This window comes from Ranitomeya variabilis, chromosome 1 (genome assembly GCF_051348905.1).
Source record: "Ranitomeya variabilis isolate aRanVar5 chromosome 1, aRanVar5.hap1, whole genome shotgun sequence".
In the NCBI taxonomy this organism is placed as follows: domain Eukaryota; kingdom Metazoa; phylum Chordata; class Amphibia; order Anura; family Dendrobatidae; genus Ranitomeya; species Ranitomeya variabilis.
Genome location: NC_135232.1, coordinates 747547144 through 747684719, shown reverse-complemented (window position 1 = coordinate 747684719; position 137576 = coordinate 747547144). Strand labels below are relative to the sequence as shown.

At 45.8% G+C, this 137576-nt stretch overlaps 2 protein-coding genes across 2 annotated transcripts; one reads left to right on the top strand and one right to left on the bottom strand.

The window, feature by feature from the left end:
- Positions 1-16039: 16039 nt before the first annotated feature.
- Positions 16040-62511, top strand: RTRAF (RNA transcription, translation and transport factor). The gene is made up of 8 exons (XM_077270084.1): positions 16040-16197; positions 39550-39674; positions 39870-39969; positions 55932-56006; positions 56129-56217; positions 57361-57429; positions 61541-61589; positions 62277-62511. The coding sequence occupies exons 1-8, from the start codon at positions 16137-16139 to the stop codon at positions 62429-62431; spliced, it is 723 nt and encodes a 240-aa protein (XP_077126199.1). The 5' UTR covers positions 16040-16136; the 3' UTR covers positions 62432-62511.
- Positions 62512-70762: 8251 nt separating this feature from the next.
- On the bottom strand, positions 70763-127168 carry NID2 (nidogen 2). Its single transcript, XM_077270073.1, has 21 exons — positions 126762-127168; positions 105221-105523; positions 99624-99856; positions 98833-99449; positions 98570-98719; positions 97004-97249; positions 96187-96387; positions 95127-95354; positions 93503-93649; positions 92666-92797; positions 91783-91923; positions 84538-84663; positions 79935-80168; positions 79269-79490; positions 79009-79178; positions 76649-76778; positions 75880-76051; positions 75600-75757; positions 73154-73277; positions 72315-72427; positions 70763-71309 (listed from the first exon to the last, which is right to left on the bottom strand). The coding sequence occupies exons 1-21, from the start codon at positions 126960-126962 to the stop codon at positions 71299-71301; spliced, it is 4059 nt and encodes a 1352-aa protein (XP_077126188.1). The 5' UTR covers positions 126963-127168; the 3' UTR covers positions 70763-71298.
- Between the last annotated feature and the right edge of the window lie 10408 nt (positions 127169-137576).

Genomic DNA, 137576 nt, shown 5'->3' with positions numbered 1-137576 from the left:
GTGGAGCTCCCCAGTCAGGGGGCCCAGGGTGGTCTGAACCTCATGTGTCGTCATCTCAGATCCCAAGTAAATCTCCCTTGTAGATGTTTTCAATAAACTTTTGGATCAATTTATGACCTGATTCCTTGTTTTCTTCTGTCGCCGATTTGTCAGAAAGGGGGAAGTTTATGTAACATTTCTGTAGCACGCCTGACCTGGAGCCATCATCAGGACTCATCATCAGGACTCACTAGGACTGGTGCTACTGATAAATCTGGAGAGACGGGGCGAGGTTGTACATGTGTAGGTGAGAACAGTTTGAAGGGCTGAGGCCTCTGTCACACGTCCGTGTCTCCAGTACATGTGACCGTTTTCACACGTACCAGAGATACGTACACACATAGGTCCATTCAATTGAATGGGTCTGTGCACATGTCAGTGTGTTTCCATGGACCGTGTGTCCATGGGTATAACACGCTGACATGTCCGTTTTTTGCCATCAGCACGGAAGGCAAAACGTCTCGCACACGTGCACATGGAGAACACACTTTGATGTCCTCTGTGTGACACGGACAGCTGCCGGGGAACAAGCGCTACAGTAAGGCTAGTTTCACATTTGCGTTTAAAAACGCAGCGTTTAAAACGCAAACGCAGGTGGTGAAAAAACGCATGTAAACGCGTGCAAACGCTGCGTTTTTTAGACGCATGCATTTTCTCATGCGGTAAAAAAAATTGCGGTGTTTTGACGCGTTTACATGCGTTTTTTCCTGCGTTTGCGTTTTTGAAATGCATGCTGAGAAGTGTGTGACAGCTGCCAATCATCAATTGGGGTTGAGCGAAACAGATCGGCCAATTTCAAAAGTCCTGACTTTTGGCAAAGTCGGGTTTCCTATATATAATATATATATATATATATATATATATATATATATATATATATATATATATATATATATATATATATATATATATATATAATTGAGACACACACATATATATATATATATATATATATATATATATATATATATATATATATATACTTCAGCGCGATATAGCAGAAAAGCCGATTGCCGGCTTTTCATTTCTTCTGCCTAAACCCGACATGATATGAGACATGGTTTACATACAGTAAACCATGTCATATCCCCCTTTTTTTTGCATACTAATGTTACTAATGTTAGTAGTGTGTATGTGCAAAATTTCGGCGCTGTAGCTATTAAATTTAAGGGTTAAATCGCGGAAAAAATTGGCGTGGGCTCCCGCGCAATTTTCTCCGCCAGAGTGGTAAAGCCAGTGACTGAGGGCAGATATTAATAGCCTGGAGAGGGTCCACGGTTATTGCCCCCCCCCTGGCTAAAAACATCTGCCCCCAGCCACCCCAGAAAAGGCACATCTGGAAGATGCGCCTATTCTGGCACTTGGCCACTCTCTTCCCACTCCCGTGTAGCGGTGGGATATGGGGTAATGAAGGGTTAATGTCACCTTGCTATTGTAAGGTGACATTAAGCCAGATTAATAATGGAGAGGCGTCAATTATGAAACCTATCCATTATTAATCCAATTGTATGAAATGGTTAAAAAAAACACACACACAATATTGCAAAGTATTTTAATGAAATAAACACACAGGTTGTTGTAATATTTTATTGCTCTGTCAATCCACCTGAAGACCCTCGTTCTGTAACAAATTAAAAATAATAAACCAACAATATACATACCTTCCATAGATCTGTAACGTCCCACGATGTAAATCCATCTGAAGGGGTTAAAATATTTTACAGGCAGGAGCTCTGCTATAATGCAGCTGTGCTCCTGCCTGTAAACCCCGGGGAATGAAGGTAATGTAGGTCAATGACCTATAGTTACCTTCAGTCGCGGTGATGCGCCCTCTGCTGGATGTCCTCATATGACGTCGAGCGTGGGAACTTCTGCTGTCAGCTTCTGCAAGGTTGATTATCAAGAATAGAGGGGTCCCCATGCTGTTTTTTTTAAATTATTTAAATAATTTTAAAAAATGGCATGGGGTCCCCACCATTTTTGACAACCAACCTTACTAAAGCTACATTTTTCATATTTCTAGTGCAGTAATGCAATTCAATTTTCACATTTCATGTTTGCTAGTTTTGTCGCTACAGTGTGCTGCCTTTTTGTTTGAGAGTATATGAGTTGGTGACTCTAGGCTAGCACCTGTTCACATTTAGTCTATGTTTGGATGTGACGGTCATTTTTTTTTTTAACATTTGTATTCATTAGCCTTCTGACTGAGCACTCCGCCTTTTAGCTACAGGCGTTTTTAAGGCAGGACCACTACCCCTCCACAGAGATGTAGATTTTAGTCTAAGAGAGGACTCACAGGTTCCCATACAGATGAAGACTTTATTCTAAGCGAGGATTGGCATCATTAGGTCCTGGTAAACAAGAAATGCCATATCTTGGCTTCCAGGTACACATGAATTGGCCAATTTATGCGCTAAACTTTCTTAATTGTTCATACTTCATTTTTCATATTTTTCATATTTCTAATGCAATAATGAAATTCAATTTTCATATTTCATATTTATATGCTATGGTGCTACAGTGTGCTGCCTTTTTGTTTGAGAGTATATGAGTTGGTGACTCTAGGTTCAGCACCGTTTCACACTTAGTCTATGTTTGGATGTGACAGTTTAGTTTGTTTGGATGTGACAGTTTTTTGAAGTTTGTATTCATTAGCCTTCTGACTGAGCATTCTGCCTTTTAGCTACAGGCGTTTTTAATCAAGGCAGGACCCTACCCCTCCACAGAGATGTAGATTTTAGTCTAAGAGAGGACTCACAGGTTCCCATACAGATGAAGACTTTATTCCAATCGAGAATGGCATTGATAGGTCCTGGTAAATGAGAAATGCCTTAGGCCGGTTTCATATTTGCGGTTGTGTCCGCAGCGTTTCTTCCGCAATAATCCGCATGCGTTGTGTATTCCTATATTTAACATTAGGGACGCATGTGTCTGCGTCAATTTGCCGCCTAGAAACGTATGCGGTTGATAGCGGAAGAAATGTGGCAAAAAAACGCATTGCTGTCTATATGAACGCATGCGGCCGCAAGCACATGGGTTTGCTTGCGTTCGTGAACGCATGCGTTGCACCAGAGAAAAACATGTCTAGACACTGATTAGCCACCCCCACATACAAGGTGATAAAGGGAGGGAATGGACAGTTGCAGGTCACTACTCAGCAGACAGAGAAGCAGAGGAGACAGACAAAAGCACCTAGGAGGAAACAAGACTCTGAACAATGTGAGTATATCCTAGCCAATGCCTTTATTTTCTATTTTCTGTCTCTACATGTCCTAATTTCTGCCATTTCTTTCTTTCTGCATGCATCAGAATGTCTTCTTCTTCTGATGAGGAGCAACGTCGTGGGCCTTCTCAAGCCGAACATGTCAGTGAAGTGAGTACTCACCTCCTCAGATTGGTAAGTATTCACTGTCACATCTACACATATGACAATTTTTTTTTCCTTTTTTTAGAGCACTTCTTCCACTGCAGCAGAGGGTGAGCAGGAGTAGCGGGGTCACGGTCGGGTGTCAAGGCGGCAGCGTGTAAGTATACCTGGCTGACTGTTTACTGTATCCTCACTTTAGTATTCTTGAATTTTCCTTTCTTTACTTTCCTATTTCTTTACATTTTTCTTCTGGACTCCTTTTTTATCTTGACTTTCCTTATTCATGCCATTTCTCAGCCTCTGTTTTCTTTCTTTTCCTTATGTTAATGTATACAACATTTAATGTCTTCATTTATGTTTTAGATTCCAGAACGGGATGAGGACCTCATTGGCAATGATACCCTCATCTCCCTGGTCCAGGAGCGAGTCCCGTTGTGGGACACCCGGGTTCCACAGCACTCGGACAACGTGACGATCCGGCGACTATGGAATGAGGTGGCCAAAGCGATGTGGGATGGCTGGGACCGCGCCCCGACTCGGGTCTGAACTGCATTTTGTAATGCGTGCTCACACAACTGTGTGTGATGACACAAACTCTCAGGAGTTTCTCTCATCACACACAGTTGTGTGAGCACAGCCAAAAGTACATTGTCTGATGTTTTGTTTTTTCAACAGTGCTCAAAGTCAAAACACGTTGGCGTTCAATGAAGTACCGCTTCAACAAAGACCTGCGTCAAGAGAGCCGTGTTCCCAGTGGTTCTGGAGCAAGGATCCGAAAATATAAACACCATCTCATTCTGGCATTTTTAAGACCGGTCCTTGCCCTGAGAACATACTGTAAGTATTTCTCCTGTGCATTAGGTTGTGTTGTATTGCCATAATCTAATGTATATGTTAGCGTTTATTCAGTTTTTGGTATTATTTTTTTTTCCTTTGTTCACAGCACATGGAGCAGCACTGTTGACCCAGGTTCTGGAGCGGTCATTCATCAGACAGCCATGGACCAGTCCCAGCCATCCAGCAGCGCTGCAGCAAGTGGGCCTGCCACACTAACTGGAGACCAGGAAGCTGGTCCATCAGGTGTTCACCTTTCCCAGTCCTCTGCCCCTTTTTTTGGGGGCTCCTCCCGGCAGCGGCAGAGGGCATAGGACAGGTCACTCATGCCAGAATTTTTGCACTTGAGCTCGGATTTTCACGATGGACTCAAGGCTTTGGGTGACCGACTGGATACTGCCATTAGCCATATGAATACACGTATCCAGGAGGTCACCAAAAGCCTTGACCAAGTAAAAGCCGACCTCCAGAGGCCAGCACATAATTTTTTTAACCAAATTGAACAGGGCATGTCGGAACACCTTATTCCTCATCTCCAGCTTAGTGTCATGCAGGCCTGCAATGCTGCTTACGTGCAGGCTATGCAGCAGAGTCGGTATTTTCAGCAGACAGTGGCGGCATATCCACCTGTGCCAACACTGTCATGATTGACTTCAATGCTGACCTCTGCTGCATACCACTGCACGGCCACCTCTATTCCTAGCACTGCCGGACACCATTACAGCACCACCACCATGCCGAGTGCTGTGGGACAGCCCATCGCCACCACCATGACAACCGCTGCTCCTGCTTGGACCTCCTCCACTGACACCACGATGCAGCAGCAGGACCCTGGCATGGCCTTCCGCACCGCCACCACGATGCAGCAGCAGGACCCTGGCATGGCCTTCCGCTCCACCACCACGATGCAGCAGGACCCAGGCATGGCCTTCCGCTCCACCACCACCACAATGCAGCAAGACCCAGGCATGGCCTTCCGCTCTACCACCACCACGAGGCAGCAGGACCCAGGCTTGGCCTTCCGCTCTACGAGCACAATGGACCCTGGCATGGCCTTCCGCTGTACGAGCACTATGGACCCTGGCATGGCCTTCCGCTCTACAAGCACTATGGACTCTGGCATGGCTGCACGCTCTATGAGCACTATGGACTCTGGCATGGCTGCACGCTCTACAAGCACTATGGACTCTGGCATGGCTCCACGCTCTACGAGCACTATGGACTCTGGCATGGCTGCACCCTCTACGAGCACTATGGACTCTGGCATGGCTGCGCGCTCTACAAGCACAGTGCAGCCGGACCCTGATAGGTCACCCACCACGACCATGCCACGACAAATGAGCCCACCGAGGCTTCCCAGAACACGTCGATCCCAGAAAGGAAAAAAAAATAAAAAAATGTGTACTATCAGTATTCCTCCCCCCTCACCTCCCAGTGTGTCTGTAATGTCAGGTTTGTCTCACCCTTCCAGTGCGTCTCAGGCCTCTCATGTGTGAAGCCCCATCCCCGAACTACCAGACTCCACTAGTTTAATTGCCCCTTCTCCTGCCACCCCTGCGTCGTACACACATAGCCAGGCCTCACAGCTTCACACCCCCCATTTCCATCACTCTACCCCAAGCATGCGCAGTTAAATAAAAATTTGTTTGTAAGAAAATAAATACTATTGTTTTTTGCCCCCAATTATGTGTGGTTAATTGTGTATTTCGCCGCCAGCAACACACACCGTGCGCCAAATAAAACACTGCGCCGCACACTTTATTTTTTGGCTACATCATAGCTCCAGTAGTTATCAAGTACAACACTTTGTGTGTCTTTAGTATAGAGATATGAGGTGGACCAAAAAATGTATACTTGTATTTTCTCCATAATCTCTTCATTCTGCTTAGTCTGTGACTAGTGTTGCAGACTGAAGGGAAAATGGTGGCAATACAATGCACAACTACAGTATACTCAACAGGTCAGGTGTCCAAAAACTCATTAGTTAGGACACCTGACCTGGTGAGTAGAGAAGTGCATTGTATAACCTCCTTTTTCTCTTCTGTGTACATAATCTATTTCACACAAAGTGAAGAGACGATGGCGGTCATACAAGGCATATCTATGCTCACCTGGACATGTATCAGAAATAGTGAATTCATGAGGCTGTTATATGTGCATCATGAATTCATTATTTCTGACACCTGACTTGATGAGTATAGATCGTCTCTTCAGTCTGCGTCCAATGGATACTGCAGAACAGAATCAGGATGCAATGACGTCAACAACCTTACCACTAACAACCTAAGGCTGCCGTCACACTAGCAGTATTTGGTCAGTATTTTACATCAGTATTTGTAAGCCAAAACCAGGAGTGGAACAATTAGAGGAAAAGTATAATATTAACATATTTAGCACTTCAGCATTTATCACCCACTCCTGGTTTTGGCTTACAAATACTGATATAAAATACTGACCAAATACTGCTAGTGTGAGGGCAGCCTTGGTTTGTAGAGGAAATACATAGGAGACACGGTCAAGATACCAAAAAATAAAATTTATTAACAACATATATTAGTAACATTTAAGAAAATAACTGGTACAGACAAAATCCCAACAGGACATTTACACAACACTGTCCTGCCATGACACACGTCCAAAATCTGATTAAAAAAAGGCAGCAAATTGGTTCCGCACGTGGCCAACTTCAGCAGTTGACCGCAGCGGGTGATGCTGGTAATCTGGCAATGGGTTTGCAACTGGTTCATCCAGTTCAATGTTGGGTCGCTCCTTAGCCATTATGTAATTGTGCAGAACCACACAGGCTTTGACCACCTCGTCGACTGTCTCCATTTTTAGATTAATGGCTATTGCAAAAATGCGCCATTTTAAGACTAGAATCCCAAAGGTACACTCTACTGTTCTTCGGGCCCTGGTCAGTCTGTAGTTAAAAATCCTTTTAGTGTGGTTCAAGTCCCGACTGGAATATGGCTTCAGTAGGTTTTCACACATCTGGAAAGCCTCATCCCCAACCATAACAAATGGCATCGGTGGACCTTGAGTGTTGGGGAGAGGTCGTGGCCGTGGAAAATTAAAATTTTTGCCATACACACTGCGGCCCATATCCGAGTTCTTAAAAGTCTGGGAATCGTTGCCACGGCCAAAAGCTCCAATGTCCACGGCGATGAAGCGACAGTCCGCATCGGCTATTGCCATGAGCACAACAGAAAAATATTTTTTAGAATTGAAGTACTCCGATCCTGTTCTGGCTGGTTTGATAATGCGGATGTGCTTTCCATCCACCGCTCCCAAACAGTTGGGGAAATCGCACACACTCCAGAATTTTTCAGCAATTGCCATCCACATGTCTGCGGTGGGTAGGGGTATAAACTCATCCCAGAGAACATTCCACAAAGCCCGGCAGGTGTCCGCAACTATTCCAGACGGTGGAAAATCCAAGCCGGTATTGGAAGTGGAGGGATGATAAACTCTCTCCGATTGCCAGAAATCTGGAAGAAAATAATAAAAATTTACAATCAATTCTATTTATGGTGTTGTTCTGCTAAAGACATAAAGGAAAATACAAAGAATACATGTCAGAACACCCAAAATTAACACTGTCATTTGTTTAGATTTGTTACGTACCTTAATGTAATCAGCAGACGTTCCTCTGGTGGAATCGCTCTATGGAGCTGGATGTCCTGTCTCCGTATGGCTCCTTGGAAACGAGCAAGCAAATCCCGGAAAGAGTCTTGCGACATCCTTGTATATTCCGGGAATTTGTCTGGGTTGGCATTAAGCTCGCCATATAGCGTGTGATAGGCTCTATGGCTCTCACGTAATTCGATAATGGGGTGTCTCCAAAAACGCCTACGCCGTCTCCTCCATCTTTCGCGATTTCTGTCTTGCTCTCAAGCAAACGCACAGGCAAGAAACAGCTTGATGCTTAAATCCAGGTTGAAATAAAAGCTCTCCATGCGAAGATCCATCATGACACAGGATACAGTAGCTGTCACGGTCAGCTGCAGCCGCAGATGCAGCTCAGCCCATAGACGCCCCCAAGCCGATCAACCTCAGAAGGAATGGGGCGTGCGTCCCCTGGGGATGCAATACGGACCCTTTGTACCGCAGAGGGGGACCCGAGCCTACCCGAACTAGGGGAGGGCAGAGACCGGGTTTCTGTGGCAGCTGAGCATGTGGACAAGGAAAGACACACGTAGGACTTGATTACACCGCACAACTTCAGGTATAGAGAAAGTAAAGTTTACTAAAGTAAAGTCACACAGTACATAAACAAAACATGATGATGTCAGGCTCCCGATTCCACACCTCCAGAAGGGTACCACCCAGTGGACCCCAAGGCACCAACGGATCACTGAGGCACACATAGGCGGGACATCAGGACCCAGGCAGGACATCAGGGTACACGAGGACATCAGGGCGCAGGCAAGACATCAGGATACAGACAGGACATCAGGATACATCTGGACTCAGAATTGACATCAGGACATCAGGACACAGGCAGGGCATCAGGACTACCGGATAGACATCTGGGACACTGGCGTAGCAGCCCAGGTCATCAGTTACATCAGAACATAGGACACAGGATACACGAGGTCATCAGGACATTGTGTAGACATCTGGGACACTGATGTGGCAGCCCAGGTCATCAGCTGGGACACTGGCGTAGCAGCCCAGGTCATCAGTTACACCAGGACATAGGACACAGGACATCAGGGAACACGAGGTCATCAGGATGCAGGTAAGACATCAGGACACACGAGAACATCAGGACATCAGGGTCCATGAGGTCATCTGGACACAGGCAGGACATCAGGGTACAGACAGGACATCTGGACCCAGGGTCACCTGCAGATATCAGACAGGAGTCGTTCGGTTCCGGACATCCGACACGACCTACAGGCACCACCAGACAACAGGCTCCAAGCTCCAGGCAGTGGTCATCAGGTTCCAGACTGCGGTCGTCAGGCTCCGGGCATCGGACCTAGGAAGGAACTCAAGCGTGATGGCCGCCATACTGGACGTCAGCCAGACGGGGTTAACACCGCATGGTAGTCAGAGCACAGAGTAGTAGATGCTCAGCAGAAACACCGGTTTCAAGAGACTCAAAGTCACTGGGAATGAAGCTCCAGATGCAGAGGGATTCCAGGACATAATCACAGCAGATACAGTTCAGACAGGTTCAGGTACAGGACAGGTACAGGATCAAGGATTCGGGCTTGGATATACTGCCTTCAGGACAGGCGCCAGAACAGGACAAAACAGGAATCAAGGCAAGGACTTTGGTACCAAAACATAGACAGGAGAGGTGCAGGAACACAAACACACATATCAAAGTTCAAGAGCTTTGTCAGTAGCTCAGCCCAGCCCATAGGGCAGGGGAACTTTATATAGGAGCTGCCCCTCAGCAATTGGCTGGGGACAGCATTTCAAGTGCACTCCCTAACCCTGATAAAAGCAGGGGAGATGTGGCCGCGCACGCCCTAAGCACAAACAGAAACCATTACAGCACAAACAGTGCAGGATCTGAGGCTCAGTGCACCTGACTGAAACTGCATGCACTGACCCACGTGGAAAGTCATGCACCAGCTGCAAATGACCTCACAATCTGCGGACAGCTTCACAGCAGCAACCAGGGACCGCACATGTGGATGGTCCTACAGCAGAAAAGACCTAACCACCATGTATGGCTGTGCAGCAGAGCAGGGAACTGAGAAGGCTCCATCCAGGTAACAGCCAACAGTATCCCAGCTCAAATTAGGGGGAAAAGAGTAAAGGGTTAAAGCAAACATATGCATTGTCATGCCGAAAACCAGAAACAGACAGAACGGCATGACAGTAGCACACTGTTAACCCCTTTCTGACATCGGACGTACTATCTCGTCGAGGTGGGGTTGGCCCGTATGACCACCGACGGGATAGTACATCCAGCGCGATCGGCCGCGCTCACGGGGGGAGCGCGGCCGATCGCGGTCGGGTGTCAGCTGATTATCACAGCTGACATCCGGCACTATGTGCCAGGAGCGGTCATGGACCGCCCCCGGCACATTAACCTCCGGCACACTGCGATCAAACATGATCGCAGTGTTCCGGCGGTATAGGGAAGCATCGCGCAGGGAGGGGGCTCCCTGCGTGCTTCCCTAATACCCTCGGAGCAACGCGATGTGATCGCGTTGCTCCGACCGTCTCTTACCTCCTATCCCTGCAGGTCCCGGATCCAAAATGGCCGCTGGGGGCTGCATCCGGGTCCTGCAGGGACTACTTCCGGGTCCATAGCAGGCGCTGGTAAGCCTGCAGCGCTGTAAGTCAGATCGCTGATCTGCCAGAGTGCTGTGCAAACTGTCAGATCAGCGATCTGTGATGTCCCCCCCGGGACAAAGTAAAAAAGTTAAAAAAAAAATTCCACATGTGTAAAAAAAATAATTCCTAAATAAAGAAAAAAAAAAATATATTATTCCCATAAATACATTTCTTTATCTAAATAAAAGTACACATATTTAGTATCGCCGCGTCCGTAATGACCCAACCTATAAAACTGTCCCATTAGTTAACCCCTTCAGTGAACACCGTAAGAAAAAAAAAAACGATGCAAAAAACGCTTTATTATCATACCGCCGAACAAAAAGTGGAATAACACGCGATCAAAAAGAGGGATATAAATAACCATGGTACCGCTGAAAACGTCATCTTGTGCCGCAAAAAAGAGCTGCCATATAGCATCATAAGCAAAAAAATAAAAAAGTTATAGTCCTCAGAATAAAGCGATGCCAAAATAATTATTTTTTCTATAAAATAGCTTTTATCGTATAAAAGCGCCAATACATAAAAAATGATATAAATGAGATATCGCTGTAATTGTACTGACCCGAAGAATAAAACTGCTTTATCAATTTTACCAAACGTGGAACGGTATAAACGCCTCCCCCAAAAGAAATTCATGAATAGCTGTTTTTTTGGTCATTCTGCCTCACAAAAATCGGAATAAAAAGCGATCAAAAACTGTCACGTGTCCAAAAATGTTACCAATAAAAACGTCAACTCGTCCCTCAAAAAACAAGACCTCACATGACTCTGTGGAACAAAATATGGAAAAATTATAGATCTCAAAATGCGGAGACGCAAAAACTTTTTTGCTATAAAAAGCGTCTTTTAGTGTGTGACAGCTGCCAATCATAAAAATCCGCTATAAAAAACGCTATAAAAGTAAATCAAACCCCCCTTCATCACCCCCTTAGTTAGGGAAAAATAATAAAATTAAAAAAATGTATTTATTTCCATTTTCTCATTAGGGTTAGGGTTAGGGCTAGGGTTAGGGTTAGGGCTAGGGTTAGGGTTGGGGCTAGGGTGGGAGCTAAAGTTAGGGTTAGGGTTGGGGCTAAAGTTAGGGTTAGCGTTGGGGCTAAAGTTGGGGTTAGGGTTGGGGCTAAAGTTAGGATTAGGGTTGGGGCTAAAGTTAGGGTTAGGGTTTGGATTACATTTACGGTTGGGATTAGGGTTGGGATTAGAGTTAGGGGTGTGTCAGGGTTAGGGGTGTGGTTAGGGTTGCCATTGGGATTAGGGTTAGGGGTGTGTTTGGATTAGGGTTTCAGGTAGAATTGGGGAGTTTCCACTGTTCAGGCACATCAGGGGCTCTCCAAACGCGACATGGCATCCGATCTCAATTCCAGCCAATTCTGCGTTGAAAAAGTAAAACAGTGCTCCTTCCCTTCCAAGCTCTCCCGTGCGCCCAAACAGGGGTTTACCCCAACATGTGGGGTATCAGCGTACTCGGGACAAATTGGACAACAACTTTTGGGGTCCAAGTTTTCTTGTTATCCTTGGGAAAATAAAAATTTGGGGGGTTAAAAATCATTTTTGTGGGAAAAAAAAGGATTTTTTATTTTCACGGCTCTGCGTTGTAAACTGTAGTGAAACACTTGGGGGTTCAAAGTTCTCACAATACATCTAGATAGGTTCCTTGGGAGGTCTAGTTTCCAATATGGGGTCACTTGTGGGGGGTTTCTACTGTTTGGGTACATCAGGGGCTCTGTAAATGCAACGTGACGCCTGCAGACCAATCCATCTAAGTCTGCATTCCAAATGGCGCTCCTTCCCTTCCGAGCTCTGCCATGCGCCCAAAAAGTGGTTCCCCCCCACATACAGGGTATCAGCGCACTCAGGACAAATTGTACAACAACTTTTGGGGTCCAATTTCTCCTGTTACCCATGGGAAAATACAAAACTGGGGGCTAAAAATCATTTTTGTGAAAAAAAAAAAGAATTTTTATTTTCATGGCTCTGTGTTATAAACTGTAGTGAAACACTTGGGGGTTCAAAGTTCTCACAACACATCTAGATAAGTTCCTTGGGAGGTCTAGTTTCGGATATGGGGTCACTTGTGGGGGGTTTCTACTGTTTGGGTACATCAGGGGCTCTGCAAATGCAACGTGACGCCTGCAGACCAATCCATCTAAGTCTGCATTCCAAATGGCGCTCCTTCCCTTCCGAGCTCTGCCATGCGCCCAAAAAGTGGTTCCCCCCCACATATGGGGTATCAGCGTACTCAGGACAAATTGCACAACAACTTTTGGGGTCTAATTTCAACTGTTACCCTTGGAAAAATACAAAACTGGGGGCTAAAAAATCATTTTTGTGAAAAAAAAAAAATTATTTTCACGGCTCTGCGTTATAAACTGTAGTGAAACACTTGGGGGTTCAAAGCTCTCAAAACACATCTAGATAAGTTCCTTAGGGGGTCTACTTTCCAAAATGGTGTCACTTGTGAGGGGTTTTAATGTTTAGGCACATCAGGGGCTCTCCAAACACGACATGGTGTCCCATCTCAATTCCAGTCAATTTTGCATTGAAAAGTCAAACGGCGCTCCTTCCCTTCCGAGCTCTGCCATGCGCCCAAACAGTGGTTTACCCCCACATATGGGGTATCGACGTACTCAGGACAAATTGCACAACAACTTTTGTGGTCTAATTTCTTCTTTCACCCTTGGGAAAATAAAAAATTGGGGGCAAAAATATCATTTTTGTGAAAAAATATGTTTTATTTTTACGGCTCTGCATTATAAACTTCTGTAAAGCACTTGTTGGGTCAAAGTGCTCACCACACATCTAGATAAGTTCCTTAAGGGGTCTACTTTCCAAAATGGTTTCACTTGTGGTGGGTGTCAATGTTTACAAACATCAGGGGCTCTCCAAACGCAACATGGCGTCCCATGTCAATTCCAGTCAATTTTGCATTGAAAAGTCAAATGGCGCTCCTTCCCTTCCGAGCTCTGCCATGCGCCCAAACAGTGCTTTACACCCACATATGGGGTATCAGCGTACTCAGGACAAATTGGACAACAATTTTTTGGGTCCAATTTCTCCTGTTACCCTTGGGAAAATAAAAAATTGGGGGTGAAAAGACCATTTTTGTGAAAAAATATGATTTTTTATTTTTACGGCTCTGCATTATAAACTTCTGTGAAGCACTTGGTGGGTCAAAGTGCTCACCACACATCTAGATAAGTTCCTTAGGGGGTCTACTTTCCAAAATGGTGTCACTTGTGGGAGTTTTCAATGTTTAGGCACATCAGGGTCTCTCCAAACGCATCATGGCGTCCCATCTCAATTCCAGTCAATTTTGCATTGAAAAGTAAAATGGCGCTCCTTTCCTTCTGAGCTCTGCCATGCGCCCAAACAGTGGGTTACCCCAACATATGGGGTATCAGCGTACTCAGGACAAATTGTTCAACTTTTGGGGTCCATTTTCTCCTGTTACCCTTGGTAAAATAAAACAAATTGGAGCTGAAATAAATTTTGTGTGAAAAAAAGTTAAATGTTCATTTTTATTTAAACATTCCAAAAATTCCTGTGAAACACCTGAAGGGTTAATAAACTTCTTGAATGTGGTTTTGAGCACCTTGAGGGGTGCAGTTTTTAGAATGGTGTCAGACTTGGGAATTTTCTATCATATAGACCCCTCAAAATGACTTCAAATGAGATGTGGTCCCTAAAAAAAAATGGTGTTGTAAAAATTAGAAATTTCTGGTCAACTTTTAACCCTTATAACTCCCTAATAAAACAAAATTTTGGTTCCAAAATTGTGCTGATGTAAAGTAGACATGTGGGAAATGTTACTTATTAAGTATTTTGCGTGACATATCTCTGTGATTTAAGGGCATAAAAATTCAAAGTTGGAAAATTGTGAAATTTTCAAAATTTTCGCCAAATTTCCATTTTTTTCACAAATAAACGCAGGTAATATCAAAGAAATTTTACCACAATCATGAATTACAATATGTCATGAGAAAACAAGGCCAGAATCACCGGGATCCGTTGAAGCGTTCCAGTTATAACCTCATAAAGGGACAGTGGTCAGAATTGTAAAAATTGGCCCTGTCATTAACGTGCAAACCACCGTTGGGGGTAAAGGGGTTAAGATTTCAGCAGCCCTAGGGTCTATATATAGAGATCCCATAATTCACGCCCTCTGTAGTCCCATTGGCGGTGTCTGGTTATCTAGATTTTTCTCCTGTAAAATTTTTCACCATGCGCACCAAAAACGCAAACGCATGACAAAACGCATGGAAAAGCGTGCAAACGCGGCGTTTTTTTAACTGCATGCGTCTAAAAAACGCCGCGTTTGCATGTGTTTCTATGCGTTTTTTTCCTGCACTTGCGGATGCGGATTAAACGCTGCAGATTCGAACGCAAATGTGGAACTAGCCTAATCGTGGCTACCAGGTACACATGAATTGGCCAATTGATGCGCTAAACTTTCTCAATTTTTAGTATAGCGTCCTCTACTGGCAGAGATGCAGAAATGCATGTGGAAATTCCAAAATATTGTAGAAAAATATTTAGAATTGAGAGTCATCAGTGGTTGATACCTTTTAATGGCTAACTAGACTGGCACAGCAATGGGAAGTAAAATGGCTCCACAGTATGCAAATCTTTTCATACCTATAAAATATTGTAGGAATTTACTATTAAAGGGATTGTCCACAACTTGGATAACCTCTTGTTAAAGACACATGTCCCCCGAAGATAACAAAACAAGGCTTATTCTCGCCCCCCGCATCATCGCCATTCTAGTAATGCCTGCACCGTGTCTCCAGTATCTGTGTCATGTTGTTACGCCTCGTCAGCGCTGCAGACAATCAGCGGCCAATGGTGGCCACTGCGCTCACACCTCTCACGACCATTCACACTTTCCGCATGTCACCGTCCGATTGGTGAGGAAATCCCTTTGTTTATTATCAATTTCAGAGCTTATAAAATTATTTCCTTCTGCTGGACCATCCCTTTGACCGTTGTGTATTTTAATATTAATAAAAGTGCCTAAATAAAGGAAGAAAATGAGACTGTTGCCATAGCAATCAATCACAGGGCAGCTTTTATTTTGAAATCTCTTTTTGAAAATTGAAATCTGCACTGTGATTGGTTGTTATAGATATCATTTTATAGATATATAAAAAAAACACCTCAATCTGTCATCATGTTTTCTAGATACCGCATTTGCTTCTAATGCAATGACTGGAGATAAGGATCCATTTACCGCTATGGTTTCCAACAGCCTGGCACGAATCCATCAAGCAAAATGGATGTTTTGGTCTCCCTAAACCACGCCTCATACATACAGCGTTACGACGTTACCATAAAGCATTGCCAACACGCTGTACAGGTTTATCCGTTTTGTGATTGGTCAAACGTTTCCCCCCTTCACGGTCTTTTTTTTCTATGCTGTGATTGGCTAATATGTTTATCAGATGATTCGCTCTGATTGGCCGGTGAACGCTCGTAATTCGCAGTGATAGGACAGAGTCACAAAGGGAATATAATTGGGCGAGCTATGCGCCTGCGTGGTGACGGTTTGCGGTGAGCTGTCTTCGTGTTGCTGTGCTGCAGGGAACCAGACAGTATGTTCCGAAGGAAACTGCAAGCGCTGGATTACCACAATCCCGACGGCTTCAACTGCAAAGGTGAGGGGGGCTGCGCTTCCCCTGCTGGGTGGGTTTCTCGCAGAGTGATGTTGTAAGGGTTAACCAGCGCCTCGCTCTCTGGGAGCCGCGCGCCGCCCGACGGTCTCGTGTCCGCTTCAGATTACAGGGGTCTGTTCCTCCTCAGCCTCCTGTCACAATAGACTGTCAGTGCCATGCACAGTACTATGTATGGGGACTGTGCTGTGCATGGGGGTGCCACATTATACTCTGTGTGTGGGAAGGTACTGTACTATGTATGGGGACTGTGCTGTGCATGGGGGTGCCGCATTATACTCTGTGTGTGGGAAGGTACTGTACTATGTATGGGGACTGTGCTGTGCATGGGGGTGCCACATTATACTCTGTGTGTGGGAAGGTACTGTACTATGTATGGGGACTGTGCTGTGCATGGGGGTGCCACATTATACTCTGTGTGTGGGAAGGTACTGTACTATGTATGGGGACTGTGCTGTGCATGGGGGTGCCGCATTATACTCTGTGTGTGGGAAGGTACTGTACTATGTATGGGGACTGTGCTGTGCATGGGGGTGCCACATTGTACACTGTGTGTGGAAAGGTGCTGTACTATGTATGGGGGCTGTGTTGTGCATGGGGGTGCCGCATTGTACACTGTGTGTGGGAAGATGCTGCACTGTACTGTGTATGGGGACTGTGCTGTGCATGGGGGTGCCACATTGTACACTGTGTGTGGAAAGGTGCTGTACTATGTATGGGGGCTGTGTTGTGCATGGGGGTGCCGCATTGTACACTGTGTGTGGGAAGATGCTGCACTGTACTGTGTATGGGGACTGTGCTGTGCATGTAGGTGCCGCATTATACTCTGTGTGTGGGAAGGTGCTGCACTTCATTGTGTATGGGGGCTGTGATTGAATGGGGGTGCTGTACTTTACTGTGTATGGAGGCTGTGATGTGCATAAGGGTGTCCCATTGTGTGTGGGAAGGTACTGTGTCTGGGGCTGTGATGTGCATGGAGGTGCCGCAGTGTACACTGTGTGGGAAGACGCTGCACTGTACTGTGTATGGGGGCTGTGCTGTGCATGTAGGTGCCCCACTGTACTCTGTGTGTGGGAGAAGGTGCTGCACTGTACCATACCTCCCAACCATCCCGGATCCAGCGGGACTGTCCTGATTTTGACAGTCAGCCCTGCGATCCCGGGCTTGACATTAGTGTATATATCACCCGGTCAGCTCCCTGAGCCCCTGCACCCGCACACCACATATTGGCTCCTCTGTGCGCACAGGACCTGTGATGAAGTCACAGGATGGGAGGCGTCAGGGGGTCATATGATTGGGAGGACCTCCGTGTACAGGACTCTGCTGGTTGTCATGGCGCTGGAGGAAGGTATTGGTAAGCGTATGTGTGAGGTCAGGAGGTGTTTACAGTGTGGATGTAGCATAGCCGTGTGTGTACGAGGTGTATGGATCGGAGCAGTGTGTGAAAGGTGTATGGAGCTGAGTCGTGTACAAGACGTGTACGGAGCAAAGCCACGTGTGTACGAGGTGTATGGAGTGGAGCAGCCTGTGAAACGTTTATGGAGCGGAGTCATGTGTAAGAGGTGTACGGAGCGGAGCCACGTGTGTACGAGGTGTGCGGAGCAGAGCCATGTGTGTACAAGGTATACAGAGTGGAGCAGCGTGTGCAATGTGTATGGAGCGGAGCCGTGTGTGTACGAGGTGTATGGAGCGGAGCCGTGTGTGTACGAGGTGGAGCCGTGTGTGTGTATGAGGTGTACGGAGCGGAGCCGTGTGTGCAAGGTATACGGAGCGGCGCAGCGTCTGCAATGTGTATGGAGCGGAGCCGTGTGTGTACGAGGTGTACGGAGTGGAGCCGTGTGTTTGAGGTGTATGGAGCGGAGCCGTGTGTGTATGAGGTGTATGGAGTGGTGCCGTGTGTGTACGAGATGTATGGAGAGGAGCCGTATGTGTATGAGGTGTACGGAGCGGAGCAGTGTGTGCGCAAGGTATACTGAGCGGAGCAGCGTGTGCAATGTGTATGGAGCGGAGCCGTGAGTGTACGGAGTGGTGCCGTGTGTGTTCGAGATGTATGGAGCGGAGCCATGTGTGTATGAAGTGTACGGAGCGGAGCCGTGTGTGCAAGGTATACGGAGCGGAGCAGCGTGTGCAATGTGTACGGAGTGGAGCTGTGTGTACGAGGTGTACGGAGTGGAGCCGTGTGTGTGTGCGCGCGTGCGGTGTACGGAGCGGACGCTGGCTGTGTCGGATCCGAGCAGATATTGCTCCTCGCTCTGACACTGACTGGCACAGGAGACACAGGAGGTCTTTATCAGTGGCGTATCACAGCTGCAGCGACGTGAGCAGTCAGCGGCGCAGCTGGATGACACCATTCAGCGCCGTGGGAGTGGAAGCTGCCGGCTGCTGCGAGGGAGCATGATGAAAGGTGTGTGTGTAGTGTTGGAGAAGGCAATGATGGGGGTGGGGTAACCATGTGTGGCCATTATACTGCACCCAGCATTGTGTGGGGCCATTATACAGTATGGAGCATAATGTGGCCAATGGCCATTATACAGTATTGAGCATAATGTGGCCATTATACAGTTGTACATTGTACACCGTGTGTATGGGGGCTGTGATTGCATGGGGGTGCTGCATTGTACACTGTGTGTGACAAAGTGCTGCACTGTACTGTGTATGGGGGCTGTGATGTGCATGGGGGTGCCGCATTGTACACTATAGGTGAAGGTGCTGTACTGTACTGTGTATGGGGGCTGTGTTGTGCATGGGGGTGCCTCATTGTACTGTGTGGGAAGGTGCTGCACTTCATTGTGTATGGGGGCTGTGATTGAATGGGGGTGCCGCATTGTGCACTGTGTGTGAGAAGGTGCTGCACTTTACTGTGTATGGAGGCTGTGATGTGCAGGGGGTGTTCCATTATACACTGTGTGTGGGAAGGTACTGTGTCTGGGGCTGTGATGTGCATGGAGGTGCCGCATTGTACACTGTGTGGGGGGGGGGGGAAGGTGCTGTACTGTGTATGGGGGCTGTGATGTACATGGGGGTGCCGCATTGTACACTGGCTGTTGAAGGCGGTGGGACTGTACTGGATGTGGAGTGCTGTCCTGTGCCGTGGAGAGAACTCTACTGAATGTGGAGCGCTGTGAAGGGAAGGGGACTGTACTGGATGTGGAGCGCTGTGCCGTGGAGGGGACTGTACTGGATGTGGAGCGCTGTGCCGTGGAGGGGACTGTACTGGATGTGGAGCACTGTGCCATGGAAGGGGACTGTACTGGATGTGGAGCACTGTGCCGTGGAAGGGGACTGTACTGGATGTGGAGCACTGTGCCGTGGAAGGGGACTGTACCAGATGTGGAGCACTGTGCCGTGGAAGGGGACTGTACCGGATGTGGAGCACTGTGCCGTGGAAGGGGACTGTACCGGATGTGGAGCACTGTGCCGTGGAAGGAGACTGTACCGGATGTGGAGCACTGTGCCGTTTAGGGGGCAGGACTGTACTAGATGTCAAGCGCCGCACTCTTCTTTGGAGGGGGTGGGACTGTACTGGATGTTGAGCGGCGTGGAGGGGGACTGTATTGAATGTGGAGCGGCATATTGTTCCGGGACTACTGGATGTGGAACACTGCTCTATTCTGTGGAGGCAGCAGGACTGTGCTGGATGAGGAGCGCTGCACTGTGCCGTGGAAAGGGGGATACTGTATGTAGCGTGCTGCACTGCTGTGGAGCACTGTACTGGATGTGGAGCTGCACAATGTGCCATGGAGGGGGCGGGACTATCCTGGATGTGGAGCACTGTACTGGATGTGGACCCCCGCACTGTGCCTTGGAAGGGGTGGGACTGTACTGGATGTGGAGCACTGTGCCATGGAGAGGGTGGGATGGGTCATTCCATGTCAAGGGAACCAATGATTTTTACCTCTATATTTTTAATTCTTTTGAGATTTTATTTGGTAATAATGTGTCAGAGAATGCAAAATGTGAAGAAAAAAAAATTCTAGAATTTTTTTTATTTTTTTTATTGATTTTCAAAGTTTGGAAAAAGTGCCAATCTTTGCTATTATTTTACCCATGCAAACGCAGCATTTTAAATTATTTTCCAAAAAAAAGTTCAATTAAAAAATTTCAAAAACTGCATATGTGCCTGCTATGCTCCTAGCCACATCTGTACCAAAATACAATCTGGGATCGTGATGGAATCATATTTTAAAAAATAAAACTATTGCAGTGTCCACTCGAAAATCTTGAATTCAGATCTGTTCAGCCTGTGGTGTAAAAGTGTGGGGTCTGTATTTACCAAATAATCCATGATTGCTAGATATTACTGTATTATTATGTTACAGCTTAGGCTACTTTCACACTAGCGTCGTGCACTGCACGTCACTATGCGACATTGCGGCGCACCGACGCTAGCAGTGAAAGCGCCGCACAACGGGGGCAGCGGATGCTGTTTTTCAACGCGGTTGAAGACGGTTGCGAAGTGTGGCAATGCGTCGCTAATGCAAGTCAATGGAGAAAAAAACGCATCCTGCAAGCACTTTTGCAGGATGCGTTTTTTCTGCATAGCGACGTGCAGTGCACGACGCTAGTGTGAAAGTAGCCTTAGAAGCAGGAGAGGACAGAGGAGAAAGCTTTGTCAGGGGTAGACAGTGAATGCAGAGCAGATGACAGGCCGGCAGCTCCAGCCTCCAGAGGCCATGTTCACACCAAATCTTAACACCCAGGCAACTGTTCACATGGAGTGAGAAAAATACTCTTAGGCCATGTTCACACAATGCGTTTTTTACTGCGGAACCGCAGCGATTTTGCCGCTGCGGGTCCGCAGCTGTTTTCCATGCAGGGTACAGTACAATGTAACCCTATGGAAAACAGGAAACGCTGTGCACATGATGCTGAAATTCAATAAAAAAGCCGTGCTGAATAGCTGCGGTAAAAAAGAAGGACCATGTCACTTCTTTGTGCGGAACTGCAGCGGTTCTGCACCCATAGACCTCCATTGTGAGGTCAAACCCGCAGTAAAACCCGCAGATCAAAAATATATCTGCGGGTTTTATTGCGGTTATGGGTGGAGAAACCGCTGCAGCAGGAAGTGCGGGGAAGCGGGCGGAAGTGCGTGGGCGGAAGTGCGTGGGCGGAGTGTGGTCCTGTATCCCGAAGAGACATGGAGGCATACCGTCGCATGGGGATCGATGTCAGCCGTTTGATAGATTTGGTGTGTGTGTGTGTGTGTGTGTGTGTGTGTCTGTGTCTGTGTGTGTGTGTGTGTGTCCCCATGCGACGCTAGTGCCACCATTGTGCTAAGTCGCCGTATGGGACTACTACTCCCATCCGGTATTAGGATGGGAGAGTTGTCCCTGTGTCCGGCGACTTAGCACAGTTGTAAAGTTACACAAAACACACACAATACACATACATGACACACAGTACATACAACATATAACACAGAGTATATACTCACCAACAGCACACTGGTAGGCGAAGCCCTCGATCCCCTAGAAAAAATCCCAAAATAAAAAAATCAAATTCATACTCCCTGTCCGCAGAATCCATAAAACGAGCGTCCCACGCCGATCGGCTGCTCTCCGGCGATACACTGCCAGGAGCGAAGCTCCTAGCAGTGTATCGCGTACTGTTCCAGAGTTCAATGGCTCCGGCGTCTCGGTTAACGGCAGTACAGCTGCGTTGAACTTTCCCACGCAGCACTGCCGTTAAGCGAGAGTGCCGGGGTCAATGACCGCCGGTAAACTCGCTCGCGCATGCGCAGTGACACACTGACAGGAACTATGGCTCCTGGCAGTGTGTTGCTGCAGCCGTGGAGAGCAGACATATCTCTGGATGTGTCTGTTCTCCATGGAAGATCTTTGTGGGACCCTCGATGGATTTCTGCGGACAGGGCCAGGGAGTATGAATTTGTTTTTTTATTTTGCGTCTTTTTCAGGTCGAGGGTCTTCAGGACGGATTGAGCGTACAATAAAATATGGTCAAAAAGTGGGTGTCTTTATTTCATTAAAATATTTTTTTTCTAGTGTTTGTGGTTTTTTTTTTTTTAACCCTTTCATTTGATTAATAATGGATAGGCGTCTTATTGACGCCTCTCCATTATTAACCGGGCTTAATGCCACCTTACAATAGCAAGGTGGCATTAACCCCTCATTACCCCATATCCCACCGCTACACGGGAGTGGGAAGAGAGGGGCTAAGTGCCGGAATTGGCGCATCTTTTTGATGTGCCTTTTCCGGGGCGGCTGCGGGCTTATATTTGTAGCCAGGGGGGGGGGGGCAAATATCCATGGCCCCTTTCCTAGTCTATGAATATAAGCCCACGGCTGTCTGCGTAGCCTTTCTGGCCTAAAAATATAGGGGGACCCCAACACTTTTTTTTTTTTTTCCGGGCCCCCTATTTTTTAGTGCCAGAAAGGCTACGCAGACAGCTGTGGGCTTATATTCATGGCCTGGGAAAAGCCAGGGGTATTTTAACCCCTTCCTGGGCCTCAAATATTGGCCCACGGCTGTCTGCCTAGCCTTTCTGGCCTAAAAATATAGGGGGACCCCAACACTTTTTTTTTCCGGGGCCCTCTATATTTTAGTGCCAGAAAGGCTATGCAGACAGCTGTGGGTTAATATTCATAGCCTGGGAACAGCCATGTGTATGTTAACCCCTTCCCAGGCCACAAATAATGGCCCACGGCTGTCTGCCTAGCCTTTCTGGCCTAAAAATATAGGGGGACCCTACGTATTTTTTTTTTTTTTCCGGGGTCCCCATATATTATAGTAACCCTTTCATAGGATTAATAATGGATAGGCGTCTTATTGACGCTTCTCCATTATTAACCGGGCTTAGTGCCACCTTACAATAGCAACCCTATCATCCGCGGGCTGTGATCTGGCCTACACTCAGCACTCTGCAGAGCGCTGTCATTACAAACACGTCCACTCATTTTGGTGTGTTAAGTTCCAAAATGGAGGATGGAAGAAGAAAAGGGTTGGACAAGGAAATGACATCATTTTTTCCCCCCCCCCCCCCCCCCCACTGCAGTAAGCTTTATTTGTGTCAAACACAATCTGCAGAGAAAACTGCATAAAAAAACGCACTAAAAACCGCATCAAAAAACGCACCTAAAAACGCACCTGCGTTTTCTGCCAAGAGCTGCGGTTTTAGTGCAGAAAAAACAGCAGGGAAATCAGGAACGCGTGAACATGGCCTTAACATCCAGTTCATGTATTGTACAAACCAGGACTACAAAGAGGAGGAGGAGAGTTTGGAAAACATCAGTAACAGGAAGCAGAACCCATCACAGGGACTCGGCAGTACCGGACTATCATTCCATGTAGTGAAGCAGAAATAAAAACAAGGATTTTTTCATTCAGCAAAGACGGTGAAGTCCATGAAGAGGTAGAAGGCGGCACAAGATTGGCAATGGATGGCATAACTGGTTATGTGACCTGTGAATATGATCGGCGCTGGTGGCGGCTACTGTAATCTTCAAAGATTGTGAAAATGAAGAAGTAGAAGTGACTTTTTTTGCACCTTCTGGTTCAGCGTCATCCTTTGTGTATCCAAGAAAACCAGACATTGTAAAAGTTACAAAAACCAGATATTATCTCAGGTGGAGCCGAACACCATGACAAGGCCGTCCATGCTATGAGACAAAAGGAAATGGCTATTGCTAGTAAGTAGGGTTGAGCGAAACGGATCGGACATTTTAAAAAATCGCCGACTTTCAGCAAAGTGTGGGATCGGCCATGCGGTCGGCGATCTTTGCGCCAAAGTCGCTTTTCATATGACGCTTTCCCCTCCATTTTTTTCAGCCAATGAAGGAGTGTGGGCAGCGTGATGACATAGGTTCCGGCTTGCTTTCTGCGGCGTCACAGGGGGGGAGAGAGTTTCTGCGGCGTCACGGGGGAGAGAGGAGGAGGTTCCCCATTGACTTGCATTGGGTTTCGTGTTTTGGTCGATCCCCGACTTTGCGCGATAATCGGCCGATTTCACCCGACTCCACTTTCGCGAAACCCGACTCGATCCTAAAAAAGTAATGCTGAGCAAGTTGTGTTAAAATGATTAACCCCTTCAAGACGCAGCCTTTCTTTTTTGCGTTTTCGTTTTTCTCTCCCCTCCTTCCCAGAGACATAACTTTTTTATTTTTCCGTCAATATGGCCATGTGAGGGTTTGTTTTTTGCGGGACGAGTTGTACTTTTTAACGTCACCACTGGTTTTACCATGTCTTGTATTAGAAAATGGGGAAAAACATTCCAAGTGCGGTGAAATTGCAAAAAAAGTGTAATCTCACACTTGTTTTTTGTTTGGCTTTTTTGCTAGGTTCACTAAATGCTAAAACTAACCTGTAATTATGATTCTCCAGGTCATTACGAGTTCATAGACATCAAACATGTGTAGGTTATTTTTTATCTAAGTGGTGAAAAAAATTCCAACCTTTGCTTTAAAAAAATAAAAAAGCGCCATCTTCCGATACCCATAGCGTCTCCATTTTTCGTGATCTCGGGTTGGGTGAGGGCTTATTTTTTGCGTGCCGAGCTGACATTTTTAATGATACCACTTTTGTGCAGATATGTTCTTTTGATTGCCCGTTATTGCATTTTAATGCAATGTCGCGTTGACTTGCTATGCCATTTAGCGATCAGGTTAATCTTTTTTTTTTTTTTATTTTTTTTTTACTTTTGCCATGCTTCAATAGCCTCTATGGGAGACTAGAAGCTGGCATAGCCTGATCGGCTCTGCTACATAGGAGCGATAGTCAGATCGCCCCTATGTAGTAGATTTATTGCATTGCTATGAGCGCTGACCACAGGGTGGCGCTCATAGCAATCCGGCATCAACAACCATGGAGGTCTCAAGTCGACCTCTGGTTGTTATGCCAACACATCGCTGACCCCCGATCATGTGGGGGGGTCGGCGATGCGAGCATTTCCGACCCGAAGCCATCAGTTTGGCAGCGGCATTTAACTAGTTAATAGCGGCGGGTGGATCGCAATTCAAAACGGCTGACATGTTGCGACTTTGATGTGGGCTCAGCGCCGGAGCCCACATCAAAGGGGCAGACACTACCTGCGCCATACTAGTACGGTGCATGTCGTGAAGGGGTTAAGAATGTATTTATTCTGGCAGTTCGGTATTTTTTTGTTTCTTTATTGTTGCATATGTTGAATTCAATAATTTGAAAAGAAAAAAGGAAGAAACTCGCGCAAACATAAAATCAAATTATTCAAGGCTTAAGCAAAAAAAAAAATATTTGATAGGTCCCAAGTTGAATCTCTGTACAAATATAAACAAGAACACAAGTAACACACTTGCATTTTTTTCACAATTGCATCAAAATTTTGAATTTGATTTCTCCGAAACAAAATAAATATAAAGACAGTCTTGTGACATATCAAGTGAAAGCTGGTACCTTTCTGAGAAAAATGATGCCTCTCCCACCTCTTTATCTTAATTCTAGCCTGAGATATGATAAAAAAATGTTAAGCCATACCAGGCCAAAATCCGCACTCTTTCAAAACTTTAGAAATCTGTAAAAAATTAACTGATGAAGAAAAAAAAACCTTTAAATTTGTAATTAACTAAAGTTGTACTTCATAAAAACAAAAAATGAAAAAAAAATCTAAAGACGGCAGGTAAAGTCATATTTGGATGTGACCTATAAAAAGGAGGATCTGCCAGTGTTCAGAGAATAGCAACACCGGAAAAAGATGACACAAGGTCATGGTTACAACTTTAGAAAAAACTTTATTAAGGATAACAAGCTTGTTATCCTTAATAAAGTTTTTTCTAAAGTTGTAACCATGACCTTGTGTCATCTTTTTCCGGTGTTGCTATTTAATATATGATGATAGGTCCTATAGTCCCTGGTACTAATGGTATTAATACCTGATTAATTATATGTAACCATGAGATGTCTCTATATGAGTTAAGTGTTCAGAGAAACAGCCAGAGATTCTGCCAAGACATCCAGGGGACCTTACAGGACTGCTGCCAATACATCATGGCTCCTTCGTGAGGGACACTGCTCTATCATTCCACAGGAAACAAACTAGGGGACCTCTGCCCCGGTTGGAAGAATACAGATCTTCTCCATTGACCATCGCTGAACCATGGATACGTTTTGAGAAAGTCAGGATTGGGATCCTTCTGGCTCCATGGAGATGTTCGGAGTAGCCAGGTGGTGACCCTCAGGTCACCTGGCCTTGTACCTAAATGGACTGTCATCTTCCTATACTTGTCGTTACCTCCTCTCTGTGTGCCACAGGTGGGGTAGCTGCCATTATCCCGCCGAGTTAGCAGAAGGGTGAGACTCTGTAATGTTTACCATCTTGGGGTATTTTGCTATGACTGTTCTACGCGTTATCTGCCTGTTGTGTGGTTCAATAAAGCGTTGCCACACTGTTTTACCATCACCCTGTGCTGTCTAGGTAGCATTATGTTCACGTTAAAGGGAGAGCGGATGTTTGGTGGCATGAACCCTAGTCAATGCGATTCCGGCTAGCAGACCTGGGCACCCGCCAACACCCCCTTGTGTCTCTCCACAGGGGGTCCTGTGTGGGACACGCTGTGCTGGGGTGGGGGAGTCTTGTGTGGGACAGGCTGTGCTGGGCAGGGGAGCCTCACTACTCCATTACTGCACTGATGGCCTCGCTACTGCCCTGTAGGGACAGTTCTAGGATTCCTGTGCCATCACTGGTCACACTCTACATTTCTCATTGTCCTGTTCTTCATATGAACTTTTGAGGTAGGCGAGGGTTACGACTTAGCCCTGGCGGTCCTTAAGCGCATCTGGCTAGCTATGCCTAGATCCAGGCCCGGTGTTCTTTGTCAGTTAGCGGGGGAAGCTGAGAAGTCTGTTGGAGCTGGTGAGTGACCAGCAAATGTGATCTGTTTGGGAGGTGGTAATGGAGCTGGAGAGAAGCCAGTGTTGATTTCCATGCAGTGCTGGGAGTTCTTCATTGCATGTCATCGATTTCCACCTACACCACAAGACGTGGAGTGCTGATTTACAGACTGCCTGCGACAACTAATGGCCATGCTGTGGTGAGTCAGTATTGGGCTGAAGAAAAGCTGTTATAGTTTCATTCTGTTATGTTGGGAAAAGCGTTTTCATTGAGTGTGGAGAAAAGCAATAAACCTACCTTGTTATCGACAAAGACCTGCGCTCAGTGATTCCCTTCTGCGGAGCGAGAATCTCTACACTTGATGATGTCACAGCAAGGCATTCTGCTAGTGTCGCTGCCCACCAATGACTGTTTACATTTTATACAAATCAACTATTTTATTTTTGTTTTCTCTAACCCCCCCACGACAGCACATAGGAAGATGTGACCGCACCCTAATAGGGACAGGAAACACAAAAGAGGTCAGATAGTCCCTCCCACATTGTCTCCAGTGTTTTTCCTGTCCCTATAGGGATGAAGAGGTCATCCTAAAGTGCTCTGGCAGCAGACACTGGGGAAATATACTAGCCGGGCAGCTGGAGACTGATTTGGGTCTACCTCTTCTCCTTATGTTGTTTCTGTCTCCTATGTACTCGGGACTCTCCCCTCCAGTCTGTGTCTTCTGGTAAGGTCTGGGGGGGGTCTTCAGGCTGGAAGCCTCTGAGGCCCATCTCCTCCCCTCCTCGCGCGCCGTGCTGGTGAAGTGTGGGACGCGACATGCTGGTTGCTTCCGGCTTCTCCCCGGTCGTCGGAAGTGATGTCAGACGTGGGTCTCTTAATTTAAGTCACTACTGTTTTCTGCGCCAGACACACTGTAGAGTAGTTGGAGGCACGTGATGGAGCATTGTCCTGCATGAAAATCATGTTTTTCTTGAACGATACCGACTTCTTCCTGTACCACTGCTTGAAGAAGTTGTCTTCCAGAAACTGGCAGTAGGTCTTGGAGTTGAGCTTCACTCCATCCTCAACCCAAAAAGGTCCCACAAGTTCATCTTTGATTATACCAGCCCATACCAGTACCCCACCTCCACCATGCGTCTGAGTTGGAATGGAGCTCTCTGCCCTTTACTGATCCAGCCTCTGGCCCATCAAGAGTCACTCTCATTTCATCAGTCCATAAACCTTTGAAAAGTCAGTCTTAAGAAATTTCTTGGCCCAGTCTTGTTGTTTTATCTTATGTTTCTTGTTCAAAGGTGGTTGTTTTTCCCACTTCCTACCAGTCCACCCTCTCAATGTCCCTTCAAGAGACTCACTTCAAAGTAGTTTCAAGATGGTACTACACCCCCAGCAGATTGGCACACATGGATTCTATAAATTCTGCTCAATGCTGGAGAGGCTGTGGCCAGAGGGGTGACATAATACACATATTTTGGAGCTGCCCAGCGGTAAACCCCCTATGGAAGAAAATTTCTAAAGAGATAATTGACAAACTTACCATTGAACCCTTTGATCTGAAGCCCCAGAGCGCTTTGTTGTCTCTTGAACTCGGTCAGCTCGACCATAATCTGAAGCTATTAGTGATACACATATGCTTAGTGGTAAAAAACTTCATTGCCTCCCTTTGGAAAACTCAACAAACCCCATCAACAAAAGACATTATTTCAAGAATCTCTCTACATAGATCCCACGAGTTCCACTTCGCAATTACAAACAACCAATGCTCAAAATTCGCAAAAAAATGGTCCAGATGGGATCAGCAATTCCCTACACCTATCACTTGAAACAACAGACCTGTTCATGCTCCATTCGTTAACCATAGAAAATACTCCTGTCCTTAGCACTTTCGTTGACTCATATAAAAAGTCAAACAATGTGACGTTTAATGTTTCTACTGTTCTTACACACGACTTTGACTATTTTAGAAATGTACATACCGTATTTTCCGGCATATAAGACGACTGGGCGTATAAGACGACCCCCCAACTTTTCCAGTTAAAATATAAAATCTTCTTAAAAGTCGGGGGTCTTCTTATACGCCGTATGTCGTCTTATAGGGCCGGTGACTAATGTGCCTTTTGGGGGGGGGGGGGAGTGGTCCTGATGACGAAGAGGGGGCATCTCACAGGAAAGTGTGAGTGGAGTATCCCCCATTACCTCATTGTAGCTGCAGTGTGGGGTGCTGGGGAGCGGCGGCGGCCACCGCCCCACAGCACAGCGCCCATGCGGCACAAAGAGGAGCAGCAGCTGCCGCCTCTCCCCAGCACAGAGACCCCATGCTGCAGCTACAATGAGGTAATGGGGGATACTCCACTCACACTTTCCTGTGAGAAGACCCCTCTTCGTCACCGGGACCACTCCCCCCCCACCCACCATATACACATTGGTGTCTGCACTCGGCGTACAAGACGGCACCCGGCGTATAAGACGACCCCCGACTTTTAAGAAGATTTTCAGGGGTTAAAAAGTAGTCTTATACGCCAGAAAATACAGTAGTTCCTGCATTATTATATTCCATGCATTTCAAATGTGAAAGCAGAATTGTTATCCCCCTCCCAATTGTTAGGGGGTGTGTCTCTTTTCCATTTTCCATACCCTTTCCCTCCCCCCCCTCCCCTCCCATCTCTCCCCTCCCCCGTCAAAATTGGAAATCTAATAAAATATTTTGAAACCAAAGGTGGTCGTTTTTCAGCCTTCCTTACCTTGACCATGTCTCTGAGTATCGCACACCTTGTGCTTTTTGTTACTCCAGTAACGTTGCAGCTCTGAAATATGGCAAAACTGGTGGCAAATGGCATCTTGGCAGCTTCACACTTGATTTTCCTCAATTCATGGGCAGTTATTTTGTGCCTTTTTTGCCCAACAGGCTTCTTGCGACCCTGTTGGCTATTTGCCATGAAACGCTTGATTGTTTGGTGATCATGTCTCAAAAGTTTGGCAATTTCAAGACTGCTGTATCCCTCTGCGAGACATCTCACAATTTTGGACTTTAAAGAGCCCGTCAAATCTCTATTCTGACCCATTTTGCCAAAGGAAAGGAAGTTGCCTAATAATTAAGCACACCTTATATAGGGTTTTGATGTCATTGGACAACACCCCTCCTCGTTACAGAGATGCACATCACCTGATTTACTTAATTGGTAGTTGGCTCTCAAACCTGAACAGCTTGGAGTAGGACAACATGTATCATGTGATCAAAATACAACTTGCCTATTAATTCTGCACACAGTGTAATATAGAGAGGGCGCTGGGTCCGGTCGCCAGTATAATAGCCAAGGACTGAAGACAGACTAAAGGTAGGACTAATCATATGATGGTAGCACATAGAATTTAGGTCCTTATGCATTTGCAGAGCCCAGCGCTGTTCCTGTCCCTGTAAGTAGTCTGGCATTGGGTGTCCACTCCATGGTGCAGGTACAGGGCATGATGGGTTATTCCTTCTTCCCTTTCAGGGGGACAAGGAACCAATTTAAGACCAGGAGTCACAAGTGTGCAATCTGTGCAAAGAAAGTTATATCTTCACATAGAAAGCCCCTATGCCAAGAGTGTATGGAGAAAATTGTCAAGAGTAGAGCGAGTTTCCTTAAGGGAGGAAATTAAAGGGATAGTCCACCAGGAGATCCAGTCTTCCCTGGCCTCTTTCTCCCATTTGGCACCTGCTACAATTATCCTTCCAATGGCTAAAAAGAGGAAGATTTGCCAGGAAGAGGATTCAGATTCTCAGGAGGAGATGTCCATGCCGGAGGAACTTCTGGTGGAGGGTGAGTTATAAGCACTGGCCCTGAAGCTCTCCAGGATAGGAAATACTATTTTTCCTCTGAAACTTTGGAAGAGCTCATTTTATAACGTTAAGGAGAACCATGGAGGTAGAAGAGGAAAATACTACCCGTACAGTAGAAGAGATGTTCGATGGTCTCCAGTCAAGGAGAAAGCTAGTGTTCACCATACAGAAAAATATCCGGAAGATAGTTTTGAAGGAATGGGTCTCTCTGGAGAATAGGTTAAGCACTCCCGTAGAAAGACAGGTTTCCAGAGGGTGATTAAACTCTGGAATGCTGGTCTGGTGTACCGAAGATAGATATTTAGGCTTACAAGACAACCTTGCTATTTGAGGATTCCTCCCAGCTGAAGGATCCCCCTAGAGCGCAAAATGGAGGGCCTTAAGAGAAAATCTTGGGAGATGTCTGCAAGGCTGCTGAACACTGATCTAGCTACACATGTGGAAACTGTATTAATGTCTCGTTTACTTGTTCAGCTAGAGGAACGTCTTTCTGTGGGTACTCCCAGAGAAGACATTCTAACGTCATTACCTCTCCTCCAGAAGGCTAAGGGATTTTTAGCAGACGCTTCAGCGGAATCACTATGGGTGCTAGTGAGATTGTCAGCCTTATCAAATTCAGTGAGGTGCACTCTGGCTAAAGTCATGGGTTGGTGATGTAACTTCAAAAATGAAGCTGTGTTCTATTCCTTTTTTAAGGGAAGGTACATGTTTGGACCAGCCCTAAGCGACTTACTAGAGAAGGCTTCGGACAAGAAGAAATCCCTGCCTGAGCCAAGAGGCTCTAGAAAACGATCCTGTCGGCCCCCTCAGGAGCAGCCTCCTCAGTACAGAGGTAAAGAGAAGATGTGGAGGTGGCGCTATCCAAAAGGTAGCCAGGGCAGTAATTTCTCTCCCAGGACCAGCGTCCGAACAAACCATGACACCAAAAGGAAAGTCTCGGATTTCAGGATTCCTTCCACAGTGGCACAGGGTGTGTATAAACCTATGGGTCCAACTATCCCTCACAGAGTGAGAATAACCAGACTCTCCACAAACTTCAAGACACCTTAAATTCCAGTGTAAAAAAAAAAAAAAAAAACAACAAAAAAAACCACCCTGCTTATCCTCGGGGGGGGTGGTCTCGCTAGTTCCAGAGATGGAGAAAAACAGGGGACCCTACCGAATTATAATCAGCCTGAAACCCCTGAACCAAAACTTTATATAGGTTCAAGATAGAATCCATCAGATCAACAGTTCCCCCTGATAGGACAGATTTTTGCCATGGCTTCAATCAATTTTCAAGATGCATACTATCACGTCCCGATTCACCCAACTGAGCGGAAGTTTCTGAGATTTGTAGTTATCCACTGGAAACAGTGTATTATCGTTCAATGTTCTGCCATTCGGGATAGCTTTGGCGCCACAAGTCTTCATGAAGATTATGGCGGAAGTCATGGCTCACACCAGAGGTCAGAATATCTGTATAATACCATACCTCGACGACTTCTTGCTTGTGGCCCCCTCTATACAGTTACTCCAGGAGCATCGACAGACGACCCATATTCTGACATCTGTCAAATATGGTTCCATCCAGAAAGACGACATTCCTAGGGTTTCTACTGGATTCTCACAGGCATTCTTTTTACCCAAGCAGAGACAGATCCAGTTAAGATCATGGGTAGGCATCCTACTTAGCGAACCTCACCGATATAGCAAAATATAATATCAGTTCTTGGCTCCATGACATCCTGCCTCCCGATAGTGGCCTGGGCCCAAGCACACACCAGAACCCTCCAGAGCTATATTCTTACAAATTGGAATGGATCTCCAAAATCCCTGAGCAAGAAAATTCCAATACCTGCCTGGGTAAAACCTCTCTATCTTGGTGGATCATTCTAAGAAACCTTAACAGAGGAGTCCCTTAGATCCAGGACCCTTTGGTGACCATAAAGGTGGATGCAAGCAAAAGAGGGTGGAAAGCCATTGTATTGTCTCCCATGCTTCAGGAAAATGTCCGCCGCGATCTCCATCTGCGCACGCGTGGCATCCCGCTGCCATTTTCCTGAAGCCCCGGGAAGCAGAGCACTCCATCTGCGCACGCGCGGCCTCAGGAAGATGGCCACCGATAAACCGGTAAATAGCGCAGATCGTGCTCTTTTTCTGCCGCTGCGCAGTGCATTCGGCTGTTGCGCATGCGCGAACCACTACGCCAACACCGGGAAGAAAAGCAAGAGGTGGGGGAGAAACAGCGATTTCACCACGCCCATTTGACCAGACCAGCGTGATTGACAGGCGAAAATGGCGACTTTTGTAAGGTATTGCGGCAGCATAGGTGGGGAATCGGGACAAAAAATACACTGTTGTAAAACACAGCTCAGGCCCTATTTAACGGTATTTTTATCTCATACTGAAAAAACGGGGTGACAGGTTCCCTTTAACTGTTCCTGTTATATGGAGGGTTGATAATGTTCAGGCTGACTTCCTGTGCAGGAGAGATATTCACCCAGAAGAGTGGCGTCTAAATTCCGAAGTCTTCCAGGTATTGACCAGGAAGTGGGGTTACCCAGAAGTGGATCTGTTTGCAGGATGCTAGAATGCAAAGGTAACCCAGTATTTCTCATTGCAGACGATGCCTGTCTAGGTGTGGACCCCTTTGCCCACCAGTGGAAGTTCAAGCTGGTGTGTACATCTTCCCTTTGGTCCCAATTCTGTCCAAAACTCTGCATAAAATAAGAACCGAGCGGACCAAAGTAATACTGATAGCACCACTCTGGACGAAAAGAAGTTGGTTTGGCACCTTAAGCAACCTGACTGGATGGTCCCCTGATCCTTCCTCCAGACAGTGACCTACTTCACCAGGGGCCAATTTACCATCCAGATATTGAGAATTTACACCTAGCAGCCTGACTTCTGATTTCTCCATTTTTAAAAGCCAGGGGCCTCTCGGACAGAGTCCTTAAGACCATTCAGAAAAGTAGGAAGCCGATAACTAATGCCATATATCACAAAACCTGGAAGACATTCATATCATGGTGTGCACCTGAACATCCAAATCCTTGGCAACCAAACATCGCCCAGATTATTTACTTCCTGCAAGAAGGCTTTGAGAAAGGTCTCAAACGCAGTACCCTAAGGCTGTGTGCACACAATACGGATTTGCTGCGGATCCGCAGCGGATTTTTCCACGCAGAAACGCTGCAGATTCGCACTGTGATGTACAGTATAATGTTATTCTATGGAAAAAAAAATGGCTGTGCAAATGGTGCAGAAAAATCAGTGCAGAATTGCTGCGGATTTCAAAGAAGTGCATGTCACTTCTTTTGTGCGGATCTGCAGCGTTTCTGCACCCCTCCATGTTAAAAGATCCGCAGTGGCAAAATCCGCACAAAATCCGCAGCAATTCCACGTACAAACCGCACAAAATTCGCATCAAATCCGCAGCTGCGGATTCTGCCAGGAGCTGCGGATTTTGTGCAGAAAATTCTGCACCTCTTTTCTTACGTGTGCACATAGCCTATGGCTATGTGCACACGTTGCAGATTTCCTGCAGAACTGCAGCGGATTTTTCTGCGCAGAAAAGGTGCAATTCCGCACTGTGATTTACAGTACAATGTAAATCAATGGTAAAAAAAAGCTGTGCAAATGGTGCGGAAAAATCTGTGCGGAATTGCTGCAGATTTAAAAGTACATGTCACTTCTTTTGTGCAGTTCTGCAGCGTTTTTGCACCCCTCCATGATAAAAAATCCACAATGGTAAAATCTGCACAAAAACTGCAGAAAATCCGCAACAAAAACGCACAAAAACTGCAGAAAATCTGCACCTGCGGATTCTGCCAGGAGATGCAGATTTAGTGCAGAAAATTCTGCACCACATTTCCTACGTGTGCACATAGCCTAAAGGTTGACATGGCAGAGTTAAATTCCTATTTCGACCAGTGCCTGGCTAAGCATCGCTGCGTGAAAAGATTTGACAGCAGCCCACCTGCCTGTGTCCCAGGATGTTTAATCTAGTTCCCTCCTGGGACCTTAATATTGTACTTGAGGGCTCAAATGGTGGAAGTGTCAGCCCTTTAACATCAATTAAAACTAGACCCTGTACTGGAAAACTGCTTTCCTAGTGGCAATCACTACAGCCAGACAAGTGAGCAAACTACAGGATCTCTCAATAAACGAGCCATACTTGAGAATACTGGAAGACCCGACTAGTACTCCGTCTCGATCCATCGTTTCTATCGAAAGTAGTCTCGGACAGATCTCAGGAGATAATGCTACCCTCCTTCTGCAGAACCCAAAGAACAAGAAGGAAGAGGAAATCCACACTCTGGACTTAAGAAGAGTGGTACTTCAGTATCTCCAAGAGTGGGAGGAAAGACCAAAATCTGTTTATTCAGCTTTATGGCTAGAATAAGGTGAAGAAAACTTCCAAGACCATGCTGGGCAACTGTCATGTCGGACACTGTTCAGACCAGGTCGTCTGACAGACAGCGGTAATTCCGCGTTTGACCACTGTTTGCTCATTGGCGTCGGCTAGTTTTCGTCTGGCTGCTCCGGGGTTAATTTATCGGATCCTCGGATTGGAAGCTGGGCCATGCCCATTTCCTTTAAATGGTTCTCCTGATCTTTGGGCGTCGCCGATTTATAGCTTCTGTCTTATCCGTAGTTATCTCGGTCCGGAGTGGAGAGCTGGTTGTTGGAGAATCGTTGCTGGTGGTGTATTTTCCTTTGTCTTATTTACTCCTTCCTATATTTGTATTTATTTTGCCCTGCACATTTATAGTGTATTCCTGATTGACTGCGACGTGGTGTATATTTTCCTTTATCCTTGTTTGTTATTGTGGGTATTGGTCTATTGCATTCACTGGGTGGTGGGCGGTGGTGCTCAGTCTAGGGCTGTATCAGGAATCAGGGTGAGGGTGGAGGCCTGGACATGCACACCTTCAGTGTAAACTTCAGGTAGAGGGTCAGACAGGGTTACCCTAGTCTGAGGGAAATTGCAGGGGCCCGGGTTATTAGCTCTCGCCCTCCTTGTATCCCCGTAACAGCAACTGGATAAAGAGAGCGATTACTGAGGCCTACCAGCTCCAGAATTTCTCGCCTCCACTACCACTATGGTGGTATGTCTCCTGGGCTGGGAAAGCCAGCAGTTCCATGTAGCAGATCTGCAGAGGTCCACATTTTTTTTTTCAAAGCATTTCAGACTTCATATGGCATCCATTGGAGATTTGTCTCCCTAGACATTACTCTTTGATATTTCTCTTGTGTGCTGTCGTGCTTGGCTAGTAACGAAAAAAAGAATTAGACTTACTGGTAATTCAGTTTCTAATAACTCGCCACGACATCCTGGGTAATTCCACCCTTTGCTCAATTATTTTTTGATGTTTGGATCAAGTAATAAATATAATTTGAAGCATTCGTACTATTGTGGTCCTTTGGTAATAGCCCCTCCGACATCCTCTCCCCAGTGTGTTATCTGACCTCTTTTGTGTTTCCTGTCGCTATTGGGGTGCGGTGACATCCTCCTGTGTGCTGCTGTGGTGGGTTATTAGAAACCAAGTTACTGGAAAGTCTAATTCTATTTTTGTACTTCATTAAAAAACATTTTTGTCACTAAAGTGGTTTTTACTTTTTTTTTTTTTTTTTTTTTATCTAGGTTGTTTACCAAAACATATTGAAGATCCAATTTTATATAATCCATATGGGTTTAAAGTGCAGAATCTCGGCTTTAATTTGAGGGTATTCACATCCTAATTTCAATAAGGGTTTGTAGATTACAACTTTATTATGTAGCTGCTTTTTAACTGTCCAATTACTTTTGGTTTCTTTATCTCTTTTATGGGCTTTTCCCTTGTTAATCCATCAATTAAGCAGGTAAAAGATCTGGAGCTGATTCCAAGCTTGGCATTTGCGTTTAGATCCTGTTGCTGTGAACTCACAACAGGAGATTAAAGGAGCTCTAAATGGAAGAGAAACAGACCATCCTTAAGCTGAATCCATCAGCGATAGTAGAAATGGTACGAGTAGCCAAATCAACAAAGGGTGCACTGGTAAGCTCAGGAAGACAGAAAGGCGTAGACATTCCCTGAAGACAACAGTGGTGGATGATCAGAGAATCTTTTCCTTGGTTAAAAAAAAACAAAAAACCCTTCACAACATCCACCCCACCCAAGTAAATAACACCCTCCAGGAACTTGGAACTTAGATACTTAAATACCAAGTCTACCATTAAGAGAAGACTTCGTGAGGACAAATATTGAGCTTGCACCAGAAGGTGCAATCCATTAAGGAGCTTGAAAAATAAAGGCCAGATTAGATGATGTGGTGTTTTTTTTTTTTTTTTTTTGTTTTGTTTTGTTTTTTTTTTGCAAAATCTAAAGAAGCCTCCCAGTTCTGGAAAAGCAAAACCAAGATCAACCTCTATCAGAATGAGGGGAAGAAGAAAGCTGGAGAAGCCTTGGAATGGCTCCTGATCCTCGTCACAGCACATCCTCTGTAACACATGGTGAAGGCAGTGTGATGGCGCGGGCATGCATGGCTTCCAATGGCACAGAGTCACTAGTGCTGATTGATTTGATGTGACTGAAGACAGAAGCCGCCAGATGAATTCTGAAGTGTACAGGGCGAAACTTTCTGCTCAGATTCAACCAAAGGTTGGTTGGAGGAAGCTTCACTGTACAAATGGACAATGACCCAAAACTTCCTGCAACTGGATTATTCTGCAATGGCCGAGTCAATCACCAAATCTCGGCCCCATCGATCCACATTTCACAGGCTGAAGACAAAACATAAGCCAGAAAGATTCAAAGACGAGAAACACCTGTAGTCAGCTGCAGTAAAGGCGGCAAAGCATCACAAAGGAGGAAACCCAGTGTTTGGGGACGTCCATGGCTTCCAGACTTCAGGCTATCATTGCTGCACAACATTCTCTACAAAGTATTAAAACTTGACCATAACTAAAATGTTCATTTTTATTTGTCCAATTACTTTTGAGCCTCTGAAATGAGGAGGCTTTGAGAAAAAAAAAAGACTGCAATTTTTAAGTGTTTCACAGGATATTTGTAGTCAACAACCTGAATGTCCCCACTTCAATTGTTTCCACTCTGTGGTTTCATTTTTTAAATAAATAGCGGCCTGAAGAGCAGAAATCACAAATATTTACTCACCGTCATATTTTTGGATCGAACTGTATATTATGGGACACCGCATTTTAGGCCTCTTTCCGTTTTTACAGTCTGCACAGGATCTGTCAAAATGTTGAAAAGACGGATCCTGTGCTGATTGTAAAAAAAAAAACAAAAAACGGATGCACTGGAGCCTTTTTTTTTTTTGACGGTTCCAGTGAATCCTAGAAGGCTATGTGCACACATAGTGTATGCGTCTTTGCCGCAGTTTTTCGCTGCGAAAACGCATACACAACACAACCCATGATAAAAACAATTAAAAATAAAAAAATTGTGATATTCTTACCTTCTGGCGTCCCGCGCAGCCCATGCAGCCTTCCCGATGCTCGTGATGCTGCCAGCAGCTCCGGTTCCCAGTGATGCATAGCGAGACAGTGACCTGTAATGACGTAGCGGTTTCGGGTCATTTCGCAAAGCATCACTGGGAACCGGAGCTGCCGGCAGCATCGCGAACATCGGGGGGTGGGGGGATGAGAAGGCTGCGGGGGACGCCGGAAGGTGAGAATATAAAAAAAATTTAAAAAAAGATGGCATCTGTCGCCGGATTCCGACGGGCAGCGCAGGATCCGTTGCTGAGCGTGCAGAAAAAATGTTCCTCTGTATGCTTTCTCTGCCCGACGGCAGTAAATTTACAACGGAACCAGCGCATGACGGATGAAACGGAAGGCCATCTGTCACAATCCGTCGCTAATACAAGTCTATGAGAAAAAACGGATCCAGCAGCAACATTTGCCGTTTTTTTCACAAAACGACGGATTGTGACGGAAAAAGAAAGACGGAAGTGTGAAAGAGGCCTTACTGTAGAGCAGCCTGTTCAAACATGATGTGCTATTCTGAAGGGGGCTTGTATGATGTGCAGTGCCATGGTGTCTGTTCCATTGGGTCTTCCCGCTTTCTCCTGTACAGGACGGGTATTGCTTTGCCGTACTGTAGATTGTTTTTGTGACACTAGTCCTGATATGGAGATCAGTGCTGCATCGCACTGTATGTAGATGGGTTGTTGTGTGCTGCAGAGCTGCTGCTTGAAACTTGTGGCTCTGTGTATGATGCTGCCACATACAGTAGATGGTTTGATGGGGACATGGAGCGCTGTACTCTAGATGGGGCTTATTAAATGGCTAATCGGTGCATGTAGTTGTGAATATTCTTAAATTACCTGCGTCTCTAAAGAAATAATAAACCTGACTGTTCTGCGACTCATTTACTCCTTGTTATTGAGAAATCCTATGATAAAATCACTCTAACCACTTCCACCCACATGATAGCACCACTCACCTGAGCTGACAGATGCCAGTGCCTTATAGAGCGGCACAACATGACGATCTGAGCCTCCGTTCACTGCTGCGCTTTCCATGGTACCTCTGGGGAAGAGCCACATACCGGGACCACCCTGATGGCCCTGCTGCCGGCCAGGCTCTTCCCTCCATAGACGATGGTGTCTGCCAATACTCCGGTCCGGTTTTGCATTCTGGCTGTGTATTTCTGTGATATACAGGAGCCGCACTTTTACATACATTTACTGATTACATCTTATTTCTCCACAGATGAGACTGAATTCCGAAACTTCATTGTTTGGTTAGAAGATCAGAAAATCAGACACTACAAGATCGAAGACCGGGGAAATCTCAGAAATATTCACAGCGGGGAATGGGCGAATCAGTACGAGCAGGTAAGATCATGGCCTCCACCATGCTGGAGTTATGGCTTTACGTGTGCCAAAGGCCACCACAGTCTGTAGTGTTGTGGGCATGCTCTGTGACCTCCGCACGGGAGGAAGACGTGAGCTGTGAAGAGGAATGGTTACTCCTGACTATTGCCTCCTTGTGGACCTTCGGGTATAACGCTTTCTGTTTCGTCCTCACAGTATTTAAAAGATGTCACATGTCCCTTCAAAGTACAAGAGCGCCAAGAAGCCATAGACTGGCTGCTGGGTCTGGCCGTCCGCCTGGAGTACGGAGACAACGGTAAGTGACCGGGAGAAAAAATAGTTTCTGTGGATCGTTGACTTCACATTCCATGAATTAACAAAACAATCTAATTCGGATCATTGTTGTGATGGAAGAGAATGGTGTCCCCCAACAGCCTCATGCATCAGCTCTTCTAGGCACTTACACACAGCTTTTGAAGGACTGACGTAGGAAATTTGTTCCAATCATCTTTGAGAACATGTAAATCCTTCAGTCTCAATGAACTTTCCAAACAGACTTGTATAGATCACAGCTTTATGGTGGCTACATCATCAAATCTGTGTGGGCTATGGGATGAGAGAAGGATTTGTGCAAGGCGTGCAAGGCTACATACACAGAAGCTCTGTGGCTACTTCTCCAAGATGTCAGGAGCACACTTCCTGCTGATGTTCTTCAAAAACTGTGCAAGTACCTTGAAGAATGGTTGCTTTAAACCTATTGTGAAGGTAAAGGGTGGTTACACCAATTATTTTGTTTATTGCATTCAAGTGGTTATCCAGGACTAAATAGCAGATAGTTGCTAAGGGTTAGAGTTAGCAACACCCTGCCTGTGCTCTCTAATTCCATCGTTATGATTCTATGAGCGCTCCTGCCAGCGATTGAGCTGCTTCATGTCAACAGCAACTCATGCTGGGAGACTACGAGCTTCCTGCTGCTTGACCTCTGCAGTCACCGGTCACAGTCAAGCAGAAGAGAAGCCACTGCTCTGTTGACCAGACGCCAGCGGAAGCCACAGGAGCCGTCAGTTACTGCTTTGTTGGGAGAAATCTGCGCTGGGGAGAACAAGCAGGTCATTAGCAACGACCTGCCTGTTTTAAGGGAAACCTGTCAGCAGGATTGTCGGCACCATTATACTGATTACACTGACACCAGGTGATGAAATCCGACTTGTGGTTGTTGTGCAATCTTTACTCATAGTTTTCAGTTAATGATATGCTTGTGCTTCGGGACAGCCTGTAGGGGGTTTTCATGTGGTGCTCTGATTAGGTATTCATCAGAATGGCTACTGACAGGTCACTGATCCCTCATTGACCCACCCCCTATTTTACATTATATATATATATGTGCCAGCCTGCTAGATAATATATGTGCAGTTCATTCTTTTCATTTCTTTCTTTATCCATAAATTCTTTAAAAAAATAAAAAATAAAAATCTGTTTGAAAATGGCACCAGCTGCGCCTGCGCAGTAGCAACTATCGGTGATCGCAGGCACCATCCTGCTAGGGGGGAAAAAAAATTCCTCCTTCAAGTTGGCGCTGCCTGCGCAGTAACAGCTATCAGATTGCCGATGGCTGTTACTGCGCAGGAGCGGCCGGCACCATTTTCAAACGGATATATATATATATATATTTTATGGATACCATCAAAGAAAAGAATCAACTGCACATTACATGCGTGATGAGGCTGCAGTGCAGGCACCAGCCTGCTGCAGGTGATTATTATTATTATTTTTATTTTTTTTCAATATAAAATTTATATAATGTAAAATAGGGGGAGGTCAGTGAGGGATCACGAGCATATCATTAACTCAAAACAAAAGAACGATTACACAACAACCACAAGATGGATTTCATCACCAGGTATCAGTTTAATGGTGCCAATCTGACACTGTTGTCACTGAGCACAATCCTGCTGACAGGGGCACTTTATGCCTTAGGCCCACAGTTAAATGCAAATTTTTTATTTTGGTTTTATTTTATAGTCCTGGATAACCCCTTTTAATATTAGATGGGGTCATGCTTGGGCTGTTGTGAAGACATCTTTGAATTAACTCAGCAGGACGGTTTTTCCAAACATCTTGGAGGACTAGCCACAGATGTGGGCTTGTGGAAATCTTTCTGTCTCCACATAGAGAGCATGGTTCTGTGGAGGCCACATCGAGTATGTCTAGGATTACACGAAGAGACAAAGATTTGTACAAGACTCCATCCACAGAAGATCTGTGGCTAGTTCTCCACAATGATTGAAACAACTTCCTTGCTGAGATCCTTGGAAAACTACAGAAGAACAACTATTACTTTTGTTTGATCGCCATTTTGTGTGATTGCACTTTAGCCACATGAGTTCTTCTGGGTACTTGCAGTCTTTCAAGGATGTGTTCCAAACATCTTGGAGAAATAACCACATATCTTCTGTGGATGTAGGATTGTGAAAATCCTTCAAGGCTGTATGCAATTTCATGATCAAATATCAATGAAAAAATCAGCCGCACTCAGTTGAAAATTATGCAAAAAGTGTTATTTCTTTATTCATGCGCACAGACCTCACCGGGTGCTTATGGCATATAGTAATAGCGGACAACAAGGTTAACGTTTCGACCAGTAGCGGTCTTTGTCAAAACCTCAGTGTAAAAACAAATACATGGTATGAATGTGCTGTACATATATACAAGGGCATACATATAGGTATATACATGGTATAGGCTCCATGATCAAATAATACCTCCTGAAACAAACCACCACAAGAAATATATACAACCTTATGTACAATAAACTAGTATAATGACAAAAGACATTACAAAATATCTCTGGGGATTACTATCCCATATAGGCAGGAGGAGTAGGAGAAAATCAAAAAGACACGCATCTGACATGCAGAAGACACATATGATTAAATAACTCAGGCGAAATGATCAAGCCTTTACAAACATATACTGACCTTGTGAAAATAGAAATGGAGAGAAGAAATTTATGAGCAAGTCCCAAAAGGGGCTAGAAAAGAGTAAAAATAAGGGATGTCAAGGAAACATAAACCTAAAGTAAGGAGGCAGGGACAAGATGAAAGAATCAACATAGTTACCAGTCCTGTTAGAAGTGTGGAGGAGCCTTGTTCGCCTGGTGGATGATGCAGCAGTAAGTGTGAGTAGCGATCGCGCTAGAAGCAAACAGCGTCTGTCGTCATATCTGGAACTAGGTGGCTGCGGCAGTCAGAAGAGAGGCATGACACGCAGGAGCTTGTGTGTGTGTGTGTGTGTGTGTAGTGCTATTGCGCCTGCGCGTTAGACAGGAACTCGGTGCATGCGCAGTGTATCCCGAGGATGGGGGATATAATTAGGCACCTGGCGCTTGTGCAAGGGGTTGTTGCTAGTGTCCATGGAGATAGGATATGACCGCAGTGGGGCAAATGAGAAGAGGCTGTGTAAGAGCATAACAAGGTCAGCGATTCAGTAGTAGAAAGAAAGCCAAAGTAAATATGATAATTAGCAGCTAAGTAAAATGAAAAAAACTTACAAGAAGTAAGAGGCATTAGGTGGAGGGAAAAATAGGGGAGGGGGGAAAGAATGTTGATAAAAAGAATGAAAAAATAAAGAGAAAAATATATAAAAAAGTGAAAAGAATTTAAGAAAATTATAAATGAAGAAAAAACATCAATGAAACAAATACAAAGTAAATGGCAAAAAAAAAAAATGAAAAGAAAAAAAAATGAAGAGAATGAGGAAAAAAAGGGTAAAAAATTGAACACCAATAAAAAAAAGGGTGAAAAGAATCACCTGGTGATGTCTGTACGCATGAATAAAGAAATGACACTTTTTGCATAATTTTCAACAATCTTGAGTGCGGCTGATTTTTTTTTTTTTTCATTAATATTTGGACTGTTAGGTGTTCAGCCTGCACCAATTGACTTTTGATTTATAGTGTGCACATCATTTTTTCTGACATTATGCAATTTCATGATGACAGATGTGGCCCCCAAAAGCCATGATCTCATCATCAAATCTGTGGATGGAGCCTTGTACAAATGCTCTCTTCAAATCATCTCACACAATCAGATATGTGGTTGTCCCAACCATCTTGGAGACCTAATCTCCCTGCCAAGCATCTTTTTTTAAAAAAAAAAAAAAAACTCAGAAGTGTGTACCTGGGAAAAATTAATGTTTTGAGGCTGATGTGAAGTCAAAGGGTGGTCACGCCAATTTTTATTTCTTACATTAAAGGGGTTATCCAGGACTAATGGACAGGTAGTTAACTAGTTAGGAACTACCTGCCGACTATTCAGCTGCTCCACGTCAACACAGCAGGTCTTCTTCTGGGCTGCTCTCTCAATGAGGCATGACTGCTGATGTGGTGCTGAGGCTAGCCGGGAGTCAGCATGGCCTCTGCAGTCGCACTCCCTCAACAGAGCAGTAGAGAAGCCACTGCTCTGTCGCTGAGACATCAGTAGGAGCCGCAGGAGCAATCGGTGACTGCTCTGTGCGGGTAGAGATCTGGTTTTGGCAGAACAGGTGGGTGGTTGGCAACTACTTGCCAGTAAGTTCTTGGGCCACAGTAACGATTAATATGGTACCGGATAACCTCTGTTAATACTCGGTGTGACCACACTTTGCTTGCTTTCAGGCTTTTGTAGATACACTTGAACAGTTTGGAACAACCGTCCTGCAGAGTTAAGGTACCGTCACATTTAGCGACGCTGCAGCGATCTAGACAACAATCCCGATCGCTGCAGTGTCGCTGTGTGGTCGCTGGAGAGCTGTCACACAGACAGCTCTCCAGCGACCAACTATGCGAAGTCCCCTGGTAACCAGGGTAAACATCGGGTTACTAAGCGCAGGGCCGCGCTTAGTAACCCGATGTTTACCCTGGTTACCAGCGTAAACGTAAAAAAAAAAAAACAAAAACAAAAAACACTACATACTTACATTCCGGTGTCTGTCCCCCGGCGTTGTGCTTCCCTGCACTGTAAGCGCCAGCCGGAAAGCACAGCGGTGACGTCACCGCTGTGCTCTGCTTTCCGGCCGGCCGGCGCTGACACAGTGCAGAGAAGCACAGCGCCGGGGGACAGACACCGGAATGTAAGTATGTAGTGTTTTTTTTTTTATACGTTTACGCTGGTAACCAGGGTAAACATCGGGTTACTAAGCGCGGCCCTGCGCTTAGTAACCCGATGTTTACCCTGGTTACCAGTGAAGACCTCGCTGAATCCGCGTCACACACGCCGATTCAACGATGTCTGCGGGAGATCCAGCGACGAAATAAGGTACTGGCCTCCTAGCTCCGACCAACGATGGCACAGCAGGATCCTGATCGCTGCTGCGTGTCAAACTCAACGATATCGCTATCCAGGACGCTGCAACGTCACGGATCGCTAGCGATATCGTTCAGTGTGAAGGTACCTTTAGTCACAGATGTGGGCTTGTGTAAATATTTCTGTCTCTTCATGTAATTCCAAACCAACTTTATGTTGAGATCATGGATCTGTGGGGGGCACATCAAGTTTGTTTGGAATTTACAGTGATGTGCAAATTCTTCTATATGTGACATCCACAGAAGATCTGTGGTTGGTTGTCAATGATGTCTTAGAAAGAACCATCAGGGAGGTTGTTCCAAACAGTGTAAAATTACATAGAAGAATTGATAGTTTGTGTGCCCACGTGTTAGCCTCCTCGACAGCTGCAATGCCTCTTCTAGCTACAAAAAACGAAAGTGGGAGATTTCCGCATGGATGTTGTTCCAAACATCTTGGAGACCTGAGCTTGTGCAAATCCTTCCGTCTTTGTCTAATCCCAAATTCACTCTGTGAGATCATGGATCTGTGGGGGCCACATCGAGTCTGTTTGAAATTACACTGAAACAGAAGGATTTGTACAAGCCACATTCACAGAAGATCTGTGCTTGATTGTCCATGATGTTGGAAGGTTTTTCGAGCTGACATTCTGCAAGTAATAATTTGTGTGACCGACCGTCCTTTGCCTTCACAACACTTGGTGTTGGTTTGATTGTAATTTCTCTTTTGTTCACTCACTTTGCATGGTCGTATAATTAAATAAAAAAGAAAATCGTAAAACAAATCACAACAGCCTCAAACCAACAACTCTTCTAGATACACTGGGTAGGAGGTTGTTCCAAACGGTGTGTGAGTTCCTTATAAAACATCTGAGAACTGACCACAGATCTTCTGTGTATGAGGCTTGTGCAAATCGTTCTATCTTCATGGAATTCCACGCAGACGTGATGTGGCCCCCAAAATCCATGATCTCAATAGCCAACAGATGTGATATGTGAAGAGACAGATTTGTTCTACAGCCACAGAAGATCTGTTGTAAACATCTTTGTAGAAGCTCAGCGGTTGTTCTCACTTCTCAAATAAGTGTGCAAGTATCCAGAAGTGATTCCTTGAGGCAGAGCTGTGGAGTTGGAGTCTATGTCCATTTTGGTGGAGTTGGTATAAAGTGCTCCCACTCGGAATCCCAAATTCTTTAAATTGGGTGCAGGATGTGCTGTAAGTTTTGAGGGTTTTTTTTCTTCCTAATTTATAGGACATTTCATAACTTACTGAAAATATATGTTCTGTCCCTGATCTAAGGGTCTCGGCTTTTAGTGGAGAGGAATCTGTGCTGCTCTTTATGTACATGCTCAGTAGTGACCAGTGCTATGGAGTCGGGAAAATGTCGGGAGTCGGAGGTTTGCCTTACAGACTCCAGAGCCCTAATTTTTGTTTGTGTGACTGCCCTTGGCAACACGTTGTGGAGGCAATTTGTTTCAGGCTTCTTTTCTCCTACGCCTCATTGAGGGACACAGACCGTGGTGTATGCTGCTGCCACGCGGAGTCTGACACTAAGTGATACGAAGAAAGTTAGCTCCTCCCCTGCAGTATACACCCTCCTGCTGGCTCTCAGCTAACCAGTTCTTGCTTAGTGTCTGTAGGAGGCACTTGGGTCTGGTTCAGACCCCAATGTTTTTATTATTTTTTACTTTTCTGTAAATTTTTATTTTTTAATTAACGGAGTGAAGGGGGCTACGGATCCTTTCAAGGTTCCGATCTCCCCCGAATCATCAACAGGCGAGCACGGCGAGTATACCTCCCCGTACCCTCTCCTGCGACATGGGAAGCCATGCCTGAGCTCACCTCAGGGGCGACTTCCTTCGGGTCCCGATCTCCCCACACCAGCAACGGGCGAGCACATGGAGTGTCGCCTCCATGTATCCCCTCCTGGAGCAAGGCCTATAGCTGGACAGCTGGCCCTGTCCACCTGGGGACTGAACTCCGTGGATGTACAGAGGCCCCTCTCTATGGCATCCGAGCAGCCCCCACTGTCCCACCACTGTTACAGCGGATGGCACAAGGAGGCGGACGGTTCCTCTCCACCTCCCTAACAAAGGGATGGTGGATTGAGATTGAGGTTTATCCCTGCACCGTCCACGCTGCAATACCTGACCTGCAGCAGAACAATAGAGTGCGCGCGCTTTCCTCAACGCTGAAACACATCATCCGCGGCCGCTCCATGCCGCGATGCGCACCGATGGTGAGTGGATCCAGTCAGCGATGGGCCTCTGCAGTGGGATATTCACATGCTGACAGGCAGCCTCAGCTTCCCTGTGGCCCACCTCCCTGATGTAACGCTCCGGCCGGCTGCAAAAATTTAGCCCCCGGCTTCGTCTGATGTGTAGGCCGCATCCCGAAAGCCGCGCCCGCACGGGAGCGATCGCTTACCTCAGCAATGCTGGTATTGCTCACGCCGGCTGCAGAAATTTGGGCCCCGGCTTGGGCCTATTCATGGAAGTCACAAGGCTCCGCCCACATCACGTCTGTGGCCCCGCCCCCGAATTGGCACCTCTCGCTCTCTGCGAGACTTTACCACCTCTGAAACTCCCAGTGGCCATCTTGGTCCACCCTGCCAACGCACATGCGCGCACACACACACACGCTATAGTTTTGTATTAAAGGGGCACGACTCTGCATCCGGGTAAGGAAGTACTGCACTCTTCCCCTGCATCTTCCCCCTGTACTTAACATGGCCAGTATTTCTTGCCACATGACCAGTATTACCTGGTCTTAAAGGCGCATGACCAGTGTTCCTGGTCTTAAAGGCACATGACCAGTCCAAAGCCGGTCACCCTAAATGAGCTCAGGAGTCCTCCGCTGCCAGTCCCAGCTTATCCCAGAGCACCTAGTTCCCTGAGCGGGGGGGGGTTCTGCAGCTGGGCGCACTGGTGCTCGCCTGTAATCCTGGGCATAGAGAGCTGCTTGACCGCGCTCGTCCCCCTTCCTGGACTCCCCGGCGTCCGCTCCTGCTTGAAGGCTGGGCCGGGGTGCAGGCGTGCCCATCACGACGCTGGCGCCGACTGAATGGGTGACGACTTCCGGAAGTGACGTCACACGCTGGAGTAAGAGGGTGTGCTGGACGCTTCCAGATGGAAGTCGTTCCAGGAGCGCGCACACCGCTCTACTCATATAAAATTAAAACAGCGCATAGCATTCAGTGCTGTACAGCTTAAGCATGGCAGACCCTGCTGCAGATGGATGTGTACCAGAGGAAGGACCCACAGCCTGTCGTGGTATTCATGGGTCGGTGGGTGAGTGCCTTTGTAAGGCGAAGCACACCGTTAGTGACAACCATATATCATGTTTATATTATAGGGTAAAAAATCCACCACTAAGCAGAAGAATAGGGTGTATGTGTTATGCAGAGAAACCCTCCCCAAAACATACAAAAAACGGATCTGTCGGCCGTGTATTGATAAAACAGTAGCCGAAGAGTCGTCATCCCTACTCCAAAGCATTAAAACCATTATTAGGGATGAAGTGAAAATGTCAGTGAAAGAACAGTTAAATGACCAAGCCGCGTTCAACACTGGAAAACCCACCCCTACCCATACTTCTAAAAAAAAAAACCAAAGCTCCGATGTAGACTCGGAGGAAGAGTTGGAAGAATTAACACCCTCGGATGTATCAGAACTACACTCCTCAGATGATGAGTGTGGCCGCCCTTATTTTTTTATCTGAAAATATTGGGGAATTGCTAAAATTGGTTAGGTCAATTATGGGGGTTGAAACACCCAAAGAACAACACACGGTACTAGACTAAATGTTTAGCAATTTAAAGGGGAAAAAATGTAAGGTTTTTTCCTTTTCATGAAAGCCTTTTAAATTTAATTAAAAGAGAATGGCAAAAACCTAATAAAAAAATGGCGGTTCCACAGACCCTAAAACGTAAATGTCCGTTTGATGAGGAAGTCTGTGAGAAATGGGAGAAAGCCCCAAGGCTAGATGCAGCCATCGCCAGCACCTCAAAAGGGATAGCCCTACCATTTGAAGATATGGGTGCCTTAAAAGACCCTCTTGACAAGAAGGCTGATGCTTTCTTAAAATCCACTTGGGAGGTGTCAGCGTGGTCATTTAAGCCTGGGGTTGCCGCCACTTGCACAGCACGTGCTGTGGTCAAGTGGTTGGAGGAATTAACTGAGCAAATTTAAAAATAAATGCCCAAGAGAGATTTTTAGAGGCAATGCCTCAATACAGAAAGCGGCAGGTTTTATAGCGGATGCGTCGGTGGACTCCGTTCGGTGTGCCACCCGTGTGTGTGCCCTATCAAACTCAGGAAGGCGGGCATTGTGGCTAAAAAACTGGAACGCAGACTTCCAGTCAAAAGTAAATCTTTGTGCTGTCCCTTGCGAGGGTCAGTACCTCTTTGGGAAAACATTAGATGAGCTATTGGAGAAAGCATCGGATAAAAAATAAAAACGGTTTCCACTCCCTCCCTTCTTTAAACGCCGTTGGGGTGATACTCGTTCTTCCTTTTGAGGATCAGGAAATAGAGGGGGCCGGGGAGGCTGTGAGGATAGGTCCATGCGAGGAAGACCCTGGAGGAAAGATAAGGGATTCCTCTTCAATAAGCCTCCCCCTAGATCACACCCAAAACAGCAATGACGCCAGGAATCCGGAAGCAGGAAGGCTCCAAAATTTCCTCCATCAGTGGGAAGCATTACCTGCCTCTCGATGGATAACAAATCTGTTATCCAAGGGCCTGCGACTGAGTTTTACCAAAACCCCACCACGGAGAGTAATATTCGCCCAGGTGGCCAAGAAAAATCAGGCCACGTTAGAGAAAGAAGTTCGGATACTCTTACAGAAAAAGTGTTAAAAAAGGTACCTCATCAACAGGTGGGAGAAGGGTTCTACAGTACCCTTTTCCTTACACCAAAACCAGATGGTTCAATGAGAACGATATTCAATCTAAAATCGTTAAACCGATATATCCGGGTGGAAAAATTCAAGATGGAGACATTAGGGTCGACGGTGAAATTACTCAGTCCAGGGTGTTACATGGTGGTAATAGACCTAACCGACGCCTATTACCATGTGCCAATCTGCGAAGAGCACCAACAATACCTAAGATTGGTAGTGGAAATTGCTCAGGTTCCCACTCACCTACAATATCAGTACCTTCCCTTCGGGATCTCAATATCGGAAATGGCATCCTACATAAGGAAGCAAGATATACTCCTGGGTCCCTATTTAGACAACTTTCTTGTTGTAGCAGACGACAAACAAAAATGCGGGAAGGCTGTCACAAGGGTGCTAGAAATACTAACAAATCTGGGCTGGATAATAAACTTCAAAAAGTCAAGACTAGATCCAACCCAGATACAGGAATTCCTGGGAATCCAGTTTAATTCGATCGAACAAAAATGCGTTCTCCCAGACAAAAAAGTCCACTCCGTCCTTCAAAAAATACACCAGGTACAGACGACTCAACCCATTTCTCTAAGGTCCGCGATGTCACTGCTAGGAGTCCTAGCGGCAACAATTCTGGCAGTAAAGTGGGCACAAGCCCATACAAGAGAACTACAACACCAGATATTGTTCGAACAGTCAGTGGTTCCATGCAACCTGAATCGGAAGTTTTTTCTATCACGGCAGGTGCAAGAATTGTTGAAGTGGTGGCTGAGCACGGAAAACTTAAAAAATGCGGTACCATGGTCAATCCAAAACCTTGTAGTACTAACTATAGATGCAGGGCCATTAGGTTGGGGAGCACATCTGTCAGACCTAGTTCTGCAGGGTCCATGGGAACCCACAATGAGAACAGCATCCTCCAACCTAAAAGAATTGACAGCGGTAAGGCGAGCACTTCTTCATGCAGGCAAGAGTCAAAGGGAAACACATCACATTACTGTCCGACAACAGTACCACAATAGCTTACATAAAACATCAAGGGGGAACAAGATCAACACCCCTGATGTCAGAAGCCAAACAACTGTTCGAATGGGCAGAAAGCAACCTTTTGTCCTTATCAGGAACACACTTAAAGGGAACAGAAAATCTGGTGGCAGACTTCTTAAGCCGTCATGTATTACGCCAGGGGGAGTGGTCCCTGAACCAAGACATGTTTGGGAAAATCTGTGCCATCTGGGGCATGCCGGAAATAGATTTATTTGCCACAAGAAAAAACCGACAGGTAAACAGGTTCTACTCCCTCAATCCAAAAGAGTAGATGCACTGCTGCACCGGTGGAACTTTCACCTAGGGTATGCATTCCCTACAATTCCACTGATTCCGATAGTTCTAAAGAAGACTCGAGAGGACAGGGCGCGGATAATCCTCGTGGCACAGTTTTGTCCGAAAAGTGCATGGTTCACATGGCTCAGACGCATGTCTATCTCGGACCCATGGATCCTTCCGGACATCCCAAACCTTCTACACCAGGGCCCGGTCCTACATCCTCAAGTGCACAGACTCCATCTCACCGCCTGGAACTTGAGAGGGGACTATTACTAGCAAAGGGTTTCTCAAATTCTTTAGTAGACACTCTGCTCACCAGCAGAAAGAAAGTAACATTGGACAAGTACCAAAAGATATGGGGAAAGTTCCTGGAATTCTCGGTACGACAGTTGTCCAATACGAGCGAAAAAGTCCTGGTAAAAGAGATACTAGAATTCCTTCAAAAAGGGCTAGAAAAAGGGTTATCTACTAACACCCTAAAGGTAAGACCAAAATCAAAACAAACACAGAAAAATACCAAGGCCGAGAAAGGCAAAAGCCCTGCGTAAATGCATATATGCAGCAAAATCTATTAGTGTAATACTCCTCGAATATACCAACACCAAAGGACATGGAGTACAGAGAACACCAAAAGAATAAAGTAAAAACCAGAACAGTTTATTGATTCAAATACAAACAATAACAGCCAAATAATAAGGCTATACACAAAAGAGGGGAATAAGTAAAGGGAACCTGCTGGCACAGCAGGAGGAGCGACAAGTAGTGTAGCTAAGGGTGAATATAGCAAACCCTAATCAAAAGGGTACATGGGGGTAGTGAAACCCTAATGGGTAGAAAGTATAGGTGATATACATAGATACCATGGGCACTACCTAATAAGGCAAGTCCCCAATAACCCTACATTTCCCGAAGGTAAGCTATAACTCACCCATAATGACTGGTGTTGTTTAGGTCCTCCCACTGCGACCCCTTGACGCGCATTTCACGTAGATGCTTCTTCAAGAAGGTACAGGTTTCTGCTTTGGGTGCTCTATTTGACCAAAAACTTGCAGATCACCCCTGGGTCTACCGGTTTATCCGATCCTCCTTTGCAGCGAGACCCTCAAAAATGTTACCAAAGGTGGCTCCCTGAGATCTAAATTTAGTCCTAAATGCCTTAACATCTCCTCCTTTCGAGCCTCTTGCTTCTATTTCAGAGAAGGCCTTAACTTTAAAAACAGTGCTCCTGGTCGCCCTGACGTCGGCTCGGCGTATCTGCAAGCTATTTCGGTAAATCCTCCATATACTACCTTATGGAGGACAGAGTAATCATAAGAACTGACCCGGCCTTCTTCCCAAAGGTCAATTCAAAATTTCACATGGACCAGGAAATAATTCTGCCTTCATTTTGTGCAAATCCAAAATCCCAGGGAGAACAAGCCTTCCATTGCCTTGACGTTAGACGTTGCCTACTCCAGTACATAGAAATGTCAAAACCATGGCGACTGTCATCATCCCTTTTTGTCTCCTTCAAGGGGGCAAACAGGGGTAAGAAAGCCTCAAAATCATCTATTGCACGGTGGCTTCGTATAGCTATTTCACTATCTTACTCTTCCTCAGGTCAGACTCCCCCACTGGGTATAAGGGCTCACTCTACAAGGGTCATAGCCACATCTTGGGCTGAAAGGGCTAATGCATCTGTGGAACAGATTTGCAGGGCAGCAGTATGGTCCTCACCATCCACTTCCGCCACTACAGGCTAGACCTAGGACCCTCAAATCTAGGCTTTGGTAGGAAAGTGTTATCTGCTGTTGTCCCACCCTAGGATTCTATTCTATTTCTCTCAATGTGCGGTGCTGTCATGGGGAAGGGAAAAAATGATGATTACTTATCGGTAATTTGATTTTCCAGAGCCATGACAGCACCGCATTAGTTCCCACCCTATCTTGGTGATGGTTGTGTGATGCACAAAAAAAAAAAAACATATGTAAAAAAAAAAATCATTAAAATATAGAAGGTGTACAAAAGTGACGTTGTTAATAAAATACTGATGTACTAATTTGGCGGTTACCTTACATACTCTGAAACAAAAACTGGGGAGAGAGGTGCCGCCCCCCTTTTATCTCTGCTACAGGTTTCCTGTTCCTGGGGGCGGATACCATCTGTCAATGTGCGGTGCTGTCATGGCTCTGGAAAATCAAATTACCGGTAAGTAATTATCATTTTTTCCTCATTTCCAGCCCAGCAGATATCCTTTTTGAGGATGATCCTGTAATCTTCCATAAGCTTGGTGAGTCTCCCTTGAGACAAGGCCGTGGTCCTTCAACAGGGAGCTCGCGCACTTGTTCACTCATCCCCTCATTCCATTCGATTTGCTAGGAGTGTTCTGAGGAAAATTGGTGACGACAATGGGAGTGGTTTCCTTTGCTCCTCTCGTTTTCTGCAGGTCAATCAGGCTTTCAGAGGGTAGTCTCTGAGCTCCTTCCTCATCCAGGGAAGATCCTTTCTCCCGGTTATTGGTGACTACCGATGCCAGTCCTCCTGATCATTGTTCTGGGGATCCGAACGGTACAGCTAGTTCTACAGCAGGTCCACTGCCTTCTGGCAGGTCACCCCATCCGATTAAATCGGACAATCCCACGTCTGTGCCATACGTCAATCATCTAGCAAGTACCCACGGTCAGGCGTCATGGCCGAGGTACCTCACATTCTCTGTTGGGCCACGATCTATCATTTGGTGATCTCGGCAGTACACATCTCAGGTGTAGAACTCTGGGCGGCGGACGCCGTCAGGATCCCGCCTCATGTCAGGCTTCCATCAGATCTGTCTTCTCTGGAGCACTCCAGATGTAGGTCCGATAGCATCCAGACTGAACACCAATGTACTCTTAAGTTCATGGTTTGGCCTCCAGGTCCAAAAGCCATCGCAGTGCATGCTCTGGTTCTTTCATGGTACCAGTTTCCTTCACCCCTCTTCCACTACTTCCGAGATATTTTTGGAAGCAGGAAGGGCCCCAGTGATCCTGGGAGATCCGCACTGACCATGTCAGGTTTTTTCTCGTTTTCTGAACTAGTATTTTTCCGTCTTATTGCAACAAAACTGCAAATATGGACTTCCTCGCAGGGAGTTTTCAAATGTGGTTCTTCCCTATCGCATACCGTTAGATCTTTGGGACCTTAATGATCCTGGGAGTCTTACAGTAGACTCCTTTTGATCCGGACAGACTTTACTATCAGGGAACATCGCCCTTTTTCTCTGCGATCTCCTCATCCTGACGAGTCTTCGGAGCTAGCCGCTCTGTTCTTTCAGACCTTTTTCCCTTATTACCATCAAGGCAAGGTTGTCTACAGGCAATCCCCATCCCTTGTTACCAAGGTTGTATTGTATTCCCACAGGTATGTGGGCATCGTTCTTCCCTCATCTCTTTCGGCACCAGTCCACATAACGGAATGGGTTCCCCATATTCTGGACGTGGTGAGTGCTCTGAGTAGGTACGTCTCGAGGACGGCGTCCTTCTGAAGGTTGGACACTTGATTTGGGCTACCTCACTGTAAGAGGACTGCTTCCTGATGGTTACAGGAAGGGTTTAGCCGTTTCATCGGCCATGTTAGCTTGGTGGATTTGTTACACCATCCAGGAATCCTTCCGTGTTAGATGTCCGCCTATCTCCCTGTCTATTGAGGTTTCTTGGATTCTAGGCACCAGGTTTCGGCACAGCACGACTGCAAGGTCGTCCAGTCCGCATGCATTCTTGAAGCACTATAATTCCCAGACTTTCACAGATGTGAGTCTGGGCAGGTGGACTCTGCAGGCCGCGGTGTCGCACTTGTAAGTAGAGGTTACACAGGGCCTGATGTGATGTTGTCCCCACCCAGGGACTTCTTTGGGACGTCCCACGGTCTATGTCCCCCAATGAGGCGTAGGAGAAATAGGGATTTTTGTGTACTCATCGTAAAATCCTTTTCTCCGAGCCAATCATTGGGGGACACAGCTCCCACCCTGTTATTAGCTTGTGCTTGTTTTATAATTTGACATGTTATAGTATATATATATATATATATATATATATATAATATGCTCATATGTTGTTATTGATCTCCTACTGCTTTTGCACTGAACTGGTTAGCTGAGAGCCAGCAGGAGGGTGTATACTGCAGAGGAGAAGCTAACTTTCTTTGTATCACTTAGTGGCAGCAGCATAAACCCACGGTCTGTGTCTCCCAATGATTGGCTCGGAGAAAAGGATTTTACGGTGAGTACACAAATCCCTATTTTTTAATTGACTTGTATGAAAAATTATATTTCATTTGTTCAAAAAACGCAAATTTAATTTTAATGGAAATCAAGCCTTCATTAATTCTTCTAGGTACATTTGTGCAGTTTCTGAAGGAAGGTTTTTTTTCCAAACCTCTTGGAGAACGAAACCACAGATCTTCTGTGGATGTCGCTTTTGCATAGTGTCACTTCATGTAATCCCAGACAAACTATGTTGAGATCCTAGTGTATGGGATTGCATGAAGCGACAGGATTTGCCAAGCGTAGATCTTAGGTTAGGTTTGTTCTCAAAGGTGTTTAGAACATGTAATCGTGCTGAGTGCTTTTCTGGACTTTATCAGAATTGATGAAGGCAGAGGGTCCACATTTATCGCTGGCAGAGGGTCCACATTATCGCTGGCAGTGTATTTGTTGCTGATAAGTATCGAGAGCACCTCCAGTTCTGAGATGTTTGTTTTGTTTTTTTTTGTTTTGCTTTTGCAGCTGCCAAGTATCAGAATGCAAAACCAATCTGTGCTGGAGTCCAGAAGCCGGCTGAACCCCTGATCAACCTAGACGGTAAGAAATCAGTCGTGTATGAATATACAGGAGTTGCTCCAGTTTCTTTACTCCGTATAGGTAATAGGTGGATGGAGCAAACATCGACCTACTGAATGTTTGTTTTTTTTTTCTTCCATTAGTCAATAATCCAGACTTCAAAGCTGGTGTGATGGCTTTAGCAAACCTTCTACAGATCCAGAGGCATGATGACTACCTGGTGATGCTGAAAGTGAGTACAGTGACTCTCCCCCCACCCCCGTGCCATTATGCTCCCAATAAATCCTTCAACGCTGCTGCTCTGATTCCTACATGGATAAAATCCAACAATCTCTGCCCTTGCTGTCTTTTGACATTTAATCTGAGGCCAAAGATTGTCACATTGTGGGGGTCCGGCAGGTGAGGGTCTAATCGGGAAGTAGGCCACATTACAAAATAACAGGAGAGGTCTTCTCACACTAGCAAATCTGTATTTTTTTTTTTTTTTTCTTTTTTTGCAAAAAAAAAGTTTTTGCATGCAGTAATATGTATGGACCTCCTCATAGGCCCCAGAAGGTGGTGCACTACGATGTAGGCTGGAGCTCTTAAGGTACCGTCACACATTGAAATTTTCATCGCTGCGACGGCACGATTCGTGACGTCGCAGCGTCGTATAATCATCGCTCCAGCGTCGTAGAATGCGGTCACACGTTGCAATCACGGCGCTGGAGCGATGCCGAAGTCCCCGGGTAACCAGGGTAAACATCGGGTAACTAAGCGCAGGGCCGCGCTTAGTAACCCGATGTTTACCCTGGTTACCAGCGTAAACGTAAAAAAACAAACAGTACATACTCACCCGTCGGTGTCCTTCAGGTCCCTTGCCGTCTGCTTCCTGCTCTGAGTGCAGCCGTACAGTGAGAGCAGATCGCAGCACCGCTGTGATCTGCTCTCACTTTCCGGCCGGCACTCAGAGCAGGAAGCAGACGGCAAGGGACCTGAAGGACACCGACGGGTGAGTATGTACGGTTTGTTTTTTTACGTTTACGCTTGTAACCAGGGTAAACATCGGGTTACTAAGCGCGGCCCTGCGCTTAGTTACCCGATGTTTACCCTGGTTACAAGCGAAGACATCGCTGGATCGCTGTCACACACAACGATCCAGCGATGTCAGCGGGTGATCAAGCGACGAAAGAAAGTTCCAAACGATCTGCTACGACGTACGATTCTCAGCAGGGTGTCTGATCGCAGTAGCGTGTCAGACACAGCGATATCGTAACGATATCGCTAGAACGTCACGAATCGTAACGTCGTAGCGATGGAAATTTCAATGTGTGACGGTACCCTTAGGATTGTTTATCTCCTTACTGATTGTGTTTGTCATTCATGTCTTCTTTAGGCCATAAAGATTCTTGTCCAGGAGCGATTATCTGCAGAAGCCGTGGCTAAAGCCAACAGCTCGAAAGAGGCGAGTGCTGGACTCTCTTTATAAAAGCTTGTGGTTGAGGATGCCTCAGTAGGGGATGGAAACTGCTCTGGGCGGCCGGAGTTACAGGCACATCTTGCTGCACACGCCACGTGTTCTGTGGTTTTTTTATTATTTCCAACACTACTACAGTATAAATTTTGACCGTTCTGCAAATGTTAGGAAGTGACCTGCCGTATGCTTGTGTATTTCTGGCTGTAAATTGTATAACATTTGTAGCATTAGGGGAGCACAAGCAGATTGCTTTTGCACCCAGAGAATGTGCAGTAACATTGTTTGATAAGTGTTTTGTTTCCTGCATGAAATTGGGTGAATCTGAAAGGACAATTCTGATTTTAGGATTTTTCTAGCCAATCGTGTAAGGCTTGTCAGAAAGCTGTAATTCTATATTTGAAAGTGTCGCATCTGTAGCCGCATACATTTTGTATATAAAAGTTAGCGATGGGGGAAGATCTGCTGTGGATCCATCTGGGCAAGATGTCGTTGGACTTCAGCCACAGCATCAAGAGTGACAAACATGGTGAAAGATGTCAAGGGTGAAGGAAGGACCTCATCGGTCTTGAAACCTGAAGACTTTTTACCTGTGCACCATAGTTTGAAGTGTTGTCACCTGGAAAATGATAAACCATGTTCTTGAAGGCTTATCTGTGCATCATGATCTGTGCCCTGCAGATGACCATGAAAGTGGTGACTCAGCATGACAAAGTGACGGTCAAATATTCATGATTCCGGTGACCTTGGCTCAAAGTTGCAACCTGTCACAGTAGAAGTTCTGCTGCCTGATTCTTGGGTCCAAAATTTTCAGAAGCACCAATGGTTGCACTCCACTTGTGATCTGTGGACCAATCACTGATGCTCGGCGCCATCTCTAATGACTCGTCACCTCCTCATCCTCCGTTGTCCACACCTTTTGGCCACCTTTCATTGGTCTCAGGCTTTTTTTTTTTTCTCATAGCATCCAAAATGTGACACATGTCGCACCGATGTTGCATCGGTTCTATGATGACCTGACCATTGGGATGACAAACTGGATGATGAGCCCTTTTCAGCCAAGATGGCTAAGTGGTAGCACATGAGGAGACAGCGCTCTCTCGGTCAGCAATTTTTCACCCAATATATATGGTACAGCTGCATCCTGATCTACCTAAGGTTTTACTCCCCACTTGTGTAAGAAAGTTGCAATAACTATGACACAAATTTACATAGTTATTAAGGTTGAAGGAAGACTTTAAGTCCATCTAGTTCAACCCATAGCCTAACCTAACATGCCCTAACATGTTGATCCAGGGGAAGGCAAAAAAAACCCATGTGGCAAAGAGTAAGCTCCACCATGGGGAAAAAATTCCTTCCCGACCCCACATACGGCAATCAGACTAGTTCCCTGGATCAACGCCTTATCAAGGAATCTAGTGTATATACCCTGTAACATTATACTTTTCCAGAAACGTTTCCAGTCCCCTCTTAAATTTAAGTAATGAATCACTCATTACAGCATCATACGGCAGAGAGTTCCATAGTCTCACTGCTCTTACAGTAAAGAATCCGCGTCTGTTATTATGCTTAAACCTTCTTTCCTCCAGACGTAGAGGATGCCCCCTTGTCCCTGTCTCAGGTCTATGATTAAAAAGATCATCAGAAAGGTCTTTGTACTGTCCCCTCATATATTTATACATTAAAATAAGATCACCCCTTAGTCTTCGTTTTTCCAAACTAAATAGCCCCAAGTGTAATAACCTATCTTGGTATTGCAGACCCCCCAGTCCTCTAATAACCTTGGTCGCTCTTCTCTGCACCCGCTCTAGTTCAGCTATGTCTTTCTTATACACCGGAGACCATAACTGTGCACAGTATTCTAAGTGTGGTCGAACTAGTGACTTGTATAGAGGTAAAATGATGTTCTCCTCATGAGCATCTATGCCTCTTTTAATGCATCCCATTATTTTATTTGCCTTAGTAGCAGCTGCCTGACACTGGCCACTGAATATGAGTTTGTCATCCACCCATACACCCAGGTCTTTTTCATTGACGGTTTTGCCCAGAAGTTTAGAATTAAGCACATAGTTATACATCTTATTACCTCTACCCAAGTGCATGACCTTACATTTATCCCCATTAAAGCTCATTTGCCATTTATCAGCCCAAGCTTCTAGTTTACACAAATCATCCTGTAATATAAAATTGTCCTCCTCTGTATTGATTACCCTGCAGAGTTTAGTGTCATCTGCAAATATTGAAATTCTACTCTGAATGCCCCCTACAAGGTCATTAATAAATGTTAAAAAAAGAGGGCCCAATACTGACCCCTGTGGCACCCCACTACGACCCAGTCCGAGTGTACGCCATTAATAACCACCCTTTGTTTCCTATCCCTGAGCCAGCTCTCAACGCACTTGCACATATTTTCCCCTATCCCCATTATTCTCATTTTATGTATCAACCTTTTGCACCATATCAAAAGCTTTTGAAAAGTCCATATACACTACATCTACTGGGTTCCCTTGGTCCAGTCCGGAACTTACCTCTTCATAGAAGCTGATCAAATTAGTCTGACATGAACGGTCCCTAGTAAACCCATGTTGATATAGGGTCATGAGGTTATTCCTCTTCAGATACTCCAGTATAACATCCCTTAGAATGCCCTCCAGGATTTTACCCACAGTAGAGGTTAAACTTACTGGCCTATAATTTCCGAGTTCAGTTTTTGTCCCCTTTTTGAATATTGGCACCACATTTGCTATACGCCAGTCCTGTGGTACAGACCCTGTTATTATGGACTCTTTAAAGATTAAAAATAATGGTCTATCAATGACTGTACTTAATTCCTGCAGTATTCGGGGGTGTATCCCATCCGGGCCCGGAGATTTGTCAATTTTTGTAATTTTTAGACGCCGCCGTACTTCCTGCTGGGTTAAGCAGGTAACATTTAATTGGGAATTTTTATCACTAGTCATATTGTCTGCCATGGGATTTTCTTGTGTAAATACTGATGAAAAAGTCATTTAGCATATTGGCCTTTTCCTCATCCTCATCCACCATTTCACCCAGACTATTTTTAAGGGGGCCAATTATAGAATTATTATTTACGAAATAAAGTCACGAGGATAATTCATTGAAGTTGACTTGACCGAGAAGGTTGGGTTGTTACTGCCACTATATGTAAGGCTACTCTCACACTAGCGTTGTTTGGCGTACGTCGCAATGCGTCGTTTTGGAGAAAAACGCATCCTGCAAATGTGCCCGCAGGATGCATTTTTTCTCCATAGACTTGCATTAGCGACGCATTGCGACGTATGGCCACACGTCGCATCCTTCGTGCGACGGATGCGTCGTGTTTTGGCGGGCCCTCGGCACAAAAAAAGTTACATGTAACGTGTTTTTTTGGGCGTTGCGTCCGCCATTTTCGCCCGCGCATGCACGGCCGAAACTCCGCCCCCTCCTCCCCGGAACTCACAATGGGCAGCGGATGCGTTGTAAAACTGCATCCGCTGCCCACGTTGTGCTACATTAACACACTGTCCATCGGGCCGACGGTTTGCGACGGCCCGTACTGATGAACTAGTGTGAAAGTAGCCTAAGGCTGCCTTACCAAACCCCGTCACTCGCTGTGTGATTAGTCGACATGTCATATGAGGCTCTTGGGACATTTAGTCCTGGAAAAAACAAAGCCACGTTTTTATGCACCGAGTTCTTTCCTGATGGGACAGCACTTGGTTTTGTGAAGCTCCTTTCCCCCTTTCTTCTGGTCTATAGGGTCGTTTTCCATATGGGCTGATCTATAGGTAGTGGAGCTCTCACGTCTGCCCGACTTCCTGCAGGATTTCTGTCACTCTTCTAAGCCACTTTCCACCTGCTCTGTTCTCGATGTTGCACCTGATGCGAGCAGCAGAAGTTCAGTCTTTTTCCTTTTTCAGCTCCTGCGCAGATTGGCACAAGTAGTTTATTGGTTGATACAGACAGTCGGCTCTAGTACTGGCAAGGGTGCGCCTGACTCACTGCGGGCACTAAGGAGGAGGTTGTCGGAGGATCCTCTGGGATAACGTCTGACCATATTCTGTTCCTGCCGTACACTGAACTTCTGTATTGCTCTTTGCAGGGTCTTCCAGTGGCGCTGGATAAACACACACTGGGATTTGACACTGGAGGTGAGTTTGCTGAATTTTAAATCTTTTTACTTTATTACACAGGGTCCTCAATTTATTTGGGGTAGAAGAGGGAGGAAAATAAAAAGTGCACAAAGCACATGAAAAATGCATTAAAAAAATGGAACCAGGGAAGGAGCACAGACATGCTGAACACATGAGGGGGCAAAATCTGATTTTAATGAAACTTACAAAATAAACACTGATTTGCAGTATGGGCTAATTGATCATTCTGCAGGAACAAAACTAAGTCCTGAAATCATGACCAGTATACAATGTGCACCCCCCACCCTGTGATGCTACCAGTGTGGCCAAATAATGAGGGGGTCCTGCCGGCATTACATAGAGGAATCTTAGAGGAACGCAGTACAGAGAGAGGTCATTTCTGGGACTAGGAAATCTTTGCATTAACTGGGAAATAGAGATCTGAATTCCGAAGCTAATTGTGGCATTGTGTAAGAAATGCATAGGATGTCATCCACCAAAGCCGTCTGCGGCTGGTATATCTGCATGGCTTGTGGAGTACGGGTTAGCCTGTTACCGTTCAGTGAGGCAAGCAGAACCTATGCTGGGGGGGTTACATGTGCCATGTTAGGACGTGTGGTGGTGGACTGGATGTGGGGCAGTTTGAGATCTGCTGCATAAATGGACTCTGTATTCTGACCCCCTTTATTCATTTTTGTTTTTCAGATGCAGTTTTAAATGACGCTGCCCGAATCCTGCGACTACTTCACGTTGAAGAACTGCGAGAACTTCAGACAAAGATCAATGAGGCAATTGTAGCTGTTCAGGCGATTATCGCTGATCCCAAGACCGACCACAGACTAGGAAAAGTGGGGAGATGAGAGGCTCATGATGGGCGTCCTCCTAGCATGCAGCTGTCAATAGCATGTGTGGAGGTAAAATAAAAGCTGCTCCCAGTGTCCATTTCTTGTCTGGTTTTTTGATCTTCAGGTACCTTGTTCAGAGTCTGTACACTTCTAAATTGGCACTGTGGTTTTTGCATTATGGAGGCCAATAAACGACATTACCCTTACTATGGATGCACTATCCGCTCAATAAATCTTTTTTTTTTTTCTGTGACTCTCCTAATCTGTTATGCATATGTTATACAGTTCTGGCTCACCATTATTGGCATGTGCAGCAATAAAGGCACCCCTAATTAATACTTGGTTGCACTCCCTTTGGTATTGATGACAGCCTCCAAATGTTTCCATCTATAAACGTCTTGCACTTCTCCGCTGGTATTTTCTTCCACTCCTCCTTTGCAGTTTATTCAAGCTCTTGAATGTTTGCAGGGTTATTTTTCCCAATGGCAGATTTCATCTCGCCTCAAAGATTTTCAATGGGATTGAAGTCAGGACTCGTTACTGGCCATTTTAAAACAGTCTATTTTTTCTCTTTCAACAATTCCTGTGTACTTTTGGATGCGTGCTTTGGGTCATTGTCTTGCTGGAGAACCCATGATCTTCGACTCTAACCAAGTTTTCTTTACGCTCTAAAATCTCTTGATTCTTTGATTTCATGATTCCCTTGAAGGCCTCCAGTACCAGATGCAGCAAAGCATTCCTAAAGCATTATGGTTCCTCCACCATGCTTAACTGTTGGTAGGGTGTTCTTTACAGATGGCGCAATGAAGCTTATAAGGAAAATAAAAATATAGCTTTTTGGCAATTCAAAGCAACAGTTTGTTTCATCTGTCCACAGAACATTTTAACAAAGGATTGTGGTTTGTCAAAAAGAAACAACTGATCTTTGCCAAAGAGTACCTTTTCTTCAGCAATGGCTTCTTCCTTGGCCTTTGCCCAATAAAGCTCTGCTTGGATTAGTATGCGGTGTATGGTACATGTTGAAACCATAACCCCAGACTGTTCCAGGTCGGCCTTCAGGTCATTGGTGCGAATAGTGGAAAAAAACACCATGTCAAACATCCAACCTTCGAAGACGTCTCTTGTCAATTTTCCATTCCCTTACATCTAGGGAGGTTCTTGACGGTTCCATGCTTTGAAAATTTCTTAATAACATTGCGCACTGTTGAAAGTGGAATACGAAGGTGTTTGGAGATGGCCTCAAACAAATCAGAACTGCTATTATCAGCAAAGGGTATAAGGCCAAGACTTCCAGACAGCTCCTTTGTCACAATGGTGAAAACAAAGGAACATGGCCTGCCATGTAGCTTTTTAAAACACTGAAGTCCTCATTCATTGGCCAATTGTCGGTGCCCATGTGACAAGAATTAATCACTGTTGATTCTCATTTGTGATTTACCACAGGCAAGTCACAATGTGTTTCCATACTAATTTAATGTAAAGGTGCCAATACCAGTGTCACAGCAAGATTTATGGGAGGGGAAAAATAGGAGAACCTAGTTGTGTTTTTTTTTGTTTTTTTTTTTTGTATAAAGCGCTCGTGTTACAAAAGTGCAAATGATTGTTTATCACATATTCCACATTTTCAGGAAGACCATTACATGTTTGTTTTATATGTACTTGCACTTCATGGATGCCAATAACGATGAGCAGGACTGTCCTTAATTGTATATGTTCCTCTCCTCTTTCCCCTAGGAGGGGAGTCTCCAGATTCTAGTTACAGCAGTTGGTGACACTTTTTTCTGTGTGCCCTCATTGAACATGAGGCCAAAAAAGTGGTCAAGAATGACCCCGTGTGGATCTGAAATGACCATATTTTTTTTTGCCATTGCAGCTTTTTTTAGGAGGGGGGCCTTGTCAGAATTCTGGCAAAATTTTAGGAAAAATCTTTTCTCCTTTGCCTCATTGGGGGGGGGGGGGGGGGGCACAGGACCATGGTTGTATGCTGCTGACACTAAGGGTGCCGTCTCACAGTGGCACTTTGGTCGCTACGACGGCACGATCCGTGACGTTCCAGCGATATACATACGATCTCGCTGTGTCTGACACGCTACTGCGATCAGGGACCCCGCTGAGAATTGTACGTCGTAGCAGATCATTTGAAACTTTCTTTCGTCGCTGGATCACCCGCTGTCATGTGTGTGTGACACCGATCCAGCGATGTGTTCGCTTGTAACCAGGGTAAATATCGGGTTACTAAGCGCAGGGCCGCGCTTAGTAACCCGATGTTTACCCTGGTTACCATTGTAAATGTAAAAAAAAACACCACTATATACTTACATTCCGGTGTCTGCCACGTCCCTCGCCGTCAGCTTCCCGCACTGACTGTGAGCGCCGGCCGTAAAGTAAAAGCAGAGCACAGCGGTGACGTCACCGCTATGCTGTGCTGTGCTTTACGGCCGGCACTGACACAGTCAGTGCAGGAAGCTGACAGCGAGGGACGTGGCAGACACCGGAATGTAAGTATGTAGTGGTTTTTTTTTTTGTTTTTTTTTTTACATTTACAATGGTAACCAGGGTAAACATCGGGTTACTAAGCGCGGCCCTGTGCTTAGTAACCCGATGGTTACCCGGGGACTTCGGCATCGTTGGTCGCTGGAGACCACACAACGACTTATCAACGATCACGGCCAGGTCGTATCGCTGGTCATGATTGTTGGTAAATCGTTTAGTGTAACGGTACCCTAAGTGAATATAACAAAGTTAACTCTCCTCTGCAGTATACACCTACCACTGGCTCCAACCGAACCAGTTCATGCTTGGTGTCTGTAGGAGACACTTTTTTTTTTTTTTTACTTTTTATTCTTTATTCCTTCATAATGGATTACAGAGGGCAACAGATCCCTTCAGGGTTCCGATCTGCCTACACCAACAACTTACGAGTATCAGGAGTGTCGCCTCCTTGTACCCTCTTCTGAGCCAGACTTATTTCAGCCAGACCAATAGCCCTGCTCCATCCAAAGGGAGTCAACCCCTACAATGTCCAGAGACACTTATGGCGTCCGTGTGGCCCCCATTGCATCACCACTGATGAACAGCAGCGATGGAAAGAGGCGGACGGTCCTTCTCAACCTCGCTGACAACTGGTTGGTGGATGGAGAGTTCCCGGCACCATCCACATTGCAACAACGCTGAAGCCCAGTCATTCACGGCAGCGCCATGGCGGGACGTGCACCGCTGGTAAGAATCCAGGTCGGAGGTGGGCCTTTTTATGTGCACAGGGTGTCTGGACCCTACACGTGGTGAACAGCTCCCAGCGCAAACATGACTCCACAAATGCCTACAGGATTCTTTCTGAGATCTCCTCTGATTGTATCTGGCTGCAGTGCGCTCCCCAGTGGTGTCCACCTTCCCTGTGTAACGCTCCTGCTGGCCGTAGAAATTTAGGCCCCCAGCTTGGGCCTATAAAGCAATCCCGATGTTCCGTCCACCGGATGACGCTGCGCCCGTAGCTCCCCCCCCCCCCCCCAAAACTGGCGCTTCTGGCACACTGCGAGACCTCCGCACACCACAACTCCTGGGGGCCATCTTTATCTGGCCGGCTCTCGGCTGGTCCGGTGCCAATGAAATCCCAGTGGCGGTCTTAAAGGGGCAGAGTGGACTGGCAGCACCCTCGAGCAATAGGACCTGGGTTAGAGCCCTGACCCTGCAGCAGACACAGCATACTATGGTGCATTATATCTCTCCCGAATCTAAGATGGGGTAACAGGTAGATACGGTGTATTCCACTTCATGTACTACCTGCCAGACTCCGTTGCCAAGGGGGGACATAGTACCCCTCTCTGCAGGGACTGTGATCCCGAATGAGCTCAGGAGTCCACCTCCGCTACCGAACCAAGTGTACCCAGCCCCACTGACCAAGGCGATACAGTCCCTCCTCTATCAGCCGGGGCCTTCGGCAGCCTGTCTCGGAGGATTCCTCCACCTCAGATTTCAGAAGGGCGACGGATCTCTTAAAGGGAACCTGTCACCACGTTTTTGGAAGATGGGATAAAAATAGCGTTAAATAGGGGCAGAGGTGGGCGTTACATTAGTGTGTGTGTTATGCGTTTATTACCCACCTAAGTTGCCGAAATAACTTTGCAAAGTCTCCGTTTTCGCCTGTCAATCAGGCTGGTCAGGTCACATGGGCGTGGTGTCTTCACCCAGATTTGGCGTAGTTTTCCGTTGGTGGCGTAGTGGTGTGCGCATGCCCAAAGTCCGGAATCCTCTTCCAGGGGATTTAAAATAGCGCGGTGTTCGTTATTGCATTGGTGATCGGTGGGCGCGGCCATCTTCCTTTGGCCGCGCGTGCGCAGAAGCGGCGCTCTGCTGGCCGCGGCTTCAGGAAAATGGCCGCGGGATGCCGCGCGTGCGCAGATGGATATCGCGGCGGCCATTTTCCTGAAGCCGCGGCCAGCAGAGCGCCGCTTCTGCGCACGCGCGGCCAAAGGAAGATGGCCGCGCCCACCGATCACCAATGCAATAACGAACACCGCGCTATTTTAAATCCCCTGGAAGAGGATTCCGGACTTTGGGCATGCGCACACCACTACGCCACCAACGGAAAACTACGCCAAATCTGGGGGAAGACAACGCCCATGCGACCTGACCAGCCTGATTGACAGGCGAAAACGGAGACTTTGCAAAGTTATTTCGGCAACTTAGGTGGGTAATAAACGCATAACACACACACTAATGTAACGCCCACCTCTGCCCCTATTTAACGCTATTTTTATCCCATCTTCCAAAAACGTGGTGACAGGTTCCCTTTAAGGGCTCCACTCTCCTCAAACCTACAACAGGCAGGAACGCGGAGTGTCGTCTTGACATACCCCTTCCGGCATCTTTTTTTTTTTTTTTTGTTATGGGCATGCCGTATTATTTCAGGTCAACAGATCCCTTCAGGGTATCTTTCCCTTCACACCAGTAACAGATTGGAACGTTGAGTGTCGCCTCTATGTACCCACCTCTGCATCCAGGCTCATACAGCCGTTTTCCCGGTGCCGGACCAACAGCCTTTACGCATCCTCGACCAGTTAACCCCCTCCGGTTGATCCGCCTGTCACCGGTTGATCTCAAAATCTCTTTGGTCCTTACCAGATGGTAAAGCCCCGACATGTCGGCAGAGAACCCGGGCCATTCGTTTTTTTTTGTTTGTTTTTTGTGACTTCGGACTCGGCACTCCCCCCTTTTTTTCGCCACGGTGTGGGTATCTATTGCTATGGTCTCTTGGGCCGATACCCTGAACAGGACCATACATGACACTGACCTTCCCCTGGAAGCAGCAGACCTATCCAATCAGATCTCCTTGGCCAGGGAATATCTCTTGTATGTGTCCCTACCCTCTGCTCTGTGCTGTACTTCCAGCCGCAACTGCCATCACCATCCAACAGACACTGACTCCGGAATGGCGAACGGACGCTGCGTCCAAAAATTAATTGACATCTCTGCCCTACCAGACTGAGCGCTTATTCGGCGAGAAGCCATATTAGCTTATCTATAACGTTACAGGAGAAAACAAAATTCCCTCCCTAGCAGAAGTCTCTAGGTGTCTTTTTCGTCAACAGGAACATTTCCGGTCCTTTCGTAGGCGGACGTCTATTCCTGTCTTGTCATATCTGGCTCTCCGTCCCTCATGATGAATGAGCCGGTCTCCTGGTGTCTTTCGCATACAAGACAGTGTTTTCTCCCTGCCTACAGCACGGTTCATCCCTGGAGAAAGAAGGGTGGAGCGATATTGCCCATCCTGGACCTGAAGCTTCTCAACAAGTTCGTCAGGATCCTTCAGTAGGGAGCTCTTACGCTCAGTCATCACTTCAACGTAGAAGACGGAGTTACCTAGCATCCATTGACATATGGGATCTTTCCGACTCTTGAAGGTTCCTGCATCTCGCCGTCCGAGAGGAACATTTCCAATTTAAGGCTTTGTCCTTCGGCCTCACCACCGATCCCAGGGTGTTAACAAGGGTCATGGCGATTGTCATGTCCATTCTGCAAGCTCAGGGTGGGGTCATCCTGTCATACCTAGCGTCCTCCTGATCAAGAGGCTGTCTTTCCAAGCCTGCGTGTAGGCGTCCGTATACCCCCCCCTTCCCCCCCAGGCCTGGCTAATAGACTTAAACAAATCTTTCCCGATCCTGGCTCAGCAGGTATTCCTTTTTAGGAATGACCCTACACTCCTCCCGAGGGTTGTTAATTTTCCCTCGAGACAAGGTCATAGCCTTTCAACAGGGGACTCAGGCACTTTGTCGTCCATTTCCTCACTATCGGCTGGCACTCTCTTCCGTCTATGCCGCTTGTCTCCAATCACACGACCCAGGGGCAGTGGTCACATCGGGAGTCACCCCTTTCGATCAACAGCTTGGAGATCCGGGCGATTCAGTTATCCCTGAGCCGGTTCCATCACCCCCTGGTGGGTCGCCCCATCCAAATATAGTTAGACAACGCCACGGCTGTGGCATATATCAATTATCACAGAACCATCCGCAGCAGGACAGCAAGGCATGAGGTGGAACACATTCTCCGCTGGGTCGAGATGTCACACTCAGTCATCTCAGCGGTTCACATCCTGAGAGTGGAAAACTGGGCGTCAGACTTCCTCAGCCGTCATGTTCTTGTCTCGGGAGAGTGGTCACTTCATCTGGAGGTGTTCCTTCAGATTTGTCATCGCTGGGGGACTCCGGATGGGGACTTGAGTGATTCATGGCTAAACCCCGGAAACACAGAGGTCATTGGGGTGGATACACCTTCCATTCGTGGCGTCAGATTCGTCTTCCCGTTACTTCCGAGCGTCATCGGGACGATCAAGGCGGCAGAGATTCTGGTGATCCCTGTCTCTCTGGACTGGCCTCGCCGGGCGTGTTACGCGGTGTTGGCTCAGCTCATCATCAACGCCCCCTGGATTGACCAGACTGGCTCTCCCAGGGCCCGATCTGCCACCAGGGCCCTGTGCTTGCCAGCCTGGCTGTTGGATCCTGGGTCCTAACCCGAGTGGGGTTCTCCCGGGAGGTGGTTTCCTCTGTTTCACTCTAGGAAACCTGCATCAGGGCGCATTTATTGGAGCACATTTTTCACCACACCTGGAAAGTTTTTTGCAGGATGCATGTATCGCCGTCTTTCTCCCCCTGCCTTCTCCAATCTGACCTTGTGTTTTGCTTCAGCGCCGGATTGTTTCCAAGTTACAGGTGTAGACTTTCTTTCAGAGGGCCTCCCGTGTGGTGCCTCCCTACAGATGGCCGTTGGACGTCAGGGACACCATCCTGGTCCTGGGCGTTCCGCAAGAGGCTCTGTTTGAGCTGCTGCAGGATGTCTCTCTGACTTTCCTTTCCCGGAAGGTCGTCGTCCTGGTTGCGGTAACTTCGATCAGGCAGAGATCGGAGCTAGCCTCTCTTCCGGTCGAGTTCCTTTTCTCACTTTTCACCAGTACAGGGTGGTCTCTTCCTTATTCGTTAACGAGGACATTGTCCTGCCCTTGTTTTGACGGGCACCAACACTGAGTTTTGAGAGGGCTCTCAGTAGCTACAACTCCCGGAGTTCTTCCACAAGACGGACGCCTTATTTGTTCTTCCTGAGGGTCACAGGAAGAGACTAGCCATGCCTAAATCCACAATAGCCAGTTGGATACGCTCGGCTATTCAGGAGTCTTACTGCGTCAGAGGCAAGCCTATTCCAGTGGGATTAGGGCACACTCCATTCGTTCCGTGGATGTTTCCTGGACCATTCAGCAACAGGTGTCGGTGATCAAGTCTGCACACCCTCTCGAAGCACTACAACATTCACTTCAGCCTTCAGCAGATGCGAGTCTGTAAAGACTAATCTTTCAGACGGCGGTAGCGCATCTCTGGGCAGTTGGTGCGTGAGGTCGTCTGTCCTGTCGGTTCTCAACCAGGACGTCCCATGGTCCTCTGTCCCCCAATGAGGTGGAGAAACAGGTATTCTTGTGTACTCACTGTAAAATCCCTTTTCTCCGAGCCACTCATTGGGGGATTGGGGGATACAGCACCCACCCTATTGGCCTGATGGCTATGTTTGGTCTTTGGTTTGACATGTTGTATCTGTATTTGATGATTTTGATCTCCTACTGCCTTTGTCACTGAACTGGTTCGACTGGAGCCAGTTCTAGGTGTACACTGCAGAGGAGTTAATTATGTTATATTCACTTAGTGTCAGCCTCCTAGTGGCAGCAGCATACACCCATGGTCCTGTGACCCCCAATGAGTGGCTTGGAGAAAAGGATTTTACAGTGAGTACACAAAAATCCCTGTATCTACAATTGTAAAGTTGTCACAACATTAAGTGTGCTGAGTGTACAATAATTCAGTCAGATAAAGAAAAGGCTTTTATTGGAATTACTGGAAGTGTTTCTTTGCAGAGACTTCTGCAGCCGGCTGGACGGACGGGTGAGTGTATACAGTTACTTCTGGGTTTGGTATAGGTATGACACAGCTATATACAGTTAGCCATTTCACAGTAGACATTTTAGTTTTCATTATTAAAAAAAACAAGATTTATAGAAAGATATAAAACATTTAAAAAATTCGGCACCATGAAATCCTCGAGTTAACGTAAACGCAGATCAGAGTTTGGCTTCCCCCTCTTTGGCCAGAGTCTGGCCGGTGTGTACCAGCCGTCTCTGGGGGTCGCTGGACGCGTCTCATTCCACTTTACAGATAAAAATGTGTCTTGTTTCAAAAATACAGTAGTAAAAACTGAGGTAAAAAACGCTTTATACTTAGATTTTTGGTTTGATTTCCATAAAAAAAAAGTGTTGCCACAAATGGAGCTTTTTTTTCTTCCACTTCTTTGGTTTTGGCTGTTGAAGATCCTCATCGGTGGCTGGTTTTAGTCCTTGTCTTGGGTTCTCACTTCCTTCCTGCAATAATAAACAGATGCAGAACTATTACAGGGTGGCCCTCACAAGATCTCCTTCTCTACTCTCCTCTTATCTCCTCTTCCCACAATCGTATACAATATTTCACTCGCATATCACCCCTACTCTGGAACCCTCTACCACAACACCTCAGACTCTCACCTACCATCGAAACCTTCAAAAAGAGCCTGAAGACCCACCTCTTCCGACAAGCCTACAAACTGCAGTAACCACCGATCGACCAAACCGCTGCATGACCAGCTCTATCCTCCCCTACTGTATTCTCACCCATCCCTTGTAGATTGTGAGCCTTCGCGGGCAGGATCCTCTCTCCTCCTGTACCAGTTATGACTTGCATTGTTTAAGATTATTGTGCTTATTTTTATGTATACCCCTCCTTACATGTAAAGCGCCATGGAATAAATGGTGCTATAACAATCAATAATAATAATGGTTTTTCAGAATCAGAAGTGTCGGCATCTGTTCCAACTTGGCCAGTGTAATTGTAGCGGTAGATGGTGGCTCTATGTGCCGCACTCCAAAGGTCATCACCTCCCTTACATGTGATCCATCACAACTGAAGCATAGAAGTGATCCTGATGGCTACAGTTTTATAGTAGTAACATTAAGGCGATGCTGAGAAATTGTCCTGACCCTTTAAAATAAATAGGAAGTTTTAACTATAATAGTAGCATGGCTGTAAAATGCCCAAACCTTGTCCTGATACTTCACAAACTCTGCAAGTACTCTGCAATTGTGGTTTGGGGGTTCCGGATCCTCAATGTTGATGTAATGGTGAATTAGGAGTTTGCTTGATCTAGAATTGTGTTTATGAACGTGTGAGATGATCACTAAATATCATCAGTGTTGTGGGAGCTGTTTCTTTACCTCTACAAAATACCTCTACCTCTGTAAAATGCCTCTACAAGCTATGAGTGTAAAGTAACGATGATTGCACAGCACCATTGTCTGGTCAACATATTCAATAATCTTACATTGTGAACTCACCAGAAGGGCAATATGGGTAGATGGCTGTGATGCCGTACAGATGCGATCGCTGCTCCGGTAGATACTCCTCTCCGATCTGACCGTTGTCCTTATTTATAGAGATGACGCCGTCCCTGCAAATTACAGATTTACAACTCTTCTCATCTTTGTCTGGAATTAGGGTCTCATTACATTTTGGTCATTTTTACATATGAGACGGCAATCTGCTTAAGTAACCTGTCTAGACCTCCCCAGACTTAGTTTGGTAGTGATGCCACTTTGTCCTACCTATCAGTATTAAAAAAAAAAAAAAAAAAAAAAAAGCCAAGCTTGACATCAAGCCAAGTTGATGAACACTTGAACCTGCAGGCCCAGCAATCTGGAGAAGAGTTCAAGTAAGGACCTTTAATTTTCCCTGGACAAATTGCTCACAATGCCACTTTTGCTGAGCAGGCAGACACAGGAACAACTAGTGTTACTAAGCTGTTACCCACTGCTCCTCCAACACTACAGGAGGAAAATAAATAGTTGTTCAATATTACAACAGGTATGTGGTAGTGTCGGATGATCTCTCACAATGAACAGCTCTGCCCCCATGTTATACAGATCTCACAAGACTGGAAGTGACAGTCAAACAGTAAGCACCTGTACACACCTGATTTCTAAGAGTAGTGCAACTTTAAATGGCAGATCTATATTTTTTGTAATCATATATACCTCTGTTATGATAGTTTGCATGCTCTAAAATGTGAATTATAGCAAAACATAACTGCTTTAGAAAATATTTTTCTAAAACAAAGTTGCACGCTGTAGCACATTAACGTGTTGTTAATTCTGCCCCATGTCAGACACCCGCTCACCGTCTCCAGTCTGTGTGATAGAACTGATTGGCGTAGGCCACGATGCTGAAGGGATAGTTGAGGTTACTCTGTATCACTCGTCTTCCGCTGCCATTTGACAATATGCACTCCAGCTTTTTAGTTCCTGTGTTTAAGAAGAAGTTGTCAGGCACGTAAGCTTGAACAAATTAGATTGCAAATATTGGGCAGGGGCTGCTGTCTGAGGACTACTCTCTGCTTTCTTGGTTTAGTTTTGAACATGTAATTGCAAATTGAGATGAAAAAACAAATAAGGGGTCCACCAGCTGTGGAAAAAAAGCTTTTGGGGAGTGTGAAAATGTCACTTCAAAAGGTGAGTATTCGGTTTAAATTATGAACACATACACAGAACATTTGTACAATGTCGATACATACCAATTACACATTTCTAAACATTATATAATTTGGTACCAAATAAATGTAGATGTTAGTATGTAGAGAATAAAGTGATTTTAACTCTTTCCCACACTATCACAACATTGGATGCCTTTTTGCCTATCACAACACGGAGCCCTTATGGTGGGGCAGGAGCCGCTCACGGTCTGTCAGTAGAAGTCGACATTGACTGACTGCAGACCGTCAGACACCACACACTTGTGATTCCTGGCAGAAGCGGCGGTTAGTAACAGGTGAGAATACAGACATCTGCCATTTACCTACTTCTAGCAGATCAGATGGGGAATGTTGTGCTTGGCTATTCGCAAGTATGCAAAGCCTGGCAACACAATGCTCAGTCCCATGTGCTCTCATGCCAACTAGATGTAAAAGGCACATAAATGCTCACTCTCAGCCATCGTACTCAAGAAGCCAAACTGCGCAGGCTGGTGGAGTTAAAGGGGTAATCCCATCTGCAAGATCCTATCCCAATAACAATATAAATTAATGTTCACAATAGGCCTTGATGAATTCTTTTACAGGTGCAGTGAGAATTTTGGCCCCGTCATTTCCAAACGTGCCCTACTTTGGGGAGTTTTTGCGTTTTATAGCACCATACGGGCAACCTGCAAAGTATTGAAACAAAATCCGCACTAAAAAAAGTCACATGGCACCAGTCCTTTTGTGGCCACACAGCAGGACACAAAAGTAGTTGGTGCCAATGACAATGACAGTCTTCCCAAATGTGGCAATACCTCATTTATTACTGAATGTCCATTTACATTTTTACAAGTAGGTAATTGAAGTAAAAGTAGACATAAAATGGACAAACTAGAATGTAAATTTGAACCTCTAGCCTTCCTGACAATTAATTCCTCTCTGATTGATGCTTACAGCTGGTGTCATATGGCATTAACTACAACTGAACCCTTAGCTCAAAAAATATAATTAAAGGGAACCGGTCACCCCCAAAATTGAAGGTGAGCTAAGCCCACGGGCATCAGAGGCTTATCTACAGCATTCTGTAAAACTGTAGATAAGCCCCCGATGTATCCTGAAAGATGAGAAAAAGAGGTTCGATTATACTCACCCAGGGGCGGTCCCGCTGCGCTCCGGTCCGATGGGCGTCTCGGTCCGGGGCCTCCCATCTTCTTACGATGATGTCCTCTTCTTGTCTTCACGCTCCGGCGCAGGCGTACTGTGCCCTGTTGAGGGCAGAGCAAAGTACTGCAGTGCACAGGCGCAGGGAAAGATCAGAGAGGCCCGGCTCCTGCGCACTGCAGTACTTTGCTCTGCCCTCAACAGGGCAGACAAAGTACGCCTGTGCTGGAGCCGCAGCGTGAAGACAAGTAGAGGACGTCATCCTATGAAGATGGCAGGCCCCGGACCGCGATGCCCATCGGATCGGACCGCTTGCCCAGGTGAGTATAATCTAACCTCTTTTTCTCATCTTTCAGGATACATCGGGGGCTTATCTACAGCATTACAGAATACTGTAAATAAGCCCCTGATGCCGGTGGGCTTAGCTCACCTTCGATTTTGGGGGTGACAGGTTCCCTTTAATTAATCACTTCAAAACTCTATAGGTTTATTAAAAAAAAAATAGAAAAGTGAACATTTTAGATGCAACTTTGTGGAATCTGTTGTTATCCAAGGATGTTTCTCCACAAAACTGTAGAATTGGTACAAGTTTGAGAAACGTTAATGTGCTTTGCCATGTAACATAGATTTTAAGGTTGAAGGAAGACTTTAAGTCCATGTACTCCAGCATTCTATTTTCATAACCAAAAAACACCTCCCCATAAAATAAATGGAATTTTGCAAATAAATGTCATGTGGTAAAATGTAGATGTACTTGGCATGACATAAGATTGGCTCTGCCATTAATCCCCATTTTTCCATTCAAGGGGGGTGAAGCATCTGAGTACCAGTGAATAGATAAAAAACACCTCCTATCCACACTAACCCTTTAGTGAACGTACCAAGATGTAACACTTATTTAAACTAAAACCTCACAAACCTTTTACCCATCAAATATACAAAACATTTGTACCTGCGTCTGCCCAACAAATCTGCTTGGAGAAGGGGTCAAACGTCAGTCCGTTGGGTAATCCGATGTTATCATTGACGAGAATCCTTCTGTTTGAGCCATCAATATAAGAGGTTTCGATCTTGGGGGCCTCTCGATTCCAGTCCGTCCAGTACAGGTTCCTGTAAGGAGCATCAGCAAATGAAGCCAGAATTTTCAATTGCGCGATTTGCCATAAACAAGATGCGATGCTGATGGCGGTTCCTAGTGTTATGCAGTTCACAATGAGAGTCAAGCTGCTTACCCTCGTACAACGTCTATGGTGATGGCACGAGGATTCACCAAGTTTGTGTCAAAAAGTGTATTCCTGTTGGAACCATCCAGCCGTGAGCTCTCGATTTTATCTGTGCTGCTGTCCGTCCAGAATAAAGTTCTCCGCAGGTAGTCAATGGCCAGACCCTCAGGACTCATCAGATCTAACAGGAGAGAAAAAAGACTAATGCAATGTACAAGTGACATCTCCTCGGCTATATGACTCCATCCAGCTCCAGCTGGGCTTGCCCTACTGATGGGAACAAGTGGATGTCATCATTTCACTGGTTGGATGGACAACCGGCGATTGATGCTCTGGAGAGTTCAGAGCTTTAACTTTGAGAAGATTGCTAGAACAAATGCAAGTGTGAAGGTTTTTGTACACAGTCTCTGAAATCCAAAAGTGTAGCACAGTATTTGTCCTTTTGACCACTCTACATCTATCCAGTGAAGCTATGATGCTGCTCACATCTTAGTCCAGTAAAAACTGGTATACAAAAATGGAGGGAGGATCAGTTTGGCCAAAAGAAAGAAGAAAAACCCATACGACAAAACTACTGGCACTAACAGCAGACACAGCTGACCCAACATCAATTGATAGAAAGTGGTCTGAGTTTTTTGTTTTCCATACGTGAAAATGTTTAGTTGGTCGGAAACACTCATTTTTGGTCTCAATTGAGTGAATATATGTACTATGCTTTTTATGCCATTCCGCAATCGTTAGACGGGCGTCATGTAGGTGCATAGATGGCACTGCTCACCTGTACTGATGAGGACTTCAGGCTCTGCCCCCGGCTCTAAGCTCGCCCGGCTAATCGTGCGTCCAGCCACGTCTGTCCAGTAGACCTTCTTCTCCTGACAGTCGTAATCGATCCCCACCACTATCGAGCCCTGCAGTTGGGGAAGATGGATGGGTTAAGAAACATTGGGCTCAAATGTCCAAAAAGAGAGGCAAGTAAACTGCACTTCCAGCAGATTTTCAGATGAGATAATTTTGCTGACCGGAGCATATAACTCAATGCGCCAAAGCTTTATGATCACTTGGAGTTTGACCTCTGGGACCTGAATTTATTGTTAGGCTAAAGAAGCCGCAGTGCTTGTTTTAATGCGGCGTTCTTTTCACTATTTTTCCCTGCTCATGGCCCCCACAATAGCACACTGCTCGTTCCCACAAATCAGATCTACTACCATGAATCTAAACTGTGAGACACCATTAATCCTGAAGCTTGTACAGACGGAGCAGAGCTGAAACTGCATTTAATCCTTTCGTGCTTGGACAGATTCAGCTCCGCTACATAAGGGAACGGGAAAAGTCCAATAAAGTTACCAGATTTGGATGGCAAAGTTTTGGCGAGTTTCTGGTTAGTGGAAGGAAGGGAGGTAAAACTAGGACGAGGTCTTGTCCATTCGGAAAGCCACAGACTGATAGTGTTTGGTCCCGGGACTAATCTTTATATATACACATGTGGAACAAGCCCCACATTTAGTGATGAGCGAATATACTCGGTACTCGAGATTTCCCGAGCACGCTCGGGTGTCCTCCGTGTATTTGTAAGTACTCGGAGATTTAGTTTTCGGTGCCTCAGCTGAATGATTTACATCTGTTAGCCAGCATAAGTACATGTGGGGATTCCCTAGCAACCAGGCAACCCCCACATGTACTTATGCTGGCTAACATGTAAATCATTCAGCTGCGGCACTGAAAACTAAATCTCCGAGTACTTTCAAATACTCAGGGGACACCCGAGCGTGCTCGGGAAATCTCGAGTACCGAGTATATTCGCTCATCACTACCCACATTATATTCCTGTGTGCCCAGACCTTCTATGAAACACACTGAGCCTAGAAATGCAGAAATATGGACACAAGTGACATATCGGCACTCCCAAATCTGGAAATTTAGAACAATGCTTCAGCCTGGTGTGGATGACCTTCCTCGTCAGAGAAAGGATGTCCATGGAGGTGACCCAGAACAGGGTTTGGAGCAGAATGACAACCGAGAAGCTAAATCCCCAGGCCTCCAGTAACAGAGACCATGGGAGGTCATTCTCCAAAGCAGAAATATGGCCTGAATCCTGTACAGCTGACAGCCAGCTGTGCTCCGCAGACCATCTCCCTCCCGGGGGCTGAGCAGGCGGACTTGGCCGACACTCGCTGCATCCTCCACATGGCCGGGATCTGGTTTCTGGTGGGAATGGAGGATTTGGGGCAGCAATGAACACTGTAAAAGCAGTGGAGGCAGGAAATGACATGTCTGCTGCAGAAATAATAAACAGTTTATCCCAGTGACAGAAGTCGGAGGCGGATACTTTATGGATGAGGTGCGGCAGTTTACATGGTACAAGTAGAGGTTTTTGGGCAGACATCGAATATCAACTGTGGACTCTACAACCTCAGCATGTGGACTCGCAACGATCTAACCGCTAAGACCTTGGTTTTGGGGTCTTTTCTCCCTGCGCTCTTGCCTTGGTGCCTCAATGACTTTAGATCTGTGGGGACTTGGTGCCTGCAGCTGTTTAATCAGACCTAACGACTTCAACAGGGAAGCAGAGGCATAGGCAGGGGAACACTGGAGAAGGCGTAAAACAGTCAAGGATTTGGTATCCAGCTGTATGTTAGTTTCCTGTGGAATAAAAGGACAAAAACACATGGAAACCTCAGACCTTGTGCAAAAGCTGAGAGGACAGAGCCAGACTCTGAGATTCTACGTTTGGCCTTCATATGTCAAACCCAGGACACAACTTGGAGCAAAAACCCCGTATCCATTTTGTGTAACAAGCTGACGCGAGAATCCCCGAATCCGCCTCCATCCTCTCGGACATTATGATCCGATTGCAGATGATATGCATTTTGTGCATGAGTCCATGTAAAGTCCACATCTTTACTGTTTTAGGAGGACATGAAAATAGAATCATAGAATTGCCCAAACCAAATTGAATGTGAGCTACAAACTTAACTTTTTGCTGAACTGTATATGAATTGCAGCAGATTGCACTTCATGCAGCTAATTGTACACACACTGGGCACTAATCAGAGATCTTCAGAGCTAGTTCTAAGTTTTCTCAATTTCTCCTCACTAAAGCATAGTGCGGCACAGGGAGATTGGTTACCAGTTACTCACATGTAGCGACAGCAGCGTCCTCGCTTTCTCTTTACGAAACTTGACGCCGTCCAGGGGTAAGTACCCGATCTGCTGCCCCTGCGCGTACAGGAGATAAGTGCCTGAAGTGGCCACCGCTATGTCAGGCCGAGGGGTGGGCCGCGTAGTTGGCGGGGCAATGCTTGGCAAACCTGCAGAATGTGAAGAGATCAGTTACATCACAGCCCAAAATAATCGAGGGCCAAGGCCAGAAATGACATTATTATAGATTGGAGACTTACAAGCTGGAGTCATTCCCGGCTGAGTCCTGGTGCCCTCGATCTCTCGGCCATCTTTATCCACGCACCAGCAGTAGCCGCTGTTCCCGTGGCACTGCAGAGGAGTAAAGGCTCCATAGGCATCGCACTGGGGTATGTAATGCTCTGCAGCAGGGCTTCCGCTGTAGTGATCCAGGAGGTTCTGCTTCCATCTTTCGCACATGGTCTGGGGTCTCTGAGTGGGTTCTGGTAAAGGGGTCACCAAGCAGAAAAGGACACAACTGGTCAGATCCCATCATAGCGAGGTAGTCCGAGAACAGTTTTGTGCCCAGTCCAACGTATTATATGACGAGGGCCAAAAATGCACAACCTTTACATAAAACACTCCAAATACCCGTTCCATGATTGGAAAAAACCCAAGTCTTATGTCACATGTTAGATGTAGACGTGAAAAGCGTCAGTTTCCAGGCTCCGTTAGCAGCCAATACCAGTGTACAGACTGAGTCTGGATCTCACTAGGAACAGTAGAAATCCACTTGTAGAGCGCCAAATCTTATAATTTATCTATGCGGCTTTTAAGGTGATTGAGTTAATTGACATTTTTGCTTTGCTACAATTTGCAAAATCCACTCTGTCAATCGCATGTTAACATAAAAAGTGCGAAAGACACCTGGCTAATTCTTCACTCACCCGGCACGCCACACTTTGGCTGGCCTCGGCCTGGTCCTGTTCTTGTACCTTCTATTTCTTCACCATTTTTGGTAACGCACCAACAGTGGCCTGTGCTCCCATGGCACTGCAGAGGGGCATAATTCCCTTCAGAGTCGCACTCTGGGATAAAAAGACCTGGACGAGGGCCTCTAGTATGAGCGGGTCCAAGGAGGGCGTGACGTTTCTCCAGACAAGAAGTAGGAGGTCTGTAATCTGTACAAGGAGAGAGCACAACTTAAAGGGGTACTCGGCTCTGCAGTTCTCAGCTGTCCCCTACCTAGGGTTATGTGTAGATCTCTACAGAACACCAGAAAGTTGTCCTTAATTGGACCAGGCATCAAGATGGAGCAGCAGGGCACACAAGTGGCCAGCTGCTATATTTAATTCTTGGATTCTGCTACCTTCACTCTTCAGTGTCCAATGCTGCCTTTCTAAACCTCAAGGGGTGGGAAATACATCACTGAGGAAAATATCACACCTACTGCTCTGAGGATATACAGACTGAATGGTGGAGCAGGCTGGCTCCCTCCTCCATCATTATTGGCAACAGTATCCTGAGAACACAAATACTATGGAAATGGAGAAAGGATGTGGGGAAATCGACATATTGTTTGACACCTGCCTCCCGCAACTCACAAACTGTTTCCAGCCCATAACTGTCCACAGGCCCCATGGAACAGTCAAACGGCCGGGATATGGCCTTTGCTCCAGTTTGCTCAGGTCTGCTATAACCTATTAGGCTCACACTTTTTGTAAAGTTGTCTCAAATTGACATCCAGGAAAGGTTTTAGTACACAGTATTACGTGGAGTGGTGAAGACCCCCGAACTGATGACCCAATGCTATTTACCCTACCAGACACGAATGGATCTGAAAGATCAATCCACTACATAGACCAATCCTTACGTCAGTTTAATGAGCAACTACTGACTAGAGATGGGCGGATCCCTGGATGTTCGGGTCTGGCTAAATAGCTAAAAAAAAAAAGTTTGTGCATGACGGCGCGGAAAACACTACTTCTGATCAGCTGCAAAATCATTACCGCCGGTCAGCCGTGGTTACCAAGCAATCAAATGACAGCGTGAGCGTGCAGCTGTGATCGGAAGTACAGTGTGTCCGTAAAGTCAAGGTGCACTTTTGACCAGTCACTGGAAAGCAACAAAAAATGATAGAAATGTAAAATCTGCTCCAAATAAAAGAAAAACTCTTCCAGTTTAATACCTATTCAGTGCAGTTCGATGTGGGCTCCATTTGATGCCCTACACACATCCAAAAGATAGTGAGGTTCTTGCCACACACGGGTAAGGCTGTCTGGTGTAACAGAGTGACTAACGACGGTGATTCTCTGTTTTAAGTGACTAATGTTATTGATACGTTAAATGTACACATGTTGCTTCACATAACCCCAAAAGTAAAAGTCTAAATGCGTCAGATCTGGGGATCGTGTTGGCCATGGCTTGACAGAACCCCTACCTATCCACCGCCGGGGGAATGTTCTATCCAGAAACTCACGAACAATGGTGGCATAGTGTGGAGGAGCGCCGTCCTGTTGAAAGATAACACCTTCTAGAAATTGTGGCACTGCATATAATTCCAACATGTCAAGATATGTGTTTGCCGCCACAGACTGCTCCGTGAAAAAAATGGGCCTATCACGGGGTTTCCCCACCAAACTGCCGGTTTCCTTCAACTACTTATCCCTATTCCTATGTTACATAGTTATTAAGGTTGAAGGAAGACTTTAAGTCCATCTAGTTAAACCCATAGCCTAACCTAACATGTTGATCCAGAGGAAGGCAAAAAAAACCCATGTGGCAAAGAGTAAGCTCCACATTGGGAAAAAAAATTCCTTCCAGACTCCAGATACGGCAGTCAGACTAGTTCCCTGGATCAACGCCCTATCAAGGAATCTAGTGTATATACCCTGTAACATTATACTTTTCAAGAAAGGCATCCAGTCCCCTCTTAAATTTAAGTAATGGATCACTCATTACAACATCATACGGCAGAGAGTTCCATAGTCTCACTGCTCTTACAGTAAAGAATCCGCGTCTGTTATTATGCTTAAACCTTCTTTCCTCCAGACGTAGAGGATGCCCCCTCGTCCCTGTCTCAGGTCTATGATTAAAAAGATCATCAGAAAGGTCTTTGTACTGTCCCCTCATATATTTATACATTAAAATAAGATCACCCCTTAGTCTTTGTTTTTCCAAACTAGACAGCCCCAAGTGTAATAACCTATCTTGGTATTGCAGACCCCCCAGTCCTCTAATAACCTTGGTCGCTCTTCTCTGCACCCGCTCTAGTTCAACTATGTCTTTCTTATACACCGGAGACCAGAAACGTTCACAGTATTCTAAGTGTGGTCAAACTAGTGACTTGTATAGAGGTAAAATTATGTTCTCCTCATGAGCATCTATGCCTCTTTTAATACATCCCATTATTTTATTTGCCTTTGTAGCAGCTGCCTGCCACTGGCCACTGAATATGAGTTTGTCATCCACCCATACACCCAGAGTTTTAGAATTAAGCACATAGTCATACAGCTTATTACTTCTACCCAAGTGCATGACCTTACATTTATCCCCATTAAAGCTCATCTGCCATTTATCAGCCCAAGCTTCTAGTTTACATAAATCATCCTGTAATATAAAATTGTCCTCCCCTGTATTGATTACCCTGCAGAGTTTAGTGTCATCTGCAAATATTGAAATTCTACTCTGAATGCCCCCTACAAGGTCATTAATAAATATGTTAAAAAGAAGAGGGCCCAATACTGACCCCTGTGGTACCCCACTGCTAACCGCGACCCAGTCCGAGTGTGCTCCATTAATAACCACCCTTTGTTTCCTATCCCTGAGCCAGTTTTCAACCCACTTGCACATATTTTCCCCTATCCCCATTATTCTCATTTTATGTATCAACCTTTTGTGTGGCACCGTATCAAAAGCTTTTGAAAAGTCCATATACACTACATCTACTGGGTTCCCTTGGTCCAGTCCGGAACTTACCTCTTCATAGAAGCTGATCAAATTAGTCTGACATGAACGGTCCCTAGTAAACCCGTGCTGATACTGGGTCATGAGGTTATTCCTCTTCAGATACTCCAGTATAGCATCCCTTAGAATGCCCTCCAGGACTTTACCCACAGTAGAGGTTAAGCTTACTGGCCTATAATTTCCGAGTTCAGTTTTTGTCCCCTTTTTGAATATTGGCACCACATTTGCTATACGCCAGTCCTGTGGTGGTGCTTCGTTATAAACGCGCCGATATTCATGTAGCACTTTCCTCTGTACTGTCCACATCTCGACTGGCAAGGAAAACCACACAGCTGGCATAAGCTTGTGGTTGCAGGATGTCACAGACCTGTCAGTGTATTAACCAAAGTTCAGTTTATCAGGGGTTAATCTGACTGGGGATTCAGCAACAGCTTAAATGAGTTTGTGTTGTTTGATTGGTTCTTGTTATCTCTCCTCATGAACAGGTCTCATATGATTGGGCCAGAGAAAGGTCGCCAAAATGACCATTATAAATAGATCCTGTGACTGGTCAAAAGTACACCATGACTTTACGGACACATTGTATAAAGTTCACCTCCGGTCACTGGTGTCAGGTGATGAGACTGACTGGAGAGGTGTCAATGGATAGGTGTCTTACAATCTGTGAACTTGATGTCACCGGACAATACAAAGGTGACATCGACCCCACAAATATTAACCCCACTTGCCACCGCTACAGGGCAAGTGGGAGGAATGGGCAAAGCCCCAGAATTGGCGCATCTAATAAATGCGCCTTTTCTGGGGTGGCTGTGGGCTGTTATTTTTAGGCTGGGGGGGGCAATATCCATGGCCAACTTACCAGCCTGAGAATACCAGCCCCCAGCTATCAGCTTTAGCAAGGCTGGTTGTCAACAATGCCATTTCTTAAATTTAAATTATTTATTTAAATAATTTAAAAATACAGCGTGGGGACCCCTCTATTCTTGAAGGCTGATGGTTGAGGGTTGCAGCCCCCAGCTGTCAGTTTTGCCTGGCTGGTTATGAAAAATACAGGGGAACCCACACTGTATATTTTTTTTTTTTGTAGTGAGAGAAGGCGGCGGCTGCGATCTCATTAAATGTTATTAGCGGCAGCAGTAGTCCCATCAGCCGACACCAGTAACCAGAGGTAAACTTTATACCTCTGATCACAGCTGCAGGCTCACGCTGTCATTTGACTGTGTGGGAACTGCGGCTGTCTGACTGGTGATGATGATTTTACCGCCGTTCAGAAGCAGTGTTTGCCATACTGTCATGCACATGACAGCGCAAAAAACACCCAATGTTGGGAGGGCTGACCCCAAACAGTAACACAGACTTCCTGGTGAAGTCCATGTTCAGTGTCCTAGCCTGAGCAGTAGATGTTCGGTACGGATGCCGAACTTTACTGTTCGGGTTCCCCATCTTTACTACTGACGCCAAAAATCCATGAATGACATGAGATAATACAGGGTCTGACTCGCACACATGTTACACATCAGAGCACACCATTTGACATTTCCAGATAATTGGAAGCACATGGAGGAGCAGCTATGATTTCCGTACCTGGGGCCTGTGTACACTGGAAGCCATCACCCGTAAAACCATGGTTGCAATGACATGAAAATGACCCGAGGGTGTTGGTGCACGTAGCATCTGGGTGGCACCTGCGCTCCGTACACTCATTCACATCTGAAAGCGAAAGAGAGAAAACGGATTCACATTTCTAGGGCAGACAGATGTGATAGCCAACCACAGGAGAATGGCCGGGGAAATCCCATGACGTGGGAGATGTCGGCATGTTCTGGACTAGAACCAAGCAGGTGGTAGCCAAAGTAAAGTGGTTAGATTACTTGTTAATTATATGTCAATGTAAGGTTTTGTGTTAGATTAGGCAGGAAAAGATGGCACCAGACAACCTCCTTTTAATAGCGTCTGGCATCGGACATGAACTACTGCTGAGATCATCCGACGCCCCACTGCTTTTGTAGGATGTCCTGGAAATTAGGTAAGACCAGTGAGTCATCAGACACTTGTTTCACCAGCGTACGTCAGCCATGTTTCCAGATGTCAGGGCAGAAGGACCAGTTGCCACAAGATCCCTCTTTAGAGGAATCACAGGACTGCATATTTCAGTGAAGAGAGACCTCTCGCTCTGACTGGTCTGGAGGTCTCCACTGACTGAGAAGGGATTACAGCAAGGTTTATAATCTCCAGCTGATGCTACACTACCTGCGGCTTTTTAGACCCTGGGAACTAATTTCTTGACTGTCTTGCATCAGAATTCAAAGGGACGACGCATTAAGGACTCTAACATCTGCCCATTTTCTTTTTAAGCTTTTCAAACATACAATTAGTAAGTCAGAGCAGGAGATTAAAGACCTTCAGCCCTGAAGGAGGGTCTGCTTTGTTTCAGAACTACACCACGGTCTTCTGGTGGCCACATGGGCTGGGAATAGAGTCAGAGCGGGCAAAAAAAAACCCACCAATCACGGAGAGTTGCAGTCTTGGCGACCTGCAGGATGGTGACTGTTCGTGGATACTCACTGAGACAGTCTCCAGGTGAAAAATTTGCGCCTAAACTTAAGAGAAGCATAAGCCACAAGTGCAGGGGGCTTGACCTGAACTTTGAGAACGAGAGGTTTGTCACTTGCAGGAGACCTGGCTGGGAAAGACAGGTCACTCTTCTGCCCCCCACCTCACATCTTGCGCAGGTGCTCCTGGGTCTGGCTTGCACAACGGCATCAGGACCTTACTGCACATGTGCCGTTCCTGGGAAAGATGGCGCTTGTGTAATTCCCAACTATTAAAGTACAGAGTTTTGTAATCCCCCGCTTATTATTGAAATGGCCCTAAACTTCATGTAGGGGTTTGTCTTATCACTGAGAGTCAACACTTATTGGGGTGTCTAACGTCTTTCTACCTGGGCTGCTGCACTGAGGGAGTTGTTGGGCAGATAGTCGGTCAGAGATCCAGTGAGAGACTCAGAGTCCAGTCACCAGTCAGTGAGAGCCTCAGAGACCAGTCACCAGCCAGTGAGTGCCTCAGAGTCCAGTCACCAGCCAGTGAGCGCCTCAGAGTCCAGTCACCAGTCAGTGAGAGCCTCAGAGTCCAGTCATCAGTCAGTGAGAGCTTCAGAGTCCAGTCACCTGCCAGTGAGCGCCTCAGAGTCCAGTCACCAGCCAGTGAGAGCCTCAGTGTACAGTCACCAGCCAGTGAGAGCCTCAGTGTACAGTCACCAGCCAGTGAACCAGCCAGAAACCATGTGAGGGGATTATATTCCCTCTTCCAGTGGGCCGAATAGAGATGAACTGACCAGAACAAACCTATAGGATAGCCTGAGGACTATGACCCTTAAGGCAGATGGCATTCCCTGGTCTCTGGTGCACAGTACCATTAGTCTACCAGAATACCACACTGTGGATGCAGGGCACCATATTGCGTTTGGAGACCCCCTGATGTACCTAAACAGTGGAAATCCCCCAATTCTAACTCCAACCCCAATCACAACCACAGCCCTAACCACAACCCTAATCCCAACACCCCCTATCCCTAATCCCAACCCTAACCATAATCCTAACCACAAACCATAACCCCAACACCACTGTAACCCCTACACCACAACCCTAACCCCAACCCTAACTCTAGCACTAGTTCTAACCCTAGCCTCATCCTCAACCCTAGCCTTAACCCTAGCTATAGCCTCAACTATAACCCCAACCATAACCCTAACGCTAGCCCCCACCCTAGCTATAAACCCAAATCTAACCCTAGCCCCAACCCTAACCCTAGCTATAACCCAAACTAGAACCCCAACCCTAATGGAAAAAAATATACTTTTTTTTATTTTATTATTTTTACCTAATTAAGGGGGTGATAAAGGGGGGTTTGATTTACTATTTTTTTTATTTTGATCACTGTGATTGATAGACCTTATCACAGTGATCAAAATGAACCAATAGGAAAATTCTCCTATTGTTGCCGGGTGCTGGCCGGCAGGTCTCAGCGGGCGCACTGCGCATGCGCCCGCCATTTTTTTCAAGGAAGCTGATGCCGAGGGCCGGGGGACACAGCCGGAGGGACCTGGGGACATCGCAGGTACCAGGGGGGGCTCGGGGGACCCCATTTCTCTCTCCTCTGATATGCTAGATCATATCAGAGGAGAGAGACATAAATGGGAAATCAAACCTTTTTTTTTTGTGGTCGCCGTTATTATGTGTATAACAGTGATCGCAACACTGGCGTTGGTAAAAACCAGACCTGAATCATGTTTTCTAGGGTCTCAGCTACCCCTGGTAGCTGAGAACCCAGAGATTTTACGACTCTGGGGGGAATTATACCCTTATTTCTCAGCGCCGTTAAAAAGCGGCGCTGAGGAATAAGTACCCTTTAACTGCCACCGTTAAAAGGCGTATCGGCGGTCGTTAAAGGGTTAATAAATGAGAACAAATCGTTTTTGAAGTTCATCCCATTAGGGAACTTAGTGTTCCTCCGCAAAATCCAATATGCCCTCTCATCATTTCTGTAAACCCTTTATGGACATCCAGGAGGAGCTGTCATTTTTCAGTAGGCTCGTAGACAAAGTGTTACCAAGGGTGAGACCCTTCTTAAGCAGCACATCTGCAGCCTTGTTTGGTGATTGTACGCAAGGTGTCATCATGGCTGGTAACAAGTAGATATTTGCGGACGCTGCTGCTAATTTGATAGAACTGAGGACTATACAGGGTGGAAAATGTTAGACTGGGCATGGTTCGAGGGGATGAAGGTACAGTGGCACTAGAATTGGATCTACATTTACTGGCCGCAGTATTGAATGCTCGTTTAATTTCTTCAGCATTATAGCCTCTGTCCGTAAGACGCTTACATATTATCGCACTTTCCTTATTGAAAGATGTAGGGGTGGAACAAATACAATTAGCCCGATTAAGCTCACCAACAGGTATGACTCGAATAGTATGGGAAGGGTGAGGCCGGCGTCATACTAGGCGTAGGGAAATACGGTCCGTATTTTACATGCGCAATACGCAGAAATGTTCCCAAAACAATGATCTGTATGTCATCCGTAGGCAGGGTGTGGCTGCCTATTTTGCACATGTAAACCTCCGTATGTAATCCGTATGCCATCTGTACGGCGACATTTTCTTTCCGGCTTGCAAAATGGACATAGAATGGATCCATGGGCTCAAATATTCGTGAAAACATATATACAGTCATATATATATATATATATAGTCAGTGAGACACATATATATATATATATATATATATATATATATATATATATATATATATATTTATATTTAATACAGCGCTAGATAGCATAAAAGCCAGTAATTCAATTGCCGGCTTTTGCTATCTCCTTCCTATAACCCAACAGGCGGAAAGGTATGGGATATTGTTGTTTTTATTTTTCGTTTTTTACAGAACGAGGGTCGTCATTTGGATTGAGAGTATAATAAACTAATACAACACCCTGTGTATTTATTTCAATAAAATACTTTTTTCATAATGTATGTGTGTCTTATTAACCATTTACTACTATTGGATTAATAATGGATAGGTGTCTTATTGACGCCTCTCCATTATTAACCAGGCTTAATGTCACCTTACAATAGCAAGGTGACATTAACCCTTTTTTACCCCATATCCCACCGCTACTCGGGAGTGGGAAGAGAGTGACTAAGTGCCACTTACAGATGTGCCTTTTCTGGGGTGGCTGGGGGCAGATGTTTTTAGCCAGGGGGGACCAATAACCATGGTCCCTCTCTAGGCTATTAATATCTGCCCTCAGTCACTGGCTTTCCCACTCTGGCGGAGAAAATTGCGCGGGAGCCCACGCCAGTTATTTCCGTGATTTAACCCTTTATTTTAACACCTAGAGCCGGAAAATTTTGCACACACACACACTACTAACATTAGTACTGAGGAATATGTAAAAAAAATAAGGGATATGAAATGGTTTACTGTACAGTATGTAAACCATGTCTCATATCCTGTTGGGTTTGATAAGGAGAAAGCAAAAGCTGGCAATTGAATTACCGGCTTTTCTGCTATCTAGCGCTGTATGAAATATATATATATATATATATATATATACACACACATATATATGTGTCTCACTGACACATATATATATATATATCTCCCTATACTATGTGTAGACATTTATTTGATCTATTCTATTCTAACCTGTCAGTGTGATTTTACCGTACAGAGCGCTGAATTGCCGGCTTTTCTATAGAACACCGATGTGTATTTCTCGCAAGTTACACTGCTGGTCCGTGTGTAATCCATATTTTTCTCACCCCCATAGACTTTCATTGGCGGATTTTTTGCGCAATACGCTGACAAACGCAGCATGCTGCGATTTTCTACGCCCGTAAAATACGGCAGAGAAATATACGGCAGATAGGAGCTGCCCCATAGAGAATCATTGGTCCGTATGCAATGCGTTGTTTTTGCGCCTCTCATACGTCTGTAAAACTCTCTAGTGTGACGCCGGCCTGAGAGCTAGAATGATGCAAAACTGTATTGCCAGAAAACTGTTTACGGAACAAGGATGTATCCACCTTGAGTGTGACGGTGTTGCCAGTCAATTTGATGTCCAGGAAAGAAATTGATAAGAACTCTGATGATGAGAGAGGCCTATTGGATTTTGCGGATGGACACTAAGTTCCCTAAGGGGATAATCTTCAAAAACTATTTGTTCTAAATTTAATAATGGTGTGCAGGTTGTGTAGTTTTGTTTGTTTTGTTATCATTACCTGTCTTATTCTGTATGTAATTATTGCTAATGATGTGATTGGATTCCCCTCCCTATATATGTTTTCACTCATTTGCTTTCTGACATCTTATGTCTAAGGGTGCACTCTGCACTGGAAACATGTCAGGTCGTTTTTATGCTTTTTTTATTTTAACTATGGACTAAAATAAACTTCTTTGAATTTTACCTGGATGGAGTGCTATCTACGAATCCTCTTTTCCTGTTATCCAGCGATGTGTTCACCAGCAGGATTGGCACCCTCCAGCATTATCTATGCTATCTCTTTGAATATGGATTCCAGCGTTGAGACTCTCCACCCTTCCTTCTCATGCCAGTGATTGTCCTTCCGACTCCATGAGTTGTCAAAGAGGAACAGAGGATGGAGAACTGTATGCGCTGGCCAAGCCTCCTGCACTTGTGGCACTGGGAACAGCTTATTGGCAGGGGTGGTGCATGCACCACAACCAATCGATCAGATATTAATGACCTATCCTAAAATACGAGCAGTGGGACTATGGAACTCTTGGCTGTAATGGTTGTGTAAAACTGCACCAAACTCAATTTTGTATTAAAACAGATGCCCACTGTCCACAGGGCCCTGGGAGACGCTCACTCTCAAGGAGTGAGAGGATGTGACCCACGCAGCCACTGACAAGGGCACCACACTCGCTTACAACCCTGACAGGCCTGTTCCACTAGCACCAGTGAAACAGAGCCCTGATTCTCCCGGATCCCTGCCATCGACATGACAGAGCCCCCTCCTCACAGATCACCTCACATTCACACAAAAGGAGCTTCTACCGGACCCCTGCCATCGACAGGGCAGAGCCCCCCACAGATAGCCTCACTTTCACAAAAGAGCTTATCCCAGACCCCTGCCATCGACATGACACAACCCCTCACGGATCGCCTCACATTCACACAGAAGGAACTTTTCCCGGACCCCTGCCATCGACATGAAAGAGCCCCTCACAGAACACCTCACATTCACACAGGAGCTTCTCCCAAACCCCTGCCATCGACATGACAGAGCCCCTCACAGATAACCTCACATTCACACAGAAGGAGCTTCTCCCGGACCCCTGCCATCGACATGACAGAGCCCCCTCCTCACAGATCACCTCACATTCACACAGAAGGAGCTTCTCCCGGACCGCTGCCATCGACATGACAGAGCCCCTCACAGATAACTTCACATTCACACAGAAGGAGCTTCTCCCGGACCCCTGCCATTGACATGACAGAGCCCCTCACAGATAACTTCACATTCACACAGAAGGAGCTTCTCCCGGATCCCTGCCATCGACATGACAGAGCCCCCTCCTCACAGATCTCCCTCCTCACAGATCTCCTCACATTCACACAGAAGGAGCTTCTCCCGGACCCCTGCCAACGACATGACAGAGCCCCTCACAGATAACTTCACATTCACACAGGAGCTTCTCCAGGACCCCTGACTGCAATCAGACTGCGGAGGTTTGGGAGTCACAGTCACATTTTTTTCTTCCTTTTCTTCTTTTCAGGCCTTGGGGCGACTAATTAAAAGATAAAAGCGATCACACAGGAACAGGAGGACAATGGCTGCTGTGTTGTGGGTTTGTCTGAAATCTGCACCTTGATACTTGAGGGATTATTTGTTTCCTTAAAATTTCCTGGAAAGTTTATTGAAGTGGACTCATCCTTGTGTCTGAGGTTTTATCTAGCACCGTGGACCGGATCAGAATGGGGAAGAAAATATGGAGGGTCCCATATTGTGCCAGTGCAGCTCCATGACCTAAACATGCAGAACTTTTGGGGTTTACAGGGATTAATTTCTGCCTTCCTGGAGCTGTCTTATAAGGCTGACATTATAAAACAATAGGTCAGCCAAGAGATCCCTGCCATCCAAGAAGAAGCCGGGAATATAGAACCTCTGAAAAGGAGAACTGCGTATTCACCGAAATACATAACCACTGAGCCACGCTATAAGAACCTTCATGTCGAAGCTATGAAGCCCATTTATTACAAGGGGCTGGAGTGAAGCTGGGATAGAGATAATGTATTCTTACCAATGCAAGTCTGTCCGCTCCTCGTGTAACCAGGGAAACATTCACACGTAAAGACGCCATCGCCACGTGGTACGCACTGAGATGTGGTCGTGTCACAGCCGTGTGTGCCATCCTCACAGGGGTTAGAGAATGAGCCCCCCGCTAAGGAAAAAGATGGAAGAATAATAAAATCCTGTGCATACAGCCGCCCAACAAGGAGGATGGAGACAAGATCCCTCAAATTAACCAACCGGACTGTGGCCAAACTGCAATCGGGCCATACTCATGGAGTTAAAGGTTGTATGTACACCAGCAGAATAGTGAGTGCAGCTCTGGGGTATAATACGGGATGTAACTCAGGATCAGTAATGTAATGTGTGTACACAGTGACTGCACCAGCAGAATAGGGAGCACAGCTCTGAAGTATAATGTACGGTAACTCAGGATAGTACAGGATCAGTAATGTAATGTATGTACACAGTGACTGCACCAGCAGAATAGTGAGTGCAGCTCTGGGGTATAATACAGGATGTAACTCAGGATCAGTATAGGATCAGTAATGTATGTACACAGTGACTGCACCAACAGAATAGTGAGTGCAGCTCTGGGGTATAATACAGGTTGTAACTCAGGATCAGTAATGTAATATATGTACACAGTGACTGCACCAGCAGAATAGTGAGTGCAGCTTTGGGGTATAATACAGAATATAACTCAGGATCAGTACAGGATCAGTAATGTAATATATGTGCACAGTGACTGCACCAGCAGAATAGTGAGTGCAGCTCTGGGGTATAATACAGGATGTAACTCAGAATCAGTAATGTAATGTTTTGTACACAGTGACTGGCCCAGCAGAATAGTGAGTGCAGCTCTGGAGTGTACACATGATCATGGCACTCACATGGCACGCAGTTCTGTCCATCTGCTGAAAACTCGTATCCCGGCTGACACTCGCACTTGTAGCTGCCAGGAAGGTTCAGGCATTGAGTGTTGCGGCCGCAGTTGGCGACTCCGGTCTCACATTCATTCACATCTTGGGAGAGAACACAATGAAATCCATGCATTACAAAGTGGGATTGTGCCCCCATAAGCCGTAATCTTTGGATCTGCTTGTGGAGTGTTTGATTGCAGAACTGACATTGTGGTGTTGACTGTCCCATAATTCAGAAAATAAAATTTTTAGACTGTAGATCTCAGCTGAGATGTCACGGCAATAGCGCATCAATGCTCTTGCCAATCAGTGTGGCTGAGCTGGATGTGACGGCACATGAGTATGACCTTGGTGACTGTCGAGAGCGGTGGCACAGGCAGAGACCGGACAAGCGACAGGGAGTCGCTACTATCCACAGGGAGGGTGAGTTTGTAAAATAATAAAGGGATTGTCCACTTTCCTGAATATGGGTCCCAAACTATGAAACTTATTAAAGTATCAGTGCCTCATAAAAATAATAATTATTAATTTTTTTTCCCTAATTGTCCCGTTCTTATAAGTTTTGTGAATACATTAGTATTTCTAGTACTTAGAGGGTTGTTCTCATGACTTCCCGTCAGGGGCACCCAGCGTACTGACTGCCAGGAGCAGTGACACCTAGAGGCTGCACGTGAGCCGGTGAGAGCAACACATGTGCTCAACATGGCAGTGCTGGTGAAGGGGAGCGTGGCACGTGGACACTGAGCACAAGAGAGAGCCCCTCACTGGAACGAGGACAAGTCAGCGGGGGTCTGCGGTTGGACTTACCAGTGCAATCTCTGCCATCTCCATAGTAGCCGGTTGCACAGATGCAGCTGTAATTCTGTCCAGACGACGGCCGGCACTGGGCTCGCGTGTCACACAGGTGCGTGCCATCGTAGCAGGGGCTCCCTTGTGCGGGCTCCTGAGATGAATCTGGGGGCAAAACAAATGAAGCTGGGCAAAAAGTGCAAAACCACTCAGGCTGTTTGCTCACCTCGTTTTGGCGGGAGAGCCTGGACCCCCTAGACCCACCCAAAGACTCCTGGCAGAGAGACCCACAATGAGAAGAATCTTTTGGGAGAGGATAGCCGCAATCTCACAAAGCTCGGAAACCGAGCCTGGATTTGAAGCAAAACCCTTCTCACAGCTGAGAATTTGTTACAACTGTCTAGTCCTGGAGACAGTTTCTCCTGCACTGATACATTGTAGCAAACAATCAATCCAGAGCTTCCAGAGGATGAGCAAAACTGGAGACAATTGTAGCAATGTGAATACTTCCATTCAGAGACTGAAAGCCTGCAGACCGCAAACAAAAAGGAAAAGAAGATGCCACGTAGTGGAGCACGGGCCGCCCTGTGGACAAGATATGCTTTAATGAAGGGAATATCACCTGGCCTTTGGTTTGAGGGCTCCCTCCGTAGATCCCCACTGCTCCGGAGAATTTGGCTTTGACATGCGGCCACTGCTGAATTCTGACAGCACAAGGGCACTGCAGCTCCGGTCATCCTCTGCTGATCTCCAGCAGTCGCAATGAACTCCACTAACTTTTTCTGCTCATCCTATAGTCAATGAAGGAAGCGGAGGTGCTTCCTCGGAATCAGTGAAGAACCCAGTGGTCGGACGCCCAGCAATCACTGTTAGGGTTGGGATAACTTTAATGACGGGAAAGACCCTGTGAACTATAAGCAGAATCCGCTGTTGCTTCTTCCTGCCAGCAGAAAGTTTAGTCAATGGATTACGAAGTCTGAGAAGGTTGCAGCAGTTTGCAGTGACTCCCCAATGCCCCTTTTTTGTGTGACCCTCGTCTGTTCTCCGGTGGGTTTCCTTTGTGTTGGGTCTTGTCGCCTTTGTTCGGTTTCCTCCCACAGCAGAATGTCTTTCGCCTCCTTCTACGCCCGGGTGGGAGGGGAAGGGTCTCCTTAGCTTTTTTTTTGCATGCAACAAAGCCCCTTTTCTGTCCTGCAACTGCCTGAGTAATTTGGCATCGACTCTCAGGTCAGGAAGTCAATAAACCTAATGTGCTCCATAAAGTCTCCTGAAGAGTGGAGGCCACTATTCATCAGCCAGACACAAAGGGGGCCAGATAAAGACCCTTGACAATGGCAGGAGAACAAAGCCGGAGGAAGTGTAGAGGCAAATTACAAGCTTGTGAAATCTGCTGCCTTCATTAAAGGGGTGGAATGATTCTAGCGAATTAGCATCAGGGGCTGTACAGGAGGATGTTCAGAGGCACCCGAGTCACACCTCTGCCCTGCTCATCTCTACAGTTATGGGCAATAATCAAACTACTGGGATTGTGAGAGGGAGTGGAAACTGACCGCACGCAGAGACCCCAATGTAGACCCTGAAGTACAGACCCCCACTTTGTCCACTTAACATGAACAATCCAACATGGATTTACCAAACTTACCCTGAACGGACCCTATGTGACTGGTTATGGCGAAGCGGAGGACTTTCTCGTCCTTGTTGTAAAGGGCAAACATGCGATCCACGGCCAGCTTCTGGGCATTGGGTGGGAACCTCTGGGAATGGCTGCAATCCTGGTAGGTGATATTCTGCCTCAGTCGGTAGGACAGTCTCTGGACTTCATTATTAGCCGATGTCACCGTGTATTCCCGGTGAGCCGTGGAGGTCACAACTGGAGGAGAACAAAAAGACAAAAATCATTGAAATTACCGAGCCAGATGTGGCCAAGAGGGTGAGGATGGGTCGACATGGCAGGGCCAGGAAAGAGGGATCTCCCACCCCAACTATCTCACAATCGGATCCTTGTAAGAACTAGAGAACCAGACAGAAGAGACCAAAATGGGAACATGTGCAGCATCGAAAAAGTACAGGATCAGTAATGTGTGTACACGGTAACTGCACCAGCAGAATAGTGAGAGCAGCTCTGGAGTATAATACAAGATGTAACTCAGGATCAGTAATGAAATGTATGTACACAGTGACTGCACCAGCAGAATAGTGAGTGCAGCTCTGGAGTATAATACAGGATGTAACTCAGGATCAGTAATGTAATGTATGTACACAGTGACTGCACCAGCAGAATAGTGAGTGCAGCTCTGGAGTATAATACAGGATGTAACTCAGGATCAGTAATGTAATGTATGTACACAGTGACTGCACCAGCAGAATAGTGAGTGCAGCTCTGGAGTATAATACAGGATGTAACTCAGGATCAGTAATGTAATGTATTTACACAGTGACTGCACCAGCAGAATAGTGAGTGCAGCTCTGGAGTATAATACAGAATGTAACACAGGATCAGTGTACAATGTATGTAAACCATTTGTTCATTATTTTATTGATGTGATGGTGTTTGTGGACACCTCTTGTCCTTATTGCTCGTTCCTGTGATTTGTGTGATTTCAGGCCTCCCTGGTGCAGACTATTGAGCTGCTCTTTGGGTCTCTGTACCTTTCCCCCTCAGTATCCCCCATATGTTGCTCACCGGGCATTTTCAGCATTACCTGCCCCAGAGTACTGGTAGATTTCATAATACGGGTCAATCTGGACACGTGAGGACTCGGCGATGAAGGGAATTTGCCCTTTAATAGTCGTTCTTAAATGAATGTAGTTATCAGAATCAAATCCATCTGCGACTTGTGTGATGTGGACGACTTCTTCTCCGGGGGAAAATATGGCTTCAATGTTGTGGACAAGCTTGGCTCCTGTGTGACAAAAAAAAAGAAAAAAAGAAGAAAGTTAAATCAGCAACTGAGCCACACTCCACTCCTGACGGAAACGCGCAGGATGCAGGAGAGATCCTGTCCTCCTACATCTGGGGTCTGTGTCCTGGATCGCTCCATGTTCCCCAGCTATACCCTTCTCCACTGATGTTGCAGTGTGTCCGAGCAGAATCAATGCTGTCACCAAACCGCTGCACGACCAGCTCTCCTACTGTATCCTCACCCATCCCTTGTAGATTGTGAGCCCTCGTGGGCAGGGTCCTCTCCTCATGTACCAGTTGTGACTTGAATTGATTCAGATTACTGTACTTGTTTGTTCATTATGTATAAGGAGCTGCAATATACATGCTCCACAGAACCAAACAGGCGTGTATGAAGGGAGATACACAGAGAAGTGGCTGTCAGCTGTTCCACCCGATCCCCCAAGGAATGTTCACTCGGCTGTCTGTGCTATTAACAGGGAGAGGGGAGTATGCCGCTAGCAGACCCTTCTTACAGATAAGTAGGATTGGGCATGTTAAAGCCAAATATGCCCAATCATTTTGTTTTACATTGGATATATTTCATCAGATTCTTAGACTTAGGGTCATGAACTCACCAGTTATACCGAATCCATTCTGAAATCCGGGTTTTTCCAGTGCAAAAAGCCAACCAAAAAGTCCTCCGATGGCAGTTAACGGGGTCAGCGACCAGGATGCGGGCTCCGGCACCTGACTGATGGCGGTGTAAGCTCTTCCGTCATTCACCACAATGTACGCATGAAGGTCAATACCGTCAAAGTTGACGGGCATCTGTCCCACGAGAAGGTTCCCGCTCACTTTACCATTGACCCTGTGTGGAGCACCTGACGAGAGAACTCCAAATGAAAAGTTGTTCAAGTCATAAATATGGAGCTGCAATCCGCTCCAACATTTGGTTAGCCCACCTGAATAAGGCAACCAGTTTCTCAGCTTTACATGGTGGCCTCAAATGAATTGCACCTTTCTTCAAAGAACAGCGCCACCCCTGTCCACAGGTTGTGTGTGGTATTACAGCCTAGCTCCATTCACTGCAATATCTGACACCAGGAGGGGAACCATTTTTGGTGCAAAGCAGCAAAGGGTTTGGAAGGAACTAACAGACAATCTGTAGAGTAAAGATCCCCGTACAGATTGTGCTGCTGCATATAAAAAGGTGCAACAAGAGACGATCGATATACGCTCATAACGTGCAAATTAATTATTGGCCCCTGTGAAAGGGCTCTCAGCACGTTATCCGAGCATTTTCGCTCCTCACTAGAAATCTGACCATGCCAGGGTTATCTGAGGGATTTCAGCGTGTTCAGGTAATATGTTTGAGTCCCTGCAGCTGCATGTTCTGCGGCTGTTACACAGACACAACACATGCGGGGATTCCCTAACAGCCGTAAAACATGCAGCCGCAGGGACTCTAACATATTATCCGAGCACACTGAAGATACTTCTATAACATCAGAGCACGCTGAAGATACTTCTATAACATCCGAGCACTCTGAAGATACTTCTATAACATCCAAGCACGCTGAAGATATTCCTATAACACTCGAGCACGCTGAAGATATTCCTATAACACCCGAACACGCTGATGATACTCCTATAACACTTGAGCATGCTGAAGATATTCCTAAAACACCCAAACACGCAGTCGATACTCCTATAACACCCGAGCACGCTGAAGATACTCCTATAACACCCGAGCACACTGAAGATAGTCCTATAACATCCGAGAACGCTGAAGATACCCCTATAATATCCAAGCACGCTGAAGATAGTCCTATAACACTCGAGCATGCTGAAGATACTCCCATAACACCCGAACATGCTGACGATACTCCTATAACACTTGAGCATGCTGAAGATATTCCTATAACACTCGAGCACGCTGAAGATACTCCTATAACACCCGAACACGCTGAAGATACTCCTATAACACTTGAGCACGCTGAAGATACTCCTATAACACCCGAGCATGCTGACGATACTCCTATGACACTCGAGCACGCAGAAGATCATCAGATAACACTCAAGCATGCTCGGATAATACCTTATCGGAGCACATTCAATTATCACTATTCTCTACTCTTCTGGGAATTAATGAGCAGACTGCCATGAAAGTTTGTGCCTGGTGCACAGTAGTCAGCCATTACCTTTGGGCAGGCAGTGCACCCCATTGCCATAGTAGTTATCCAGGCAGTGACAGCAGAATCCCGTTGCGTAGTCCCTGCAGAAGGCGTATTGTGAGCAGTAACCGGGTGTTCTCTCGCAGGTCTCTCGTCTCACGGGGTTAAAAGTGAGCACTAGGGACAGTACAAGGACAATGGAAGCAAAACGGTAACTCGTGTATATTAGATCAGTGTTCCAGAGACCTGGATGTCCGTAAAACCGTGGCAGCATCATGGTAGGAGCTTACCGTCAGCGTCAAATCCACCCTCCTCATCGTATCCATAATTACGGGCGCCCTTGTAGAGAACATCAGGGTTCTGTTGATTGTCTGGTGGACTTTGGGTCACATCAGCGACGTCCGCGGTTATTGGCTCGGATGGATATTCTCGGGTGTCGTAGGAAGGAGCATTTCCAAGATCTTTGTTCTCAGAAGGCTGGATGTGAGGTTCCCCGAAGTGGTCACCTCGGCTGTACGGTGTCCAGCTAGGCTCTTCCTGAGACGGAGGTAAAGGGTTGTTGGACGGATCGTAAGGAGACTCTGGTTCCACTTGTTTTCCGGTAAATAGCGTGGTGGGATCATCGATGTCCAGGAATCCCAAATTTGCGTTTTCGGTCGTGGGCTGCTCTATCGTCTGCCCGGGGGAGTAGTCCCCATCTGTATCGTCGTAATTCTCATCATAGTTGTTCTCCCCATTGAACTGATTTTCTTGGTCTTCATCAGGAAAGTCATTGTGGGAGTTGATCAGTGGTATGAACCTTTCTTGGGCGTGGGCGTTCACCACTTTAGCTGGTATCACGTTGTCTAATTCTGAAATGCTGCCAATATGGAAGACCCAAACTCCCGGGACTCCGACATTACTTGACCTAAGGGGAAAAAATGGCTTTGATTTGGATTTTCTCAAAAAAAATTATTTCACATACTGGTTAAATATACTCCATAGACTGGCACCAACAATTCTCCAAACTGTCAGGGGGTAATTGGTCAGGTCACATTGAGCTGTCTGGTGTCAGCCATAGTTACCGCATGGTCATACTTACTGATACAGGTTTTTCACAGATTGTTCACTGTTGGTGACGCTATAAAAAGGAGCTTCTCTCTTCAAGATTTCCGATTCTCCTCTGCTAAATCCCACTCTGGCCGGGAGTTCGAGTTGGACGTTGTAGGACTCTTTTGGCCTGGTCCCAAAAAACTGGAGCCCGTGTTCAGGGTACAGGAATATGGCGTAGGAGTCGGACTCATCGTAGGCCAGCACTGCCTGGAATGTGTTAAACTGTAGAAACAAAATGTTTTAGAAAGAAAAATCAACTTGCAACATATAGGGTGGCCATGGGTCTAGTGGTGCCCCTGCAATTAAAGCTAAGTTAATCCTCGCTTTCAATGCAACACCTGTAATGATTGACAGGTTGCACTATATTTACCATCTGATCATTTTTTGCTTCCTAACTCTGTAAAGCTTGCAAAGCTAAATGTAGCCTAGCACAAGAATAAATGCTGGCATTGAGTGTTAGGTGGTGCCCATTGTGGTACGAAAGTCATGGCACTGCAATTTATGCGCTATCCTAAGTTACCCACTGAAAAAATATTATACCGTAAAGTGTAACACCACAAACCACCATTTAGTGACCGTAAAGTATTTCGGCTTTGCATTATGATTTTTGGTGGTCACAAGCCACAGGTATTTACGCCACCGCTGGTCCTTCTTCAGCCCAGATCACACACCTCTAGGGCCAAACCTTGGCCAAAAAATTGATGAAAGGACTGTGTAAAAAGTATTACAATCAAACCAAATCATATCCCCTTTTCAAATGCTATACTGCCCCCTATTGGCCAAATGATTAGAAAAAAAAAATCTTAAATGGGTATCTTCTATGCAAAATTAGACTATTTGACTGTGCCTCAGGAAGAGAGTTGAAAAAGTGAACCGAGAATGTCATATGAAAGTATAAAATAAACCATTTTAACAACAATTACCTATTGCCAAGCCTTGCATATTTAATCAAAGTTTGCATCCATCCTAAAAAAACATAAATGCCAGGACTGGATATATAACCTTGGGAGTTCGCCCCTTTCCTTGCAGAGGCAGCCCCGCAGGATGATTTCTAAACCAGAAGAATGTCGCTACCAAATTACTTCCTTTTCATCATGCGGAGTGGCCGGCCGTGCGCCTCATTAGTGTTTAGATGCTCTTGCATCGTCCATCAAACAATAGATCAAACAGCGCTGGCAGCGAGACTTCTGTTTCTCAGGACATCGGCCTTAAAGACGGCGAGCTGGAATAGGCTAAACTAAAGTGCCAACAACTCCGAAAATAGAAGTTTCACAAAGACGGAGGCTGTGACTACAAACAACATCCTTCCTGTACAGTGAAGAGTCAGGACTGTGTCATGGAGCTCATGGGCCAAAATAAGTACCAGCAAAGTGAATGAGATTTCTGAAATCTCATGCACATGCTACTTTTTTTTCCATGCTGATTTGAACCAGTTTTTTTCCAAATCTGCATCATGTCCATTCTTTCATACTTCTCACATTTTCAAATAAATGGGAAAAAATGCATCAAAGTGTTCCCAAAAACACATAAAAAAATTCAGAAATCTCATTGATTACGTTGGTACTTTTAAATGCTGTGAATTTTATGCATCAAATACGCTTTCCAACATCAGTAGCAACTTCAGGCCTAAGTATGTGCCAAATGGACTTGGCTATAATTATTATGTTATCCCATATCAAAATGGTCTCACCGTCTGCAACTGTGCTGACCGCGGGATGCAGTGGCCAAAAATGCTATTGTACAAGGGAGTACCAAAAAAAAAAACAAAGCTGTCTCCCGCTGGAAAAAGATTCCGAAGTATAGACAGCCGACACTTATTCACGGAACAGTTGCGTTTGACTCCAGGAAATTAAGAAAAAAAAAAAATATTTTGGGGGTTCAATCTTTCTCCCATTTTGTGATGGCTGACTCACATGAACAACGTGCAGCTAGGAAGTTTTGTCTCCTTTTTGGAGAAAAAATACATCAGAAACGATTGTTGCGAGACAAGAATTTTGCTGCAACTGGGAACGCCATAAAATCCCATTCACCTACATGAGCTCATCGTTGGTTTGAAAGCGAACTTCAAGAAGATCTTCAAGAAGAAGATGTAACACATTTTTGTCAAGCAATTCTGGAGGATCGCCGTCGGACCGCAAATGGAGTTTGTCCTGGATTTCCTGTTGGTTGAAATTGGGAATGAAATCAGTTGTAGCTAAAGGGGTGCCTTGGATCCTGCTGATTGCTTTGCACGGATAAGCCTTGGAGCATCCATCAGTAATTTTTATGGTATACCATAAGCAGTTCGAATGCAACATTCGTCGACAACATTGACTAGGATATTGATTTCGCGAGCATTCACCTAGCAGCAGAAGCTCATACTACAAGCACGCCGCTCTTCTGTTTCTTTTGGGTGCCCCCTACATAAATCCCATACCTTGAACAGATAGCAGAGAACACATCTTCCCCACTGACTTTCTTCTAATACCATAGAGGTTCTAGCTGAGGAACGTACAAGAAATACGACTACTGGTCATTTGAAGTCGTCCGAAACGCAAAAGGACCCGCCCTGTCCAAGTGAAGAATTCAATGTTTAGGGAAAAAATTTCTTGTCAAAGTCTCCCCCAATGCACATTAGATGGCAGACAGCCAAACTATCTTGGCCATCTTTCCAATACACAGGAGCACTCGCTCAGTCATGAATACAGGAGAGAGTCACCATTAGACATGTCTGGCAGTGGCATATCTCCAGGAGAACAAAAGTCTGAAATCAGTTACTTGATTCTCAAGAGAGTTCAATTGTCTTGGGCCCCCATCATACACATTAGAATGTCGGCAAAAATCGTCGTTATCGGCAGGTGACGCCAACAATATACCTATTATTTTAAGATCTAAACAGGCCAATATAATATGGCAGCTCGCTTTCTAAACCAGTGCCAGACCGGTCAATGAGTCATATCTGGTATTCGCTCCATTTCTCCAGCAGCACCCCCACAGGTGAAATGAGGAATTACATTTTTGGGTCCTCCAGAGCTGCTCTCCAGTTGGACCAATAGTGATGTCCTGAATATTGGACCTTCCCTCTAATACCTTATAATTCAGTAATTTGACATGGGTTTTGTAAGTCGGAGAGTTTCTTAAAGCTGAAAAACAAAAACTTCTCATCCCCACAACCCCCCATCCAACAAGAATTCCAGTAACAGATCTGTGGCAATAAATTGGAGGAGCCACCATTAGCTACGCTCGCCAGGTTACGGGAGAGAATTTCTTCCATATGTCAGCTAGTGAGGACAGTCCCAATCCAGCATCATGTGTGCAGCTGTGTCATGATCTAACACGGGATTTCATACTATAAAACTCGCTTTACAAGGGTTTTACACTGGTATTTTCTGTAAAAACAGACCAAACATTCCTCCAGCTACAAATTAATTTAGAAAAAAGCCTTGTCCAAAAAAAGTTAACGTCATCTCAAAATATTCCCCCCACTGGAGGCTCTGCACTTGATCCTTGTAGGGGGGGGATACAATAATTACTTTCTGGGTAACACATGCGGAGTATGTGCTCAGCTTGGAAATGACAGTATAAATAGTCACTGCAGGCGATCTCTGTGGGGGGGCAACAATTTTAAGCCAGGCAAATGGGAACAATATGAAATCGGTAAGAAAGAAAAAAAAACATGCTGGGAAATTTGCATCCAATGATGCGTATGAGTTTAACAGTAGTCTTGTACTTTTATATTTGCCCTTGGGATTTGGAAATAAAGACACACCAGGCACTTCATATAGGAAGCGAGCTCTGAGGACACTTACAGACTCTTACGTGACCTCTTCCAGCAGAGTCAACCAAACGAAGAGTCAAATTCCCGATGGTACCAGGGTTCGGGAAGGAAAACTTTCATTTCGAAGTATAAAGTGAGGTCGAAAGACTTCAATTGAGGATGAGCTACTCTAAGGGGTACTGCACACTGTAAGGAAGAGTCGGGGTGTCAAACCAGTCCAGGTTCCTAGCAGAACTAAGCACTGGGTGACCATTAATAGGAACCTTTTCCCTTCCCAAACTTTGGAATGACAGTTTCAATACAGACAACTCCTTTAATATAGGAGTCAAAACCCTTGTGTAAAAGCCATCATCGGCCAGTTCCAAGTATTAAATGAATGGCCAGCTATGTAATACAAGGACTGTCCAATTTCAGCTACATTTGAGCTCAGAGATACCATGAGAGGGAGCTCCCAGGGGCGTAATGATCGTAGTCAAGGATGCAACCACAATTGTACCTGTGCGGGGGAAGTGCCAACGCCAATTTCACCTGCATGCATTTCTGTGGACGCACATTGAAAGGAAAATGTTTTGCGGCACAGGTCCAACACACGCTGCCACACAATCAGAGGCCAACTGCACACGTCAGCTTGCTAGTGACGTGCAACGTATGGCCGTGCCATCATGTTCTGCCCGTACCAGAATGCTGAAGTTACCTGCATGCTCCTGCACGGCTACAGAAGAGGACGCCTTGCGCCATGGGAGCAGGGAAAGGTGAGGAGAATCATTTGTTTCTTTTTAAAATGTTCTGAAGAATGGATGGGACCCAGGATGGGGGACATTATTACATGGGGCTGAACACATATGTCCTTATAGGATCTAGAATGCTACAAGAAGCCCTACACCTGAACAACATGCAGGTGAGGGCACAGGTCCAAATATTGCACCGGAGCCCATTGGGCTCTAGTTACGCCACTGGGATAGTATGTGGGGATGCGGCATCAATTACATCGCTCTGCTCACAAAGCAGAAGTCAATGGCAACCTCAAACTTTGAGAAGTAATCAATAACCCAAATGATGACACAGATTAGGTTCAGGATCCCCTACTTTACGACAGCTTATTTGCACTTTAATCTTTTGTTAGTATTTAGTTTCTTGATTTTCCTTACAGAAAGGATGTAAACTAATCATACTGAAGTCAGACTCTCTGACTTGCTGGTAAGAACTGCCGGGCTTGTGCTTATATGCAGTAGCTAATCAGAACAAGTATTGAATGACGGAGAGCAGCCCGAGTCAAAGGTAAAACAGGAGGTGGATATCAGACCACAAAACATAAGCTGATGATAGCTGACCTTAGGGTTAGGGTTACCCTAACCCTAGAACACAGCTAATTGCACCCAGGTATTACCCAGAAGTAATGACTTATTAAAATGTTTTCATACAGTAGCCAAATGTCAAAGGCTTGAGTCATGTGGTGATGAAGGCGGTCTTACAACCCCCACAAAAAGCCAGTCATTATTAGGCCGGGGTCACACTTGCGAGTGTGATGCGAGAAACTCGCACAAGTCTCTTGCATCAATACCCGACACTGCCGCCGGCACTAGGACCGGAGCGTGCGGCTGCATAGAAATACATGCAGCATAGAAATACATGCAGCCGCACGCTCCGGTCCGAGTGGCGGCAGCAGTGCCGGGTATTGATGCAAGAGACTCGTGCGAGTTTCTCGCATCACTCTCGCAAGTGTGACCCCGGCCTTAGGCAAAGTATCAGTTAAGCAGTGTACCCATAGCAACCAATAATTCATATTTACAAACATTTGAATTTTGATTCTTAAACATTCCGCCACTCACCTTATTGGAAGGCTCGGAATGTCTCGTCACCTCCTCGTATGGCCCCACATTCTCCCAGGTCACCAAGACTACATTGATGGGAGAGAAGGCGGCCTCGGGGAATCCTCTCTCGATCTGTCTGGCTGCGGTACTGAGAATTTCAGGCGAATTGTCCTGGCGGTAGTAAATCTTTCCTTTGCCGTTACTTGTGTCTATATCAGATAGGAAAGGGGCAATTACTGGGAAATCGGTGGGGAAGCCGTCATCCACGTACTGCGTCTCTCGGGGAAAGTCTTGCGGGGAGATGATTCCATTGGTCCCTACCTGAAGTGACAAAAAAATAAAAATGTCTTAAAGAAAACCAACCTAAATTTGCAGAATAACCCCTTTATTGCGGTACTTTCAAAGACCACCACAATCAATGTTCTTTATCGCCTTGGCCCATTGATACATAAGATATTTTTACAATAAGATCTATATTTTATTCTTAACAAAAAAATGTTATTTATATAGCGCCCACATATTCCACAAAACTTTACTATTTTTTTCTTCTCACAGCATAAAGTTTTCATCACTAACAGCAAGTCTTAATTGTAATGTGGACCTTTCTATCAGGGCTGTGGAGTCAGAGCCCATTTTGGTCCGAAGTCGGTATAAACTGGACCGACTTCGACTCCTAAAATATATAATAAATTGGGTACAGTAGTTCAATGCAGTTTGTGGAGAATATTTTTTTCATAAGAATTTGGGAAAGTTATGAAATGTCCTATAAATGTCTGTCGTATTCCTGATCTAAGGTCTAGACTTTTAGGCTACTTTCACACTAGTGTTGTGCACTGCATGTTGCAATGCGACGTTGCGGCGCATCGACGCAAACTGTGAAAGCGCCGCACAACGGTGGCAGCGGATGCAGTTTTACAACGCATCCGCTGCCCCATTGTGATGTGCGGGGAGGCGGGGGCGGAGTTCCGTCCGCGCATGCGCTGTCGGAAAAGACGGTCACGACGCACAAAAAAATGTTACAAGCAACGTTTTTTTGTGGCGACGGTCCGACGCAACCGTCGCAAGATGGTTGCGAGGTGTGGCAATGCGTCGCACTGCATCGCTAATGCAAGTCTATGGAGAAAAAACGCATCCTGCAAGCAATTTTGCAGGATGCGTTTTTTCTACAAAACGACGGACGGTGCAGTGCACGACGCTAGTGTGAAAGTAGCCTTAGCCGAGATGAATCTGTGCTGCAGTTTATGTTCATGATAAGTAGTGAAGCTCCTCCTCTACAAATAAGGGGAAAAATAAACACACAGTGAAGGAAAGCCTACATTCTTCTCAGAATTTCTGGAGTGAACAGGAAAGCAGGATTAAAGAAGGTAAGTACTTCCTAAAGCATATCTAAACTTTCAATAAACTGTGCATAAATCAATAGTTCAGTATATGTTGTCTCTGTATGCTTGACGTTTTAGTTTGTTTTTGCTCTTAGCTCATACTTGGAGAAATTAGCTGCTCTGATGACTTACCGTATATACACTATACACAGAATATAAGGGGAAAAATGTTTTCTAACATCTCAAAGTCGGAAATACAGTAACAGGATCGATGAGGACATATATACCGGTATTTGCGTGTGTGTGTTCTGGAAAGTGATTCAGCAAAAACATGCTCCCTCCCTTCTCCCCTCTTCATAGACTGTGAAGAAATATGATGTGAAGCATTTAGTGAGCTGTACCCTGCTGAGACAAGCCTTGACATTGAAAGTTCAGAATAAAGCTATTTAACAACACATTTTACAAACTTTATACATATCATCTGTCCTATTGATTTATGCCAAGATTGTTTTATTTCTATCCCAAATTATACAGTGCATGATTCCCTATTCTTGCAAGAATTACAATATACTTTATTTTTGAAGTCAGCTGTATTTGAGCTTTTCATAGTGACTCAAGATAATAAACATTTTGTGTGTCAGTGTATAAGTGGCCCAGATGAAAACAAATGCTGTGATGCCAAAATCAGTGCATACACAGGCAGTGGTAAAAATGCTCCTTCAAGATCTTCCAATCTAAAAAGACATTTACATCGCTGCCACCCAGAAGTTTACAAAGCTGTGACTGAAAAAGATCACAGCAGCACCATGAAACCAGAGACCAGCACTTCCCACCAGGCAAAGGAGGAGGAAAGAGAATCTCAAATGTCAGTTACAAGATATTTTTGTAAGTGAAAAAGTTACTGTAACAATGACAGCAAATGTGTTTAAAAGACAGCTCATCAAGCTTGTTGTGAAGGACTGTGTACCATTATCATTATTTGCACAAACAGCTTTTACAGCTCTTAATGGAGAAATGGTTTGCAACTTGGTGTTTCTCTGGAAAAAGAAAGTATTAGAAAATTAGTGATTGAAGAAGCCCTTAACCAAAAGGAAGATCTTAAAAAGACTCTCAAGAGATGCTTTGTATTTCTTAAAATGGATGCCTGCACACGTTACAGAGTGAACTATTTTGCTATCAACGATTGATATGTTTGTGACAACAAAAAAATTATTACTAAGACACTGGCAGTAAAAGATACTAAAGCTCATCACAGCAGCCAGTTTCTCCAGACCTTAGTGGAAAAAGTTCTGCAAGATTATGAACTCGAAAAAGAACAGGTTCTTGCTATTGTAACTGATCATGCTTCAAATATGATAAGTACAATTAAACTGATGAATGAGAATAATGAAGGTGAACAACAGCTAGAAGAACATTTCACATTCAGTATGTTGGAGATGGAAGGCCACAGTCTTGTTCCCATAACGGAGGAACAAACAGATATTACTACAGAAGAACAGCAAAATGATTCTTTACAATTAGATGATCTTGTTAAAGCTGCTTCACACCTCTTTCCTATTCATCACATGCGCTGTGTTGTGCACACGCTGCAGCTGGCAATAAGACATAGTCTGCAAGAGGGACATGCTGGAACTCTGATTAGCAAAGTGAGGAAATTGGGTATTGCTGCCAGAACCCATAAAATTGATTCCATCTTGAAGAGACGTGCTGGATAAGGTGCAATTATGGATCAAACCACTCGATGGGGCAGCACCTATTTAATGATTGAGCGATTGTTTGAGCTGAAATCCTTTTTTTGTAGATATGGCCAACCCTCAGATAACACTACATGAAGGTCAATGGACACAGGTGGCTGAATTGAAGGAATTGCTTCATCACCCATTTACAGTGACTAAAAAATTACAGGCTTAGGATTTAACTGCTGGCATTTTTATAAAGGAGTGGAAGAATTTGTTGTTTTGCCTGTCCCAAAGAGGAGATTTAATCGCAGATGGCATTGCTGCTTCAATGAAATGGAGAGAGACACTGCTATTAGAAAATAAAATTCTTTTGGCAGCTGTTTATGTGGACCTGAGTCATCATATATTGCTGGATGATCAACAGCTTACTAAAGGAAAAGAATCTTTGATTGAGGTAGCAGTTAGGATGAGTGGGCTACAGGAAGGGTACAAGACCAAGAGGACTCGGGTCCTGCCAGTGCTGCTGCTTCTGCCGTTCCTTCATCCTCATCAGAGGAGGAGTTTGATTTTGACAAGTATTTGGATGACATGGAGCAGGCAAAGCATTGCTGCAGGGAAAAATATTCCACTCCCATAGAAAACAGATTGACCATATATCAGCAAAATGTTTCACTTGCTCTCAAAGAAGTAGAAGAGTTCAATCGTTCATCAAAACTGACTGTGCACGAGGCAATTCCTTTATACCCTGAAATTGTTAGAGATGTCGCCATGTGGTTACTGCTTTGCCACCAACCCAAGTTAGTGTAGAGAGGCTGTTCTATAGACTTAAAGAAATTACCGTATATAATCGAGTATAAGCAAACCCGAGTATGAGCCGAGGCACTTAATTTTACCACGGAAAACCGGGTAAGCTTACTGACTCGAATATAAGCCGGGTATGTATTGTCCCCTCATCCCTATCCCAGTATGCATGGTTCCCCCATCCTGTCCTGCTCTGTGTGGCTCCCCCTGTTGTATGCATGGCTCCACCTGTTCCATCCTTGCATGCATGGCTCTCCCTGTCCCATCTTGTATGCATGGTTCGGCTCCCCTCCTCCCATCTTTGTATGCATGGCTCCCCCGGCCCCATCCTTGTATGCATGGCTTCCCCGGTCCCATCATTGTATGCATGGCTCCCCCAGTCCCATCTTGTATGCATGGCTCCCCCCATCCCATCCATGTATGCCTGGCTCCCCTGTCCCATCCTTGTATGCATGGCTCCCCCCTACCATCCTTGTATGCATGGCTGGGCTCCTACTCACCCTCCTCGCGCTGTCGCTGAACGTCCCTGCATCTCCGTTGTCCCGGCGCGGCAGCTTCTTCCCATGCTGAGCAGTCACGTGGTACCGCTCAATAAGGTCATGAATATGCACTCCACACCTATGGGAGTGGAGTCGCGTCTATATTCATTACCTTAATGAGCGGTACCACCTGACCGCTGAGCACAGGAACAGGAAAGAGCTGCTGGCGCTGGGTCAGAGATGCAGGGACGGAGATGCAACGATGGAGGGTGAGTATTGATGTCTTCTTGAAGCCAGCGGCTGCAGCGGTCACTGTGCTACAGCCGGCTCCCCGCTCCCCCGCTGGCTTTCTGGACCATGACTCATGTATAAGCCGAGGGGGGCGTTTTCAGCACAAAAAAAATGTGCTGAGAATCTCAGCTTATACACAAGTATATAGGTAGGTCAGATTTGAGGTAATCTATGAAGGAGGATTTGATGGAGGCGATACTATTTCTCAGAACAAATTCATAGACTGCACAAATGCTATTCAGTATGTTTTTGTTGAAAACTGTTTTTATCCCACTTACTGCAGAGTGTATAATAAATTGTAAATATGCAAAGTTTTTTTTGTTCTAAAGTTGTATTCCAATAAATATATTTTATGTTCTACCTAAATGGCTCGATTATTGTATCATAATAAATATTAAAAGCCTCATGTTACCATTTTACTACAGTAAATGTATCGCTTAAACTTAAACATGAGCCACGTATGAGGGAGTCGGAGTAGTGGAGTTGGTGTCATGGGAATTGAGGAGTCGGAGATTTGGCTTACCGACTCCACAGCCCTGCTTTCTATCACAAGTATGTAAACTGTCACCTGTCCATACGCAGATGTGTATTAACCTGTTAATCACTGGGGGTGTGAAGGCAGAGACCCTCTTTGAGCCCAAGAATGAGGTTCTGCAGAGCCCCATCAGAATGAGGTAATCACGTACTCCACTCTTGGGAGTCATAAAGAGACCACCTATTTTCTATGCAGATGTTCAGAAATGAAGTTTGTAGACCCTTTTCTGAACCTCTTTCTGGTCGCGTGAAAGCCAATTTTACTTTTTTACATATTTTAATTGTTTCCTCCCTTGAAGTGTTTACAAATAAAGCTGAAATCCGGACAAGAAATCTATAACATCACACATGTGTAACACATTGTTCCAGCTAGGGGCTATGCTGGAGCACTATGCCCTTGGAAGGACAGATTGTACTACTGTTTGTTGCCAACACAAGACGTCTGTAAAGGCAGCTGGAGTGGGAACCCCTACAAGCCATAAAGGCACAGTACAGGATTACTACAGTGCTACTTTTTTTTACATTCACTGCAACTCATATCAACTGCCTAATCATTGAGTGATGACTTTGATCCAAAAGTCAGCTTATGAACAGTTCACCAAAAATGAGATGGAGATTAATGACCTCCTCAGTGGAAGTCCTAATACTACAATAGTGCTTGTCCTCCAGACCTCAGTGGCAAATCAGCCTCAAAATACCCAGGAGGTCAGTCTTCCTAAAAAAACAAAACAAAAAGGTTGTTAAAAATGTTATGCTTAAATGTACCCCCATAATCGTCATCACTACGACTAGGACAGATGTCTTGCACATTGGAGGACGACATGACTCAGTTCACCCAGCCACCCGTGGTTCTCTAGGAATGGGGATTTAGGAATTTAAAAAAATTAAATTAGAAGGCAACAAACGAGAGAGAGAGGCGTTGTGATGTCAGGAGATAGACACACAACCAGCATCATCATTCATGGAGAAATGCACCCTCCTTCCAGGATGAAAAATTCCATTTCAAGACTGTAATGCATCCAAACTGGAGCTAAATCAGCAAGTCATTGAATGACTACATAGACTCTCATTGTGTGCAGAAGCTCGGACTGTCCAACACCCAGCTAATGTCATTGCCCTCCTGAATGAAATACTGGCTGACGGAAGGAATGCTCGGCATGTCTACATATAAAAGTGCTATCGAGTACTCCACAACCTCATGCAACAGTTTGAAACCCCCAATTACCCAGTGGACACTCTACATGAACCCCAAAAGGGCTGTGTCAATGAGCCCAAAATCCCAGAGTACTATCAGACAGGGGCATCAAATGTCAATTTGCCATTGATCCCCAAGTTATAGTGTGTCTTTGGTGAAGGACCCCAAGAACCAATGGACTAAGACCCTAAAATTCACCATTCCGAATTGAGACCTCAAGTATCAGTGTGCCCCACCGAACTAATATACTTGGTTTGTTACTAAATTGGGAACACAATACATTGACTGCTAGCATTTTGGACACCATTGTAAAATATGACTAACCAGATGAATCCCTGTTTTTGGAATAACTTACAGCTCTGGCAAAAATTAAGAGACCACTGCAACATGTTCAGTTTGTCTGATTTTTCTCTTTATAGATATATTTTTGAGTAAAATGTAAATTGTTCTTTTATCCTATGAACTGCTGACAACATGTCTCCGAATTTCCAAGCAATAAATTTTGTATTTTTTTCTGACAAAGAAAAATGGTCAAAACTAAAAAAAACCCAGTGCTTTCAGACCTCAAATAATGCAAAGAAAACAAGTTCATAATCATTTAGAAACAACAATACTAATGTTTTAACTCGGGAAGAGTTCAGAAATCAATATTTTGTGGAATAACCATGATGTTTAATCACAGCTTTCATGCGTCTTGGCATGCTTTTCACCAGTCTTTCACACTGCTTCTGGCGCAAAAATGTAAGCAGTTCTTCTTTGTTTGATGGCTTGTGACTATCCATCATCCTCTTGATTACATTCCAGAGGTTTTCAATGGGGTTCAGGCCTGGAGCTTGGACTGCCCATGACAGGGTTTTGATGTGGTGGTCTGTATATTACCACATGTCAAGCAATTTACCAGTCGGTGCAGTAGATTGTAAGAAAATCACCAGACTCCGCATTCATGATCTTCAGGTTTCTGAGTCTGTGTATTAGAATAATTACCGTAATTGACAGGGTGGTGTTCACAATAATAGCAGTGTGGGGTTCAATTAGTGAGATCAACCAAGAAACAGGTGTGAACCTGGTGGCCCTTATTTAAGGGTGAAGCCAGGACATGTTGTACATGTTGTACATGCATTTCTCCTGGAAAGCCTGAGTAATATGAGTAGTTGGAGATATTGTGTTCAGAAGAACAGCGGACTTTGATTAAAAAGTTGGTTGGAGAGGGTAAAACTTATAAAGATGTGCAGACAATGATCGGCTGTTCAGCTAAAATGATCTCCAATGCTTTATAATGGAAAGCCAAACCAGAGAGATATGGAAGAAAACAGAAGACTACCTTTTAGAATGGATGGAAGAATAGCCAGAATGGCAAAGGCTCAGCCAATGATCGGCTCCAGGATGATCACAGACAGTCTCAGGTTAGCTGTGAGGACTGGGACAGTTAGAAGACGCCTGTGTGACGCTAATCTCTTACCAAGAAGTCCCTGCAAAGTCCCACTGTTAAAAAAAAAGACATGTACTGAACTCTGCAGCCACAGTACCCTCTGAAGACGGTGAAGCATGGAGGTGCAAGCATCATGATATTGGCAGGTTTCTCTTACTATGGAACCCGGGCCTATTTACCGCATACCAGGGATCACAGATCAGTTTGCATATAGTAAAATACTTGAAGAGGTCATATTGCGTTACACTGAAGAGGATATGCCCTTGAAATGGGGGTTTCACCAAGACAATGACCCTAAAAACACCAGTAAATGAGCAAAATCTTGATTCCAGGCCAACAAAATTGAGGTTATGGAGCAGCCAGCCTAATCCCCACACCTTAATCCGATAGGACACTTGTGGGGGTGACATAAAAATTTCTGAGGCAAAGCGAATAAATGTCAAAAAATTGTGGGATGTAGTCCGAGCATCCTGGGCTGGAATAACAAGTGACAGGGGACAGAAGTTGGTTGACTCTATGCAACATAGAGAATAATAAACTTTATTTTTTATATAGCGCTAACATATTCCTCAGCGCTTTACAGTTTTGCACACACATTATTAGATGTGAGACATTTCTAAAAAACTGTGGGTAACAACTAAATATTAGGTTAGTGATTCACAGGAATGATAAATTCTCATAAAAAAGTCAAGACAAATGCAGACACTGCTGATTATTAGAACAGCCCATTTCTTGCTATTTTCTGTAAAGTAGTTAAACATTGCACATTGTTTTCTCATTCAAAACATGAAGAGAAATGTATATAATGTTCCCAATGTTGGAAATAAAAACTAGTATAAAGATTTTGTGTTTTTGAACACACTGCTATTATTTTGAACACTCTATAGACCCCAAAATTCTAGAGTGCCAATGGACAGGAAAATAAAGTATTAGGCCATGCTCACATGTTGCGGTTTTTACCGCGGATCCACGGTGTTTTTGACGCTGCGGATCTGCAGCAGTTTTCCATGCGGTCTACAGTACCATGTAGACCTATGGAAAACCAAATTCTGCAGTGCACATGCTGCGGAAAAAAAACGCGCGGAAACGCAGCGTTGTTTTTTCCGCAGCATGTCAATTCTTTGTGTCGAACTGCAGCGTTTCTGCACCCATTGACTTGCATTGAGTCGGGCACTTCCGCAGCAAAACCGCAGATGTAAAAAAGATCTGCGGTTTAGCTGAGGAGGAAACGCTGCAGTTCGGGAGGGGGGAAGAGTGTGGGCGGTGACTGTGTGTGTGTGCGGGTGGGGTCTGTGAGCTCTCCGTGCCGGGTCTGCGGGCTATCCGGGTGGTCTTTGGGCTGTCCGGGTTGTCTGCGGGTTGTCCGTGCCGGGTCTGCGGGCTGTCCGGGTGGTCTGCGGGCTGTCCGGGTGTGTGTGGCACTGTGTGTGTGTGCATGTGTGTGTGCAGGCATCGTCCAATGGGACTACAATTCCCATTGGCCTATGCATGCTACAGTGACAGTGATTGACACATTAGCCAATGATGGGACAGTAGTAGTCCCATCATCCGTCTAATGTGTTGAATGTATAAAATAAACACAAACATAAAACATACATACATATAACATGCATACTACATACATACAACATACTACATACATACAATATGCATACTACACATACAACATACATACAACATACTACAAACATACAACATGAAACATACTACATACATGCAACATACTACATACATGCAACATACTACACATATGCAACATACTACATATGTGCAACATACATACTACATACAACATACTACATACATACTACATACATGCAACATACAACATACATGCAGCATACATACTACATACAACATACTGCATACGTACAACATACTACATACATGCAACATACTACATACATACAACATGCAACATACTACATACATACAACATACTACATAAATACAACATATTACATACAACATACATACAACATACATACTACATACAGACATACAGTACATATAACATACAGTACATACTCACCATCACTTGTCACTTTGATCCCCGAAGCCAGTGTCACCTGTAAAAAATATTAAAATAATAAACAAACAATATACTCCCTGATCTGCAAGTATTCAATTAAAACGAGTGTCCCACGACGATCTCCCGTGGAGAGCAGCAGCATCAGCTGATGCGACCGCTCTACAGGGGCTCCAGGAATACAATGACGGAAGGTATCCTTCCGCACTGTACTCCTTCGCCACTGTAAAAAAGTTCCTAGTCTCACTTGTGGCACTGCTGTGTGAGAAAGTTCCCACGCAGCAATGCCATAAAGTGAGACCCTGAACTAAGGTAACCTCAGTGATACACTGCAGGAGCCACTGTCTCCTGTCAGTGTGTCACTGGAGGTCCTAAAGAGCAGTGACATCACCCGATGTCACTGTTCTATAGGGGAGATCGTCGTGGGACACTCGTTATTAATTGGACTACGGCGGACAGGTAGTATATGGTTAATTATTTTTAATTTTTTGCAGGCGATCGAGTATGGTAAGTATGGTTAAATTAAGAATATTAAAATACTTTTTCTGGCTGTGTCTTTAATTTTTTTTAACTCTTTCACTACTCTAGGATTAATAATGGATAGGCGTCTTATTGACGCCTCTCCATTATTAACCCGGCTTAATATCACCTTACAATAGCAAGGTGACATTAACCCCTTATTACCCCATATCCCACAGCTACTCGGGAGTGGGAAGAGAGGGGCTAAGTGCCGGAATTGGCGCATCTCACAGATGCGCCATTTCTGGGACGGCAGGGAGCTGGTATTTGTAGCCAGGGGGGCCAATATCCATGGCCCCTCTCTAGGCTATGAATATCAGCGTAGCCTTTCTGGCTATAAAATATAGGGGGACCCCACGTCATTTTTTTGGGGGTCCCCCTATATTTTTTATTTTAATAGCCAGTAAAGGCTATGCAGACAGCTGCGGGCTGATATTCATAGCCTGGTAGGTGCCATGGGTATTACCCCCTTCCCAAGCTACAAATATTGGCCCCCGGCCGTCGGCTTTCCCCCTCTGGTGCACAGAACTGCGTAGGAGCCCACGCCATTTTTTTCCGTTTTTTTTTTTTTATTAAAGTTCAGTAAGAAACATAGGCCTTGCTATTATATATATATCTATGGATAAATCTATAGATATATCCATAGATAAATCTATATATCTATAGATGGATAACTATGGCTATATCTATCTATAGATATATTTATAGATAGATAATCTGTAGGTACATAGATATATCTATCCATATATCTATCTGGCTACTTTCGCACATCAGGTTTTTGCCGTCAGGCACAAGCCGGTGAGTTTTTAAAAAACGGATCCGTGGGTTTTTTCCGCCGGATCTGTTTTTTTCTCATAGAGTTATATAAGCGCCGGATTGCGCCTGATGGCCACACGTTTCATCCATTTTTTGCCGGATCCGTCAGAAAAGCTGTTTCCAGCAGACGGAGAAAACGTACAGAAGAACAGTTTTTCTGTCTGGCGAAAAAACGCCCAGCGATGGAGCCGGCGAAAAACGTATGAAACTGAGATGTGAAATGATGAATCCGGCCTCTGAATCCAGTTTTTCATGCATTTTTCCATTGAAATCATGCACATTTTCCCTTCTCTCTCTCTCTCAAAAAAACCGGATCAGTTGCATCAGTTTTTCACTATTTGCAACGGATCCGTTTTTTCAAAAATTCGCCGGATCCTGCCTGATGGATAGATGTAGATAGATATATGGATAGTTAGGTTACTTTCACACATCAGTTTGTTTCCGTCAGGCAGGATCGAGCGAATTTTTGAAAAAACGGATCCGTTGCAAATAGTGAAAAACTGATGCAACTGATCCGGGTTTTTTTTAGAGAGAGAGAGAACGGAAAATGTACATGATTTGAATGGAAAAATGCATGAAAAACTGGATTAGGAGGCCGGATTCATCATTTCACATCTCGGCTTCATACGTTTTTCGCCAGACAGAAAAAACTTTCCTCTGTACGTTTTCCCCGTCCGCCGGAAACAGTTTCTTTTGACGGTTCCAGCAAAAAAGGGATGAAACGTGTGGCCATCAGGTGCAATCCGGCGCTAATACAACTCTTTGAGAAAAAAACGGATCCGGCGAAAAAAAAAACCGCATCAGTTTTTTTCAAAACTCCCCAGATTATGCCTGACGGCAAAAACCTGATGTGTGAAAGTAGCCTAACTTTCCATATACCTATCTACAATTATCTATCTCATTCTATCTATATATCTATCTATCTATGTATCTGTGTGTAATGGAGTGTGGGTTGGACAAATGTAAAAGAGGAGGTTGGACAAGACATGATATCACAAATCTTTTTTTTTTTGTTCAATAGTACATCTTTATTTAGCTTTCAAAAACGCATACAAAAACGCATCAAAAACCGCGCAAAGAAGTCTGCGTTTTCTGCCAAGAGCTGCGGATTTAGTGCAGAAAAATCCGCAGGCAAATCTGCAATGTGTGCACATATCCTTAGCCCACAAATTTCAGCATTTTGTATTGCACTGAGACCTAAAGTGTCGAGTGTGCACCCGGGAACCCAAAACTGACTGTATTAGGCTGGAGTCACACATGGCGTAAGACAATACGCCACGTATTATACGTCCGTACTACGGCCGTAATACGGAGAAATGTTCCCAAAATAGTGATCCGTAGTCAGGGTGTGTCAGCGTATTTTGCGCATGGCATCCTCCGTATGTAATCCGTAAGGCATCCGTACTGCGAGATTTTCGCGCAGGCTTGCAAAACCGACATCTAATGGATTTATGTGCTCAAATGTTAGGGAAAACATATATACAGTATATATATATATATATATATATATATATATATATGTCATTGAGACACATATATATATTCTGTATTTAGATTTCATTCAGCGCGATATCTGTGAACAGCCGGTAATTCAATTGCCGGCTTTTCATTTCTCCTGCACAAACCCGACAGGATATGAGACATGGTTTTCATACAGTAAACCATCTCATATCCCCTTTTTTTTTGCATATTCCACACTACTAATGTTAGTAGTGTGTATGTGCAAAATTTCAGCGCTGTAGCTGCTGAAATAAAGGGTTAAATGGCGGAAAAAATTGGCGTGGGCTCCCGCGCAATTTTCTCCGCCAGAGCGGTAAAGCCAGTGACTGAGGGCAGATATTAATAGCCAGGAGAGGGTCCATGGTTATTGGCCCCCCCGTGGCTAAAAACATCTGCCCCCAGCCACCCCAGAAAAGGCACATCTGGAAGATGCGCCTATTCTGGCACTTGGCCACTCTCTTCCCACTCCCTGTAGCGGTGGGATATGGGGTAATGAAGGGTTAATGCCACCTTGCTATTGTAAGGTGACATTAAGCCAGATTAATAATGGAGAGGCGTCAATTATGACACCTATCCATTATTAATCCAATTGTTGGAAAGTGTTAAAAAACACACACACATGATTAAAAAGGATTTTAATGAAATAAACACAGCGGTTGTTGTAATAATTTATTGTTCTCGCAATCCATTTCCAGGCCCTCGCTTGGCAAAATAATAAACACACAAGATACATACCTTCTGATGTCAGATCACGTCCCACGAAGTAATCCATCTGAAGGGGTTAACTAATATTACAGGCAGAGCTGCGATAAACCACTCGCTCGTGCCTGTAATCCCCGGGTGCTGAAAGGAAAGCAGTGATCTGTACTTACATTGAGTCGCGGTGAGGCGCCCTCTGGTGGATGTTCTCATGAACTGCAGCCTGGGAACTTTTTCCCACGCTCCAGGTCATATGAGGACATCCACCAGGGGGCGCATCACCGCGACTGAAGGAAATGTAGGTCAATGACCTACATTTCATTCATTCGCCGGGGAATTACAGGCACGGAGCACACAGCTGCATTAGCAGGGCTCCTGCCTGTAATATTAGTTAACCCCTTCAGATGGATTACTTCGTGGGACGAGACGGTTCACCAGAAGGTATGTATCTTGTGCGTTTATTATTTTTCCAAGCGAGGGTGTTCCTGATGGATTGCGAGAACAATAAATTATTACAACAACCGCTGTGTTTATTTCATTAAACTACTTTTAAATCATGTGTGTGTGTGTTTTTTAACCCTTTCATACAATTGGATTAATAATGGATAGGTGTCATAATTGACGCCTCTCCATTATTAATCTGGCTTAATGTCACCTTCCAATAGCAAGGTGGCATTAACCCTTCATTACCCCATAGCCCACCGCTACAGGGAGTGGGAAGAGAGTGGCCAAGTGCCAGAATAGGCGCATCTTCCAGATGTGCCTTTTCTGGGGTGGCTGGGGGCAGATGTTTTTAGCCACGGGGGGGCCAATAACCATGGACCCTCTCCTGGCTATTAATATCTGCCCTCAGTCACTGGCTTTACCATTCTGGCGGAGAAAATTGCGCGGGAGCCCACGCCAATTTTTTCCGCCATTTAACCCTTTATTTCAGCAGCTACAGCGCTGAAATTTTGCACATACACACTACTAACATTAGTAGTGTGGAATATGCAAAAAAAAGGGGATATGAGATGGTTTACTGTATGTAAACCATGTCTCATATCCTGTCGGGTTTGTGAAGGAGAAATGAAAAGCCGGCAATTGAATTACCGACTTTTCACTAACACCACTGCGTATTTCTCGCAAGTCACACTGCTGGTCCGTGTGGAATCCGTATTTTTCTCGCCCCCATAGACTTTCATTGGCGTATTATTTGCGCAATACGCTGACAAACGCAGCATGCTGCGATTTTGTACGGCCGTAGAACGCCGTATAATACTGAACCGTAATATACGGCTAATAGGAGCAGCCCCATTGAGAAGCATTGTGCCGTATGTAATGCGAGTTTTACGTACGTAGTTTTTGCGCTCTTACGTACGTAAAACACGCATGTGTGACCCCAGCCTAACTGTGCCATTGCTTGCATGACACTAACGAGGAGCAACAAATGTGCCACAAGCCTGGGATTCTCTGGCCACTGTCAGAATTTCTCATTGCACTGGGACCCCAAGTGTCACGAAAGTTTTGAGTTCCAGGACAAATTAAGAGGACTTAACTCTATAGCGCCACCTGTTGTGATTGTGACTTGTAGGATCGCTACTTACAACAGGTGGCGCTATAGAGTTAAGTCCTCTTTTTCTCAGAAGAGGCAATTTGCATATTTAAATTCCCAGAGGAGCATTGTACGGCAAATAAGCCTCCTTACCTTGACAAGCCAGAGATGGTATGTCACTCTCCATAAGGAGAAACGATACCCCTTAGACCCCAGTCCAGAGCCTCTCACCTAGCCAAATCAGTTCTCATGCTTCGCACTGACGAGGGCCAACAGCCCGAAACACCGTGTCTGCGAATTGAGATACTGATTTGGCTTTTATCCTAAGTCATATTGCACGACTCGTTAAAGGGTTGATTGTGACTTGTAGGATCGCTACTTACAACAGGTGGCGCTATAGAGTTAAGTCCTCTTTTTCTCAGAAGAGGCAATTTGCATATTTAAATTCCCAGAGGAGCATTGTACGGCAAATAAGCCTCCTTACCTTGAAAAGCCAGAGATGGTATGTCACGCTCCATAAGGAGAAACGATACCCCTTAGACCCCAGGACAAATTAAGTGTGTCACTGATAGGGAAGATAAAATACCAATGTATGCCATCCATCAGACACAAACAACAAAAATCAGCGTGCTACCAATCTGGTACCCCAGGGGACCCCTGCTAATGTCACGCTGATCCTAAAGGTACCGTCACACTCAGCGACGCTGCGGCGATATAGACAACGAGCCGACCTAAACTAGATCGCTGGAGCGTCGCTGTTTAGGTCGCTGTAGAGACGTCAAACACAGCAACTCCAGAACGATGCAGGAGCGATCCTGTGACGTAACAGCGACTCACTTCTCGTTCTCGCTGGTTGATAGCTCCATGTCTGGCATTGCTGGCGTCGTTGCTTTTGATGTCAAACATGACGATACTCGCCGACCTAGCGACGAAATAAAGTTCTGGACTTCTAGCTCCAACCAGCGATGGCACAGCGGGATCCAGATCGCTGCTGCGTGTCAAACACAACGAGATCGCTATCCAGGACGCTGCAACGTCACAGATTGTTGTCGTTCTCGTTGTAAAGTTGCTGAGTGTGACGGTACCTTTAGGCAATGCTGTGCTGACTCTTAAGACTATGTCTACATCTGCATTGTCCTAGGCGTCAGAGGCCACCAATTCTCCCCTAAGGGTACCGTCACACAGTGCAATTTTGATCGCTACGACGGCACGATTCGTGACGTCGCAGCGATCGTATGATTATCGCTCCAGCGTCGTAGACTGCGGTCACACGTTGCAATCACGGCGCTGGAGCGATGCCGAAGTCCCCGGGTAACCAGGGTAAACATCGGGTAACTAAGCGCAGGGCCGCGCTTAGTAACCCGATGTTTACCGTGGTTACCAGCGTAAAAGTAAAAAAAAAAAAACCGTACATGCTCACCATCTGATGTCCGTCCGGTCCCTTGCCGTCCGCTTCCTGCTCTGACAGATCCGGCCGTACAGTGAGAGCAGAGTGCAGCGGTGACGTCACCGCTGTGATCTGCTCTCACTTTCCGGCCGGCAGACAGTCAGAGCGGGAAGCGGACGGCAAGGGACCGGACGGACATCAGATGGTGAGCATGTACGGTTTGGTTTTTTTTACTTTTACGCTGGTAACCACGGTAAACATCGGGTTACTAAGCGCGGCCCTGCGCTTAGTTACCCGATGTTTACCCTGGTTACCAGTGAAAGCATCGCTGGATCGCTGTCACACACAACGATCCAGCGATGTCAGCGGGTGATCAAGCGACGAAAGAAAGTTCCACACGATCTGCTACGACGTACGATTCTCAGCAGGATCCCTGATCGCTGCTGCGTGTCAGACACTGCGATATCGTAACGATATTGCTAGAACGTCACGAATCGTACCGTCGTAGCGATCAAAATTGCACTGTGTGACGGTACCCTTAGATTCAGACATTGTAACAGAAGGAGAAACTTCATGTCTTACAACTTTAGTACACAAGAGGAGCACACAACACATCTCCCTGGAGTGATACTTCTTGGAATCAGGAAAAAAAAGAGGAAGGAAACGTCTCACAGGCTAAACAGTACAGACACTGTAGTCGTGATATTTCTTGGCGACACATACAGTAAAATGAGGCCCAGGCACACAACATGGATGTCTGCTAGCAGTGTAGCCTAGGAGCACTCCATGTTATCCCAGAAAATGGAGGACAATAGGTGCCACTGATACGAGGGCAGCACATTAATGCCGCGAGGAAAACCTGAGACACTGTTAACTGATCTCCATGATTTGGCACAATGTATCTTCCAATCTGATATCAAAGACATTACAATTTTGGATCATCATTAATGATATGGAGGCACCAAGGCGAATGTCACTGTCAATGTAATGTCACCGCTCTGCTGGTACAGAGGTGACTTATGGAGGCGTCACAACAGAAAGAGCATAGAGGCTGATAAAAGTAAAAGCAGCTATTCAGTTCTGGAGCAGTCACAGCATGAAGGATTTCATGTATTCACTTAGCGGCCGCACTTCCATAGAGTCACACAGTGGGAGGGAAAAGGAGATCGTAGGTCTGAGTATTACACGTTCATTCATAGTGTCGTGTACGGCATTGTGTCCATTAATACTATGGCGTGCTGTGCATTATACACACTGACATGTACTGCATGTAGGACCAGACCTAAATGTGTAATATTTATTGCTACACTGAGCAGCAGATACTTTATAAACTAGAGCATGTATTTAAATATTTATACAGAGGTGAAGACAAATCATTTCTGTCTGTTCATACACCTGAATCAAATTCTAGCGCCATGCCCAGGATTGTAGACACTCCGGCAGCGATCTGTAACCCTACAATGTCTATGCCTCATCATCTACGGTGAGTGATACACAGGAGTCATGCACTGCTCATACATTCATTCACTGCTGTCCTCTCGGTTCTCTCCACTTATCACATACAGTGGGGGAAGAATAGTATTTAGCCAGCCACCAATTGGGCAAGTTCTCCCACTTAGAGATGAGAGAGGCCTGTAATTGACATCATAGGTAGACCACAACTATGAGAGTCAAAATGAGAAAACAAATCCAGAAAATCACCTTGTCTGATTTGGCAAGATTTATTTTGCAAATTATGGTGGAAAATAAGTATTTGGTCACCTAAAAACATGCAAGATTTCTGGCTCTCACAGACCTGTAACTTCTTTCTTAGGGCTCATTTCCACATGCGAGAAACACGTCCGTGTCTCGCATGTGGAAACCAAGCTGTGGCGCCGGCACTCCAGAGCGGAGCGTGCAGCTCCATGTGTTCCTATGCGGCCGCACGCTCCGCTCCCAAGTGCCGGCACCAGAGCTTGGTTTCCACTTGCGAGACACGGACGTGTTTCTCACATGTGAAAATGAGCCCTTAAGATGCTCCTCTTTCCTCCACTCATTACCTGTAGTAATGGCACCTGTTTAAACTTGTTATCAGTATAAAAAGACACCTGTGCACACCCTCAAACAGTCTGACTCCAAACTCCACTATGGTGAAGACCAAAGAGCTGTCAAAGGACACCAGAAACAAAATTGTAGCCCTGCACCAGGCTGGGAAGACTGAATCTGCAATAGCCAACCAGCTTGGAGTGAAGAAATCAACAGTGGGAGCAATAATTAGAAAATGGAAGACATTCAAGACCACTGATAATCTCCCTCGATCTGGGGCTCCACGCAAAATCTCACCCCGTGGGGTCAAAATGATCACAAGAATGGTGAGCGAAAATCCCAGAATCACGCGGGGGGACCTAGTGACTGACCTGCATAGAGCTGAGACCACCATAACAAAGGTTACCATCAAGGCTACCATCAGTAACACACTACGCCACCAGGAACTCAGATCCTGCAGTGCCAGATGTGTCCCCCTGCTTAAGCCAGTACATGTCCGGGCCCCTTTGAAGTTTGATAGAGAGCATTTGGATTATCCAGAAGAGTATTGGGAGAAAGTCATATGGTCTGATGAAACCAAAGTACAGGGTGGGCCATTTATATGGATACACCTAAATAAAATGGGAATGGTTGGTGATATCAACTTCCTGTTTGTGGCACATTAGTATATGGGAGGGGGAAAACTTTTCAAGATGGGTGGTGACCATGGCGGCCATTTTGAAGTCGGCCACTTTGGATCCAACTTTATTTTTTCCAATGGGAAGAGGGTCATGTGACACATCAAACTTATTGAGAATTTCACAAGAAAAACAATGATGTGCTTGGTTTTAACGTAACTTTATTCTTTCATGAGTTATTTACAAGTTTATGACCACTTAGAAAATGTGTTCGAAGTGTTGCCCATTGTGTTGGATTGTCAATGCAACCCTCTTCTCCCACTCTTGAAACATTGATGGCAACACCACAGAAGAAATGCTAGCACAGGCGTTCAGTATCCAGGCCCAAAACAACACTGCTCTAGGGGAGATCTGCATGGAGGAATGAGCCAACATACCGCCAACAGTGTATGCCAACCTTGTGAAGACTTACAGAAAACGTTTGGCCTCTGTCATTGCCAACAAAGGATATATAACAAAATATTGAGAACTTTTGTTAATGACCAAATACTTATTTTCCACCATAATTTGCAAAATAAATCTTGCCAAATCAGACAAGGTGATTTTCTGGATTTGTTTTCTCATTTTGACTCTCATAGTTGTGGTCTACCTGTGATGTCAATTACAGGCCTCTCTCATCTTTTTAAGTGGGAGAACTTGCACAATTGGTGGCTGACTAAATACTATTTTTCTCCACTGTATGATGTGATGCAGTGCTTATATATGTACGTTCTTAGTATATATATATATAGTATAGTATAGTATATGTATGTATGTTCTTAGTATAAATGTATATATGCTACATCCACATCATTTGTAGACCCATATACAGCTGGGTCTTTTATATATTAGTGAAATATCCAGGCATATTGTATAAAGGTGAGAACAAAAACCACTAATACATATTACTTGATTACTGTTACAGCCCCCCGAAGAAGCCCAAGCGAAACGCGCGTCGGGGCTGCACTGAGACACACGTTAGCATGCAAATATGGGTAAACAGGGTATTCTTTAAGACTATTTTCTCCCCAAGGTCTCAGATTTTTGGAAAGGAGTATTCATTTTAACCTATTCCTACCTCCACTATTTAATCTTTAAATAGAGCACTGTGCACTTTTTTGAATATACGATTTGCAAGATAGGTTTTTGAAATGGAGGGATCTGACTTTTGCTAGCTTGCCCATACTGTGATTTAACCAGCGTTTTCTGTGTCCTTCACACACGAGCCTTCTATGTGCCTTGTTTGTTGTTGCTGTTGATTACTATATGTGATTGATTTTTGGTATTCATACTTTAATAAACTTTGTTATATTTTTTTTATAACGTTTTGGACAATGACTCTGTGAGTTCTTTTAGGATTTAAAATTGTATAAAGGTATAGATGACCGATAGTTCTACATGACTCTGTATACCCTCCAACAATCCTCTACATGGTATACGGGAATCTATACCAATGAGCAGATATCTATACAGTTATACAAGGCTCTACACCAGATGAATTTATCCTCCTGTGCTACACAGTAAACCCCATACAGTGCTGTATACAGTACTACATGGCTATAGACCCCCATACCGTGCTGTATACAGTAATACATGGCTATAGACCCCCATACAGTGCTGCATACAGTAATACATGGCTATAGACCCCCATACAGTGCTGTATACAGTACTACATGGCTATAGACCCCCATACAGTGCTGTATACAGTAATACATGGCTATAGACCCCCATACAGTGCTGCATACAGTAATACATGGCTATAGACCCCCATACAGTGCTGTATACAGTACTACATGGCTATAGACCCCCATACCGTGCTGTATACAGTAATACATGGCTATAGACCCCCATACCGTGCTGTATACAGTAATACATGGCTATAGACTCCCATACCGTGCTGTATACAGTAATACATGGCTATAGACCCCCATACAGTGCTGTATACAGTATTACATGGCTATAGACCCCAATACAGTGCTGTATACAGTATTACATGGCTATAGACCCCCATACCGTGCTGTATACAGTATTACATGGCTATAGACCCCCATACAGTGCTGTATACAGTATTACATGGCTATAGACCCCCATACCGTGCTGTATACAGTATTACATGGCTATAGACCCCCATACCGTGCTGTATACAGTATTACATGGCTATAGACCCCCATACAGTGCTGTATACAGTAATACATGGCTATAGACCCCATACAGTGCTGTATACAGTAATACATGGCTATAGACCCCCATACAGTGCTGTATACAGTATTACATGGCTATAGACCCCATACAGTGCTGTATACAGTAATACATGGCTATAGACCCCATACAGTGCTGTATACAGTATTACATGGCTATAGACCCCCATACCGTGCTGTATACAGTATTACATGGCTATAGACCCCATACAGTGCTGTATACAGTATTACATGGCTATAGACCCCCATACAGTGCTGTATACAGTATTACATGGCTATAGACCCCCATACAGTGCTGTATACAGTATTACATGGCTATAGACCCCCATACCGTGCTGTATACAGTATTACATGGCTCTGTATACGGCCATACAGTGCTGTATACAGTAATACATGGCTCTGTAGACCCCCATACAGTGCTGTATACAGTAATACATGGCTCTGTAGACCCCCATACAGTTGCACTTACATAAAGCTCTCTCAGCTCAGCCTCATAGAAGAGAATGGGCTGTTGCAGCTGCAGCACCTCGGATGTCTCGTCGTCCCCCTCCGGCATCAGCAGATCCCCCCGGTGTCCTCCATATGGGAAGAGCTCCTGCCGAGAGATAGCAGCGGTGATCGTCAGCAGGCAGTGCCAGTGCAGCAGCAAAGGGAGCAGCCGGGTCCTCATGGTGATCGGTGGCAGCGGAGGGACAGTACGCAGCACCGCGCCCCACTACTGACTGCAGGAATTCTGACCCGGGACCTTCCACATCCGACCCCAAGCGGCTGTGAGGGCGGAGGGAGGAGGCTGCAGGGCGGGGAGAGGGGAGCTGGTGAGGGTCCAGAGGACAGCTGGCTCCTGCCCACCCTCCATCCATGGCTGCGGGAGGGGGTGGGGAGCGCTCCCAGCACGATGGAGGCTACAGTCAATCATTGATGGCAGGAGAGTGAGGGAACTAGTCCAGAAACTGAGGACGGAGGCCGCTCTGCTGTATGGGTAGCAACAGCTGCTGCAGAACCTCACAGCAGAGATGCCGGCATCCCATACAAAACCACAGCTGCTGCAGAACTTCATAGCACAGCTGCGGGCATCCCGCACAAAATCACATCTACTGCAAAACCTCACAGCAGAGTTGCCGATCCCGTACAAAACCTCTGCTGCTGCAGAACCTCACAGCAGAGTTGCCGGCATCCCGTACAAAACCACAGCTGCTGCAGAACCTCACAGCAGAGTTGCTGGCATCTCATATAAAACCACAGCTGCTGCAGAAACTCACAGCAGAGCTGCCGGCATCTCATACAAAATCACAGCCGTTGCAGAACCTCACAGCAGGGCTGCTTGCATTCAGTAGAAAATCACAGCTGCTGCAGAACTTCATAGAGCTGCCGGCATTCAGTACAAAATCACAGCTGCTGCAGAACCTCACAGCAGAGCTGCCAGAATCCCATACAAAACCTCTGCTGCTGCAGAACCTCACAGCAGAGCTGCCAGCATCTCATACAAAAATCACAGCTGCTGCAGAACCTCGCAGCAGAGTTGCTGGCATCTCATATAAAACTACAGCTGCTGCAGAAACTCACAGCAGAGCTGCCGGCATCTCATACAAAATCACAGCTGCTGCAGAACCTCACAGCAGGGCTGCTTGCATTCAGTAGAAAATCACAGCTGCTGCAGAACTTCATAGCAGAGCTGCCGACATTCAGTACAAAATCACAGCTGCTGCATAAACTCACAGCAGAGTTGCCGGCATCCCATACAAAACCTCTGCTGCTGCAGAACCTTACAGCAGAGCTGCCAGCATCTGATACAAAAATCACAGCTGCTGCAGAACCTCGCAGCAGAGTTGCCGGCATCTTATAGAAGACCACAGCTGCTGCAGAACCTCACAGCAGAGCTGCCGGCATTCAGTACAAAGTCACAGCTACTGCAGAACCTCACAGCAGAGCTGCCGGCATTCAATACAAAGTCACAGCTGCTGCAGAACCTCACAGCAGAGCTGCTGGCATCTCATAGAAAACCACAGCTGCTGCAGAATCTCACAGTAGAGCTGCAGGCATTCAGTACAAAGTCACAGCTGCTGCAGAACCTCACAGCAGAGCTGCTGGCATCTCATACAAAAATCACAGCTGCTGCAGAACCTCACGGCAGAGCTTCCGGCATCTCATAGAAAACCACAGCTGCTACAGAATTTCACAGCAGAGCTGCAGGCATCACGTACAAAATCACAGCTGCTGCAGAACCTCACAGCAGAGCTGTCGGCATCCTATACAAAACCAGACCTGCTGCAGAACCTCATAGAAGAGCTGCCGGCATCATACGCTGAGTGCATGGTATCAGTGTTTGGCCACCCCTCGTGTATGTTCCTTACAGTTACGCAGTGTGACCGTACAATGCTGCCTACCGCCATGTATTGTTGTTCTGGCCCTGCTAGCAAATGTCGCGTGCGGGTTGGTAACGCCGAGTATTATCAGGTCCGGGGTCCTGTTTTCCAGGACTTAAAGGGAACTTCTCATAAGACTCATGCTGCCCGAACCCTTGACGCTGGCTGTTAGGCTGTGTTCACACGTTGCATTTTTTTTGCTGTGTTTTTTAATGCAAATTTCCAGCTTCGTTTTACATCAACAGCTAAAAACTCAAAAAAACGCATACCATAAGGCTATTTCACACATCAGTTTTTTACCGTCAGTCACAATCCGGCAAATTTTGAAAAAAACTGATCCGTTGCAGATTGTAAAAAACTGATGTGACTGATCCGTTTTTTCGCCGGATCTGACTAGCTGATCCTGTTAATTGTATCCTAAAAAAAATCAGAGCATGCTCAGTTTAAAGGGAACCTGTCCCCCCCCCCCCTCCAGACGTTTTTAACTAAAAGAGCCACCTTTTGCAGTACTAATGCTGCATTCTGTCAAAGTGGCTCTTTTAGTTGGGGTCCCTTTTAACGCTGCAATATTTGTTTTTATAATTTGTCCCTCATACCTGTAGTCTGCCTGGGGGGCACGTCTTTTCCCCCTGAACACAAACGCCTCCCAGCCATCCCTCAATACTCCGCGCTCCAGGGGCCGCCTCCACTTCCTTCATTAACGTCCCCGGCGCCTGCGCTGTAAGTTCCTATCGTGTGATGGGAGTCGAAGGGCAGCGCAAACTGCGCATGCCCAAAAAAAATCTGTTGCCATAGGCTTCCATTCTAGTAAACGACGGTCGGCAAAGGATCTGTTGCTGTCCGTTTTTTGGCCGAACACAAAAAACAGTATTATGTCCATTGTCTCCAGCCGCCGGACAAACAATTTTCGACGGATCCGGCGAAAAATGGATGACACATGAGGCAATCCGTCTCTAATAGAAGTCTATGAGAAAAAAACAGATCCAGCGGCAACTTTTGCTGGATCTGTTTTTTCAAAATTTGCCGGATTGTGACTGTTGGCAAAAAACTGATGTGCGAAAGCAGCCTCAGGGTATGTGTCCACGGTCAGGTTTGCTTCAGGCTTTGGTCAGGGTTTTATGCAGGTAAAATCCTGACCAAAAATGCACCTGAGGTCACTGGCAGGTCACCTGCGGTGTTCCTGCGTGTTTTGCTCATTGTAGCAACATGCTGCGTTCTGAAAAAACGCACCGCATGTGCGTTTTTGCGGGAAAAATGCATGCGTTTTTTAATGCACAGTGGAGATGGGATTTCATTAAATCCCCTCCACTATGCTGTAACATCTGGACGCTGCGTTTTTGACACTGCGGCTCAGCGCTGCGTCAAAAACGCAGCGTTTCCTGAACGTGGACACATACACTAAGATACAGCCTTCCCAAAACCCTGTCTGAGGACAAATGCACATCTAGCAGGATGCAGCAGGCCTCCACTGATACAGGCAAGGGGCAGCACAGGGGCAAACTACTGATAAAAACAGCCACCCCCACACTAGCCAGACATTGGAGGGGTTGGCTGCCTAGCAGAAAAAATGCACATTGATACAGGATACATAAGACGCCAGTCACACAGGTAAGTGTGATGCACAGGGTCTGGTTTGCAGCCTATTAATGATGCCCTTGTATTAACCGGCGCGCTGCCAAGCTCTACAGTATGCAGCACACAGGGACTGACGCCCCAATAGACCAAGACAAAAAAAAGAGGCCTGGCCACATCCTGCAAAAAAACAATATGATGAAAAATGCAAAAAATTAATGCATATGATAAATACATTAAATGAGGTATTGGTTAATATTTTGGCCAAGATAAGCTCGCAACCCACGTCAAGGGTCCTCATTACTTGCGAGTCCTACCAAAATATGTTTTCTCTAACACTCCAAAGCCAGCGTTCGTGGTTTCGGCAGCAGGAGTCTTATGACAGGATCCAGGTACGGACTGGGGCTGAAATTCAGTCCTGGCATTTGAAATCACACAGGCCCATGTTGTCCCCATCCCCAAGCACCAGATGGGATAGATTACTAATATTACCCTGGATGGAGGAAAGCAAGATTTACTACAAGACCAATATTTCTAATGATACCCGTGGCTGCTGGGGTGTTACAGAGTCAGCGACTTTGTGCTCCATCACAACTCTTAACAATATGGATGTCTTGAGAACACAGATTCTGTTAATAGCGTAGCAGACAAGGCAGCCCATGATCAGACAGGCCCTTCTGGCATTTGCCAGATGGCCAGTCCGGCCCTGACAGGATCCCTTTACATACTGATGCTCTATTTGCAGGGAGGGACCACAGCTACTCGCCACAGCACAAAAGGAGGGTCCCCCTGTATGATTTGCACAGGAACAGCGCCTACATATGGATGTGGCTGCACTTGGTACTGCAGCTCAGTCCTGTACAGGTGGTAAGCGGCAGGGCGCCCCACTCTCCTTCGGCACCAGCAGATCCTGCACTTGCTGTTTCTTCAGTGCCAGCGTGTCATGTCGGACGCTGTTCAGACCAGGTCGTCCGACAGACAGCGGTAATTCCGCTTTTGACCACTATTTACTCATTGGCGTCTGCTAGATTTTGTCTAGCTGTTCCGGGGTTAATTTACCTGATCCTCGGATTGGAAGCTGGGCCATTTCCATGGCCTTTAAATAGTTCTCCTGATCATTGGGCGTCGCCGATTATAGCTTCTGTCTTGCGTTGTTATCTCGGTCTGGAGTGGAGAGTTGATGGTTGGAGATTCGTTGCTGGTGGTGTATATTCCTTCGTCTTATTTACTCCTTCCTATATTTGTGTTTATTTTGCCCTGCACATTTATAGTGTATTCCTGAGTGTCTGCGGCATGGTGTATATTTTCCTTTATCCTTGTCTGTGCTAACTGTGGGTATTTAAGTATTACCTCTTCACTGGGTGGTGGGTGGAGGTTTCAGCCTAGGGCTGAGCTCAGGAGTTAGGGTGAGGTTCGAGGCCTGAACATGCACACCATCAGTGTAAACTTCAGGTAGAGGGTCAGTCAGGATTTCCCTAGTCTTAGGGAAATTGCAGGAGCCCGGGTTATTAGCTCTCGCTCACCAAGTCTCCCCCTGACATTATAATCAGCCCACAACAACAAAGAACAAAAAAAAAAAGGGTTTCTTTTTTTTTTTTTTTTGTTTTGTCATGGATCCCATGACTTCCATAACCCGCAAGTTGGAGGCGCTGTCCCTACAGGTCACTGAGTTGAGGGGGGCAGTGCAGCAACAGGGACTAGCAGTGTCCAATGTGCAAGCTGGAGCGACAGGAAGAGTTACTGAGCCTAAATTTCCGTTGCCTGGGGAACGCAGTAAATTTGTTTCTTTTCGTGAAGCTTGCAAACTATATTTCCGTATGCGCCCGATATCTTCGGGTAATGAGGCTCAGCGTGTGGGCCTGGTGTTGTCATTGTTAAGTGGGGATCCCCAAGCATGGGCGTTTTCTTTGCCATCTGATTCTGCGGCATTTGTCTCTGTGGAGAGTTTTTTTTCTTCTCTTGGGAAAATCTACGATGAACCTGACAGAATGGCTCTGGCAGAATCTAAGATACGCTCTATTCGCCAGGGGTAGCGAGTTGCAGAGGATTACTGTTCTGAATTTCGTTGCTGGGCGATCGATACCCAATGGAATGATGCAGCATTGCGGAGTCAGTTTATACATGGGATTTCTGGAAGGGTTAAAAAAGCCCTTCTGATGTACGAGACTCCTACTTCTCTAGATTCCGCTATGAGTCTGGTTGTCCGCATTGATCGCCGTTTGCATCAGGGTGAGCATGAGACACCGCCTATGGGAGAGGGTTTAGGTTCACGTGAGGTTGCTGCAGGTGAGCCCACGGAGCCTATGCAAATCGCAGGGGTGTCACATGTCAAGCATCGAGCCCCTGAGCTCAGGAAGCAGGGAGCCTGTTTTTACTGTGGTAAAACTGGTCATTTTATTAATATCTGTCCTCTGCTGCCTAAGAAAAACGCAACGGCGGAAAACTTCTGAGCTCAGAGGGTGTGGAGGAGACCAGTCTGAGCTTATGTATATCCTCCATGGTGGTTTCTCAGTGCATGCTCCCTGCTAAGGTTTTTGTTGCTGGCAGTGAGCTGCCAATTACTGTTTTTGTGGATAGTGGTTCAGCCACAAATCTCATTGATGAGGGGTTTGCGCGCACAGCAGGTTTTAGGATTGAAAAACTGTCTCATCCTATCCGCGTGGTCACCATCAATGCTGCTCCTCTCTCTCAGGGGGAGATTACTGAATTTGTGGCTGAGGTGAAACTCCACATTGGAGTTCTACATTCTGAGCGGGTTACATGTAAGGTGCTCAGGAATCTTCCTGCTCAGGTGGTTTTGGGTTTTCCTTGGTTGTCTATGCACAACCCGGTAATTGACTGGAAAACTCAGGACATAATTCGGTGGAGCGAGTTCTGCCAGGAGAATTGCCTGGCCACATGTGTGGCTGCGGTGACTTCAAGCGTTCCGGAGTCACTTCAGGATTTTGTGGATGTGTTCTCTGAGAAGGGTTGTTCAGAGTTGCCGCCACATCGTCCTTATGACTGTTCTATCAGGTTTAAACCAGGGGCCAAATTACCTAAAGCAAGGATGTTTAACATCTCTGATCCGGAGAGACAAGCGTTAAAAGATTACATTGCGGAAAGCTTGAGCAAAGGGCACATCAGGCCGTCATCCTCGCCGATGGCAGCAGGGTTCTTCTTTGTGAAGAAGAAAGATGGCGGATTACGCCCGTGTTTGGATTTCAGGGAGTTGAACCAGATTACGGTTCATGATCCATACCCTATGCCTCTGATACCAGATTTGTTCAACCAGGTGGCATGTGCTAAGTGGTTCACCAAGCTTGACCTCAGGGGGGCGTACAACCTCATAAGAGTCCGTCAAGGTGATGAGTGGAAGACGGCTTTTAATACCCCTGAGGGTCATTTTGAAAATTTGGTGATGCCGTTTGGGTTGACTAACGCACCTGTAGTGTTCCAACATTTCATCAATGATGTGTTATCGCATGTTTTGGGGAAATTCGTTATCGTGTACCTAGATGACATTCTCATATATTCTTGCGACCGTGAGGCTCATTAAGGCTACGTTCACATTTGCGGTTAGCGCCGCAGCGTCGGGCGCCGCAGCGGCGCCGCATGCGTCATGCGCCCCTATACTTAACATGGGGGCGCATGGACATGCGTTGTGCTGCGTTTTGCGCCGCATGGCCGCAAGCGTTGGACGCAAGAAACGCTTCAAGTTGCATTTTTTTTGCGTCCAACTTGCGGGCAAAAACGACGCATGCGGCGCAAAACGCAGCGTTTTAGCGTGCGTTTTGCCGCGTTTTTGTTTGCGTTGTGCGCTGCGGCGCCGACGCTGCGGCGCACAACGCAAATGTGAACGTAGCCTTAGATCATGTCAGGCAGGTGTTACAGCTTCTCAGAGAGAATAAGCTGTATGCTAAACTTGAGAAATGTGTATTTTCTGTTCAAGAGTTGCCTTTCTTGGGTTATATTGTGTCTGCTTCTGGTTTTAAAATGGACGCCGCTAAGGTGCAGGCGGTCCTGCATTGGGAACGTCCTGATAACCTGAAAGCACTTCAGCGGTTCCTTGGGTTTTCTAACTACTATAGGAAATTTATCAAGGATTTTTCCATCATTGCTAAACCGCTAACTGACATGACTAAAAAGGGTACCAATTTCTCTGTTTGGCCTGAGGCTGCTGTGCGCGCATTTGAATTTCTTAAGAACAGTTTTGTTTCAGCCCCCATTCTTGTGCAGCCAGACGTATCTAAACCATTTGTTGTGGAAGTCGATGCGTCGGAGGTTGGTGTGGGGGCGGTACTATCTCAAGGCTCATCTTTGAGTGGTTTACGTCCGTGCGCCTATTTCTCCAAGAAACTGTCGTCCGCCGAACGTAACTACGATATGGCAACAGGGAGTTGTTGGCAATTAAGTTGGCCTTTGAGGAATGGCGACACTTCTTGGAGGGGTCGGTCCATCAGGTAACTGTTATTACCGATCATAAGAATCTGCTGTATTTGGAGTCAGCCAAGCGTCTGTCCCCCAGGCAGGCTCGCTGGGCATTGTTTTTCACGCGGTTCAATTTTGTGGTCACTTACAGACCGGGGTCTAAAAACACTAAGGCGGATGCTCTGTCCAGGTGTTTTCCGGGGGGAGAACCTCGGGAAGATCCAGTACCCATCCTCCAAAAGGGTGTTGTGGTTTCGGCTCTCACTACCGAGGTTGAGGCTGAGATTGCCGAGGCTCAGGAGGAGGTACCATCTGAGCTTCCCGTCAACAAATCTTTTGTTCCGCTTCATCTCCGCCTAAAGGTTTTGGCGGAGCATCATGATGCCGTCCTGGCTGGTCACCCAGGGGTTAGAGGTACCTTGGAGTTGGTGTCACGTCGGTTTTGGTGGCCCAAGATCCGACAGGACGTGGTCTCATACGTGGCAGCTTGTACCACGTGCGCTAGGGCTAAGACGCCCCGCTCCCGTCCTGTTGGCACACTACTTCCTCTTGAGGTACCTAGTAAGCCATGGACGGAAATCTCCATGGATTTCATCACTGATTTGCCCTCATCAGCTGGAAACACGGTCATCTTGGTGATTGTTGATCGTTTTTCTAAAATGTCGCACTTTGTGTCTTTGCCTGCGTTGCCTAACGCTAAGGCTCTGGCTCAGGTATTTGTGCAGGAGGTGGTCAGACTTCATGGGGTTCCGTCTGACATTGTGTCTGATAGGGGATCTCAGTTTGTGGCAAAATTTTGGAGAGCGTTTTGCTCACGGCTGGGAATCAAGTTATCTCATTCTTCGGCGTTTCATCCTCAGTCAAATGGTCAGACTGAGCGTATGAACCAAAATTTGGAACAGTACTTACGCTGCTTTGTCTCGGATAACCAGGAGGAGTGGTCTACCTTTCTTCCTTTGGCTGAGTTTGCCATCAATAATCACCGCCAGGAGTCATCTGGGGAGTCTCCGTTTTTTTGTGTTTACGGGCTACATCCTCAATTTTGTACCTTGAGTCAGAGGGGCTCTTCCGGCGTTCCGGAGGAGGACCAGTTAGGAACACAATTGTCATCAGTCTGGAGGAGAGTTAAACAGCGCCTGCTGAGTGTGGGTGCTAGGTACAAACGTGTGGCTGACAGTAGGCGTGTGCCAGGTCCGGACCTGAGTGTGGATGACTGGGTGTGGTTATCCACAAAAAACATAAGACTCAAGATACCGTCCCTTAAATTGGGTCCACGGTTTATTGGTCCTTTTAGGGTCACCGCCATCATTAACCCAGTTGCGTACCGATTGGAGCTCCCTACGGTGTATAAGATACACAATGTGTTCCACAGATCTCTTCTAAAGAAGGTGGTGGGTTCTGTGGACGCGGCGCCTATGCCACCTCCAGTCTTGGTGGATGGTAATTTGGAATTTGAAGTCTCCAAGGTGGTTGACTCTCATGTAGTGCATCGCACTTTACAGTACTTGGTACACTGGCGTGGTTATGGGCCTGAGGAGAGGTCCTGGGTACCAGCCTCGGACGTTCATGCTGACTGGCTGGTCAGGTTGTTTCACCGCCGTCATCCGGACAAGCCGGGTCCTATAAGCCGTGAGGGCCCTGGGGTCCCTCGTAGAAGGCGGGGTACTGTCATGTCGGACGCTGTTCAGACCAGGTCGTCCGACAGACAGCGGTAATTCCGCTTTTGACCACTATTTACTCATTGGCGTCTGCTAGATTTTGTCTAGCTGTTCCGGGGTTAATTTACCTGATCCTCGGATTGGAAGCTGGGCCATTTCCATGGCCTTTAAATAGTTCTCCTGATCATTGGGCGTCGCCGATTATAGCTTCTGTCTTGCGTTGTTATCTCGGTCTGGAGTGGAGAGCTGGTGGTTGGAGATTCGTTGCTGGTGGTGTATATTCCTTCGTCTTATTTACTCCTTCCTATATTTGTGTTTATTTTGCCCTGCACATTTATAGTGTATTCCTGAGTGTCTGCGGCGTGGTGTATATTTTCCTTTATCCTTGTCTGTGCTAACTGTGGGTATTTAAGTATTACCTCTTCACTGGGTGGTGGGTCGAGGTTTCAGCCTAGGGCTGAGCTCAGGAGTTAGGGTGAGGTTCGAGGCCTGAACATGCACACCATCAGTGTAAACTTCAGGTAGAGGGTCAGTCAGGATTTCCCTAGTCTTAGGGAAATTGCAGGAGCCCGGGTTATTAGCTCTCGCTCACCAAGTCTTCCCCTGACACAGCGATCCAGAAGGACCCCACAGTACAACACTCTTGGCTGCGAGAGAGGACGGTAAAGTTCCTGGAAATCTCAATTGTTTGAGACATAAATGGGTATCCCTGTGAAATCTGGGCACAATTCCCAAGGATCAGCGAACGTCACAGTTATTGGAAAGGGTCCAGACGAGCGCTCATTAGATCACTGCAGTGTCTGTCATAGCCACAGACATGAAGAACGCCGAGCTGCACAGTGTCCAACCACAACCCTGGAATGGTGCTGCTGCCCTGGATCGGTCCTGTCCTCCATGGCAGTCTTCACTTGCATTATGGCTGCCTCTAAAGGTACCTTCACACGAAGCGACGCTGCAGCGATAGCGACAACGATGCCGATCGCTGCAGCGTCGCTGTTTGATCGCTGGGGAGCTGTCACACAGACCGCTCTCCAGCGACCAACGATGCCGAGGTCCCCGGGTAACCAGGGTAAACATCGGGTTGCTAAGCGCAGGGCCGCGCTTAGTAACCCGATGTTTACCCTGGTTACCAGCGTAAAAGTAAAAAAAAAAAACAGTACATGCTCACCTGCGCGTCCCCCAGCGTCTGCTTCCTGACACTGACTGAGCTCCGGCCCTAAGGCTACGTTCACATTTGCGTTGTGCGCTGCAGCGTCGGCGCCGCAACGCACAACGCAAACA

Excerpts from the sequence above, each read along its gene's own strand:
- RTRAF (XM_077270084.1), top strand. The coding sequence starts at position 16,137 with ATGTTCCGAAGGAAACTGCAAGCGCTGGATTACCACAATCCCGACGGC. Across the intron at positions 16,198-39,549 it reads CGACGGCTTCAACTGCAAAG|ATGAGACTGAATTCCGAAAC; the intron begins GTGAGGGGGGCT and ends ATTTCTCCACAG. Across the intron at positions 56,007-56,128 it reads ACCCCTGATCAACCTAGACG|TCAATAATCCAGACTTCAAA; the intron begins GTAAGAAATCAG and ends TTCTTCCATTAG.
- NID2 (XM_077270073.1), bottom strand. The coding sequence starts at position 126,962 with ATGAGGACCCGGCTGCTCCCTTTGCTGCTGCACTGGCACTGCCTGCTG. Across the intron at positions 105,524-126,761 it reads CTGAGCTGAGAGAGCTTTAT|GTAGGGACCAATGGAATCAT; the intron begins GTAAGTGCAACT and ends TTGTCACTTCAG. Across the intron at positions 80,169-84,537 it reads CCAGTGTACACAGGCCCCAG|ATTACAGACCTCCTACTTCT; the intron begins GTACGGAAATCA and ends CTCCTTGTACAG.